At 38.3% G+C, this 141,984-nt stretch overlaps 11 protein-coding genes across 18 annotated transcripts in view; 6 read left to right on the top strand and 5 right to left on the bottom strand.

Annotated features, from left to right (window-relative positions):
- sik1 (salt-inducible kinase 1) overlaps positions 1-78 on the top strand; it is an 8,828-nt gene extending 8,750 nt beyond the window's left edge. Inside the window, exon 14 of the mRNA XM_042001593.1 lies at positions 1-78. This exon is cut by the window's left edge and continues 1,452 nt beyond it. The gene's annotated coding sequence lies outside the window, so the exon portion shown is untranslated.
- Positions 79-33,347: 33,269 nt separating this feature from the next.
- cbsb (cystathionine beta-synthase b) lies at positions 33,348-47,533 on the bottom strand. Its single transcript, XM_042001994.1, has 15 exons — positions 47,412-47,533; positions 46,273-46,623; positions 45,295-45,401; positions 40,779-40,913; positions 40,555-40,634; positions 40,269-40,473; positions 38,579-38,670; positions 37,307-37,426; positions 37,131-37,215; positions 36,349-36,454; positions 35,707-35,784; positions 35,497-35,631; positions 35,136-35,244; positions 34,950-35,034; positions 33,348-34,294 (listed from the first exon to the last, which is right to left on the bottom strand). The coding sequence occupies exons 2-15, from the start codon at positions 46,614-46,616 to the stop codon at positions 34,137-34,139; spliced, it is 1,839 nt and encodes a 612-aa protein (XP_041857928.1). The 5' UTR covers positions 46,617-46,623; positions 47,412-47,533; the 3' UTR covers positions 33,348-34,136.
- A 1,711-nt stretch (positions 47,534-49,244) lies between these two features.
- Positions 49,245-57,680, bottom strand: u2af1 (U2 small nuclear RNA auxiliary factor 1). Its single transcript, XM_042002002.1, has 8 exons — positions 57,575-57,680; positions 56,677-56,764; positions 53,875-53,941; positions 52,729-52,778; positions 51,982-52,080; positions 51,749-51,882; positions 49,656-49,748; positions 49,245-49,554 (listed from the first exon to the last, which is right to left on the bottom strand). Exons 1-8 carry the CDS (start codon positions 57,616-57,618, stop codon positions 49,428-49,430), a joined length of 702 nt encoding a protein of 233 aa, XP_041857936.1. The 5' UTR covers positions 57,619-57,680; the 3' UTR covers positions 49,245-49,427.
- A 1,723-nt stretch (positions 57,681-59,403) lies between these two features.
- gabpa (GA binding protein transcription factor subunit alpha) lies at positions 59,404-67,792 on the top strand. 4 transcript variants are annotated; one of them, XM_042002000.1, is made up of 10 exons: positions 59,404-59,468; positions 61,667-61,758; positions 61,862-62,006; positions 62,140-62,224; positions 62,354-62,578; positions 62,690-62,884; positions 63,057-63,113; positions 63,434-63,556; positions 64,084-64,276; positions 66,425-67,792. In XM_042002000.1, the coding sequence occupies exons 2-10, from the start codon at positions 61,682-61,684 to the stop codon at positions 66,648-66,650; spliced, it is 1,326 nt and encodes a 441-aa protein (XP_041857934.1). In that variant the 5' UTR covers positions 59,404-59,468; positions 61,667-61,681; the 3' UTR covers positions 66,651-67,792. The 4 variants fall into 4 exon arrangements, with proteins under 4 accessions (XP_041857934.1, XP_041857932.1, XP_041857933.1 ...); XM_042001998.1 differs by lacking the exon at positions 59,404-59,468 and adding an exon at positions 59,493-59,625; XM_042001999.1 differs by lacking the exon at positions 59,404-59,468 and adding an exon at positions 59,920-60,001.
- Positions 67,793-68,389: 597 nt separating this feature from the next.
- On the bottom strand, positions 68,390-80,059 carry appb (amyloid beta (A4) precursor protein b). 2 transcript variants are annotated; one of them, XM_042001992.1, is made up of 18 exons: positions 79,822-80,059; positions 77,307-77,474; positions 77,058-77,187; positions 76,837-76,949; positions 76,238-76,428; positions 75,918-76,147; positions 75,581-75,748; positions 73,135-73,268; positions 72,944-73,018; positions 72,528-72,686; positions 72,323-72,451; positions 72,080-72,179; positions 70,974-71,041; positions 70,510-70,648; positions 70,311-70,364; positions 69,324-69,406; positions 69,065-69,211; positions 68,390-68,975 (listed from the first exon to the last, which is right to left on the bottom strand). In XM_042001992.1, exons 1-18 carry the CDS (start codon positions 79,879-79,881, stop codon positions 68,874-68,876), a joined length of 2,250 nt encoding a protein of 749 aa, XP_041857926.1. In that variant the 5' UTR covers positions 79,882-80,059; the 3' UTR covers positions 68,390-68,873. The 2 variants fall into 2 exon arrangements, with proteins under 2 accessions (XP_041857926.1, XP_041857927.1); XM_042001993.1 differs by lacking the exon at positions 75,581-75,748 and having other exon boundaries at positions 79,822-80,057.
- Positions 80,060-80,128: 69 nt separating this feature from the next.
- piga (phosphatidylinositol glycan anchor biosynthesis, class A) lies at positions 80,129-94,958 on the top strand. Of its 3 annotated transcripts, XM_042001996.1 has the most exons (11): positions 80,129-80,527; positions 84,489-84,800; positions 84,898-85,146; positions 85,394-85,504; positions 86,422-88,908; positions 90,213-90,683; positions 90,774-91,044; positions 91,322-91,454; positions 91,788-91,920; positions 93,123-93,329; positions 94,208-94,958. In XM_042001996.1, the coding sequence occupies exons 6-11, from the start codon at positions 90,249-90,251 to the stop codon at positions 94,490-94,492; spliced, it is 1,464 nt and encodes a 487-aa protein (XP_041857930.1). In that variant the 5' UTR covers positions 80,129-80,527; positions 84,489-84,800; positions 84,898-85,146; positions 85,394-85,504; positions 86,422-88,908; positions 90,213-90,248; the 3' UTR covers positions 94,493-94,958. The 3 variants fall into 3 exon arrangements, with proteins under 3 accessions (XP_041857930.1, XP_041857929.1, XP_041857931.1); XM_042001995.1 differs by lacking the exons at positions 80,129-80,527; positions 84,489-84,800; positions 84,898-85,146; positions 85,394-85,504; positions 86,422-88,908 and adding an exon at positions 89,331-89,575; XM_042001997.1 differs by lacking the exons at positions 80,129-80,527; positions 84,489-84,800; positions 84,898-85,146; positions 85,394-85,504; positions 86,422-88,908 and having other exon boundaries at positions 89,588-90,683.
- A 708-nt stretch (positions 94,959-95,666) lies between these two features.
- asb11 (ankyrin repeat and SOCS box containing 11) lies at positions 95,667-98,198 on the top strand. Its single transcript, XM_042002697.1, has 7 exons — positions 95,667-95,825; positions 96,020-96,099; positions 96,197-96,304; positions 96,774-96,924; positions 97,006-97,140; positions 97,610-97,798; positions 97,902-98,198. Exons 1-7 carry the CDS (start codon positions 95,729-95,731, stop codon positions 98,024-98,026), a joined length of 885 nt encoding a protein of 294 aa, XP_041858631.1. The 5' UTR covers positions 95,667-95,728; the 3' UTR covers positions 98,027-98,198.
- Positions 98,199-102,381: 4,183 nt separating this feature from the next.
- On the bottom strand, positions 102,382-108,414 carry LOC121650892 (gastrin-releasing peptide receptor-like). 2 transcript variants are annotated; one of them, XM_042002696.1, is made up of 4 exons: positions 108,241-108,414; positions 107,984-108,154; positions 106,192-106,543; positions 102,382-103,318 (listed from the first exon to the last, which is right to left on the bottom strand). In XM_042002696.1, exons 1-4 carry the CDS (start codon positions 108,339-108,341, stop codon positions 103,004-103,006), a joined length of 939 nt encoding a protein of 312 aa, XP_041858630.1. In that variant the 5' UTR covers positions 108,342-108,414; the 3' UTR covers positions 102,382-103,003. The 2 variants fall into 2 exon arrangements, with proteins under 2 accessions (XP_041858630.1, XP_041858629.1); XM_042002695.1 differs by having other exon boundaries at positions 107,984-108,414.
- Positions 108,415-114,314: 5,900 nt separating this feature from the next.
- On the top strand, positions 114,315-121,332 carry LOC121649801 (lanC-like protein 3). The gene is made up of 5 exons (XM_042000869.1): positions 114,315-115,031; positions 117,212-117,335; positions 118,886-119,083; positions 119,168-119,375; positions 120,877-121,332. The coding sequence occupies exons 1-5, from the start codon at positions 114,498-114,500 to the stop codon at positions 121,034-121,036; spliced, it is 1,224 nt and encodes a 407-aa protein (XP_041856803.1). The 5' UTR covers positions 114,315-114,497; the 3' UTR covers positions 121,037-121,332.
- Positions 121,333-125,778: 4,446 nt separating this feature from the next.
- xk (X-linked Kx blood group (McLeod syndrome)) lies at positions 125,779-137,309 on the top strand. Its single transcript, XM_042002497.1, has 3 exons — positions 125,779-126,406; positions 133,855-134,117; positions 135,365-137,309. Exons 1-3 carry the CDS (start codon positions 126,162-126,164, stop codon positions 136,282-136,284), a joined length of 1,428 nt encoding a protein of 475 aa, XP_041858431.1. The 5' UTR covers positions 125,779-126,161; the 3' UTR covers positions 136,285-137,309.
- Positions 137,310-137,646: 337 nt separating this feature from the next.
- Positions 137,647-140,977, bottom strand: LOC121650774 (dynein light chain Tctex-type 3-like). The gene is made up of 5 exons (XM_042002498.1): positions 140,875-140,977; positions 139,537-139,578; positions 139,330-139,453; positions 139,116-139,193; positions 137,647-138,591 (listed from the first exon to the last, which is right to left on the bottom strand). Exons 1-5 carry the CDS (start codon positions 140,899-140,901, stop codon positions 138,515-138,517), a joined length of 348 nt encoding a protein of 115 aa, XP_041858432.1. The 5' UTR covers positions 140,902-140,977; the 3' UTR covers positions 137,647-138,514.
- Between the last annotated feature and the right edge of the window lie 1,007 nt (positions 140,978-141,984).

Here is a 141,984-nt window from a genome sequence, read left to right as displayed (position 1 = left end):
AAGACTGTGGGAACAGTGCAATATTTTACATGGAAATAAAATGGAAAGATGAGGCTCTGCCTAGAATGGTCAGAAATACATGTGTATCTGCCTGAGGTTTTTTTTTTTTTTCTTTTTAAACTTTGAATATGTTGATCTTGCTGTGCTAGCTAGCTGACCAGAAAAGGTACTAGTTATAAAACATGTTCACATGACACTGTAGTAGTTTAGAAGAAGGCATTTAAAAAATGCTTCTTTTCTTCCTGCAGTTCTTCAACTTAAAGGAAGAATTTGGGGTTTTACCAAAGAGTGAACAGCACAAGACATGGATGATATAACACAAACAAACACACTACTGTCTTTAACTTTAAATGCTATCTTAAGATGTAGCACTGTGGTTTGCTACAGCTTTCATAATTCCCTGAGCTTTTGCTGTGAGAAAAGCTCCCGCTACCACCAAATCCTAAAAATACTACACCTATTGTCAATAACTAGCTGTTACTATCAGGACCATGGTGGTGTTTTCTTTTTTTTTTTACTTTATTTACTTTTCTAGAAAAGAAGAAGAAAAAATCACAACATAGCAATACCATATTGTGCAGGAAGTTAAACTCAGTGGCTAAATTCAGTGGCTAGAGGTGTATCTGTGCAGGCAGTTCAGCTGGTGTGTGGAAAACAGCTAGCGATGTGTGTTTTAAGTTAAGTTCTCTCATATCTGTGAAACTTCTCGTAGGAGAGCAGTGTTTTCCCAAGTTCTACCTTGGAAAGATGCAGTGTTGATATTTTCTGCCCAACAGTTTTTGGTTGATTGCACTCACAACCAGCTCTTGTGCCTTTATCCGAACAAACTAACGATCAGAGTTCTCCGTCTCCGATCTGAAACACTGAAGAAAGAAAGAAGGATGGCTCCATTAGGAGCCATTCATCCAGAGGCCCCTCTTTTTCTTTGCCCTTTGAGCTTGCTGTTTAAACTGAAGCAAAATTTGCACTTTATTCATTTGACTTTTTTTTGTCTCGTAAAGGAAAAAAAGTCACACAACTGTTGAAACACTAAGATTCTTGATGCAAATCTGTAAGATGACCCTTTTGATAAACTTTGGATAATAAGAAGTATTTCATGTTCTTTTCTTTTGATTTGTTACTTGACTGTGTGAACATGAGCACATGTGTGGATGTATGTGTGAGTGTGAAGAAGAGTAAGAGAGAGGAAGGGAAGGAGAGAGAATGCTTATTCAAGGAAGATTGTTTATTTATGTGGCTATTTATTTTAAATAAAGTTCACTTCCTAAAATTTGGTGTCCTGTTTCTATAATGTTAACATTTTTATGCTAGACTTTTCATCTTTTCATGTATTTTTATTCAGGTTTATAATTTAAAACCATGCATTGTGAGCCCTATGAGCTCATGTTGCACACACAAAAACATAGAAAATATTTCTTTCTTGAGGCCCATGTGCACTTTAGTAATCTAACAAGGTTTGTAATAAAGTTTTACTTCATTAATCTGCACTTAGACAGCGTCTAATATATACGTAAACATTGCAACAATGATTTAACAAAGCAGCATTGAATACAGATGGTACAAGATGACAAAATACTAGCAATGTATTCAGTGACAAGACTCCCGGATGATGATCCTGCCCATTGTGACAGTGCTGTGATGCATAGTGATGCTGTCAATGATGCATCACACCCCGATGACCCACCTAGTGAATGGACAGGTGTCTGACGTCTCACAGGAAGAGCGATGTAGGAGTCGAGTGACGCAACCGCACCATGAGAAGCCAAGCTGTGCATAAGCCAAGTGAACTCTGCTGCACTTCTTCATCCTTCCCTGCTCGCTCATTATCTCCTGCCAGATTAGAGAGTAAGAAAGTCTCAAATGTGTTGCTTTGCTGCTCACTACATGTACGTATTTACACTGCAAGAGGTCACTTCTCTGACGCAAGTTTCCACGTGTAACATATGGCTTGACATTTGGCCCGTTATCGTTGGTTAGCTGCTCTGGAAGGTTTAACCTGAAAGGGATTCTGTGTACACGTCCAGCTGTCACAGACATATCAGCCATCAGCTGCTGCTTGCTGCAGACTAGCTCTCATATCACCCAGCAAACATACCATAAATAACAAATCGTGACCATCTGCTGCTCATTGCATGTTTAAAATGCAGTTTAGTGTTTACATACACTTTATGCAAAGTAATTGTTACCAGCTGCAGTAAAGGTCACACAAATAGAAGTCATCATCACCTCAGGATGTCTGAGTTTTAGTTCAGAAAGAAGCAAATGACACACTGAGCTATGTATATTAAGTGTTTTCTAAATAACAAAAGAATCTGTCCAATGCACACCTTTTTTTTTTATTGTCAAGGGATCTGGCCAGTTTACCCATCATTCATAATCATTCAGATGGTATTTTTATTCATCAGTTCAATGTTAATTTATTAATACTTTCTGATCATTGACAATGAGAGTTAACTTCTTTACTTCACATTTTGTTACTGTTAAATAAATACAAAAAACTGTGTTTATACCTAAAATTAAAACACACACACACACACACACACACACACACACACACACACACACACACACACACACACACACATATATATATATATATGACTATTTATTCTTTCATTTTGTTGTGTCATTCATTAACAGTATAACTGACAATTCATGTTTTGTTTACTTGGAAAAACATTGGTGGTTAACTATAAATGTCTTGCTCAGTAGTTTGTCCTGAACAGAGGGTAATTATTAGACAGATAAATACCAGAACTTTTAGATTAAGTGCTTTTTGGGTTAAACAGTAAGCAGACAGTAAGACTTTACTCTGCTAAAGTGAGACCAGTGAAGTGTGTGATTCTCTTTACGGCTTAGTCAAACTATTGTGTGTCAGGTCTGCATTAAGCCAGTATTACATTTATATTGAAATACTGATACAGATGCACCAAAATATCCTCTTTAGGGGTAAAGAAAAGGGAGGAAAAGATGGAAGTCACTCCTTACTGTTATAATTAAGCCAGCTTCGACTGTGAACTTCAAAACCTCTGAGCAATCTTTTGGCTCCCATGAAATGGCAGGGAGTGTCATCTGCTTGCTTATATTTGTATGTTTCTTGTAACAACTAAGGCCACCAGGTCTCATTCCAGCCTAAAGGTTCTACTTTGCTCTAATTGGTCAGCTCTAGTGGCCTGATCAGGCCCCACCCATAATCTGAAATTCACTTATTGGACACAAAATTAGCACATCTTACCAAAAGAAGGATGAGTTCTCAACATTGTTTTTGTTTCTCAGGAAATCAGACATGCTAGAATACACATCATTACGATCATTAGTATTTTTGTTTACTTTTTTTTTTTTATCTTTATTTTCCCTTATCTATCTATGAAGACCCCTAAGGGGACACAAGGAGATTTTGAAATACTTTTGCATTCCCTTACAAGAAAAGATCATCTGACAGACACTTTAGGTGCTGATCCCTCTCAGCATACACCTGACATTATATCCACGTTAACAGAAAGTATGTTGTTGTAATGTCGTGTTTTAACAGATTAATTGCAAATGCAGATGAAGCGGTTTATTGTATTCAGAAACAACATCAAGCATGTTGCTGCTTTTCTGGTTTCACTGCTTTTTTTTTTTTTTTTGCTTTACGTTTGTCTTTAGAATATAAAGTGCAATTGATATGACTTAATGGTGATTTAATAAATACACTCCAATTTCTATTTGTTTGGAATGAACTGAATCATTTAACTGCTTACTACTGTTTATTATTCAGAATTAAGAAATTATTAACTGCAACATTCTCAATTGAGTTTCTGATTATAGCAAACCTCTTCATCTGCACTTATAATTAATCTGTTAAAGTACTACGTTACAAAACATGTTTTGTATGTTTGTATACAAAACATGTGTTTGTATGAGGCCTGCAGAGGTAACACAAAAGATAAAAATCTCCCTGTGTCCCTGTGTGCATTTGTCCATGTGCCACATCATGTCATGTTTTGTTCTGTTTCTCGACTTTTTTTTTTGTACAAAGTTTTTTTTTCTTTTTGGCAAGAAATGAAAAAAAAGGGTAAAATACACTTAAGAAACCTAAAAAACTGACTTTACTACCGGGCTACAGTGTACAGGTGACATGTCGTCTAAGAAATAAACTATAATTTGTATTTAATAAAGACTTTTATGTTAGCATTAGTTACTAGACTACGAGAATTTGAAAAGAAAACTTTTCAGATAGAACCTTATCAGGGTAATGATCTGGCACACAAGTCGAGTTACAGGTTGTGAAAGTAGAGAAGTGATTCACAAAACAAATCCACATGCATTGCTCAGTTTTACTGCTTCATTTAGTACAGGCATTGCAACTTCTAAACAGGTTTTACAGGTCCTTTATGAAAAAATTGTTTTCAGTGTTGCATTAGAGTTCCTCATAAAGACACACTGTGGGCTACCAGATCATTTAATAATTATTTAAAAAGCAAGTAAATGTTCTGTAGCTTTTGGCATTAGATGAGACCCTACAGATGCAGACCAGAACCTGCGACTGAGGTGCTTTTGTTACAGCTGCAGTACAGCATCAGTAACCTTGTTGCGACTGTTGAAGGCTGCAGTTTAGTATAAACATACACAAATGTCTGACTTACTGACCACACTTAAAGTGAGCTCATGCACTGCTGATTCCTTATGTGTTCCTTCCTACTGCACATCTACTTTGGGTGCACACCCTGCTGAACTGTCCTTTTTATTCTTTGTTGTGGAGGGTTTAGTGTACGTCAGTGGCAGATATATGGAAGTGATATAACCCTGACACGTTTGTTGTGGGTGTAAACTGAGCTCTGTGCAACTTGCAGTTCAGTCTGGGTCACCCAGTGCAGAGAAACACAGGACTCATATGACCAGCACAAGTTGTCCCTGAGATTCCAGTACATGACTATCTGCATGCATTAAGAAGTAGGAAACATTTCTGTAATGCTCAGACCTTAAATGGGTAGTGGAGCCTGCAGCAAAAAACAGCAGTTAAACAGCATGTTTTTAATTATAAAGCCTACTTTCAAGACATCATTAATATTTAATAACATATGTTAGGTTCATAACATACGCTAATGTAGTTGCACACAGATATATTCATTCTTGGAGTTTTTTGTCTATTATTATGACAGGGTCTAAAGTTTTGTCATTTGTGATTTGCTAATTACGGTGGCCCAGAAGTGTTACAGCAATACAAAAGTCACAACACTATGAAATTAGCCACAACACTCCACAATTAGCCAGTCACCTTCTCCAATAATAATACAAGTTTATACACCAAACTCTCTCACACAGAAGTTCTGAAGCTGACCAACACATTTTAGCAGCGTGTGTCTTCACCAGCTAGGGCAGCGGTCTGCAACATTTCCTAATAAAAGAGCCATTGTTACCACCTGTCCCATCAAATAAAAATAGTTTAGAGCCACAAAAGATATCTGACTGTTAAAAATAATATCAAATAAAGAAAACGTTTAGCATGTTGTATGTATTTATTTGTCATGACAAAAAAAAGCCCAACCTGTTCACCATCTGAGTTCACATGCCTATATTCTGCTTAACAAAGTAATCTGCCCAATATCGTCAACATTACTCACCTCATCATAAATTATTTAGTCTGCAACAGCTGAATTAGTTTGCTGAGTTGTGATGTTTATTGTTATTTTAATGGTCCTTCCATGATGGTCTTTGCAGAGAGACATGTCTGTAATTTCACTCAAGTCCAAGAATAAATGCTCTAATATTATAATGAATTACTTTTTTCATGTATTCTCTATTTGTGAACAGCTTTGCTATTTCATGAATTGCAACAAAACCTGCAGCAATAACTGAGTTTGGAGACTTGATCCACTTTTTTAAAGTATGTTTGCACTGTTCAGCTTTCCACAGAACTTCTGAAATCCCTTTTATTTGGTCCCCTTCAACTGCTCCAGCAAATGCTGTGTTTGTTCTGCAAACTTCTTTCAATATTACATTTTTTTTTTGCTAATTTCTTGGCACAAACAAGTATATGGGTAAGCCAGCATCATTGGCAATAAACGCAAATGAATCTGTCTAAACTGAATTACACTGTATTGTCCTCTAAAGCCAGGGAGGAAGGAACTAAAGAGCACATAACCCCCATCCCGACCTCCCTCCACTGGCTGCCAGTGCACGACAGAGTTCATTTTAAGATTCTTTTATTTGTTTTAAAATCTTTAAATTGTCTGGCCCCTCCTTATCTCTCTGAGATACTCCACCCCTCCTTCCCATTTTTACTCTTTGGCTTTCAGCCCAGTATGAGACTCTGTTCCTGTTTTAGTGTGGTTTGTTTTATTTATTGGTTTTATTCGTTTTTTAATCTGTTTGTTCTTTTAAAATTGTTTAATGAACAATTATTTTATTGTATTATTTATTTCCCTGTTGATTCTTGTATTTTCTGTGTGGCTTTGTCCATTTATGTACAGCGCTTTGTTTCAACGGTGGTTGTTTTGAAGGGCTTTATAAATAGTTGAATTGAGCTGAGTTGAGTTGAGTTAAAGAGCTGCAGGTTGCTTACCCCTGGTCTTGAATAGACCCCTCAAGGTGCAGTAAAAAGTAATGAAAATTGTTGTCCAATACTGCCTATACATTATTAAGACAAGATAAGATAAGATAAGATAGACAGTTATTAATGGAAAGTTTAAATACTTCTTAAAAAGAATTTAAAAAAAAGAGGGAAAGTAGTCTTCAAGGTCAAAAATAAAAATAAAACCTGACTATTTCACAAAGTGTCCTCAGACTATCAGTATGTCTTGTTCCATTTTTTATTTGAACTACTGTCCGTTCTCAGTATACATGGTGAAATGGCCCCTCTCAGCTTGATAGCATTGGACTTTTTCCTAAGTGACCTCTTTCACCACAGACCAAAACAACCAGCGAACAGTTGATAAATTAGTGTGATGTCAAGTGGTGAAATTGACAGTTTTACAGGTATCTGTATTTGTGCTGTGCCTCTGCTATCCTTGTGGTTAGGTTGTTTTTACCACCAAAGTACCAAAGGATCCCAGAAATAGTTACTTGAGCAGAAGAAAAGTGTGTTATACTGTTAATAGTGTGGAAGATGCACCTACAAGAATATGGACTAGAAGAAATTTAACAATATTCTGTAAAGCAACACCTAACAGAGAACAAGCAAAGCAGATAGAGTGATGCAATATGCCTTACTGCCAGCTGTGAAATGAAAGTACTTTGACTTCAAATTTTATTATCTGGATTTCTATTCCAACTATCAGAAAATAATTTAAAAATGATTTCAGATTAACATTTGCACAAAATTTAAAACTCCAGTTGACTCAAACCAGCGATATGTAGTCTGTTTTAACACTTTACTATGTTTGTTGTCTGTTTGTGGCACAAAACAGCAAAGAAACAACAGGAAAAAGTTGGAATATTTCTGGCTGCAGTTGCTTGCACCCATGTGACATTTGCTGCTTATTTTTGTCTTCAGGGTGTTGACCTAAAGTGCACAACTTTGCAGCATCCATGTTTTAAATGTGTTTTAAATTGCTTTTGGTGAGAAATAGCAAAACCAGTGCAATCAATGCATTCATTCAGTGCAGTGCTGCAATTCACACTACTGTGTAAAAATTTACACAATGTGGTTTATTCACAAGGGTGCAATAAAACATTTTCACCAGAGCTGGGAGTTAAGTGAGACTTGGAAAGCAATTTTGGAAAAGCTCTTGGGTGAACCTAGTCATAGCTTACATCCTGTTCACATACACAAACAGGCACTCACACACAGGAAGTAATGAGTCCCAGACTCTACAAGCGGTTGTAGCCATAAGACATTTAAAGAGCTTGGAATATTTAATTCTACCAAAAGTTCAAATAAAAAGGACTCAAAACTTTCTTTGCAGAGGAAGAGGCAAGGGGTTTAAAAAGCTTTTGCTGGAAATATGTGTGATATTGTGAAAATTAAATTCCTGTCCTAATGATACAGATGAAAGAGGAAGTTATAGTCTTATGACAAAAGGGAAACTCAGCTCATAAGGTCATTAACACTGTGTTGCTCATGAGAACTGAGTGCTGCACTTACTGTAAATAAAAATCCCTTGATGTGATGTGAAGCTGATAAAACACATTCAGAAACACTCCTGTGGAGTCACAGTAGAGGCTTTCAGATCTCCCCCTTCCCTGCAAGATTAGCACCCTCCTAATTGTGCGTACGTGAGCGAGAAAATGTACACATGCGTCACTGCCAATACTCAAGCTCTCTGGTGTGGCAAGTATGAATACCAGAGGACGTGTGGAACTCATAGAGTCTTACAGCTAAGTAAATAAATAGCATTCGGAAGTGCATGTCGGGACTCTGTATAACAGGGTTCGCTGCTTTTTAAGATACTTCACACATCTGTCTGGTAAAATCTGCCACACTAAGCATTGTGTAGCTGCAACATCACTTTCTTCACTTCTAAGTTTTCTAAACTCCAAATCAATTACTATGTAGTTACAAAGACCAAATCTTAAAATAGGCTGAAAGTTAGAGTAGAGTTTGAGCTGGTAATTAAAATATAAAACGTAAATTCCTTTTTTAAATGAAAGACAATATACAGGCAAAAGGGAATGGGACCCTGGAAGGAAGTAAATAACAAAGGTCAGGAAAGAACTTCCCAGTTTGTTTTTGCAGCATTACTGAACAAAACCTGACTAACAAGGAACTTCCAAAAGGATATCATAAGTATGTTCTACTTAATTAAGTATTTGAAGGGCAAAAGTCGGATGATGGTATGCTCAAGAAATTTTGTTACATAACTTAATGAATAACAAGGATGATAAAACACAGTCTTGGTTTCACTGAAACTAAACTGTCTTATTTGGAAAAGGAGTAAGAGGAGAAGGAGGAGGAGGAGGAGGAAGAGGAGGAGCAGGTTCAGCCTGACCTTTAGATCCACCCGCACCAGGACAGCTGCAGCTAAACAGCACCCTGCTGCTGGGGAATCTGAGGTTGAAGAAACACATGAGGCAGTAACATGTGATGTTAGAACCTCTCAAAGAGGTATTTTTTTCACCACAGCCAAACTTAAACATGTACATTTTACCTTTAAATTAATTAACTTTCCAAGAACACGAAGACCATGATGCTAATAATTAAATATCGTAAGTGGGAAAATATGTATGCACCATAAATAACGATACTGTGTTTTCTGGGTCTGTATCTGAGTTGAGCCAGGTACTGTTTAAATGTTTTGACATTTAAGGACTACTTCCCAGGTTTTTGTTCAGCAAACTGGCATGTGCCCAAAGTTTGAAATCATGCAGCATGCATGTGGACTGTGCATGCACCAATGAAGTGAACTTGTTGCTTCCTTGGTGCACATTGTTAATGCACAAGCTTGGTTCTGTTATTATCAGTAATTACACATTTTTCATTTTTCCTATGTATTTTACTTTATAATGTTATTTATCTAAACAGTGTCTTCTACAACCTTTCAGCACACACCCTTAGGCTACTTCATGCAAATATAATATTTTAGATAATCTGACTTAAGCAAGTGACAGGGATAAGGTTAGATTTGTTTGCACCTATGTGACCTTGGAGCTTGCAATGATATACTGATGGGAAACACATTGCATTAAAGCTTGCAGGTTTAAGTTGTGTGTTACACCACTCCTCAAAAAGCAGAAACCCCCCACCTGCAGGTTTTCAACATGTCCATGATGCAGCACACCTGATTCAAATAATGGGTCATTAAGAGGCTGGTGCAAACAAGCTGTTGGAGATCTATTTCATTTGAACCAGGTGTACTGCAGCAGGGACACAGTGAAAACCTGCAGGAAACTGGCTAAAGAGGTCCATAGCTGGTGATAACTGCCTTAACATAAAGCTTTGTGCTTTCACTGTAAATGTTATCATCTCACCAAGTACATCTTCTAGAAACAATTTGGTCTTAAATGTTTGCTGAGGAAGTATAATTGCCTTCTGATCTCATACTCTATTCATAGCGCTCACCCTGCATATTATATTAATGTGCAATGCTGTCATTGTTCCTGTCACCATGGCAACACTACCTATGAATTTGATTTGGGGGATCACACACCCGCATCAGACTGGTGTGGCACTAAAGCAGAGAGAGAGATTAAAGGGAAGCACATAACACAAAGATACACACTTAGTCACACACACACACACAGAGAAACGCTGTCAGTTGTGAGAGCTATGACGCACGCCGGGATATGTTAATATTGTGCAGTAGTGTTTGGTGTCTGTGTGAGCATTCCATTACTCTCTCGTACTGAGTCCAACCAGCAGCTGTGTGCTGAATTAGTCTGTCTCCCAGTTACAAGCCTGCACATAAAATCTCAATCTCTGCTCCAGTTATTTGTCTTCTCACCTCTCAGATTGTTTTTTTACACAGTATGTTTATATATATTTTATATTATCACCAAATCCAACACAACTAAACTAAAATGGTTCTCACCTAAAATCATAACTTTAGTTAGCATCCAAAAGCCCACATAGCTATGCTACTACTGGCTCTTTAGCTATGTGCTGATGTCATGATGACATGAACAGTGTTTATAATGTTTACCACGTTCATCCTCCTTGTTTTGCATTTTGGAGTGAATTAGCATTTAACTAAACCTATTAAAGCATTTCTTGAATGTAATACTTTTTACACCATATACTGCTACTACAAACATTTCATTATATAATTTTAAATCTAGAAGCATTTAGAAAGTGCATTTATTTATTTATTTATGTATTTATTTATTTGTTTGTTTGTTTGTTTGTTTGTTTGTTGTTAATAATTGTGGGCATTAAGCTTCAATGGCCAAAGTATCCTTATCTACCATTATTAAAGAATCCTAGATTCAGGTAGTGAGTTGTTCCTTATTCCATTTCTGAGATTTCCTGAAAACGTAGTCAAATACATCCATAACTTTTTGAGTTATGTTGCTAACAGACAGAGAGACAGACCAACACCTGAATGTGTGACCTCTGCTTGGTCAGAGGTAATGATGAACTAAGAAGTGGATTTGGCTTTTGTAATCTTTATTTTGAGAACCAATATTTTGATCAAAAAGCTAGTGGTAGCAGTATTTTAACAGCCCACTGGGAAGATGCCAGTAAGATGTTAGCTCTCCATAAAGTTAACAGCACATAGCCCTCATCAAAACATTAGTTGTAACCTACATTGAATACTGATTGTTTGAAAGTTAGGCATTTGGGAGGCACTGGCAACAGATCTTATCCTAAAGATGATTAAACAATAAAAGTGATAAATAACAATAGCGAAGACATGAAAAGCTGCAGTGGGAACATTCAGATTCAGTCCATTGTAAACCACTGTCTACTTATTCTTCTGTCTTTTGCACTGCAAAGTAAAACAAAAGAACCAACAGCAGCAATACTACCAAGACCAGATGTAAATGAAGAAGACCAATGCAGAAAGGTTGCAGAACCATGTCAAAAGAATAACATTTGACAAATATCTTCTAATATTTGACAAATCACTCAAAACCACCATTTTCTGGCCTCATGGTTGCACTATGGGAAGAGTCACTAAAACCAACAGGCCTGGGATCCATTTATTTCATTGTAAAGATATTTCACTGAGCGCAAAGTGGTAAATAAACAGAGAGCCAGCTGCTGAAGGGGATAATAACTATAAATACAAGCTGCTGCAGCAGCCTTTCTATGGTTTTAATAGGTCTGTCTAGTGAAAGTTTGTGCCTGTTGGATCAACATTCAACCAATCAGTGTTTGACAGATGGAATAAGGTAGATTATTATAGGGCATAATCTTCTACAGCTATATGGCCCCGATCATGAAGCCAACCATGCAGGATCAAGTTAGACAACAGTGTGAAAGGTTCAGACTGAAATAACATCTGAATTTGCTTAAAAAAATATATCTAAAAGATATATTTCATGAGATTTTTTTAAGAAAAAAGAATAGATTCACTCTTCATAACCTGGTCCAGCACCATTACCACATCATGTGTCTTTACATAATTCTATCTCTTTGTCATATGACTAACTATATTCCTTGAACTTTCTGTTATCTCCTCCTTTGGCGTTTCATCTTTCTCTTGAGGGACTTTAAGACACGTAAGAGAAGCAATGGAGGAACAGAGAATCAGTGATCAAAGACAGTCACAGTGCCTCGTTGCATCACGTGGTTGTATTATGACATAGGAGTGTCAGAAGTTGCGGCTCTGTGGAAACTTAGAGGACTAGAAGTTATACAGTGGCTGCATCACTGATACTGATCCTGGGCCCTCGTCTCCTGTTACAACTGGTTTGTAATCAGCAAAAATAATGCAACTCTTTGCTATAAGATCGAGTTCCCCTCCTGTTTTTATTACAAAGAGTGTTTTGGTACTTAAGCTTAAAAAGGGTCGGAAAGCTTGTTTATTTCTGGAAAACATTCAAGACATTTGACAAGCCCTGCGGTAGTAGATGTCCCAGCAAGTTCACCACAAGGTCAGGCTGTGCAATTCCAAGAGGAATTCCAAAAAAAAAAAAAAAAAAAAAAAAAGGATTAGATCTTAAACTCCACCAATTACATTAGGTTAAATGCTTCAGTTCATGTGAAGAATAAACAAGCATTCAAGAGAATAAACAAGTATGTTTTTTTGTTTTTGGAAAGGTTGGGGAAGAAAGCCTCTTTTCTCTAAAACAAACATGGCAGCACAGCTCAGGTTCACAAAGTTGAAACTGAATAAACCACAAGACTTGTGGAACAATGTCTTTTGGACAGATGCGAGTGAAATAGAGACGTTTGGTCACAATTAACACCTTTGCCTTTGGAGAAGACATAACACAACATATCAGCACAAATGCCTCGTACCAACTTTCAAGCATGATTTGTGGATGGGTGAAGACATGTTCTTCTTTCGCAGTCAAATGTGAGGTTATATGTCCAGGCCCTGTAACTTGGCTGAAAATCAGTAGCAAATCTACAACAGATGACTGAAATGTTTGAACTAAGAAAATGACGATGGAAAAATATATTTCTTTGTATTTTTGTCCTTTTCCTTAGGACAAAAATAAATAAATAAATAAAATCAATGTTTTTTAACAAATGGTTGACAGATTATAATGGCAATAGGTAAACGGTCACAACTAAAGTTGGGTTTAAAAAATTGATTAATTGATTTGAATCTATTGAAATTTAATTAATCCAATAAAACTCAGATAACTTTATTTATATGTATGTTTCCTTTTTCTGTAAAAACTCCTGGTGTGGGTAGACCCAGCACAGAGGTTGGAATGATACCATGGCGTAGCCAGAATACTCTGACGTGCCTTATTAATGCTTGCTGAAAACTTATACAACAGAAAGGGTGCTTGTGTAGCTTCGGTCATTCATCCTTGGATGACATGTACTTGTAGATTTTGCAGGTACCTCTCACATTCACAGCTAATGATAAGTCTGTGGGCTCCACCATGTTCAACAGTATTTCGAAAATACCAAGAAGTGATGTCACCACGGATGTACCCACCACCTTGACCTTACAAGGTCAAGTTCATTTACGCTGATCTTGTTTTCTAAACAGCGCCAACTCACAACATAAGCCATTTAAAGTCACATTTCCTCTAGAACAGGTTTACCTCATCCTTTTATTTAAAAAAAAAGAAGCTAAACAGTCAGATGTTATTTACCTGGTTTACATGACGGCATGCCAGCTGCTCTATGTGTTCTCCGAGGAGGTCCACCCTGATACACGCAGACATGTGCACGCACACAGATCACACTTCCATCAGCGGACAGAAAGCGTGTCAACCAGCTGAAATTTAGATAAAAATATGAGAGTTTTCTATTCTCCCAGGGTAGTGAAGTTGGAAACATTCTCCCTCAAGTGTGGAGCAGCCGGAGTATTTCTTCTGCTTTAGTGTTATGCCGAGTCTCACGCCCACCACGGGAATACAGCACAACAAGCTACAGTCATTGTAGTAATTTCTGAGTTGTATTGCGACTTAAATTGCTTCCATTATTCTTTGGTAAATGGTCTGTATTTATATAGCACTCTTCTGTCCCTGGAATGGTACCCAAAGTGCTTTACATCATACATCACATTCACCCATTCACACACATTCACACACTAATGGTGGAAGCTGCCATGCAAGGCGTTAAGCACGACCCATTAGGAGCAATTTGGGGTTTGGTGTCTTGCTCAGGGACACCTTGACATGAGCTCCACAGACCGAGGATCAACGTGTCGAGTGGTTTTTTTTTATTTCTATTTTTTATTATTATTATTATTTTTTTTTAATCACAGCATTTCTGGCTGTGAACCAGAAGAAAACACTAAATGGTAAATGTAGACAATGATCTTAGTAATATTGTATTTCAGAAACACATGTAGACTCGTCAGGTTATTACAATTATCTGATTACTCCCAGATACCTGATATCTGATGGTCATGTAAATGTAAATGTTTATAAAATATATATATATATATATATATATATATATATATATATATATATATATATATATACATAGTTATCTAAGAATGTCTTTAATATTCAAGAAAAATATGTGCTTTAGTCAAATCTGATATTTGGTTTTGTAACTAATAAATAAACATGCAAATGAATTTGGTCTTTCTCCAGTCTATTGCTCCGTTACTGGTTTGCATTCTGGTTGTTTTTGACGATTAAATGTTTGGCTCCTTCATCCGCCGTCCTCTTTCCTGGTAGCACATTTGGGTTCTGTTCTCAAACCTACATCTTGACAGGAGGAGGCAGCTGCTCTGCACTGCACAGACTCATAATACCAGAGAGCGACTACAGCAGCAATGTTTGTGCAAAACACCAGGAAAGTTGTGGGCATTTAAACACCTTCATCCCCCATGGATGCAACACCCATGGGTGAAACTCAGCAGAATACACATACACATACAGACCGAAAAGAAGAGCATAGTCATACTTCACATGACTGCTTGTGATGTTGAGGGGAAAAGCCTGCAGCTGAATTGTGATGTAATGTTGTATTTTAACACTGTGTCGGTACATATTCTCCAGCACCATTAATGAAATTGGCCTTCTTCGACAATACAACCTTCAACTATTTTTTCTGCAGGTTATAGGCCAGAATAGCTGCCTTACACTGTCATCTCACACTGACCAGCTCTTCATTTCTGCTTTGTGTGGATGCAGCTTGTTTGTTAGGTGTCACCTTTCTCTGCCTGTCTGTCTATCACCTCCCCAGGCTGCAGCAGAGACATGAAGTCATCAGGCTGCACTGACGTCAGCTACTCCAGTTCTACAATGCAGCCAACAGTCTTCAAGATGTTTACAAGCCTGCCTTTCATTTCTCAGAACTGTTGGTTATACAATATTGTGGAGTTTCTTTGTGTGTGTATGTGAGACACAGAGTGTTTAAGCTTCTCTATGTGGGTCATGTGTGTTTGCACAACCAGACGGAGGGCAGGGAAGTGGGTTGAGGATGGGGGTAAGGACTAGCTTTAGTAGAGCTGATTGTTTGAGACAAGAAGAACTATTTTGTTCCAGCCCAGCAGTCATAAGGTTCTGCTGAATTTGTTGAGGTCATTAACAGTTTTGACTGAGAACTTTGTGAATTTTTCCTTGTTTTCATTTTCAGTGTTTTTTTTCCATCAATGTTCTGCGTCACATACTCAGATCCTATCAGGCTGATTGTCTGACTCTGTAAATCCTCTGCTTGGCTCTGTATCTCGTTTTACAAATGCTGGCACTCACATCTAAACTAGTCAGTTGTTTCCCCTCTCTGTTGCAAAAGTTACTATATGACCTCCAGTTAAATGACAGGAACAAGCATTTTGTTTAAAGGAACTGAGCACATATCCTGTTGACGCCATGAGCTTATGTTCATCTTGCCATTTCCCTGAGTGGAAAAAAAAAGACAAATTAGTTCAAACTTTACTAGACAAACACCTGTTTGGAAAATGGAAAAGCCCTCACAAAGAAGATAGGGAAGTTGGCAGTTTAGTCAGGAAGTTGCTTCACAGTTTCCACTGTAGTTCTTCTCTACGGAAACTCAGCGACCCGTGAAAAGCAGGGTAGCTCTCAGGGGGCATTGAGCGGGAAAACCCTTTCACTCAGTGACAGTCTGAAAGCATTGACGTAAGAGATGAAAAAATGATGGGACTACAGGGGCTCCCAAAATCAAAAAGCTCCTGAGTCAGTAACAATAAGCAAAGTCTAGTACATAATACACAAACAAACACAAAAACAGGATACCTAAAATACTTATTTATGTAAGCACACATCATTTTAATGAAGCCTTTTGTCGTAACTTTGTTCCAATGATATATATATATATATATATACATATATATAAATATTAAATACATTAAAACACACACACAATCTGTGACTCAGCTGCTACCATAAACTGATTATTATTAAAATGATTTAATGCTACTCTGTAAGCGCTGACATACTATACCTGCTCCTGTCTCTGAGTGAAAACAGAGACTGTTGCAGTTACATAACTGGTGTAGAAAGACATTGATAGTGGGCGATACAGAATCAGGACAAAGCGCAAGAGTCACAAGAGCCATTTGCATCTGTGCTGCTACCTCAAACATCCACATCATTAACAGACATAAACACCAGACGGTGGAAGAAAAGGGAGTATCAGGTTCAGATATCATGGGATAGCTTAAGTTGCACATGACCTTAAAACCTATATTCTACATCCTATGTATGTATCTTAAGATTTTTATTTAACCGTTATTAATCATTTGAAATTATGCAGGTATTCATGCCACAAAAATTAAACACTGTGCAGTAATAACATGAAACACAACTTTCTGTTGAAAATGTTCATGAGACTTGACTGATGTGGGCATTCTGCTGTAGCCTTAACACACATGTACTAGAGAAACAGAAGATTTTAACCAGCAATCACCAATTGACTGCAGAACTACCTGTGTGGACAACAAGAGTAAGAAAATTAATAGAGCCCATAAAAAATGTATAAAATCACAAAAATAATCCAGGATCAGACTGGAAGCCAGTACAAGGATGCCAAGAAAAGAGTTATGTGTTTGTGTTTTTTTAAAGTACTTTTTTTTTATCAATCCAAATAACTGGTTGAAAAACAACCTTGAAACATCATATTGTGATGATATGATGTAATGAAGGATTCATAAAACAGCAAAGGTTGGAGATAATCTGTTAATGGATGTCTGATTTAAAACCATTTCATTCTGAAGCCCTGTGGCCCTCAGATGAAGAGCTTGATACCTGACAGGTCAAACTGGCTTAAAAAGACATTGTTAATACTGTCCTCTCCACGTCATGAAGAATTGAAAAGCCTGAACGACTCCTGGCTTGAACTCGGGGTTTCGTAACGGAAAAGCCTGCTTGTCCCCCGAGAGACACCTACACACAGCCTGGAGAGCAGTGTCTGTCTGGACAAGCTGACACGGCAACACAGTCTGACTCACAGCAGCTCTACACTCCATCTAATGCACCACCTCTGCCTTTCACTGCACATCAGCATCAAACTCTTCTCAGAGGCACGACCCGGTTTGTGTGCTTGTGTATGTGTGAGGCTGTGCTCCAGTGGGCCTTTGCACTTGTGTCTCTGCCCCACTAATCTCTTTCAATAGACACTCTGCACTCAAAATACAGTTAAACTATATGCATACAGAGACTGCTGTAAATGCACCTCCCATCATATTTTACATTTTGAGATTGGTGTCTGGCAGGCAGCTTATGGGTGTGTGTTGAACTTAAAGAATGTGATTGTGCGATTGTGCAGGCTTGTTTGCTCAGCTTTATCAGATTTATAGTTGGGGGCAGGGTGTTCATAGCAGTGAATGGATTTTATGTTGATTTGCACCCATATGAACAAAGAAAACCTACATATTATCCAAACAGAAAAATAGTTTAAACTTAACTCACATTAAAGTGGCTCCCTGTCATACCTTTTCTCCTAATCGTAGCTGTATAGCTAGTGGATATTCCAGGTTCATGTCTTTATTTTATTACACATTTTTTCTACCTCAGATGTGTTGGAGTCACATGTGAGACAAAGAGCCTGTTCACATGACCATCTAAATCAGATAACTGGCGGTAATCAGATAATTTTTTTTGAATAACTGGATCTGATGCATCTACATGCACCTCTGAAATGCAATATTTGAATAATTCTTTGGATTCAAGGATTCAAGGATTCAAGGAACTTTATTGTCATACCAGCTCACATTTACATGTTTATGGTACGAAATTAGAACTGAGGTTCCGGTTTGAGCCATAAGAAGGAGGGCAATAAGTGAAATAAAATAAGACATGAAAAAAAAATTGAAATATAGGCTAAATATAAATAGAATATAAGCTAAATACAATAGAATATAAACAGCAAAATTTTAAATAAAAATAACAGTAAACACTAAAGAGCCCAGTTTGCATGTGCAGCCTAGATAAATATGTGCAAGTATGTATGTGCATGAGGTAGTGATAGTCCAAAGTATAACATTTCTGATATTAATATTAATGATATTGCACTTATATGGACAGCAGGTAAACATGTAAACATGTGGACAGGAACTCCCCTGGGGGGGGTAAAGTGTTTGCAGTGCAGGTCTGTTTGTCGGAGTGGGGGGGTGGATTCAGTTGGGGTGGGGATGGGGGGGGTGGGGGCAGGGCAGCAGGGTTTGGGCTGGTGTTCAGAGGTGGGGAAGTAGGGTGGGGAAGGGTGGGGTAGGGTGGGGAGGAGTCTACAAGGCATGGCAAGAGTTCAGCAGTCTGACAGCTTCAGGGAAGAAGCTGTTCCTGAACCTGGTGGTCTTGCTCCTTATGCATCTCAGCCGCCTGCCTGAGGGGAGGGGTTGGAAAAGTCCATGTGCTGGATGGGTGGAGTCCTTCATGATGCGGAGGGCCCTCCCCCTGCATCGTGCTGTGTAGAGGTCTGAGGTGGTGAGAAGGCTGCTCCCCATAGTCCTCTGTGCAGCCTTTACCACCCTCTGCAGAGCCCTCCTCTCAGCGGCGGTGCAGTTGCCGTGCCACACGGTGATGCAGGTGCAGAGGACGCTCTCCACCGCGCAGCGGTAGAAGCTCCTCAGGACAGCGCTCCCTAGTACGGCTCGCCGCAGCTTCTTAAGGAAGTAGAGGCGCTGGTGTGCTTTCCTGACCAGCTGGGAAGTGTTGGTGTTCCAGGTGAGGTCCTCGGTTATGTGCACACCCAGGTACCTGTAGCTGGAGACCACCTCCACAGCTACTCCTCCGATGTGCAGGGGAGGAGTAGGGCGCTTATCCTTCCTGAAGTCCACCACCATCTCCTTGGTCTTCTTCACATTGATGCAGAGGTTGTTTTCTCTGCACCACTGCACCAGGTGTTCCACCTCCTCTCTGTATTCCGACTCATCGTTGTTGTTGATGCGTCCCACAACCGCTGTATCATCTGCAAACTTCACTATATGACAGCTGGGATGTCTCGCCGAGCAGTCATATGTCAGCAGAGTGAACAGGAGGGGGCTCAGCACACAGCCCTGAGGAGAGTCGGTGCTGAGGGTGATGGAGAAGGAGGTGGAGTTATGGATCCTGACAGTCTGAGGTCTGTTGGTCAGAAAGTCCAGAACCCATTTCCCCAGTGTGTTACTCAGACCAAGGGTGGAGAGCTTCTGCACCAGTGTCTGTGGGATGATGGTGTTGAAGGCAGAGGAGAAGTCCAGGAAGAGCAGGCGGGCGTATGAGTTTCTGCTCTCCAGGTGGGTGAGGGTTGTGTGGACCACTGATAAGATGGCGTCATCAGTGGAGCGGCTCTTTCTGTATGCATACTGATGTGGGTCCACAGTGACGTTGATGGAGTCTTTGATGTGGGCCATAACCAGCCTCTCGAAGCACTTCATGACTACCGGGGTCAGGGCTATGGGTCGGTAGTCATTCAGGCCTGTAACTGTGGGACACTTTGGGACGGGGACAATGGTTGCAGTCTTTAGACAGGTGGAAACAGATGCCAGCGACAGTGAGGTGTTGAAGATGTCCGTCAGCACCTCAGCCAGCTGGTGTGCGCAGTCTTTCAGTACACGCCCTGGGATGTTGTCTGGGCCAGCAGCTTTGGGGGGGTTAATTCCTTTAAGGGTCTTCCTCACATCAGCAGTGGACACACAGAGGGGCGTGTCACCAGGTGGTGGTGTTAGTCTATTGCAGGGAGGGGGGGAGTCAGGGTCCTCAAAGCGAGGGTAAAACCTGTTTAGTTCTTCTGGCAGGGAGGGGTCCTTTGGACATTGTGCATCCTTGGTGTTGTAGTCTGTGATGCACTTTATGCCCATCCACATGCTCCGGGGGTCGTTGGAGGTGAGGTGACCCTGGATCTTCTGAGCGTATGCGGCTTTGGCCCTCTTGACACCCACCGTCAGATCTTTTCTCGCCGTTCTTAGTGCTGATGCTTCACCTGCCCTGAACGCAGCATCCCTGGTTTTCAGCAGAGCTCTCACCTCAGCATTCAACCAGGGTTTCTGGTTTGGATAGCAGGTAACTGTCCTGGTGGTGGTGACATCATCAGTACACTTGGAGATGAAGCCGAGGACGGAGGAGGTGTAGTCCTCCAGGTCCACCTCTCCCTCACACATAGCTGCCTCTCTGAAGACCTGCCAGTCTGTGCACTGGAAGCAGTCCTGGAGCACAGAGGCTGCATCACTGGGCCACACAGTGACAGTCTTCTTTGTTGGCCTGATCTGTCTCAGCAGGGGGCGGTAAGCTGGCGCCATGAGATGTGGTCACAGAGGCCAAGATGGGGGCGAGGAAGAGCTCTGTATGCACCACGTATGTTTGTGTACACACAGTCCAGAGTGTTGTCCCCTCGTGTGGGAATGGTGATGTGCTGGTAAAACCTGGGCAGAGTGTCCGTCAGTTTCACGTGGTTAAAGTCTCCCGCAACCACGTAAAGTGCCTCCGGGTGCGCAGTCTGCAGCGAGCTGATGGTGTCATGTAGCTCCTGTAGCACTTCGTTAGCATTTGCTTACGTTTTCCAGTACTTTTTAGTATTTCTTTGGGAGTACGTACGTAGTGTTGAAAATTTCTGTTGAACCTTGTTGAACATGGCAGGTCCACAGTCTTAGCTGCGTATGTGGGTACTTCCAGTGACACTGTTGTTAATGATGTTACATATGACACATGATAAAGTAACATGTAAAAGTGTTAAAATGTCAAATAAGCTGTTATGTTGATATTTAACTATCAGTTCCCGAAGCTGGGTTAATTTCCAGTTGCTAATGTTGAAAAAAGAAAAAAAAAAAAAAACAGCTTAAAGCAAATTTCTATCAAAATCTAATCTGACTCTGGATCCACCTACTGCAAATGGTGACGATTCTTTGACCTTTTATAAAGTACATTGAAGTATGATGTGTTGCAGTAAATGCCCTACTACATAAGTTGACAGCGGCAGTAATGCACAGGCTCTATTTCCATAAAAACTATGAAAAGGTGAGGTCTTCATAAATGCTCTTCAATACACCTCTACGTTTACATTCCAGTTTCTTCTGTTCTCCAGGACGACAGAGCTAAGACTTTGTGATGTAAGTACTTGACATGCAATTTCTGTCAAAAATATATGGAAAAAATAAACACTTTTCCGTCAACATTGCAGCTGTTAACATTAATTCCCTAATAAAGTGCAAAGGTTAATTTCAAACTGCTGTGCTCCCCCTGAGGGGTCTAAGAGTGACGCACAAGAGAAATCAGAGCAAACAGCTGCTGTGCCCTCCATTCATTTGACTTTTTTACCCTCTATATTTCAGTAGTTTTTTCTCTGCGTGTCTGTCTTTATAGATTCCAGCTGTCTGCCACCGTGAAAATTAATTTTCTTTATCAATTTTAGAGTGTTACTGCTGGATACAGAGTAATAAAAGCATGAAGCTGAGAGAGATGAGAGATGGCAGGGGTCTCTGTCGTTTCATCAAATGACACGTTTGTGATTTATATGTTTTGACGGAGGAATGACGCAAAATGAGAAAGTCAAAACTAGGACATGTTCTCTTCTTCTCTGCTGTGTCCTGCTCCCACTTCACAGCCTTTAATAAAAACCCTGTGATTCCCCCACAATGTCCTTCATTGTGCTGTGTTCCTGTCAGCAAAAGACACATTTCCTATCAGGGATCAACCCCAGGAATCCTTCTCCCAGATGCAAACTTGGTGGTCTCAAGGGGAAAGTCACCTTAGCAGGAGTTAAAGGGGCATCTGATGCTGTTATACAGAAATATCATGAATATAACAGCAAAATATAAGTGCAAAACCCAGCTATTTGTGCAGTGTGCCTGATCACAGTCTTATAAGTGTAAAGCAGAAGATGTGAACATGGTGAAAAGGTACAGGTGGAGTTGTTTAATTTTCTGTTCAGTTTCATACATGCGTTGTTGTGTATGTGCTGTGATGCCACAATTAGATAATTACATGAAATTTGAGTACAAATGTGAAAAATGAGACAGCAATGAGGGATCTATTAGTTTAAGCTTTTCATTACATGCACATAAATGGAAAAACATGCGTTAAAGACTAGTTTATAACATTTTTATTTGGACACAAATTACTAATAGGCAGAAATCTTTGCAATCATATCCATTACACATACAGTCTGCACATGACTGCAAAGGCCGCTGTTCTTGATGTCACACAGCAGGAATACAACACAGCCTTCACTAACCAAACAATGGTTTGTGTTTTCTTAACTCCAGAGATACTGGAACACACTGAACTTGTGGGTCATTGTGTTGTGCTACAAACAGTTGTAAACACTGAAGTGGAGAGACCTGTTGCAGTCTCAGTGGAGATAGTTTAGCCAAAGTTCATCGTTCAGCTGTTCTAATCTTATCCTCCACTTTGTCTTCTACCTTCATTCAAATTCAGATTGTCAAAAGTAAGTGTGAAGAAATAAAAGTAGTTCAACTATGTCTGAGGCCACATTTGCTATAATCTATTATCACGTCTGATTTGAATCAAACAGAAAGGCCTCATTAATTAGTCAGTATCCTTTCTTTAATGATGTCGGACACTTTAAGCAATCATCTGTGGTTGTATTTATATAAGCAAATGACAGGGTAAGATTGTTGTACATTTTAGTTGTTAAGGGGTTGCCGGTCCTGACATCCTTATGATGTGTTGAGAACAGACACAAAGTGAACTGTGCAGCAGGATTACATGTTAGGTCAGTGAATAGTAAGAAATGGATTCATCTTTGCACTGGAAAAAAAAGAGTAGATGCAGTCATACTAATACAAATCTTTCAAGTTCATTCAATTTGTATGAAGTTATTGAAGAATTAGTAACAAATATGATGGATCCATGGGCTTACCTGATAGGGCTTATCAAGTAAGTTATGAAAATATGTATCTTGGTCTCACATTTTAGTTGCTCCCTCATATGAACTGGAAATAATAGGACCAGCATCACATCAGTATGTGCTTACACATACAATATATAACAACACTGAATAAGCTGAATGACAGCAGTGTTGTTGGTTTGACTGGAGTGACCCATAGGACCTACTTGAAGGCAAATTCTTATATACAGTACACACAGAGCATCTACTGTATGCACAGTGAAGGGCTACAGATTTCATCCACTTGTCCACTTGCTCCGTCGAACATCACAACAACGTCACAAAAAACAAAGAATAAGCTTTCTAGATTGTATATCAGACGAAGAATCAGCACTGTTCTGTTCTTCTTGCTGTTGTTCTGCAGGTGTGTGAATATATTCTTTGGTTTTGATTTACTATTTGGGCCATGACTCTCTCTCTCTCGCTCTTTGTCTCTCTCTCTCTCTCTCTCTCTCTCTCTCTCTCTCTCTCTCTCTCTCTCTCTCTCGCTCTCTCTCTGTCTTTTTTTAATTAGAAGTGTTGAAATTGAATAGTTCTTTAGATCTTTCAATAGAAAGCTTCTTTCAGTTACAATTACACCTCTAATCTCATTGTTGCTCTGCTACAATGGCAATAAAGATCTCTTTCTCCACATCTCTATAAAGACTGCAGATGTTCTCTTTTTCACTTTAGTGATTCCTCAGGGCACAATTACTGACCTGAGCTGTTCTTTGAGTAATTCATAATTTGTTGAATATCAGCACAGGAAAAGCATTAAAGACTCCACCTGTAACACAATTGTTACTTCTTCATGATTTTCAGCTCTTAAACTTTTTTATAATCAGCAGCTTTGATTGTCTTCTTTTCTTTTCCTCAAAGCTTTTTAACTTTTTTTATTTATTTATTTATTTATTTTTACAGAGCAAAGACAAAACGGTGTAGACTCCAGTTTATTGTCCAGTACATAGGCTGGAGAGCATCTATTCTTCATCATTAGACACTGGCCTGTGCTATTTTCAACCCTATTGATTCCCCAGAGAGGAATTACAATGATAATAGATCAGAGGCTGAACCATTTTCCCTGATGACGCAAGTAAAACTTCCTGAGAAAAGGACTGTGACTGCATTTGCTTTAACCCAGTGACTTCACTCCAGTGGGTTAGATAATGGTGGCAGGGAGGTGTGATGGCTGTATCAGCGGAGTTGTTACTGACACTGGCAGGGTCACCGAGGGACGAGAAGCCTGGGTGACATAACTGAAAGCAGCAGATCATTGACTAAACTCTTCCATCACTACCACTGTGTGCAATCTCAGAAACTGACAAGTTTCAATTTGCACCATTTTGACAGAAACTTGCTATTCACACCACAGTGAGTGTGTGCTGTGTGTGCATGGCAATGTCAAGCGATTGTTGGCAGGCACATTGATCACATCTTTCTTGTAGATCACAGCATGTGACTATATGCACTAAACAGAGAGCAAACATTAATTTAATTGTAATAACTGCACAATCTCACAATATTTCAAGTGTAGTAACAATGTACTCAGATATTTGATCATAAACAAAACATTCAAGCTATATTTCCAACTTAGAATATTTAAATAATGTATGTTTGCGCAAGTAAGCTGCAAAGTACTTCTGCAACTAAGTTTGCAGCCATGCATGCTAAAATTATAGCATGCTAAAATAAAGTTATCACATGAAATACACTTGACACAGCTGTGGAAACACAACCAAAACAACATTAATCACCTGAGATGCTTTAACATGCCAACAATATGCAAACACTGTTTGATAATGAGGAGATTTTGCTCCACAGCTGCTTTAATTTTGTTAGTATTTGTGCGTGACTGGTGTTTTAATTACAGCGTCAGCTAACTAATTTTTATGGCCCACTCCAGATGACAAGCATAAACAGCACCTAACATCAGCTGGAGCTGAGGAGGCTGTCAGTAATTTAATTGGTGAGTCATACATTTATCACATGCTTACAAATAGTGTCAGGTGGGGTTTTGTTAGAACTGGTGGGTAAATATGTAAGAATTGTCTTTAAGCGTCATGCACACTAAACATATTCATATGAGACTTTTACAACCATTCATTAAAAGAACCAATTAGCCCTGCTTACTGCTTACTTCAATTATATGTGGGCTTATTTTAAGACTTTTCTCAGGTATAAATGCCTCCATGACTTCTTGTGAATACAACACTCCAACTTGACTCCAGAACTGTATATGTTCAATTAGAGACACACAGAACTGAGCAGTATATCAGTGAACTGAATCCATATTTTACACATCGTGCTTTCGGTCAAACATTAGAGACAGAGAGCAGAGACAGGTGGACAGAATGGTAAGGAGGTGATAGTGTGATAAGTGCTGATTTCTATCTTAAGCTTTAAAGAATTATACCACAACTTAAATGTTGATTGGAGGCAGGTTTCCTTATTGTTAAATCAGAATTGCTTCTGAGTGCAAGTTTAAAATTAACAGTGGAGCAATTTAGCTTAAAATGTAAGCACTCCAAGGACACTAGTAGTTAAAGTACAGTGTCGAAGTAAGTAGTGTGTGCTAATTTGGCCAAATTCTAGCTATAACATTAGTCCAGTCTTTTTTTGTCCATTGCATCTGATAGAAACACTATCACATTTAATATTAATTTATTTAGATTTTTAAGTTTTGCACACTATCAGCTTGATCTAGAATCATTGGTGTGCAAACCAGAGAGATATGACACTTTAATATGCACACCCTAACATGACAAATCCTAGCTTAACCCCTACTGTCCTGAATATGAAAGGGAATTTAAACCATAACATGCAGACAGTAGAAAGGGAAGATGGTCCCACTTGAAATAAAATCAAAGGGTTGACTTTCTCAATTTATTTTCCCAAACAACGCTGGAAGAAACCTACCTACTGTATCATGATGCAAGTCCAGGTTTTCTTCTCTGACGGTTGCAGTGATTTCTTTGACATCATGTTTTGTATTTTACAATAATATTCTGGCTATATCTGACTCAGCATACTATTTCTCCTCAACTACTGTGGTGATCTTCTATGTGATCTTCCCTGTAAGTTGTGAATGACTTTTGGGTTTACACCTTGTTACTAAACTCAGTCAGGCTTTTCCTATTTTCAAATACTTCAGTATTTGTACTCTCAGTATTGAAACTGACATCTCTCTCTGTGAAGACTAATCATTTCTAAGAACAGCTTTAACACAATAAAACTAATTTGCTTTAATTTGTGCTTCTTTATATGTTGATCCTGCAGTATTTTCTATAAATATATTGAGTACTCTTGGATATTGTTCTTCACTTGTAAGCAGCTGTAAATAGGTGTCAAGGTATATGTTGTTTATGTTACTCAAAATAATTTAGGACAGTCTCATGGAATTGCTAGTATTTATTTATTTATTTGCAATCCTTAGCATAGTATATTATGGTATTACTCTTCTATTTACTTGTTGTTGTTTTTTTTATAATATAGTAAAACTCAAGGACCAACCTAAGAGTATGCGCTCACAGCTGGAGGAACATCTTCTGAAACCATGCACACTGTGCTGCAGCGTTGTGCGTTTTTGCATGCAGCCACCTCCTGACACTGTTTGAACAGTGGCTACATGATCTTGTAAAGCAGTCAGCCTGGGTTTTGTGCACTGAGGGTTGACAACTTAATGGAAGGAAGAAAAAATCAGAGACAGAAGTAGGAAAGTACAGAAGACTGCTGACACGTTAGAAAAATGGGAAAACTAAATGTGTTTTCCACAAATTAATGCCTGTGTAAAGGTTACAAACTGTTTTACAGATTGAAAATAACTAGTTTATACTTTGCCTTTGCAGGAAACGGGTACTGTACTCATCTGGTTTTCATGCAACTTCATGTCTCTGCACTATTTCTGCAAGATGTGAATCAACATATACAGAAAAGATCTCAACATCCATGTCTCACTAATAACACTGTCCAAAACAACTTATTTTCCACATAATAAGTGATTAAGTAAACACATGAGTGCTGGGGAAATGACTGCTTATTGTTTATGGTAATATTTGTAATTCAAAATAATGACGATTAAGGTTGGAGCCATGTTCAATTTGTTTCTACTCTGTCTTTAACCTGACTGATGCTGAAAGTCCAGTCTCATGGTGAATCAAGAAAAAAAAGCATGATCCATTCAGTTGCATGATTCATTCAGGTGCAGAACAACAAAATGGGAGGAAGTTTTAAATGGTTCAGGTAGAACAGGTTTGAAAAGTAGCTGATAATTAAACCATTGGACTAAGTTGGTGACAACTAAGAATGAGCTGAGCTTGACAGTGTGGGAAAACAGAAATGTTTAATATGAAAAATCCAGAAAAGGAGGACAGCAGTGAGGAAAACTATGTTCCTTATTGTCTATGAAGGTTCTCATTCCTCTACATCATGGGATCCAACATAGTTTGAGTCAAGTCAGCTGGACTGGATTTAGTTTGTTGAAGATGTTTTGCTCTCATCCAGAAGAGTTTCTTCAGTTCATTTCAGCCATGGTTGAGACTCATGACTCACCTGAGGTCTCGGTGGAATGACCATTGTCCATAGTTTCACTTGAGAATAAGTGGGAAAGGACTTGTCAGCTATTGAACTTCTTGTTGAAAACCCTAACAAAAAGTTGACACCTAAAAAGCCTAAAAAAAAGGTAAAGAGCAGTTAAAACAAAGCTCAAATATAAGATATAAGAAAAACACAGAAACGGGTGACAGACAGGAGGAAAAAAGGGAGTTTTTTTTGATGTGGCACAATGTATTGAAGCAATATGTTTCACAATTCTTTCTTTCATAGTTAGTTATTCATTGACTAATTTTCAGAGACTATAAAACAGTGTTACCGTTTCTAATATACAGAAGTTATCTTCAAACTGATATCAGTGTCATCTGACAAGAAGATGAGCCAACAAAAATGTTGAATTATTCTTTTATTATAATGAGAAAGAGACATTCATCAAAAATGTTTTAGTAGTTTATTGGCAATGAAAAATAGGGACTGAATTTTAAAGATTATTGCTACAATAATTTACACATTATAAACTTACATTTTTGGCCTTATGACCCTGTTAGGTAAAGTTTAATCACTTTGCATCAACCTCTAATAGATTACATTAAGTTCAGGCAGAGCGTGATGGTCCAGACACAATAGAATAATCTCTGTAATGTCACAAGCCTCTTTACAGATGGACTGTAGATTTGTCCTACAAAAAATGTCACATCATCAAACAAACTCAGGTTCCGCTTGTGAAGGTCTTTACAGCCTCTCCACTGCTTGTGATGTGACATTAACTCTCCAACTGGTTGCAAAAGACTCTGTTAAGCTCACCCTTGCTGACTGATACTCAAAGCACCGAGCCTGAGGCAAATAATTAACCTTTGATTCTGCTGTTCTCGGTCGGTGAAGGAAGCTTTGAAAGGACGAGATGAATTGGCATGGACCTGCGTCATTCTTAATTTAAATGCACTAGCTGCTTTTTGTTGCCAGTAACACACACTTTGAGTGATATGTGGCACAGATGCTTTTACTTTCTTTATTACGTCAAAGAGCAGTCAGATCTGAGCAGACACGGACAGACATGATGATGATCCAGACGAGGGGGAAAAAAAATATTTGCTTCAAAAGGAACTAATACTCAACCTGGCATTATAAATTATAGCGATTCCAAGCAGAGTATGGAGACTGTATTGTCCTTATTTTTCAAATGGTGAACAAGAGCATGTGAGGTTCCTCACATATTTTTTAAATACCCTAAAACATAGTGTACAGAACAAAACTGAATCCACCTCTGTAAAAAATCACTCAGATGTTAAATTACTCAAAATTATATATAATTTTTCCTGCTTAAGCTGAACTTAAATTCAGTCTTATGACCACCACAGTTTTCTTGTCTTTGGCATGTGTCTAATTCCATTTGGCTCTGCATGGTAAGAAGTTGTCCAAACAAGAAATAAACCAGACAGTGAGACTTCTAAAAATGCAAGAGAGAAGTTTGAATATAAATAAAATAACAAATAAAGACATAATTGTAGCAGGACGTGCATGGTCTGTAATGCAAAAATGAATTAGACCGGTCTGAAGTTAAAGAAAGAAAGATGCCAGATCAGAAGACTCTCTGAGGAAAAGAGGACAGTTGGGGAAAGCATGATGTGACGTCTGTGGTTATCCATGCCACATGGTTTTGCTATGAGTGGTCTGCCCTGTAGTGGCCCTATTTAATAATGGAGTTGATGGTTCCAGTTTCCAGTAAGTGTCATCTCCATGAGGAGTCAGTATTCAGTGACATCGGAGCTGTTATTTGAAACAGTTCTTCATCAGGAAATGATGGCATGATGACAAAGCAAACCCTTTCTAATGAATCATAAATAGTGTCAGAGGAGGCTGGGAGATGGGAGTATAACGCTTCTCTTTTTCTAATCTGTTCATCTTTGTAGATTAAATGTTGTGAGTAAACAGGTAGGAATAACTTAAATGTGTGAAGATTTTTTTTTGTGTTTCAACACAAATACTTTCAAGTACTTTTACTGCTCCTTTTGAATCGCTAAGTCATTACTTTGACATTTTGTGATCATTTTAATCATTTTAATGATCTAAAATTTTGTGAATATTTTTTGTGGTTGTTGTGACATTATATTGTTGATTGATTAAAGATATGTTAACATCAAAAAGAAAAAGAATAAAAGAATCCCTGGGCTAGAGGTCCCTTTTGCTTCTTTGGGCTTCTGGGTTTGTTTCTGTTTGGACTGTTCAGCAGTAATGCATCCATCCATGGAAGGAAACTGGTCATTAGGGCAAATGCAAAAACACTTTGTAAATAAATGCAAGCCCAAAAGACAGTTTGGAGTAAAACATTTAAACAGGATCTTAAAAATAATCTCATCCAATTATACCCAGTCACAATACACCCCCTACCCTTCATTTCTATAGATTTTCCTCCTCTAACACACCTGATACAGATGGAATGGTGTTCACCAGGTTTTTTAGAGGATGAATCAGGTGTAAAACATGTAAAACATGTAAAACATGTGGAACAAGCAGGGTCAGAGGACCAGCGTTGGCAAATACTAGTTTACATTATGCTGTGAACAGAATTTCCTCCATGTTTCCATCCTAGTTGGTCACCTCTGAGATTTTAAATACAAAGCATGTCCTTTTCACCTCTGACCAGCTCTTCTATTTCTCACGAGTAACTGTATTATAACTAGAAAAGGATTTGAACTGTAAATGGGTGAAAAATAAGTGCTATTTCTGACTGAAAGCAGCATGAAGGTGACTGAATCTCACTGCAGCACAATGAACTGAATATGCTGAGAGCATGGTACTTAAAAATGTACCACATGTGATCTCGCTTACCGTCTCTCAGCAGCATGTGCTATTTCTGCCTCCTTCTGGTTGTTTCAGACACTGCACACGGATAAGGAACGTACCAGTACAATACCTATCAATTTATTCATCCTTGCAATGACTGGAGCCCATCTCAGGTGATGTTGGGCAAGAGGTGGGGTACACCAGCCCTTAGTCCATCGCATGGCCAACCAGGAGGCAAACAAGAGAACCAATCATGTACACTCACTCACTCCGAGGGCCAGCATAGAATCACCAATTAACCAATATGTATGTTAGAGAACCTGGAGAGAACCAAGACGTGCATGGGGAGAACATGCAAACACCTTCATGGTTTCTTAAATATGAAATTAACTTACATCTGCTTCTTCTTCCAGACTTAAAAGGCCTGACTCTAGGAGAACATCTTTTTTCAATGTGAATCTGCTTCACTGAAATTCCCATTCTGTTTCATGCCATACCTGTACTAGATGCATATTGAAAACAGTGCTGTACATTCACAGCTGATTTAAACAGGGGAATGCAAAACATCCCTTTGTGAATAGTGCAAGTGAAGGAGAAATTTCAGGTAGGATACAGAGACCAGGAAACAGAGGCATGAAAGGGAGAGTTTATTAACAAGTTGTAAGCTGTGCAAGCTAAATCAGGATGGTTGAGTCTGTAAACCTTTGCTGGAAGATGTTACAGAAGGGAGCCTGGAGCTGAGCTCAGCAGGTTGAAGGTACAGAGTTGAGTCAGAAACATTTAGAAGAGGAACAGTGGCAGGAGGGATCATTTTCAGTAGGTTTTTGAATAAGAATACTTAGGAGCTGAGCCTAGTATGGCAGCATGGCAGAAGTGATGATGCAAGACACATCCTATTATATAATTTCTCAATTTGCAAACACTCAATTCCTCTCCTGAACTCTGCCCCTCATGTCTTAGTCCCTTCCACCAGGGATGGAAGAGAAGGAGACGAGGTGAGAGGCATTTATCAAATGAAGCATCCTTGCTTAGAAGCCGTCACTTTAAACTAAGGTTTACAACATTTATAATTACTGTTAAATCAATTTACAGTGTAGGACTTTTGTAGCACTTCCTCTTGTCCACCTCCATTCTCCAGCCTCCTCTCATTTCACTCCTCTCTCTCCTTCAGGTGCATTTCAGGATTTAAAATGACCTTTGAAAATATTTCATGTCAGCGATTTCTGGGTCACAGGCAGGAGGAGACGATGAGATTAAAATTAGACAAATGAGAGAGGAGAGGGGGAGGGTCATCTCATTTATCTAATTTTTCCCTCATCTTTTCTCTCTTCCATCTCCAAGCCTTTGATCCAGAAATCAATTTAAGCAAAATGCCTCAGTTTCTATCGTACACCTGGAGGAGGAAGCAATGAGGAGAGAGGAGGCTTACAGGAGGTTGTACCAGTGCATAAGTTTGTTGGCAAGCCTGAGACCTTATTATGTGATCTGTTGATCCCACTTTTCAAACTGAATTGAAACTAAGTTGTCACAAACACCTTTAATGCTCACGTGACTGCAATACATTAGTAGTGTGCAACAAAACAGTGGTTAAATTGTTATTCGTTATATGTTATATTTTACTGAGGCTGGTTTAAATGAGAGCTATGAACCAAGAATGTTACCTAATCGCCTCCTTCAAAGCAGGGTGATCAAAATTACACAAACTGGAAAATGGGACAAGGTGAGGAAGTAATACTGTAATACAATAATACCAACTTAATACTAAAGAAGCACACACAAGGCAGCCCTATTTTGCCTGTTACTGACTCTCATCTTGTCTCAAAACCACAAAGGTGGTTCAATTTTCGACACCCCCCCCCCCATTGTGCCTCTGTCCTTTCACAAATCACATGGATTGCCAGTAAAGAGGCTGAAGATATATGTATGTATGTATGTATATATATATATATATACATACATACATACAAACATTTATATATACATACATATATATAAGTAAAAGGTAGAGCCAAACTAAGAATCCATAATCGTGTTGCCTTTGGGCAATAAAGGACTGAAATCTGATGTAGGATTTGCAACTTTTCTTTTGGACTGAGAAATAAATCCTTTCTTTTGTAAACATTATTGATTATAGCTGATGTTGTAGCTGTACATTTTCTCAGCTGATACAATGTCTGCTTGTTATGTGTATGAATGTGTTGCTGGACCACCTGTGGTAGTTAAAGGAATGGAAGGATAACACACCAAGAAATGTAGTGAGATGCTGATCACTGAAGCCTGATTAGAATAAAACTTTAAAATATCGTGCACACTTATGTTATATATGCAGTTTTTCTTAATGTTTTTTTTAAGTTAAAATTAAAGTATCCAGTAAAAATCAACAGGCAGCAGGGCTCATAAAGATGGTTAGAATCTAGAGACCCATTTGTAAGGAAGAAGTTACAAGTCCCTCCTTAGATGCAATGCAATTTTAACAAATCCATAGAAACACAAAAACGAAGTTGTCAAACAACAAAGAAAACCAGGTGAGACCAAAACTGTAGTCACTCTACTTTATGTTAGAAGACTTGTGTTTATCTTTTTTAAAACTCCAGTTAGTACAGAGAACACTGTAAACTAAGATACAGTTAAACCTATAAGACTGTCACATCCAGATAAAATGAAAAAATGTTAAAATCATTGTCTATCTTTTGTCACATATAAACTTCACAGGTTAATCATTCAACTGAGACTAAAGTAACCACAAATCAAATATAATCAGACATAAACAGTAATTATTCAAACCAGGGAAACGTTTAAGTCACCAGATGCCTGAGAAAGTTCCAGAAAGTTTATCTACATCTGATGCCAAAGTTCAGACACAGCTAACAAGCTTGTTTTAGAGATTTTTCACTCATTTAATGAAGTGTTTAGAACTACTAGGTCAATAACTGTTACATATCTGTCTATCATCAATCATGACTAAACTATATAATCATACTTGGCATATTAAAGAATAACATCCTTCCACAGTGTTCTTATCAACAAGCCCAATTAAAAATCCAAACCAACTGTGTATTTTATCTTCCCTCAGTATGCTTCATATATCAGTCCCTTGCTAAAGGTGTAGCTTTTAGGCTAAAAGGCACAGACATATATCTGAATCTTTTTAAACGGCTAAATAATAGGCCACTAGATTTCCCAACTAGTTGAATAGTCATCCCTTGTGATGAGACTAAATGTCCTTTTTGCAGCTGGCCTGGGTTCAGTTCTTGGCAAAGACCATTTGATGCATATCCTACCCCCTTTTTCTCTGTCTCTTTCAAATATTTTTTTCTATCTCTAATACTAAATTGAAGTCTTGATTAAAAGCTTAATAAACAGCAGCTGGACGGTACTCCAGGAAAACATAATACCTGTGTCTATTGTAACAAAACAATAAATTAATTTGTTTTGTTGATGTTTTGTTTTGTTGTCTTCCTTGAACTGGTTGAAAAGAATAAAAAAAAATCACAGATTTTTAACTTCTTGGTGAGTAGGAGGCATTCTCCACATTTTAAACTGGATCCGGTCCCACAGATGGGCTGTTTGACAACAGGCATTTGGACGGTGAGCGATTCTGCCCCTCGTGTGTGATGATGTAGTTGAGGAGGTCACTTGCCGTCACAATGCCAAATACCACGTGTCTCTGGTGAGATGACCCATCAGCCTCATCTGGACAGACACATAAGAAAAATAGAGGATCATATCAGAGCTTTCACAACTTGGATTTTGTTTGTTAGTTTTGTTTATTGGAATTTTTTATAATTAATAATTTCAAACAACTACATTTTTGCAAATGTTTGAAAAAATTCTCCTAGTAGTAGAGCAAGTTAAGGAATTCAGCAGTGGTACATGTTGCTTATAGGACATATTTGTACCTGCCCTGCAAGACTTGTTTTATGTGTATAAGCAAATTCTTCTCTATAAAGTTCTTAGTTATTAAAAACTCTGGGACTAGGCCACATATTAGTTTAATCTTGAAGAAACTGGTGTGTAAATATGACTTTAAAGGCAAAACTGTCTGACTTTGCTTATGAAATTTAAAAGGACATCGTTAGTCTTGATTAAAAAGGAAGAGGTTTCTGTTTTATGATCCATTTTTTAGATTCCCATAAAATAATAAGGAATTTTTAACCCTTTAAAACCCTTTAAGAAACTTTTGACATAAAATGCAACACCTCCACATAGGTGGAGTTGTCTACCTGATTTTGTTTTATATGTAACAAAAAATTACAGTAAAATTAATGTTTAATTATCATTTAATATGGCCATTTTTATGCTTTTTTTCTGCAGGAAACAGGCCTGTATAAGAAATCATGTTTCTTACACTGGGTTTGATCATGCACAACCAGGGCAAAGTTGTGTGTTTTGAGGATCCAAGACAACTTCCCCAAGTTGTCTGTCAGGTGCACCTGTAAGTAAACATGTAGAAATAAACACGTATATTTACTTGCTATCATTGGTGGGAGCATTTCTTCCATCCATACTATCTCATTTCTGCACTCTGACTGACCTGTTTGAAGTCCTTGCAGAGCACCAAGCTCACAGCATCTGAAAGTTTGACCTTCCCATCCAGCACGGAGGAAAGAATAGTTCCCAGGGTTACCATTCCCATGATTGCACTGTGGAATCACATGAGATGGCAAATGCATGTCATTTATCTTCAAAAACTGAAGGTGTATTCTGCTGAAAGAGCTCTAGGTGAAAAGTATTTATAATTCAGAGGATTCATCTACATACTAAATGTACTTAAAGTGATTTGTTCACATTTTAGAAATCTGCATGGATTCCCCTGCTGTGTGTCTGATAGAAATTTAAGTTTTGTAATCTGAGCAATATAATCAGAAAAATAAATATTTCTTGAAGAGACACACCCTGACTCATTGATGACTGGGGCCTGATCAAACACTTTTTCTCTCAGGATCTCAATGGTTTTCTGGCAGGACAGGGATGGTGCAAGAATAAGGGGGGCAGACAGCTGTAAACTCTGGACAGTTATGTTCCACCACCTTCAAGAAAGCAAAACAAATAATGTGTTAACATTCACCTGGATGATTTTTTTTTACATCCATTTATTTATTTACCAGGGTTGGGGGTCAATCGGAGGCTTCAGGTTGAGGAAACCTTTCTCACACATCCATTGATCACTGAGGAACTTTGACCTGAGGATAAAATCCAGCATTGAGTGAGGACAGGAGCAACAAAGTCAGGCTGGTTTTCATCCTATTAGACTTTAGAAATTTTGTTACCTATATTCAGCACTGGTAAACATCGTTACATACCTAAACAAAACAAAACCTATTGTTTTGTTGCTAACTTTATTGTGTTTCGGACTTTTGATGTGGACTTTGTAACACGTGTAGTTCTTGGTGCAGCTGTTGGACTCTCAGCGATTGTTCATCTCCAACTGTCTCTGATATGAATAAAAAAGCCTTATCTTAGATTATATATTCAAATCCACTGCTTTTGCTCAGGCTGAGTTTTTTAAATCTTCCTTTTTTGTAAAGTATTTTCTAATCCTGTTTTCTCATCCTGTCTGGCTACAGACCCTACTCCCACCACAACTGCAGTCCAGCTCTGTGCAGGACATTTTCTTGTCTGAAATATTTTGTGTTATGTTGAGCCATATTCACATTACAATCTGCTTACATATACATATACATATATACTGAAATAGGTTGTAAAGACCGACAAAAGTTAGATACAACTGTGATAATGTCTCTTACATGTAGTTGCGGACGGAGTCAGCCAGGATGACCACACAGCGCTGTCCCTCTTCCAGCTGCTGGGCCATTTTCACTGCTGCTGCCATCGCTGAACCTGAGCTGCCACCTGCAAAAATACATGCAGATATGTATATCAGTATGTAGATTGGGCAAACTGATAAAAAGGTTGTTCAAATATAAGCAATCTGAATTCTCATTCCCAACTCGTTGCATACTGTTACTTGGTCAAGAACCCCTTGCATCAGTATTGAATGCACAGGGCAGCATTAGTTCCAGTCTCAGGTGCACAGAGCACTACAACCCGAGCTGTGGTCTGGTAAGGGTCTAGTAATGAGTTGCACTTTTTAATATTGTCTCTAAATATTTGATTTCTTTGACACTTAGCCATTATATGCACCTGGTTGATGAAATAATAGGCAGAAAATAGTTTTTTTTTATCTAAAGATTTTATTTGGACCTTTAGCTAACTGTAAAAACAATAATAACAGTGTAATAAACACTTAAATATACCTTTTATTACTGTGTGATATGTCAGAGTTAGTGTAGTACAAAAGGTATCCATCAGGTGGAAGAAGACAAGTATTAGATTTTATACAACATAGTTTGGGGCAAAGTTTTTACCAAGAAATGATGTGATAGGTCTCAGGAACTGTTAGTTTAATATATTACACATAAGACATTAAAGGATCAAGATGTTTTCCTTGTTGCTTTATGGATGAAACTCACTGTTATAAAACCTCCCATTTCCAAAAATGGGTACCCTTTGTGTTCAAAAGACTCACCACACAGAAGGCCTTCCTCTCTGATCAGTTTACGTGACATGGTGAATGTTTCTGTGTCAGTTGATTTGTACCACATGTCCACAAGCTGCAGAGATTTGTGATTGAGAGGATAACTGAACAGCATGTTAGCTAAATATGTACTAAGTGTAAATATATAAATGCACAAAAGTACTCACAGATCTGTCCAGCACTGTGGGGACAAAGTCATATCCAATACCCTCCACCTCAAAATGAGCTTTTTCATTCTGTTCTTCTGACTCTACCAGAACAGAACCTTCAGGGTCCACGGCAACTATCTACAAACAAAAGAACAATGCAGCATAAATGTTAAGAGGGTAACAATTATACAGCCTGGCCAAAAAAAAGTCATCATCTGGATTTAACTAAGCAAACAGGTACAGGCCTCCTATTAGATAATTACTACATGGGCAATTATCTTTCATCTGACAAGTTATTTAACCCAGCTGATGTAATGAGTAGCGTCTCATTTCTTAAACAACCATGTCAAAAGACACATCCCATGGTTGTGGACAAGATTTTAGTTTGTTTAAGAAAGGTCAAATCATTGGCATGCATCAAAGAAAAAGAAAACATAAGGAGATTGCAGAAACTGATCGGTGATCAATTAAATGTTTGGTGAAATCAAACTGAAAAAAATAAATAAATAAAAAATAACAGTAGAACTCAGGGCCATGTTTAATAGTGAAAGTAAGAACATTTCCACACTTACAATGCAAAGGGAGAAAAAGGCTTACATTTGTTAGGGAGTGTAAAGACTGGACTCTGGAGCAATGGAAGAGTCATGTGGTCTGATAAGACCAGATTTACCCTGTTCCAGAGTGATGGGTGCATCAGAGTAAGAAGAGAGGCGGATGAAGTGATGCAGCCACCAGGCCTAGGACTGACCGTACAAGCCTACAAGACTATCTGAATAAACTGAAGGACCAGGTTATTCCATCAATGGATTTTTTCTTCCTGAAGGCACAGGCATATTCCACGATGACAATGCCAGAATTTATAGGGCTAAAATTGTGAAAAAGTGGTTCAGGGAGCAGGAAACATCATTTTCACACATGGATTGGCCACCACAGAGTCCAGAGCTGAACCCTATTGAGAACCTTTGGGATGTGCCAGAGAAGGCTTTGTGCAGTGGTTGGACATCATCAATGCAAGTTCTTGATGAAAAATGAACGCAACACTGGATGGAGATAAATCTTGTGATATTGCAGAGGCTTATTGAAACAATGCCACAGCGAATACTGCCGTGACCAAAGCGAAAAGGCGGTCCAACCCCCTTTTTTTTTGGGGTGGCAACACATCTGATTAAGCAAACAATAGTTTCACAGATGTATTCAAGGTATGTAGTTTTGTTACATTAGAAGCTTACAAATGATAAAACCTGTACACATATTAAATAGGCTGTGCATTATATTGAATTTGTGTCTTGCCTTGATATTGGGGCACTTTTCCTTCAGCTTTCGTGCAACACCTGTGAGCGTACCACCTGTGCCTGCTCCAGCCACCAACATGTCCAATTTACCTGCAATGAAAACTGTATTTTATCCTCCACACCTCAAACTAAATACTACTTGCTTGTTTAGATGTTAAACTGAGAGTTAGCATTAGCTCAAACTGTAATGTAGTTAACTTAAACACTGGTTTATAATTACACAAAATCAAGTGTTAAAATACCTGAAGGAATCTCTAAAAAAAAATCATTATTTTACTTTAAGTTATATCCCCTCCTTCCTGTTTTTTTCTTCCTAGGACCCCCTATAAATTCCTTAAGCTACCATACCTCTCCTTTTTTGTACACCTCCCCTGTAGGTGGGTGCCTTCGTCATTTAATCATTTCGTTATCCCAGTCCATCCTATAGTTTCTTATATTTTTGTGTGAAATTCTATTTCTGTCATCAATACAATATGTGTTTCTATATGGTGAAATGGCAACCGATGGTTGTGGGAAAATATTCTGAGGTTCATCGTCCCTAGTTTAAATTTTGTTCTGTTTCAATTGTATAGGAACTGGAGTGAGCAGACTTAGTCGGCGTTCTTCTCTTTTTCTTTGTTGTCTTAAGATAATAAATGGAGACTTTTTTTCCCCAAAAGATGCTGCTGTATTACGACAATTTAATAACCAGCACGACGCAGAAATTCACCAGGTATACTCAGACCACTATGCTAAAACCCACACTAAGCTGCAAACATTTAGCTTTTTTTAAGCATATGAAATTATCCATCTTAGAACTGTTCATTCAAGTTATAATCAATAATTTAGAGTGACAAGACAGAACTTTGAAGTGAAGTGTTTTATGATGCTCTTAATTAGGGCAAACACACTCAAGCTACATACAACTTTATACAAACTCTGCATGTTATTCACTAGAAGGGTGTCTTTCTTCTTTAGATGTTAATTTCAAGCTCAAGTAGGTACTGTGTAATCTGAAGCATACAACCAGCGTACCAGGGCTACTTTGGGATAAAACTTTGTTTTGCTCTTAGTTTGTGCAGTGAAAATGGAGAGGGTCAAGGAATGGACATCTCAGACGTTCCTAGCTCAGAAAAAGATTGCTGTGGTCAAAATGTTTTCATTTCAAGTCCCCAAAGCCCAGGAACTTAGGTTCCCAAGGCCCTTTATCACTGGGGTATTTCTTTCGCAGGATCAAACCTTTTAAGGTTCTGTATTCCCAGAGTTTTATGTATAAAGGGTCTTAAATTCCCAAAATGTCTTACGATCTAAATATCTTTTACATCCTCAATGTCCCAGTTTCCTGTGATCCTATGTTATATTTTTTAAGCATACTATGGTCCCAGGGAAATAGGTTCTGAAAGTCCTGAATTCCTATGGTGCTATTAATTTTCTTGGGTTTTATTTTAACAGGTTTCTATGTGTCTATGATTCCGGTTTTCATGTTCCTATATTCCCAGGAAACTAAGTATTTAAGCCAAACAGAATAAAACTAGTGATTATCATTTTGTGTGATGTTGTGGTAGGATTCCCTCGCCCCGATCCCTGTTGCCTCGATGTTTCACAAAGTCATAATATGTAAGTTATTAAAGAGCAAAGTCACAAGTTGTAAATGTTTCCATTGTAACCAACACAGAGGTGGGTAAAAAAAAAGAAAAGGAAGCACAAACCATCGCACTGCTCCAGTATCTCCTCAGCTGTGGTATCGTAGTGAGCCAGTGGGTTGCTGGCATTCCGGTACTGGTCGAGGATGTGTGAATTGGGAATCTTATTTTTTAGAAGCCAGGCTGTTCGTATGTGAGAGTCTGGTGAGTCAAAAGCAGCAGATGTAGGTGTGCGCACAATTTCTGCCCCAAGAGCTCTCAGCACATCCACCTATAACACAAAGTAAGATCAGCAACAGGAATTAACCCACACTGAATTTATGGAAAGTCATGCTCATAAACCGGTACTTGCCTTCTCCATGCTCATCTTCTCAGGCATAGCAATAATGCACCGGTAGCCTTTTACAGCAGCTATGAGAGCAAGGCCAATACCTGCAGGCAGCCAAAAGAGAAGGTCTTTATTTAGGTTTTTTTTTTAATTTTTTTTTTATAAATGACCATGTAGGTAGTAACGCTATTATCAGTGGATCTGTTTCTGATCTGCTAACCACAACTTGTATCAAATCATCTTATAACCTGTGTTTCCAGAGGTGGGTTCAATGATTGTGTCTCCAGGCTTGAGGACCCCAGCTCTCTCAGCATCCTCCACCATCCGCAGGGCGATCCTGTCTTTAATGCTGCCTCCCGCATTGAAGAACTCACATTTGGCCACTAACAAAGTCACCCAAAAAAACAAAAAACAACATTACTGTGCGTGTTAATGTGCTTGTGGTCATGAAACACCAACACAGACCATACATACAGACAAGAATGGGTCCTTTTTTTTTTATTTATTATTTAATTATTTATTTTTGTAACTGTCTTGGGTCTGTGCTGTTTTTTATTCTCTTCCCTCCCTTTTTTTTTTGTTTGAATGACATGTATGTCTGTCTGTTGTTCTGTGTATCATGACTTACTTCCTAAATGTACAAAAAGAAATGGCCAAAACAAACTGTAAACCTTTAACATATGACAATGTCTTCATCTTGATTAAAAATGAATGCTTACATGTTTGAGACCAACAACAAGCAAAACAGATTACAGCAGGACATCCACGTTAAATATTATGCTCACTGTCAACTGACATATTTAATGTCTTCCACTTGCATTGTTATATGTTTCGTGTCTTCCAGTATAGTACTGTCTCACCAGAGGACTTTGGTCTCGTGCTTGGGTCAAATCAACACTTGAGTGTGCCAGAATTTTCTTCAGCTGAATAAAGAAATAACTTCAGTCAAAACAACAGATCAAGCCAGAAACCATGGTGTCATTTTGGACTGTTTTGTCATATTAAAGCAATAACCAAATCAGCATCTTACCACCTGAAGGGTATACAGACGTGGACAAAATTGTTGTTACTCTTCGGTTAATAAAAGAAAAACTCACAATGGTCACAGATATAATTTGAATCTGACTAAAGTAATAATAAATAAAAATTCTATGAAATTTTACCAAAGAAAGTCAGACATTGCTTTTCAACCATGCTTCAACAGAATTATTTAAAAAAATAAACTCATGAAACAGGCCTGGACAAAAATGTTAGTACCCCTACAAAAGACAGAAAATAATGACCAAAGGGACATGTTAATCCAAGGTGTGTTCACTAATTAGCATCACAGGTGTCTACAATCTTGTAATCAGTCAGTGGGCCTATATCTAGGGCTACAGGTAGTCACTGTGCTGTTTGGTGACATGGTGTGTACCACACTCAACATGGACCAGAGGAAGCAAAGGAAAGAGTTGTCTCAGGAGATTAGAAAGAAAATTATAGACAAGCAAGTTAAAGGTAAAGGTAAAGGCTATAAGACCATCTCCAAGCAGCTTAATGTTCCTGTGACTACAGTTGCACATATTATTCAGAAATTTAAGATCCATGGGACTGTAGCCAACCTCCCTGGACGTGGCTGCAGGAGGAAAACTGATGACAAATCAAAGAGACGGATAATACGAATGGTAACAAAAGAGCCCAGAAAAACTTCTAAAGAGATTAAAGGTGAACTTCAAGCTCAAGGAACATCAGTGTCAGATCGCAGCATCCGTCGTTGCTTGAGCCAAAGTGGACTTAATGTGAGACGACCAAGGAGGCCACCATTGTTGAAAACAAACCATAAAAAAGCCAGATTGGAATTTGCCAAACTACATGTTGACAAGCCACAAAGCTTCTGGGAGAATGTCCTATGGACAGATGAGGCAAAAATGGAACTTTTTGCCAAGGCACATCAGCTCTGTTTACAGACGGAAAAACGAAGAGTGTGAAGAAAAGAACACCGTCTCTACTGTGAAACATGGAGGAGGCTCTGTTATGTTCTGGGGCTGCATCTGACACAGGGTGTCTTGAATCTGTGCAGGTACAATGAAATCTCAAGACTATCAAGGGATTCTAGAGAGAAATGTGCTGGCCAGTGTTAGAAAGCTTTGGGTCAGTCGCAGGTCATGGGTCTTGCAACAGGACAATGACCCAAAACGCACAGCTAAAAACACCCAAGAATGGCTAAGAGGAAAACATTGGACTATTCTAAAGTGGCCTTTTGAGCCCTGACCTAAATCCTGAGACAATTGGAGCAGTTTGCTTATGAGGAGTGGGCCAAAATACCGGCTGAGAGATGCAGAAGTCTCATTGACAGTTACAGGAATTGTCTGATTGCAGTGATTGCCTCAAAAGGTTGTGCAACAAAATATTAAGTTAAGGGTACTAACATTTTTGTCCAGGCCTGTTTCATGAGTTTATTTTTTAAATAATTCTGTTGAAGCATGGTTGAAAAGCAATGTCTGACTTTCTTTGGTAAAATATCATAGAATTTTTATTTATTACTTTTGTCAGATTCAAATCATACCTGTGACCATTGTGAGTTTTTCTTTTATTAAACGAAGGGTACCAACAATTTTGTCCACGTCTGTATCTAGAATACAGGGACTGATGGCTCAGCAAGATTTAGGAAAACTACTTCATGCATTTGTTTTCAGTAAGCTTGACTACATGTCATATCCTCACAAAGACCAAAAAGGGGAACATATCACTCCAGTTCTTCTCACATCTTTTAACTGACTTCCTGCCAAATAATTGATTTTAAAGTGTTTCTACTGGTGCACAATGCACTGAACAGCTCTGGTCCAAACTATATATCTGATCTGCTAGTGCCACACGAGCCACTGGGACTTCTAAGATCATCTGGGTCAAGTTTGCTTTTCAAAGTTAAAACTAAAAAAAGAGAATCAGCATGAAGTTTTTATGCTCCTAAATAAATGTAACCTTGCCATCCAGAATTATTTGCTATTTTTATGCTGTAGTACACAATGATAGGTTGAGTCAAACATCAGGATGTGTCATTGTTTTAGATGTAGTGACAGCAACAAAAAAGTAGTGGGGAGAAAAATAATGGAGGTATTGTAATGTCAGCTACTGCTAGCTTCAGCTATTCACTTAGTAAATATATAAATGATGAGAAGTGAACTAAATTAGTCCTTCTCAAGTCAAAGCAATATTTTATAAAATATAGACAACATCTGTCTCATCAGTCCATGTGAACAAAACAAGCCTGACTTTCAGTGACTTTTAGTGAGTGAAAAAGGGCTTTTCTTTAAAGATTTAAGCTGATGCCTCTGTGTACTTTCATACTCACTGAACCCAAAACCTCACTGGCTCTGAAGTGATGCGAGTGAGGAGATCTTTACCAAATACCCTGAAAGTTTTAAAGTTTCAAATTGCATTATTTTTGCAGGTGTGTTTTTCTCTGCTGGGACAAAGAACAACGAGTCTTTTATTTTTACGCCCCCATTCATGAGAGCACATGCCTCCTCAAACAAAACCCCAATAGTCACTCGGCAACCAACTTAAGTCCAAAAGCTCCCTTCTTAACACATGAGCCATAACCTAACAGGGATACGGTGATAAAGCCAACGACAGCTCTTCCAGTTGCATGTATCAATTTAATGTTAGTCTGTGAGGCTGATCCCCTGAAAGAAGTCATTGTGATTAAGGATAAAAGGTAAAATTTCAATCTCCAGTTTGTTACTGCTAAGCTACAGCCACGTCCAGGAAGACTTACAGCTCTCTGAAGGAAGCTGGGTCTTGAGGAGCCGTTCTTATTAAAGAGCCATTCATAAAAATCAGACGCCACACCAAAGTCCTGTCTTTGCTACTGCTTTTTTATTTTTTAGAAAGTTTTAATCATCATGCTCTGTTAAAGAATAATGCATGAATGGATGTTAAATTTACAACTATTTCCCAAAATGAAAAAAAAACTAAGAAAAAGAGATAATATGAAAACATTTATTATCTGAAAAATATATCCATTCTGAATTTGATCCCAAACATATATTAAAAAAAAAAAATAGGATAGGGTTATGGTTACTGTGCTGCATCAAACTGATGGAATTAGCAATTCAGTTCCTATTTTATTGAATGTTTAATTTACGATTCACCAGGTGTGTTGAGTGGGCGACAGGTGTGGACTGCATACAGGCCAGGTTAACACTTGCTGGATTATTTTTTTAGATCCATGTTGTTGCAACATGTGCAGGTGTGATATTAGCCAAGTTTCCATCCACTGGTTAAGCAAATCTAAAACCATCTTTTTAAAAAGTCGCAACATGAAACATGAGTCATACACAATTCTGCTGGCTGGTGTAAAATAAAATAAAATAGTTTGGGTAAAGTTGCCAGAGGGTGGCGATATAGGCTATGATTGCTAGTTCTTGTAATTCAGTAGTAGTTTTTAACTACTTTTAACTACTGCGGTAAACATCTACAAAGCAAAATTCCCTAGCTATTATTAAAAAAAGTCTTCTCCATCTTTATTTAATTTGATAACTGATATTTTACAAGTTAATTAGTGAAACTTTAGTTTCTCTCTATTTTTCTTTTTTTTTAATCTTTACAAGACTTTTGCTTTTGATGTCTTTCATTCCTTGGTAAATCCAACATATATTTTTCCAGTTTCATTGCACCCCAGAAGTTTCTGTTTTAAATTAAATGAACGTAAAGGACCCAATATATCTTCCTGTGTTGATGGCTGTGTATATGCATGTGTCTCAATTTACAATTTGCACTTACAAATTTCACACTTTATCCCAAACTCCTTTGGGATTTTGTTCAAGTGGACCAAAGGTGTGTGTCCAATGTGTCCAAGGATGTTGGGAAGAATGGTGGGTGGTTTGGTGCTGGAATGGATAAAGGAGAAAATACATCATCAGAGGTGTGGAAATATGTACATGGTCACCAGTATCTGAGGTTTTCTGCTATGATATCACTACAGCATTTTTTTTCTTTCCCTCTTTTAAGCAATTATTAATGGATGTGAACAATTTAAGATGGGCTTTAACGTTCCAGGTGGTCTGTAGTATAACTATATATTGCATAGAAAATAAAACAGTGATCATCAGCAACACAGTAAGCACACTCTTTAAGTAAACTTGTGCACGCAAATAATGACAGCTACTAGATAATCAAAAGGGATTATTTTCTCTTTTAAGTTCTTTACTTATTATGACTAAATCCATCCTAGAAACCAATGTGGGAAAATGTGGACATGCAGCCAACATGCATGACTCCATCCTGACACAATGGCTTTGATCATAGTTGCACAAAAAAGAACTTGCAGTCTAGCGATCAGCTGTATTAAAACGAAAACCAAATCACTTTTCATGTTCACTGCCATAACTAGAAAATGTATTTAGCAGAGCAGCAAAGTCAAGATTTTTGGATATCCAGTTTGTATACTGGTCAACAGTTTGGTTTATCATTGATGTTGATGTCACCGTTATTAAAGACATTAGTCCTTCATTTTTTATACATGTGGTTTTTTCTGTCTTGCTATGTTATCTGTTTCATACAGCTAGAGTCTGATTTCATAAATTAGCTTTAATGCAGCTTATAAAAAAGCGAAGACTAGAGTCCACTGGGCAATGAATCGGATGATGGTGTGTAGTGTAATATCAGTGCATGCTGCATGCTTCCTTTCTTCTTATTTCAGCCGCCTCTGCCACCTGATTTCCTTGCATATGTTTCATCACTTGTCAGTGTGAGTCTTACCGTTCTGGGTGGCTGTGAGGTGACTCTGAAATTGAAGCACCAAGTTTCCAGGTACATCTGCTGGGCAAATCAGGGCGGATCCATTGCATTTGATCTACAGTGCCTTCTATGTTTTTCAGCCCACTCTCACCATTTTTTCCACTCTCATTGTGTGATTGGCCCTCATTTTGGAGACCGTCATTGTCTCCATTTGCAGGTGGCCTGTGACCACTAGTGGCAGTTTCAGCATCTCCATCCATACTAGCAGATTTTTGATTTTGAGTAACATCTGGATGCATCAGGTAAGCTACATGCGGGCAGAGAGCAGTTCCATCTTCCGAGTAAGTACCAGAAACAGAAGGCATAACTGGCCTGCAGAGAGATGGGACAAGTGTTAGAATCACACATGCACACAAAACCTTTTCAAATTCAACTTTGACGGAGCAATGTCATTCTGCTTAAATCTAGCCAACACTTCACGAATCATGAGAATTCTCATTGTTATTATTTTTTTATTTTTGTATTTGCACTTGCACCAACATTCTACTATATCTCATAACATAAGACAGTGATTCCCTGCAGGCTAGTGTGCCTTGAGGACCAGGATTGGGAATCACTGAGATAAGATATGGTACACATACACAGTAACAACTTTTTTTTTTTTTTTTTTTTTTTTTGCTGAACTATGCAACAGATAAATAAATTGCAATGGTCACATATCACACAATGAAAAGTACTGCTATACTAAATGCATACTGACTTGTCTCCATGCTTTGTACTTATACCCTAACACTAAGGTGTGTCATTTTAATGGCAAAAAAAATACATAAAAAAGCTTAAAATACACATAAAAATGTTACAAAGCTTTTTGTAAGCACTGCCAAAACATCACAGTGAATAATGCAAAACTGCTTGAAATTGAACAGACTTCTGATGGTTTTAACTGTGCACAGACATCCTGCCTTCGTAAACAGACATAAGGGACACAGCAGCTCCATGTCAATATGGCAGCATTGGTTGAGTTAACTGAATGGAGAAACTCCAGTTTGGTTACAATTAGCTTTGGTTATAATTACCTTTTCAATTAAGTTCTGTCTGATGCATCCTACTATGATCTGTTTACTTCTGGAAGAAGAAGAAGGAAAAAAAATACTACTCACTGGAGGTGGGGCAGGACTGACACACTTCCAAAGACGGCTCCACACAAAAGACACTCTTTCCCAGGGCCAATGTGTGTGGGGGTTTGGGGACTATAGGCAGGGGACCGAACCACTATGAAGCAAACAAGGGGGGGGAGCTTTTTTTTTCTTTTTTTTTTTAATGTAAAAACTATATCTTTTGCATTGATGATAATTGTTTTTAATGCATATTATTACAGCATAAAGAGATGTTTGGCTATGTTTACATTTATATACTGAGGTGGAGAGCTCTTACTTGTTGTGAAGAGGGGGCTCCAGTCTCCCTTGTAACCCTCCATAATTTGCACCCATCTAAATTCCAGTAAAGTTAATTAAGTTCCACACAGTGGAGCTTTTTTAATTAAACTGTTTATTTTCTTTTAGAATATACTTTTATTAGAACTTACTTTGTAGATAAGCTTCCCTTGATGATTCTTTTTCAGTTTTGTCTCTACAAAACAAAAAAGAACAAAATGCAGGTTAGTAATATCTAATGAGGGTCAGTAATGATGAGAGCATGTGTCCCACTTAAACATGGCTTCAGGGGCCAATCGGCTCATTAAGAAATTTGCTTGCAGATTTTTAAATATTCTCAGATTGCTTTTCTTCATCCACTGTAACATAGTGGACCTAAAGTAACTTTGGTTCAATAAAAATGATGCATTGACAATAGTAATAAAACATTACATTTTTCAGAGTATTATTTCCAGGTGGATTACATCAACACAACACTAAAACAGATGAGTCATTTAATCTAAATGGACATGCTGTTATTATTATTTTTTATTACTATATAATGCACTGGCGACCTGTCCAGGGTGTACCCTGCCTCTCGTCTGCTTATTGCTGGAATAGGGTCCAGCTTCCCCACGACCCTGACAAAGCAGTAAAGAAAAATGAATTCAAACAAGGCAGAGCACTCACCTGTCCACCTGCAGCCATCTGACACACACCTGGCTGCTACTGTTAATCTTGTCTTTCTTTCTTTGGACTCTGAGCTTTTGTCCACCAGCTACCGCTGATCAATATCCTGATTATCTTATAGCTTGACCATTTTATAGGTGGATGCATTTCAAAATCAGAAGTGAAAATATTCATAAGTGATCTTTATTCCTGATGCCTTACAAATGTTAAGTTATTCAAATCATCAGCCATTGTTTTTTATCCCCAGCTGGTACATTTAATATTAGTTTATCAAAAAGTCATTCACTTTATTTACTGAGGCACTGTAAATATATTACTTTTTTCTAAAGTTACATTTTTAATCAAATAGATATTACAATACAAACCTATATTGAAAACTGTACATAGCATTCTTCTACAGGACTGTTTTGCTTCAATTGCTGTTCAAAACTTATCTAATAAAACTCCAGAATCCTCACCAGAGACAACGGCAGCAGTAAAATGCGTTGAGGTTCCACTTTCAATATTGATGTACTTTTCTGAGGAATTAATGCAATAATTCTGCAATCTGAAAAGTCACATGCAGTAGTTTCAATTTTAAACTGGACTTTGTAGATCAATTTATAATTGGCATGGTAAGAATAATAAAAAAAATCAGTTGTCACCATCTCTTGTCACAACTGTGTTTGCAGATGTTCTCCAACTTCCAATGAGAAGCTACTAAATGTTTTTATGATACGCTGAGCTGGATTTCTTTGTTCTCAACGAAACAGTTTCATTTTCCCACTGAAAAACCATGAAATCAGCTAAACCGTAACCTGACGACAGATTTACCACAACCTGAGTTTGTTAGAAAACTGATTGCTTCAGCATGAATACTCTATAATGAATAACAGTCGGGAGTCATTTGTGTTAAGTAAAAATGTTCAATTTAATGAAGCAAAAGTCATTTTCAGAAAAAAAAAAAAGTTCCTCAATGCTGTCACAGCTTAAAAACTGGGTACCTTTCAGTTATTTCTAGAACAATCTGGGAGGGTACAAACTTAAAACAAAAAAAGATGAGGAAGGGAGGGATGAGTAGTCATAGCTTGAGGCTCAGAATCGCCCTGAACGCTCTCTGTCTCTGGAGCGGCGTCTCTCGTGGCCCCTCTCATGGCCCCCTCGGCCTCTGTCCCTCGAGCGAGATCGCCTGTCTCTTGAGCGAGACCGAGACCTGTGGCGGCTGTAGCAGTGAAGAGGAAGCATGAATCACTGTAAAAACACCGCCCAGGTTCTACAGATGTACCAAGGTTTCTGAACGTAAAAGTGAGATAACGTTTATACCCCTTCCTGCGACGCCCGTAGAGCTCTCTTCTCAGCTCACGTGAGATGGGCTTCAGGTGCATGAAGTTGCAGAAGCCACCACGAGTGCATTCCCTGAGGAGAGTGAAGCAGTTAGAAAAATGAGCACAGCATGAAAAAGTCACAGCTGTGGTGGAATAAAGAGGAGGAAACAAGCTTCACACGGCAGCTGCAACATAAAACTGGTGTTTAAAACGGGTCAAATGGCCCTTCTGTCTGAGATTTGTCCAACATTATAAATGCAATACAAGTGTTACACCTGGTTAGTAAAGCTGCATCTGAGAGAGGAAAAAAATCCTTTCACTGGACTGGAGGTTTAACACAAATACTAATTCATGTGTGATGAAAAATAGGGCGAGATAAAGTACATTGTTTGACTAATACTTCATTAAAGGAAAAGGCAAATTTATTTGTATAGCACATTTCATGTACAACACAATTCAAAGTGCTTTACATAAATCATTACAGCAGGGTGCAGAAAGCAATACAAGTGCATTAAAAAAATAAAAATAAAAAATAAATAACGATTAAAAGAAATGCAATTAATGAAATAAAAGCAGAAGGAATATGCTAAAATAAAATAGATAAAATGCAAGAAATAAAGTTAAAGACAATATTAAAACATGATTCCAGCTTAAAAGAACCAGATGTAGATTTTGACTTCTAAATAAAAACTATTGAAATGCAGCAGAGAACAGATGGGTCTTCAACCTTGATTTAAATAAACTGAGTGTTTCAGCTGATCTGAGGCTTTCTGGGAGTTTGTTCCAGACATGTGGAGCATAGAAGCTGAATGCAGCTTCTCCATGTCTGGTTCTAGGAACTGATAAGAAACTGGAACCAGATGACCTGAGGGTTCTGGTAGGTTCATACTGGGTCAAGAGGTCACTGATGTATTTTGGTCCTAAACCATTCAGAGCTTTATAGACCAGCAGCAGAACTTTAAAGTCTATTCTCTGACAAACAGGCAGCCAGTGTAAAGACCTCAGAGCTGGACTGATGTGGTCCACTTTCTTGGTCTTAGTGAGGACTCGAGCAGCAGAGTTCTGAATCAGCTGCAGGTGTCTAATTGATTTTTTAGGTAGAACCTGTAAAAATACTGTTACAATAATCAAGCCGACTAAAGACGAAAGCATGGACGAGTTTTTCCAGGTCCTGCTGAGACATCAGATCTTTCACCCTTGATCTATTCTTAAGGCGATAGTAGGCTGACTTTGTAATTCCCTTAATGTGTTTTTCAAAGTTAAGGTCTGAGTCCATCAGTACACCCAGATTTCTGGCCTGGTTGGTGGTTTTTAGGTGTATAGACTGAAGCTCTGTGGTGACCATTAGAAGTCAAAGCCAGCGTTACTTACTAAAAATGCCTGTTATCGATAGTTTTCATAACTCTGCTTAACAGTAAAGCCAGACTGTCATTATAGAGAAATCCGTGAAGAAAACAACTTTATCCAAAACAACTTTCTGCCACCTTGAACATAATAATCATGGCAGTTTCTGCAGAACAAAGTTTTGCAGCTGATCAGTGTTGTTACTGACAGGAAAATGTCGGCTGTGTCCATCATCTGCACGCAACTTCAAGAAAACAATAAAATATGCTACCCCACCAGTGAATACTTCTGTTTGACAACTTTGCTCATTCAAAGCAGAACTGATGCTCCCGTTTTAACGTACTTACGCAGATTTTATGGGGTTGATGCACAAAAACCAGACCAGCAGATCCTGCATCTGTTTGGTTGGTCTTTAAGCTCAAATGCTGCCAGATACTGTTCTGAGGTTGTTGCTGGACTGTTAAACTTTAAAGCAGACACAAAAAACAGACCTTCCACCGTTCACAACTATGCGGGTTACAGTCCAGAAAACAATCTATTCCCAGCCTTGAAACAAGGCCTTGGCTAATGTAGCTGAACTTTTTTTTTTTTAGCTGAAATGTTTTGAAACCTGAATTTCTTACGTTATACGTGGTGCAGGTAAGCCGATTTACTCCTTGTAAATACATTGTTTTACTTTGAGAAAGACATTTCCTGTCAAAACATTGTGAAGCTGATTAGAAGCTCTGCTCCATCATGAAGACTCACCCCATCTCATACTGGCGACAGCAGGCTTCTCTGAAGTCTGTGACCGGAGAGAGCTCGGCATGGATGGGCTGGCCATTAAACCACCGATTATTCAGGTCTATCACAGCCTTTTCAGCATCCTCTTCATAACGAAACTAAGAAGGGTGATTGAGAGAGAATTCACAATTCTACCTGTAATGCCAGCAAAAAAAAGAAAAAAGAAGATAACATTCATTTTCTTGTCCTTTACTCACCTTCACGTAAACATTGCCCACAAGGTGGTCTCCAAGGTTGTCACAGACGTTCATTTCCTCCACTTCTCCGTATTTTTCTTCCATCTCTGTGAAGACCTCCTGCAAGAACAGGAGCGTGCTATTTGATTTTTCATCTATTATGATGACACGACTGTTTCCATTCTCTTATATGTTCAGTATATCTGAAGTCAGTTAGCGTAGCACAGAAAACAGGGAGAAAGAGCTAATCTGTCCGACAGAAGTCGCATTTAAAGAACAGCATCTGCTGATTCATACACAAAGCAGAGCAATTTACTGATGGACAATATGCTTTAGTTTCTTGGGCTTCTAGGAGATGTGTTTTAATTTCAGCATTTCTATAGAGTCCATCAGCTCTGTTCTCAGACTCGACCTACTATAACAATAAATGACCAAACCACCAATCACAGCTCGACACCAGCTGTTTCCTTCTACTGCTACAATCTGTCATCAGCCTTCAGAAACAGGCTAACAGTTACAGCTCATTCATCATGATTATCGACAATCAATTGACTTGATTAAATAATCTTTGTTATGGAGACATTATTGTAGAGAATATAGTCAACTTTCCAACCACTACATTAAAAATGGCTGCATGCTGTTTGCAGCTGTAACTGATTGAAGGATTCTTTATATATTCTCTTAACTTAAAATGTATCAGTGGAAATGTGGTGTGGGTGGGGTTTATGGTGAACTTCACAACATAATCTTCAGAAGGGCGTGAGTTACCTCAAAAAATTCATCGTAGTGCTCCTGCATCTCCATGTCACTGACGGTACCTTGTGGTTGTAAGAAAGACAAATTAACAAAAGCTGAGTGGACATTTCATTTCTGAGCTGACTAACTCTGGACAGATTAATGAGCAGCTCAAATAACATTCACTTCCTTCCTTCAGTAGGCACTTATCTTTCAGCATTTACATCCCGCTAGTACAGGCCCCTTTATTAGAAATCGACAAGGAGGCAGAAGCTCTGTCACATTCATTTTTTAGTATCTTTGTGCCATGTTGATCATTACTGACAATTAAACTTTAATTTTTAGGTTGAAATTTACTTTTATTTTCCCCCCTTTCTTTTCTTTCCATAGTTGGACCTCTTGAATGATATGCACAAGTAATACAATTTGCTCTAAAGCGTTATCTGCACATTATTCATAAAAAAAAGGCATTTACAATCCAAAAGTTGTGTACACTGTGTACTATTTTATCTTTGTGTACCTGTGGCAAGTGTTGCTCTGACATGAACACTTAATGAAGTGGCTGTAATGTCTATATGAATTGCGAGGGATGTTATTGACAGCATTAATTTCAACTGTAATTATCCAAAGGAACAGTCAAAACTTTGGAGTCAACCTACACACTTATTTAAACAGGTCATTAAATTTGATCCTTGAGTAAAGTGTTATCTTTAAGAAAAAACAAGCAAACAAAACACACAAGTTGAAAGATTTCAAAAGCCTGAAAACTAATTAAATAACCTTTATGACATAGCGATCGGGTGTTACTTTAAGAAGTACTGAGCTCTACAGACGTTCAGGTAACAAACTTGTTTCAGACTAAACCACCAATTCAAAAGTTTCTGATTTTGAAAAAGACAGAACAGACTTTTCAGCTTAAAACAGAGCTGAAACATGCAGGCTATCACAGGCTTTGTTTAGATTTTGTCTATTTAAATTGAATGAAGAACTTTGCAGTGGATAAAACTTGACCTCTTGCAATATATTTTATTTGGTTTTAGTAAAGTAAATATGAATAAAAAAAAAAAAAACAACAACTCCGAAACATCTCAAGATAGCTGAGTAGTTTTGCAACTCTACATAATCTAAAAACTTAGCTGGTTAATGTCAAACAGAAAACATAGACCATAGTTCACTTACAGGTCAGACCATCTGCAGACTGGGCACTGTTCTGCGGGTTCCGGTAAATATTCAGAAGGGCAATCGTCTAAAAAAAACAAACAAAACATTTTTTTATGGTAATTAGCTAATTGCATTAAACTAAGGCGTTTCCATAGCAGAATAATAAAAATGGTCAAATACTAATTAAATTAACATTGATGAGAAGTACATCATTTGTCATGAAAAAGTAATTGACTCTTCTGTGCTAAATTATCACAGACCACTGTAATCGGTAATCACATTCAGTAAATTACTAAGTGGAACCTTTTTCTGCACAGAACACAGCAGCTCTGTTTAGATTTCTTATTACCCTTTAGTCCTGGATGAAAGTGGACAAACGTGTCCCTTCATGCGTTTTCAGTGACAGAATCTTCGTTAATGTGCTCTACAAGCAAATAATTACATCAGTAAAAATCGACCGATATATTGGGCCGATATTTGTATTTTTTACTTGTATCAGCATCGGCTGATAGGAGGGTGCGTATCGGCATGTTTTACAGACAGGTGTCCACAGGCAGCTATGTTGTTGGAGACGCTGCAGTCAACGTGGTGGAATTCTCTGCTGTGTCAGTTTACACCTTATCAACTATGTGTTCACATGTAGGCTAAATTAGCGCCATTAACTCTTTCCTGGAAAAATCACCCTCAGGTCTCTGATGTAGGTTTTTACTGAGTGCACTGAAGGAAATTCGATTTGTTATGAAATAATCTTGTTCGTCATCAACGTTTTCAGATCTCTGACAGCAGAATGATTTCACACAGCAGCTGATCAATCACAGTGATTGGCTGACAGGTTACAATCCATTGATTTTTAAAAGACAAATAAACGAGTTTCAGTAGAGTAAAAACCCCAATGAGCTATAAGCCATCTTGTTTTATTACTCTATGGAGTCTGTGGCTGCATCACAAAGCTGGGGAGAAAAAAGAAATAAAAGGCAAAGCCGGGCAGGGCAGCAGGGGAAGAGACGTGATCTGCTCTGGTTGTGAAATAGCTGTTTTAGCCTCTTGGATAATAGTGTAGATCAGGGGTGGCCAACGTCGGTCCTCAAGAGCCACAATCCTGCAGGTTTTCCATGCATCCCTGCACCGACACACCCAACTAAAACTAATGAGTCATTGTGCAGATCCTTATAGGCTGTTGGATCCACTTAATTTGAGTCAGGTGTGTTGGTGCAGGGATGCATGGAAAACCTGCAGGATTGTGGCTCTTGGGGACCAACGTTGGCCACCCCTGGTGTAGATTATCATGACAGTATTAATATTTTTGCCTTCTTTCCAACGTGCTGCTTCAAGTACGACGGCAGAGAGAAGGAATCTCTGCTGGATGTTGCTCTGCCAGCAAATTGCAGAAACCCCTTTCAGCTGTGTGTTTCAGTCCACTGATGATATGAACGTTTATTCCTGCAAGGTTCAGTCTGTTGTAAAATACAACATGGATCCATCTCTGCATACCACTCTTTACAGAATACTTCTACATTATCTGATCCACAACATCAGGAAACTAAAAACAGAACAGTGCAAAAAACCTGTGCAGTGAAAACAACCACCTGTGGCCAGAATAGGTCAAAAGTGATAATATTTCTTCTGTTCTTTAAATACTAAATAGTACAACTTGTTTTGATGAAAATTCACGTAATTTTCAGAAAAGTCAGGGACCAGCAAGTCTTTATGATTTTATTTGACAGAGTTATTAAATATGCACATTTCAAAAAGTTCAAATTGGCCGTCTTAGCCGTTCTTGTGTTAAATGTATCTAATGTATACAAAATAAAGATTAAGTACAAAGATATATTCATCACTACAGATTTAATCTAAAGGTAAAAACAAAAGTGAAGATTTCTGTGAGGTCCAGATAAGAGAACGGTGGCTGTTCTCATCGGTGGTTCTCTAAACGTACAGACTGCAGCACCTCTTATGTGTTATTCATGTTATTTAATAGTAATTCCTCAGCACACAAACTTCTGAAGAGACTGATGATGAGGAGGAACAGTTCACGCAGCTGGATCATTACCTACAGGAGCTGGTGACGGGAGATTAAAACGTCTTTGTTTCCTCCATTATAACCTGCCGCTCCTAAAATGGGAGGATTAAGAACTTTCATTTTTAATAAATGTTTCTGTTTTCAAAAGCAAGCCAGCAACTAACATTATGATCCACTAATTTGCAGATGAAGTCGTCAGTCTCTTGTACGAGTTACACTACCATCAAGCACAACTCCACAAGGTCTACTGCTATTTAATCTTTTAAACTTTCTCTTAAACTATATTTATAGGTCAGTACATGATAGCTAGAATCTAAATGATATTTTAAAAAGGGAATTTAACTAACCTAATATTCAAAACCTGATAGTTTTGATGTGTAAAATGTTACTTTTGAGTGTTATAGGATATTAAGCTAAAGCTAATTTCTTCCACAAAAATTATTATGTTGCTATCAAGCAGAACTACATGTTTGGTTAATCGACAATATAAATGTAATAAGATTATAAAGAAGGAAAAAAGAAGATTGTGTGAACAACAGTTACCTGGAAAGGCATCAAGCTTTCACTCAGTATTTTTGTAAACACCTCTGAAATGCAGCTTTGAGTTTGAGCTTCATCCCTTCAACTATTTTAAAGTGATTAGACAATATAACAGGAAAACCCTTTAAATCACACAGTCATTTATTTTATATTAAAGACCCTTTGCAGGTTTGGCTCAAATATTACACATTAACTATCACAACTAAATTAACTAATAATAATAAAAAAAATAAAATAAAATAAAAAAACGGTTATCTTACCTGGCTAAAAGTTGGCTTGTTGTGTAATCTGGAGCAGCGGTCTCCATGTCGGCAGGCACCAATTTTAAAATAAAAAGAGCAGTTGACTCTGCAGAAATGAATTAACAATGAAAATGAGACCGGGTTAACAAAATGAAGATGTATTTCCAATCTTAAGAACAACTCACGATTTCAACAGCAAACACCTGACAAAGTGCTGGCTGAATGGACTTTACTGCAATGAACTATGGGAGTTTTCCTGGTACATCAGGGTGTGCAGTTTTGTTTTGTTTTTAATCCATTTAACATGGAAATAAAGACGTGCAGATAATTCACAACACATACGTCTTTTACTTGAAATGCTGCATTTAAGGATCAAATCTGACAATTATGATAGTTTAAAACGCCAACGGCTTTTGCGTGACGATGTAATCTATCGTTATAAGATTTGTAAGAATGTGGCTGAGATGGAGAATAGGTTTATCTGCTTTAAAAACTCTATAAGGGTGCGTGGATGGTCTTTGTGTTTTACACTTTAACAAAGAGGTGTCTGACGCTCGCAAACTCATCCATTGCTAGCGCTAAATCGAGGCAAGGTAGAAGTTCGTGAAATACCAGTACTTAGGTTAAACTAAGAACTATTTAAATTTCAGCAAGGTAATAGTCAGTGACTTTTAATAACCTATTTTCTCTAACACATTACTGTTCAGCACCCCTCATATTGCGAAAGCTTAACAATCGCGGCGCGGTATTCAATTCATGGACGATGGTTAGCATGATAGCGCTATAAGCCAGAGCCAGTGTAATATAGCAGGTTGCAAATAGCACCAAATAGAGTGCTATTTGTCAAAGCTTGCTTTGTACAGAATAAACGACAGAAATTTACAGTCGATTCACTAAGTTAGCGTGATTTACTTACTTATCTTTCTCTGTTCCAAAAATGGATGCCAAATACTCTGCCATCTTGCTCACCAGGCGTTTATTCGAGGCGGTATTAACAAACACTCTTCCGTTTTGTGTCCTTCATAATAAAATCGTAAATCACTAACAAAATCAATACAAAAAATTACACTAAATTAATACTGTTTAAATCACCGTGTAATTTTGCTATAAATGATTGTTTAGTCGCTTAAAATTATTATGAATGGTTTTAAGATCTACGTTGTGGTATGATTAAAAACGAGGCAGAAATTTGTCAGAGCGAAACGTTTCCGGTTTCAAACAGGAAACGAGATTTTCAAAACTGTGGAAGTTTTTCTTATAAATTGGACTGTTTATTGTAAACTAAATAATCAAAATGACAAGAAGAACAAATATGACGTTGACCTCATCCTGAATAAATTAGTGTTATGTATAAATGTATTTAATGGGATACTGACTGGGCTCATGATTTAATATATTTTAAACGGCCTTTATTAAACTACTCACACAACTATTTTTAATGTGCAGTTCAATACATTGGACAAGTTCTAAACATCCCCAACATTATTGAAAGCTATAGGAATTCAAAATCACAGACTACCCTTTGTCAAAAAAAGTCATACCATTCATTTGGTCATTGCAAAAAAAAAAAAAAAAAATACTTTGCAAACTCTGACAATTTAAAACAGTGTAAATGTAGTTTGCAGAAATTTCGAATTAAATTATTAAAACTTAAGCCTCAAGCAAATTTATAAAATGGTTAAACAAATTAAACAATATAATTAGGAAACCCTGGAAATGCTTGTGTGCTGTACATTATGTGTTTGTACATTAGGACAAATGCAACAACCGGAATGTTCTTATGCTGAAGAAGTATGTCCATATACTGTTTCTGTATATGTTCCTCAATTGAAAAAGAAAAAAAGAAATAAAAAATATGTATATTAAGCCACCAGATGAACTACAACAAAGGCAAAAAACAAACAACAACAAAAAACCTTTAAAGATGTTCATTAAGTACTCTGAATTGTACAACACGGTAGGCTCAATACCTATGTTTACATCACAAGCTCCATCAATATTTGACCTAAAAAGACATATTCAAAGTGTATGAAGAATTGCTCCAGAATAATAATGTTCATATGCATGTTCTTGATGGAGACTGTACAAAATGTATTCCAAGTGTTTAAAAAAATTAGAATCGGTTACTATGCCTGAGTAAATTAAAATAGATAATAATTAAAACAGGAATAATTAAAAAAAATAAATAAAATAGGACTGTTAAATTTCCCTTTTTTCCCCAATCTGACAGAAGACAACACAATGCAAACAATTATTCAATTCACACAAATGGCATTGATTAGCTTCATTAGCTCCTTGACAATAAATCTTAATTGATTTTGCATTAAAATGTATTTTCAATATTCTTTCTTGAACAATAATGTAAAACTTTGAGCAAGTTAGGAATAAACACCACAAAGAAAATTTGTCAGAGCAGAGTTCAGCCTTTGCCTCAGTCATTTGTGACTTAATGAAAAATATTTACCCTGTCACAATTTTTTCATTTGTTTACTGTAATCATTAGTTCGTCTATTGCCTCCTAATTTGTCACTTGTCCAAAATGGGCTTTTAGACCCTTTCAGATCCATTGCAGAAAAATGTGAGACAGCATGTTTGAGGCTAAATTAAATACAAGGGAATGCTTCAGTGAACTTCATCAGGAAGTTTGGGCATTGTTTTAAAGACTTACTAGCATTGTAGAGCAACCCTTGTTGATCTACTTACAATTACTGATCATAGGAGGAATACGCTTTCTACCTAAAACATGTTACATATACGTTGAACGGATATACAAGCAGTTACTTAAACGTTTTTAACAGCTGGATCTTAAGGTAAGTTCAGCATTACCAGTTAGTCTCCGCCCCTCCCCTGAATGACTGTTTGTTGGTCAAAAACTTGCTAGATACCTATCGACTGACTGATTATTTGGCTGCTTACCTACTACAGTTAAATATACTTTAACATCTTTTAAAGCCAGAACTTATAAAGGTAGGGAAATTTCAATGACATGAGAAATGATTTCCATACAACGGTGATGTGACGAGAATGTTTGTTGTGTATGGAATCTTCCCGCTATTTTATAGCTCAACTAGCTAAGCTAACCTAGCTGGCTGTTATTATTTTGTTCACTCGGAATAGGCCGTCCACATTTAAGTCAGAAACACGCTTTAACGGTAATGGCGAAACGCTAGGCTAACGCTGTCTGTCACAAACAATTGCTCGTGGTGCCTTTTCTTGAGTGGAAACAGAACTAGTGTCAGTTGTTAGACCGGCAAACGTTAGCTTATTTGCTAAAGATAAAGCTGAACAGACGTAGTTCAGGGAAGACGCTAGGAGCTGACCACCATCCAGCCACAAACACACCGTGTGTATATATCCTGAATCTATTAAGTTGCATCTTAGTCCATTGCTTTAAGCGTAGCTCAAGTTTCTAATCAACTGAGCGTTTTTCCAGAGCATTTCGGTTGTTTTTAAGAGCTCGTTTTCTTGAACTTCACATGCGTTAATCAGCGCTGCTCTCGGAAGTCTTGTAACGCTGTAAACCTTAGCCAGGATTTCCGGCTCCTTTCAATTTGCCCTATGCTGTTTTGTTTCCGTTTATTCTATTTCCGTTTTAAAAGTTTTCTACGGGCAGAGTTATAATATGGTTGAACATACATTTGTGGAAGTTTAGATGCGCGAGTCATTTTTGGGATATTTTAACTGTTGTTTAGCACGCGGGGGACCGACGGTTGTGTAATGCACTGCCTCGCCCCGCGCTGCTAATTTGTAGCTAACTTGTTTTTACCGTCGGCCTCTTTAACTACAGCCACACATGTAACCTGGTGTATTGATACAAGTTTTGTTTACTTTTGCAAAGCCTAATAAAGACGATTAAATATTATTAGTGACTATTTTATGTAATTAATGGCCTATCAGTTGGCCTTTAAAACACCAAAGCCTCGCCCTTGAGTTGGCTAATGTTAGCAGTCAGTGAACTGTCCCAGACGACCAATGAGGAGTCGAGGCTGAGAGGCCTCTAGTAGAAAGCCCCGAACTGCTGTCATGTGTAGTTTATAAAATGTATAATAGCTAAATTTCTGAACTAGTTTTAACAGTGCACATAAAGCATTTTGATTTTTTTTTTTTAAATTTTGTGTTACATTCTATTTTACTTTTATTTATTTCTGTTTTGTATTTTTTAAATAATTCAAATATTGATAAATTACTTCATTAATTATTTATATACCCAGAAGTAGTGTAATATATATAATTTATGGGCATTTAACAGGGAAAGTAGCAAAATTTTTAAAATAGATTTACCTTTACGTACTACTTGCAAATAAATGCTAAAATTATTAGCTTTTCACCTATAAGTGTGGATTTGGCTGATGCATGCTGCTAATTTTCAGCCCAGCTAGCAGGATTCTTTTTAAGTTTGCAGCCAATTCAAGCAGTAGACACAGTATGGAGTCCTTACGACTAAAATTAGACATCTCTTTAGTGTGAAATACATCTAAAGTTGCTCTATATTTGTGTCAAAGTTGTGGTTTGATCTAAAAATGAAATGCCCCAGGTAGGAACAATCCAACTCTACTTTTAACAGACTTTTAAGATGCTGTAGTTTTAAAATCGGAGTTGTAACAAAGCTTTCCCTCCCACAACCAAAACTTAATATCTGTTAATGTGGTAAATATTGCTATCTTGAGGATCTGCACACAAAGAAAATTGTTCACTGATTACACCAAATTAAATTTTTTTCAAATGAGTTTTGTCAAAATGTAAAAAAATATTACAATACAGTAATATTAAACAGAAAAGCCAAACATTGTTTAATTTTAAAGACAGGAACTAACAAGAGTCAGTTTTGCATAAATTATTAAAATGATAAATTGATTAATTTACAAAGAAAAGGATGGTTTAGAGTATCAACCATATACTATGAAAAAGCAACTTGTAACCCACTGTGTCATTGTTGTTTCCTTTATTGATGCTGATCCTTTTACTGCTCATGTAGAAGAACTCTATTTTCTATCTTTCTATCTTAAAGCTATCTCCAAACAGAATGGCTAAAAGTGAGGCAGAGGAGATGATAGAAATAGAGATCGATGAACGGGGGAAACAGGCATGCCTGGAGGAAGGGTAAGTAAGAGAACGTAAATGAATCCTTGATATGCTTAGCATGTACAAAAATTACTTTTAACTTTCTTTTTCTCTCGTCTCTGATCTGATCTGTGAATCGTAGTGTTGAGGAGCAGACAATCACAGCATCTGATTTGATTCAGCAAGATATCGACATCAATGAACCTATTGGCAATTTGAAGAAACTTTTGGAGCCTCGCATCCAAATCGCACTGGATTCATTTGAAATCTGCTTGCAAGACATTCAGGTACTAATTCACAAATCCTTCCTGTTAAGAAATTATAATGAAATTGGATTGTTTTGTTGGGTGCTGGTATGCAGTTTGAGACATCATTTGAGTTTAACAGTGTTGACCTTATCTGTCAAACTCTTCTTTTTAGCTTCACCCAGATCACAGCCTTTTTGACCAGGGAGTGAAGACAGACGGCACAGTGCAGCTCAGTCTGCAGATCATAACCAAACCAGGTATTAATTCAACCAGAAACCATGATATAATTGAGATAAAATCCTCCAAATATGTAAATAAGTAATTATAAACAGCCATGTACTGCTATGTTGTCTAAAAGCCTCATAATTTGTTTTCTTTTTACTCAGGGGAAGAAAAGCTGAACATTTTGGAAATAGTTAAGCCAGTGGAAACAGTAGAAGTTGTGATTGATCCAGATGCAGCAGGAGAGGAGGGAGCTCTGGTGGAGGAGGGACAGCTCATTGCTGTAGAGCGGTCTTCTCTGTCTGATGAGACTTCAGAGCAGGTTACACGTTGGGCTGCAGCTCTTGAAGGCTATCGCAAAGAGCAGGTCCGGCTTGGCATACCATATGGTGAGGAATACTTCCATTACATACCTTACTGTGGTTGAAATCAGTCCTTAATGTAGTTTTAAAAAAATGTTATAGCTGTTGGTATGTGAAGGCTTCTCTTTCTTTCCTCAGACCCCCTGCTGTGGACAGCTGATCAGGTGATCCACTGGGCTGTGTGGGTAATGAAGGAGTTTAACATTGATGAGATGGAAATCGGCAGCATTCATATCCCAGGCAGAGATCTCTGCAGTTTCAGCCAAGAGGAGTTTCTTCAGAAAGTGCCAAATGGAGAAATCTTGTGGAGTCACCTGGAACTCCTGCGCAAATGTAAGTTAGGAACTAGTTTCACCTTGTACATACCGACGTTGACAGCTGATTTAGAGATTAGCAAGAAAGAATGTGCTACTAGAGTTGCATCTTGTTTATCAAACTTTAGCATCATATGAAGTGTAACTTGTTTTTTTTTTTGTTTGTTTGTTTTTGTTTTTTTTTATTACAGATGTACTGGCCAGCCAGGACCAGTCTGGAGGTGACGCCACTGTTACTATTGACCAACGTAAGTGTTGTAGTGAAGAGGTCTTTAACACCTCATAGACCCAGCACTGTGAACTGGATTTGCCTTGTGTGGAGTTGCTCAGATTAGCTTGTCTGACAAGACATGACACATTGTACCTTCAGAGAACGTAGTTATAAACAGTTAGTGCATTGTCTTTTTTTCCCTGCAGACTGAATTGCTACATTTGCAGCGCAGAAAAAAAAATCAGCATTTTACACATGAGATTTTAGAAAATAAAAGGACTCCGCTTAGCTGGATATGTTCTGATTATTAAAAACATGCATTATGAGTGACTTTTTTGTATGCATCTGTCTCTTTAGCTGTGCAGATAATACCAGCTCAAGTGAGTACACCTACTGCTATAAAGGTACTGAAGCAGAGCCGTGGCCCCAGAGCTCCCCGTATTTCAGGAGAAGAGCGCAGTTCACCTGGCAACCGCACAGGTAGTACACACCGCACACAAACCCTGAACCACTTGCATGCTGAGATTCACAGTTTAGAAGTACTGATTTTAATTGAAAGGTTTCAGATAAAATATTGTAATCTGAATGTTGCTGCCTGTGTTGGCTGTGTGCACCAACCAGTTAGGAAGGCACAGATGTCAACTTATCAATTAATGACTGTACAGAAAAGGTGAACATTGTGTCATTTATTTTATTTCATCGTTTTGCTTTGCCAAAGGCTTCTCAATTGTGTGGCACTGTTAAGAAAATAAAGTAAGATAAAGTGTTAGGATTTAGATTTTTTTTTTTTTTAATTTTACAGACCAAATTGTTCTATAATCGAGTGTAAATTAATCAATAATAGTGACACTTTCTGGCAGCCTTCCTTCCAAATTTTTTTGCTATCACATACACAGCTTTGAGGGTTGATCAGAGGTTTGCACTGTATTTTATATTGATGCAGTTTTTTGTAAAGGTTTGTGGTATTTGTCATTTACACTGACTGCCCTGTTTTTCTCTGGTTCAAGGTAACAACGGTCAGATCCAGTTGTGGCAGTTCCTGCTGGAGCTGCTGACAGACAAAGACTCAAGAGACTGCATCTCCTGGGTGGGTGAGGAGGGAGAGTTCAAACTCAACCAGCCTGAGCTTGTGGCGCAGAAGTGGGGTCAGCGCAAAAACAAACCTACCATGAACTATGAAAAGCTCAGCCGAGCCCTCAGGTTAGTTTTTTTTTTGTTTTGTTTTTTTAATCTGTATTTCATTTGTATTTTATTTCATTTTTGTCTTTAGACCTGTATTAAATGTGGGGATTTGCAAAGAGCCCATTCTGAAAGTGGACAAAACTGAATAAAAGATGGCTGTTGCTGCCTAGGGATGAGCCAATTCATTATTTAATTGATTCATCGTGATGCATCACTTTCTGATTCAATTACAATTTAAAAATGTTGAAAATGATTTTTTAAATATAATAATCAAATGGCAGGATCACAGCTGCGAAGTGCAGGGGTGTTGCCGAAATTCCAGCATGTGGCAATTAGTGATGGGAGAAAAAAAATGTGGGATATATGCTCACAAGGAAAAACATTGCTGACTGCTGAACGGAGACCTCTGTTTTTTAAATTGCTGTACCATACCCACAAATCTAGCTCTGCCAAAGGACCGGTAAGTGGTTAAAATGGTTATTTTTAAAATAATCTTTTGCAGATTTTAAAAGTGTGTAAATTATTGTTTGTAAGCAATAAAAGGAAAAAAAATTAATATAGAAATTATTGTGGGTTTAACAGGAAGTTATTGTGAAAAAATTGTGCCATGTGTTCTGTACAATAATAGTGTGCTAAAATTTCTGATCAAATTCAGTGGTGTCCATTGAGGAACACCCTAAAAATGTTCAGGGTCAGGTTTTTTTTCTTTCTTTCTTTATTTGTTTGTTTGTTTGCCATCACCCCTGCATTATGCTTTTAAAAACTGATAAACTCCACAAGCGGGGAAAAATTTTTGTTTTGGCACGAGTCAGACACCACTAAAAAAAAACGGCTGTGCGAGCTTTACATGTGACACGTTTGCCAGGGGCCACAGTCATCTTGGACATACCGTTGTCCATGCATCTCTCTTGTAGTTTATAGTTCATAGTTCATCGTTTGTGCTGAAGAGGAGGAAACTACTGAGGTTTGCTGGTGACAGCTGTAAAATCTGCTGGTCATAATACAGCCTGATGGATCAGGTCCAGATATTTGACGAGTGTCAAGATTACACAAGAGGACGTCTTCTCTGTATCATTGGGGCATCCCAGTACAGAACAGCTACTGGTTACTGATTATTTGACCCAGTTACTTGGATTGGTGTTTTCACTATATTTGTGAGTCTAGATTTATACTGAACTGTTAATGTGCCAAACCACGCAGCCATACTGTATCTGAGGATGCTACCAAGAACAGCATTCTAAAAAATTAGCTTGATCTCAGGTCAGACCCCATCATTGCCATCATCCCTGAAAGTTTGCCAGGAACATAAATCATTCGTGCTGCCCAGATCCTTTAGGGAACGGACCAGCAGTCCAGCCCCTTAAACTGTCTGGGTGGCAAATGGTAAAGAACAGAGATCCCAAGAAGGCAGCAGCTAGCCTTTCAGCCAGTTACTGAGCATGAGATTTATTCATCTGGTTTGAAAGCTAGCGTTTGGAAACATTTTGGTTTTGATGGAAACGAAAACAGACAAGGCCTGGACAAGACTTACTCCATATGTTAGTTGTTTATAGCCAAAATAAAATATAGTAATACTACAAACCTGCGACAACACCTCATGCATTCCCACCCCAGTTTAGAGGAGGAGGATAAAGCCACCAGTTGTTGTTCCAAACTATTGCTAACACATTTTCCATGGAAAATTTGGAAAAATATTTTAGATATGTGTTGGATTTGTTTATGGTTTGACATAAATAAAAGATAGTGGGGACAAATGTGTTTGATTACTTGAATTAATGGTTACTGAATGGAGTGTAAAGTAGTATGAAGGTAGCCACAGAGTGAGAAAAACAACCCTGACTCATTGAATATCTTAATAATCATTTTAAAATCGAATTGTAGCATCCTGAATCATAAACTAATGCAATCAGGAGGTACCTAAGATGGCACACCCCTGTTGCTGCCATAAGTCATATCAATAACTTGTCTAGCTGTTGCAAAAGCCTGATTGTTGTGTGCTCCTCTGCATCAGTGGAGATTTAGAAGCTTACTCTATCTAGGTCAGTACATTTTGTTTTGTTTTTGCCGTGTTTAAAAATAAATTTCAAAATGTGGTATTGCCACTATGACATGTTTGACTTCTGAATATGCTATAGATTTATTTTTTGTGTGATTTTTTCCACTTAGGTATTACTACGATGGGGACATGATAAGCAAGGTGCAGGGCAAGCGCTTTGTCTACAAGTTTGTTTGCGACCTGAGGACTCTGATTGGCTACAGTGCCGCTGAGCTCAACAGCCTGGTGACTGAGTGCGAGCAGAAGAAACTAGCTCGCATGCAGATACACGGCATTGGGCAACCCATCACTACAGTGACCCTAGCCACCACTGCCACACTAGACAAGGACAGCTGAAGATTGCATTGCAGCACTCCTATGTTGCCACATGCAAAGCGTGCCCTCCACTGCTGATTGGACATCACACACGTCAATTAGACACAAAGATGCAAGATTCCTGATCAGTGTGGATTAACATTATCATCTTTAAAGTTTCATTCAGTTTACACTGAGGCAGATAACATTTTCTAGCTTTTCTTTGAGAGGTGTGTTCATAATGAGAGAATGACTGATTGCTCGTTGTGTGACTGAATGCTTGAGTGTGACTGAAAACCCAATTAAGAGCTTGTTCTTTACCTGTCTGTAGATCAGGATTGTTTCCACTGTATATACCAATACTTCGTGTTTTTGATAGCCACAGGGCAAGTGTATTTTCATATTTTCCATTTATAAAAGACCTGTTTTGTATTTTATTTAGTGTCCATTCCCTAAATTGTTGGACTCTTTTCGTCCACTAGGGGGAATAAAGTGACAAGCATTTTCCAAATAGCTGTGTGCAAGGTGTGAATATTTTCAGGGTTGCATAAGTCACCAGTTAAGAGACCAAGCCAGGCACTTGTATGTACATTCAAAACTTTATTCATGGTATGGTGCGTGTAGAAAGCTTTTTCTTACTCTAAGCAAATGTTTCATTGAACTACATCTAGAGGAAGGTCACTGAAACAATGAGGAAAAAACATTTTTAATCACTAAGCTCCAAAGACAGCCTGAGTGACCATCAATACAAACTTTAAACATTCACCTGATTAAGAGCTTCAGTTAGTGTCTTTACATTTATAAAGGTGATATGTGTTGTATCTTTTTAATGATGCAGAATATGTCACATTCATGTTGACCATTAATATATGACAAGGTGAACATGTCTGTTGGAGGGCGATGTGGTCATTTGTTGCCTCTTTGATGACATTTACAGACTTGACAAATATGCGGGCAAAGAAATATTCACCACAAGACAAACAGAAGCACTGTACATGTATACACAGCAAATGTAGAAAAATAGTGTTTGAGATTTGGTGAAGGAATATGTGGAAAGCTTTTGGAAACCATCTCTCTAGGCCCAATAATTCTTACCTGTTAAATATGCACAGACTCCTGCACTGTACAATATTGCTGGCGCATTGAGAGTACAAACGCAAGCCTAAAAACATTTGGGGGATTTAGGACAAAAAAAGGGGGGGAGCAAATGAACTTTTGGACATGATGGATCTCCATTACCCAAATATTTACAATCAAGACAGCAGAGTGATAAATCTGGAATGATACAATTATCTAAAAACAAAGTGCAACGACAAGAGAATTAACAGCAATAATAACATTTGGTGGTAATCTTCAGCCTTTAAAAATGACAGAGTGCATAGAACGCAAACAGTAACACAATCGTCTTCCTTTCGGATACTATTACACTTCATATATTACATATGCAGAGAGCATTTTGCCCATGCAGCTAACACAACAGTGAAGCATGGAAATGAGCAGAAAGAGCCAAGATTCAGTTAAAGCAAGTCTGTGTGACGATAAAGCAGACCAGATTCTGAATACTTTTTTTTTCCTTCTTCATATAACAAGATCACAAAGAAGACACTAGAAATATACAATCCTGCTAAAATGTCTAAAGAGGACCACTTGAAGACCTCTACATACAGTATACTTTATCAGTCATCAATATGGCCATGCACTACGTATACTTACAGCTAATCTTTGTCATAATATATTACACATAAAAACAGAAACATTAAATATTTTTCAGCTTTTGTATATTTTGATCGAGTATATTTTTATGCTTTTTTTTTTTTTCTTTCTTTTTTTGTAAAACAAACCTGAAACACTTCAATCGTGCGGCGAGGTGTTTTGAAAGCCTTCATCATCTTAATGCAGGTAAGGGGAGGTGTGTGTGGGGAAGTCTGGGAATCGCATGGCTCTGATCTGACATGTGCAGGTGAAACAGGCTACCCTTGTCTAACTAGCTGAAGTGAAAATTTAGCTCTGTACAATTGAGGGGTAAGGGATTAAAAAGGCTTTGTTCCATGCCCGTTTCCTTAGACCCAAACCCCTGATTGAGACATGCAAAGATTTATTCTCTTCACTACGAAAGATGAAAATCAGCCTTCACATGGCTTTCCTCCCCTTGGACAGGGTAAGTGAAGATATGGAGGGGGCTGGGGACAAAGGACAAGAATGGAAAAGGCCCAGAAGGTGACAAGTGCTGGGAAATATCTGGAGGAAATGTTGGCAAGAAGTTCTTTAGTTCTGCATCTGCTCAAAGAATTTGTAAGTGGGATTCTCATAGCCGTTCTGCTGCATCTTGGCCAGATGACGTTCTTCTGGTGTCACCGCTCCGTCCACCTTTAAACACACGAGGGCAGTTTGTAAAGCATCAACTGTACAAAAGACCACAAGAGCAAAAAGCTTCAGAGCTGAACCTTAGGCTTTACCTCAATTACACCATGATGAATAGAAGTGTATTGTTTCTTCCGCAGCATCACCAAAGTGATGACGATGACCGTTGCTATGACGACCCCTCCAACCATAAGCCCAATTATGGCACCCTTATTGGACCCCACATCCTCAGCAAAGAACACCTGTCATTAATCCATGAAAAAAAAGCAAAGCCACTGAGTGCAATGTATGAGCTGCTGTAGGACTAGAAAAACAATTCAACTACAATAGTTGGATTGTTAACTGTATTCATACCAGTTTTTGAGGATAAACTTCATAACCTACACTCTCTCTCACTTCAGTCACCTCTGGCATCTCCTCTGGCTTCAGGGCAGAAACTTAAAGAAAACAAGCATGCACAGAGTTGTCTTAAAAACAAAAGTATTCATAAATCTGGTGTTGAAACAGAATATGTGTGTATTACGTGTTATTGAATATAAGTAAATACACATAAAATAGCAACCTATCTTTATGAAAATATAGGCTCAAATACTCTGTAAATTAAAGAAATACTACAGCGCCAAAACCTTTGCTTGTCATTTCTCAGGGGTTATGAAATGGGAAGTGTGTCTAAGTGTGTCTGACCTGTTCAAATGTTCTTTACTGATAATATCTAACCAATCTCATGGTAGTTATACAGTTCAACATACAGGGAGAAATGACATAAAGAGTCACATCCTTCAGTACATTAGCACTTATTAAGTATTTTACAATAATCACTTTGTTTTTGGAAAATTTTCCTTTTTGGTGTGAAAGACATGTATCATGCCAAACGAAAGCGCATACCAGAGTATAAAAGCATGAAGATGAATGCTACTAAATAAGTAGTTGGTATGGTTTAAATGCTTATGCCAATGAAAAGGCCTTCATTGAACAAATATCACTTTATTTTGCCTTTTAACATACAAAAAATTCTTAGAAGCAAAAATTAGCCAGAGAAACATCAACAGATGGACAATTCTCTAACACTGGACAAAATAAAATACCGAAAGATGGTGGCAGAAGAACTGGCAAGTCTTCATACTCATTAGGATCCATATTTAGGCACCATGAAGATCTGTACAAAATTTCCTGAATTGCTATAAATGTTTAAACTTTTTACAACTGTCAACTGTCCCAAATCATTGCACTCCAAATGTTTAGGTTGGTCATGCCACATATAATGTATTTAAATGTGAGAATATTTAAAATATGTCTGCAGGTGCAGACGTAATGAGAACATAGGCGGCACATATAGCATACCAGGTCGTGTTGGAAGTCCTCTGTCTGGATTTGGACGAGCGTCAACAGGCTCAACTGCAAAAAAAAAAAAAAAAAGGCAAATGTCAAACAGCACTGTAACTACATAGAGTTACAATGTCTTATATTTATATGCCTTACACAGTAAATATTTATTCACATTAGAATAAATCTTAGTATCTGAAACTATGAAGTGTTTTACCGTGGTTCTCTGTGTTTGGCTGGTTAAAGCTCTCTGGATGAATAAAGCCCAGTCCATCCAAGCCGGGATCCATAGGGGCAGAGCTGAATGTCTGATCAGGCATCAAAGCATCATTACCGTAACTCACCCTGCCGTCCACCTGCCAACACAGAAAAACATTAATCATGCTGCTGTGGATGGTTTTCTTGAATCTTGAAAACATCAACAGAATAATCACACATTTGGCTTCTAAATTCTGATGTTATTAAACACAAACTCTACTGTAAACAGTGCATCTAAAAAACATTAATCATACCTATAGCTGTGAGTTTTTTACAGCTACTGTAACATAAATTTCTTGTATATTTACTTCACTATTTCTGCATAAGTTTCTGTGTGTCGTGACTTTGTTTCATCCGTCATATCATTCAGCGGTCACTCAATATATGAGCGAGGCATATGTGAGTGGGTGCAGCTTGACTCACCCGCCCATCGCTCTGCAGGGAAGAGACTTGCTGAGACAGCTCCGCCTGAACTCTCTGCATTATACTTGCTGTAAAGAAAAGGCAGCATGAGAGCAGCATAATGACAGATGGGAGGCAAAACTGGTGAGAATGAGTGAGAGGAGAATAAAAATAAGTTGGGCAACTTCCACGTAATGTCCTGATTACTAAAAGCATTTTGAGTGTGAGGGTGGTATTTTACAAGCGCACCATTCATTAGTACTCTTCAGACTTGCTGTAAAAGTCCTCACTCAGCACCACAAGAGGTTGAAGGGTCACTTAATTAGTAAAGTCTGCATAGTGTTGCTGTAAATTTTAAGGTTGTAGTAGGCAGTATTAATTAAGTCTCACCTTCTGTTCGATGAGCTATCCCACTGGGCAGTTTTTGTTTGGATTTAAAAAAACATCCAAAATGGGTCTAAAGACATGTTTGCATTGCTAAATTTGTTTAAAAAAATTTTTCAAAACGTGAAGAGATGGACTAAATAATCACTTTTAGCTCAGATTTCACCAGGTTTGGGAATATACATAGAGCTGAACTCAAGAGCAGGACTCCAGCAGCTCTTCTAGTAGTCATCTGAGCTACACAGCTACATAATTATGCACAGCAGCACTACATGAATCAAACAATTATTTAAGCAAACAGATTTAAGTTGTACATCTTATGCCCATCAGAGTTTTGCATGATGAATTAAGCAATATGGACAAAACTGCCTGGGCTAAAAGTGGTACATATTTAGCCAGAGATACTCATGGCTAAAGGGGGGCTATGACTACACGCAACTTTGAAATGATGTCTTGTGCTCAGTGGGATGACCTGTAGGTATGAGAGCATTAAACTGAATTTATGCTCTGTCCATAGTTAATTTTGGATAGCAACCAAAAACCATGCACAGCCCAATGACATAGCAGAGGGTATGAGTCACCCATTACCTGTAACTTTCTGAAATCAAAATCTGATAATTCACTCTGATTAGAATATCCAAGTAGAGGTGCTATATAGTGTATGACACCATTTAGTAACATGCACTTTAAACACACAAGTCATTGGACATAATAATCCCAATCTCTAAGAATGAAAGACTTACCGACTTGATTTTGGATCTCATTAGCCACACTGGGCACCTTATAGAGTAGACCTAATGACTGATTCATCCTCTCATCAATCACTCGAAGATGGGTCAAAACCTAGAAGTCAGAGTGCAATTCTCCATCATCATTTTTTGCATAAACCATCAAAGAATTAATCATTTAATTTAGGCTACAAAAAAATTTAACAGTGCAAGTTCTTCATCACATTAATGGTGAGAAGTATTTATGAGTTTCAGTACCTGAGTTCGGATCTGTGCGGCCTTCTTGGGATCAACTGTGCGGACGTGCTCGTAGTGTTTGAGCGCGTGCTGCCTATCCTTCTGTTCTGCACGGACATATTTCTTCAGCAGGCTCAGCACCTGACGGGACTGATGGTAGAGTTGATAGGATTATTACACAGATATAGAGATGTGTGTGGATATGTGTATGTGTGAATGTTTGTACCCGAGGAGGATTGGCCTGTAGAGCACTGAGGTAATTTTCCAGAGCCAGGCGTCGGCGGCTGTTGAGCAGAGCTTCCACCCGGGCCATATGCGTCTCCACCAGCTGCTGTCTCTCCCCTGCTGCCTCCTGCTCCAAGGCCTCCACCTTCTCCTGGAAGTGCTGCAGATATGCAGCATTGACAAAATAACATAAAGCAGAGTGCCGCATGCAAGGAAATAGACATTTGCATTAAGTGATGAGAGAGGAAAAATGCATGAAACATTCAAATACCTGATACTCTGCTTTATATATGTAACAGATACTCTGATCCGCTCACTTCTTTATCATTGAAATATTAAATTGGAAAACTAATGGAATTATTTTTGAAATTGACTAACCACCTTTGTTTACAGCAGAAGTTTTAAGATCATGACTACCTGGATGACAGCTTTTTTGTCAGCACGTGGAAGGTTCTTAGCCTTTTTCTCAGCCTCCTCCCACTCCCTCATCACCTGGACATTACAAGAGTGATTTGAAAGACAAACTACTGCATAGTGACATATCTATGTATGTCAAATCAGACATTTGAACTTCCAAAGGGAGATGTTTAGGGTGAAAACACACATACCTGGGACATCTTTTCTCGGTGTCTGGCCTCCAGGCTTTCTTTGGCCTTCTGGAAGAAGGTGTGTTCATTGTCGTCTCCAGGAGATTCAAGGTACTGATCCACAGCATCTGGAGGACTGGGTGCAGTGGTGGGCACTGGAAGGGAACAAAGGGACGAATCAAGTCCAGAGCAAAATGACATGAACCAGAGAGACTTAAACAATAACAAATAAAGAGGATGCATGAAAAGTAAAAAGAGCTGATAAAGAGTGATATCTGTCAACATACAATGCATTCCAAAGAGCCAACATTACATAGTACTTTGATACACATGTGGGTTAAGATAAGGTTAGGTACACACAGAAATGTGTTTTATAATATACACACATCAGATTAAAGATGCACGGGTTATCAGGGGACAAAGAGTGATGAATTTTCCAGGATGAGTGAGTGTGTGTTCATCTGTGTTTGTGTTTATTGTGGGACTCTGTAGATAAGATGCAAAGTGCTGAGTCACAATCAGGGTAGACTGTACCACTGAGGAGTACAAGGGGTGATATTAGTAAATAAACCCATTTAACCTTTAAAAGAGTTTTCCCCATTCAACAAACACACTTTAGCTGTAAACACACTCAGCTGGTTAAGACAAATTGAACACATCAATACAGAATCAGCTTCTGGCTCAGGCTACTGCAGAGCTGCAGAAGCAGACAAAAGACCTCAACAGGGTGTACTACAGAGCAAAGCATGCAGACACAATATGAACAGAAATGCATGCAGACACACACTGACACTGTTCAAATTTTTTTGTTGTTCAATCCTCATGCTGTGAGAAGTATCAGTTAGTGATGCTAGTCAGAAATACCTAAATGTGTAGCTGATTAATTTGGAGATGGGGGACTAATCTATGTGACTGTGTCATAAACACTTTCCATCTGGGATGTGATCTGCGGGCTTTTACACAGCAGACTGACATCTATCTTTCATTTCTGGGTATAAACATCGCTACAGTCAGTGTCATGAAAAGGAAAGTAGCTGTTAAAATAATACAGTTGTCAATTTCACTGATTTTCCTTCTTGTCAACAAATCACACAAAACAATATATTTATTTTTTTAAATAATAAAATTCATTTTAAATTATTCTGTTTGGCTATAATCCCAGTAGCACTGTCTAAAGTTACCTGTTGCGTTGGATGGCAGGATTTGATTTACTAAGTTCACAGGGACTACAGCTTACTGAACCTCGGTGCATTACTTACAGGTGTGATGGGCTCAAATAAGCACTGGATCATAACTGACTTTTGCTCTATTTACTCCTGTCAGAATTAAGTACAAACAGTATGCTACTACCAAGGACTGATTGGTGGTAGCTTCATATTAAGCTAAGAAACAGAAAGCAGCCGAGTCAGCTGTTGAACTCTGTTTCGTTGTTTTAACCTAACGTGCTGCAGGCAGCAGTTTCATATTCTGCAAACAGACTTCAGGGCAGTGTAGATCTTCTCATCTATTGTTAACGTTTTTCAAGGGATTTGCTGACAAGTAGAAAAACCTAGAAAATTGTTGCTTAATTATTATCAGGCTTTCACTTTGATTCATGTTTTCAACTAATCTGGTGATTTTTTTCTTAGCTTTCCATTATATGAATGACTAATTAAAGGAAGACTGAATAATTGACACCTAATGTAAAGGGAAGCCCACGATTCTATTGTGCTGTGAGGGGGAGGGGGGGGGGGGGGGGGGGGGGGGGGGGGGGGGGGGGGGGGGGGGGTTATTTTACATGGTTTGGCTCAGTTATTCCCCTTAAAGGGAACAAACACTGCAAAGGATCAACCTGATTCTATCAGGACACTTTTCAGTCTTCATGTTGTCTCTTTTATGGATAGAATGGAGTCCGGCCCAGGGTGTACCCTGACTCTCATCTGCTAATTGCTGGGAGAGGCTCCAGCTAGAGAAAATGAATGTATGGCTGGATGGCTGGATGGATGGATGGATCGATCATTCAGTATGTATGAGGATATGATATTTGCAGTCCAAATATCTCAGCTAAACACTTATGAGAGATACTGAACTATGTTAAACAACTGCCTATTAATACTACACCCATGTAGGATAATCCCTAAGACTTGTGTCATAAATGCCAATGCATATCTCCAAATCAAGTGGTGGCCCAGCACCTCAGATAGACATTTTTCCTTTAATTTGTCCCCCATGTGTAAGCATTAAGGGAAAACGTGCTCTCCAGTGAGAGGTAAGTTTATGGGTCTTTTATAAAAAAAATAATATAATGTCGTAGTTGACACATGACTATAAATGAATGAATCCTGTTATTAGTCGTTAAGATCTTAAAAACTCAGAATGGTGGGAGACAGAAAGAGTAATTAATGAGACAGAAAAACAGTCTGCAGCAGCCACGAATGAGGCTGATGAGGCGGACACTTCAGGGTTTGGCTCCAGTTCTGCGACTTACACGAGCTGCTGCAGACAGCCAGGCAGTAATCCTCCGACATAAAGTTATTCCTGTTGCCCCCACAGCCCCCGAATAAGAAGGGAGCACAACGGCCCTTCTTAGGCACGAAGTACCAACGCTCCAGCATGGCGTGACACGGGCCTGACTCAGCAGGAGCCCAACAAACCGCTGAGGTAATGTACACACAGGCAAAATTAAATTACACATCACAGAAAAAATTAAAGAAAAATAAAGTGAGCTTTTGAATTTAATGGAAAACAAAAATGAAACCAGAGCACGAGATGAAGAACCTAACTGATTGGATGAATGTATACAAAGAGTCCAACTGATCTCTTACCTCGCACAACTTCCTCAACAGATTCAGTGGTGGTGGTGGTGGTGGTTGTCATAGCGATGTTAGCATTGCGCTCATCGCTATCTCGCTCATCCATCACATCAACGTCTTCTTCCTCGTCATCCTCTTCGTCCCCATCTGCATCCTCATCCCTGTCATAGGTTTCTGCCTCTTCGTCCTCGTCTTCATCATCCTCTGCGGTGGCTGGCTCGGTGTCAGCTGGACGTGTCATGCTGCAGACAGAGCAGCTGGTTCAAGTCTGTCTATCAAAAAGTGTGTGTCCATGTGTGTGCTTGTGAATTAAACTTTGGGAGCAATGATACCTGTTATCGGGGTATTCAGCCTCAGCTCCGCCCCACCACACGTCAGATTCCTCCCCTTCTTGTTCCATGCTGTCTAACTCACGTTCTGCCTCCACAGGGCAGCACACAAACTCTACCCCTCGGAAGCGATCAATACCACACGGCAACAGCATCCCGTAGTCATGGAGATTCATTGAACGGTCACCACAGGACTATTTAAAAAGCAGAAATATATTTAAATATTAACAGTCATTCATTCCAGAAGTACATTGGTAAAATTTAACTCATGGTGTTGGACCTTGAAGCCTTATCTGTATTTTATTTTTTACTGATATTGCTTTAATAAGTTAATATATGACAGTTAACAGCCACTCTGACAGGGATATGGGATAAAAGGAGCGCATATCAGAGGATAGAAGCAGAGTGGGTTAATACCAAATAGAATTAGGAAGAAAAAGACATTTACAACTGCTAAGTTATTCAGTGTGAGCTATCAGAAAACCGGGTAGTAAAGAAGAAAGGCAAAAGGCGGCTAAAAGTCAATAACAACTACAGTGACAGTGGGGCATTCTAGGTAGCGTGAGCTCTGGACAGTGATATTAATTTCTGCCTAGCCTCACCTCTTTGGCTACAGTGTGCCAGTGCAGGTGGCTCTCACACTGATCCATTAGTTCCTTGTGCAGGAACTTACACTTGTCTGGAACCAGCAGGGCGTCGCTAACAAACTCCCCAACTGCAACATAATTATTCTTTTATTCTTGGCATGGATTAATTCACACATTTATACACAGAAAACACACTCGCTAACATGCATTTCAATTGTACTGGTACAACTGCTTACCTAGGCAGCGATATGGCACTACAATGTGTGTGTGACTGCGGCATTGCTTGCGGCCTTTCTTGCACCAGTTAGGAATGCTAACTGGTTGGTTGGCCTCCACAACATTTGTGATCTGTAGCTCAGGGTACACCTGTCGATAAAAAAGTTAAATTTTATTTCTCTTCCCACATTACTCGCATTCCTGTTCGATCTGTTTATTCTCTCTGTTCTATTTCTCTCTTTCTCTGCAGTGCTGTCTGTCTTAAATACCTGTTGGCAGTATTGCAGAATGCCCTCCTTGGTGCTAATGCAGCTCTTGGTTCCAGAGGGGTCGGGCTCCCATTTGCCACTCTGTACATTGATGTGCATATTGAGCTTCCCACAGAACATGGCCACCTGGGGCTCAGTTAGTAAACCCACAGAGTCATCCACAGGCACCTGGAAAGACAAAAGAACAACTTTAAATCTTTTAAACGTTAAATACCAAAGCTGGTGAAGTTTAGTTTAAATTTAAATCATCCTTGTGTAGCTTGCATAACATTAATTCCCTTTTAATTTACTTGATCGCTCGATGTTTAGCGTTAGGATTACCAACCATGCAGTAAAGGCTTCCTTAAATTACTTTGCACCACTGCAGATTTAACCTATATATGCATAAATAAACATAACTACTGCTTTGAGCCTCAGCCAAACTGGGTCTACAATATCATTCCTTAGATCTGAGATATGACAGAGAACAGCCACAGGCAGCACCAGCTTTTGTTAGTCTTTCTTAGTGGCTATGTACGTTCACCACAAAAACCACACACTACAACAAGCTAGAAATATTCTGCTGTGAACAAATACATATGAAGTGCAAAAAAAAAAAACTTTTTTCAATAGAACTGCCTTTGGGTATTGACCCAATAAGAAAGAGCCGTCTGCAAATGTTTTCCTTTTGTGTTTGAGGACTGAAGAACTGAAGGAAGTCTCAATCTGTCTTTTGCCCTCTAGTTTTTGGCAGACATCAGAAAAGACTGATGCTGCAACTCAACAAAATGCTAACCACCAAGCCATCTGTTACCAATCTTTAAAAAAGACCCTCTAATTTCACCCATATCCATCCTGTGAATCAGTGGCATTGCTTTGCGAAGACAGCTCTCCTCTAACCTGGTTAGTTTGTTGTATGATCTTGTGCATTGTTTAGCTTTGCAATTTCTTCAAGTGTCTGCTTCATTTATCTTACTCATTCTCAGAAGTAGAGAAGTGTATTAACCAACGACAAACTACTGAATATAAACCTTAAAAAACTGTGAAATACACTACAGTTGGCATGTCACTGCAAATTTTCCCACTCTTAGCATTGTGCCATACGGCACAGAGATAACCTGTCAGACCGGCTTTTACTTAGGAGTGGCAACAACCACCACAATGCAAGAAGTAGACAGTTTCAACCACTTTTTTTACAGCACTACTATGACTCAGCATCGTAAACAGCTAGCACTAACACAATAGGTGAATCATATTGGAGTATATTTGAAGAATACGTTACATTCTAAGAGAAAAAGTTTTCCTAATGACCTGCAAGTCCAATTTACAAATTTCACTTGATAGCAAAGTTATTTCAATTAATTAGTAACTTTTGAGTTCCATTTAAATAGTGCAGCTACAGTGCCATGACAATCAGAAGAACGACCAATGAGTGTATCCTGCATAATTTCGCTGTGCAGAGACTTTTCTCTGCAGCACTCTTGGGTTTGGTTAGAGGAGCTGTCAATATACATATTGAGCCTTCATTATCATGACAGCTCTCACAAAGTCACGGGGCAAATAACGCCATCATTGTATGATTTACACTTAGTAATGCAGGTCCTGTTCACCTAACTACTGTTCCTGAGGTGCATCTTTGGACCAGCACAGCAGCAACAATCCACAGGCGCCATCTTGCTGTGTGAAACTACTCTGGCAGCAGCTGCATCCTTTTTTTTTTCCATTATCCTCAGCAGTTTCGCCGTCCTGCAGCTAGCTGAAGCTCCGCAGCTGGGCCACAGACAGCCTATACATTAGCAGTGCTAACAGCTATGTGGGCATTACTGAGTAGTAACTATTAAATATAACAGCTAGTGTTGTCTTGGTACCGTTCACGCTGTCAACAAGAGAAACTAGCCACACTAGAATTTTCCGTTATGGTAGCAAATCGGTCGTCATACCAATCTGTATAATGTCCTAGAAAAAGCTGGGGAACGTTAGCTCCAACGACCCCATTAATTGTCTAAATAGTCGGCCAAACGTACAATTGTTGACTAAATTTAAAAACGCATAAATTGGCAATAAAATACTCAAAGACAAACAAAAACATCAACATGCTATGCTCGATCTGTCAATCGCTGACATCTAACGGTAGGCCTGTAGCATTGCTGACTTTCCTGGTTAGCTATACGCAATAAATCTGTGTAAATTAATACACATCATAACATGGACTCATATAAAAAGATGTTAAAGGTTTTCGGGGGAAATGTTCTACTGGCTTAAGTGGAATAAGCTCTACAGATAATCCCTTGTGATTATGATAGTGTTTTCTTTGGTAGCAGAAATAAAGCCTTCATTTTTATCTGTTAAAAGCCACGTAATGTCTGTTACATTACTGTTTTGGCAGTTTTATAAAATGCGCCTTTACTCCGATTTTGCACAATGGTTGACAACGTCTCGTGACCTATGTGACGACAGGCCCTTTCCAAGCCGATCCGAGCCTGGGAACGTCTCGCCAACACCCCGCCACGGGCTGCGGTTTCTCCGCTGAACTCACCTCAGATGAAAGCGTCAAGGTCGCCACCAGTAACAGCAGAAACGCCGTGTGCTCCCCCATACCGTCCTCCCGGTACCTAGCACCGCCGTTATGTTCACGAATATGCCGTCTGGTAAAGGAGAAATGTTAAAATGGGTTTAAATGCGTAGAGAGACCGTGGACTGACGCACTCTGATCCGGATGATCCCTATTTTCTCCCGGTGGTGGCGCCGGTGGGAGGCTGGAAAATGTGTTTGGATCTGAGCGGGGCGGGGGAGCTGCCTAAGGCAGCGCGTGCGTATGTGTGTGTGTGTGTGTCTATTTTTTATGCAATTGTGTTAAATTATTTTTATATCTTTAATAAGGCATGTCATAAATAGATTGCAGTCTACTGTTCAGATAAAATGGAATGGCAGTAGATTATATTCAGGGTTACTCATTAATATCCAATCACAGACCAAATTTCGTCACGGAATTTATTTGTCGGAGGTTGTCACAATTTGGTTTCACTTCCCACTCAAGGCTAACACACTTGAGTGAAAGTTTCTGAAAGTTTTCACTCTCTGAGTTTCTCGCGTCTGGTAGGTTAGTATACCCCCAGCAGCGACAGAGTAGCTGAACAGCAAATTTAAAGCAAATCAACAAACTGATTCAGAAATAGTCGAGGAGCGGTGCAGAGGAAATATGAAGACGTTTCTGGGATTGTTAATGGTGTTATTGGTTTCAGGTAAGTCACCATTTCTTTCAGATTACTAAGGGTTTTTATTTATATTTATTTATTATTATTATTATATTTATTTATTTATAAAATAAATTGTATGCCACAGTTTTGTGGAGGTTTTTCAGTAAGATCCTACCTAAGTAAAAGTGGCGGTATGAAAAACTGATAGATTGGGTAATCCAAACCAAATAGCCTATTTATAGCCTCAAATTATCTTAAATTTGTCCATCTTTATCCAATAAGCCACATAACTGGACATGTATGCAAGCACATTGCAAAGCCATTGCAAAAACTTCTTCCAACATATTTTAATTAATCTAACATAGCCTATATTTAATAATAATAATAATAATAATAAAAAGAATCACTGCAAGTCTTTGTCCATGAATAATTTAAACCGCACTTTTTGGATCGCAGCATACTGTGGTCAAACATTCTGTTAACATAGTTTCAGTTATCAATAACTATCCTCTTTTATTGTATTTCTCCTCTGCACTTGGGACAGAAATTCAAGAGCTTGCAGTTTATTTTAAGGAGTGGCAGTGAAAAGTTCACTGGATTAACAGTAAACATCTGCTGGGATTTACTACATTTTCTAAATCAGGTCAAATGGCTTGTTAACAAAACCATACCTGATATCACTTTGTGCATAACCCTGCCCTCATATTGTTAGAGTTAGGTGGACTGACTGCTAAGATTTTGAAATAGATACTCTGTTTAATTTAGTTAGAATTAGCATAATTTTGTTGATTTTGACATTTTTAACTTTCATCTCAGAGACAGTCACTTCCAGCAGGCTGTATTTTTTTTTTTTTTATTTCTTTAATTTATTTATTTATTTGTTGTTGAAAGCTGAAATCTGTTTTTGTCTCTGCAAATCTTCATTTATGTTGTGGATTTTTTAAAATAAAAATATGATGAGAAGTAAATGAAAAAGACAAGTCCATATTTCTGATTATGAAAGGTAAAACAGTCACCTGAAAGCATACAGCAGTCTAAAATCTAAATTCCATAGCAGCAAGTTGGCATCAACATTCAAGTCAGATCCGTCTGTTTACATAGTCACAGCTGTTTTCTTTCAGCATATTTCTTCCTACACTCGGAAATAAACTAAAAAAAAGACTGCAGTTTATTGCATTGACAGCGATTAAAATTTCTATGGAAAAATTAGAGGGGAAAGTGGCCCATGGAAGCAACTATCTACACAGATGAAATAGCTGAATTAAACATATGTATGGCATAAATTTAAATTATTTGGATATTTTAAAGTAATTTTTTAAAGGAAAGGCAAGATTAAAAGACTGATGTTAACACATTCCTTTAAAAGTAATAACAGTGAAAATAATATCAAACTAAAGATGGGCAAGGCAAAGACATGGCAGCACACATTCATAGCAAGAACTGGTTACTAGTATCAGATCTGGGATTTATTTAACCATCAAAAGATGACTATCGTTAAGGTGTTACCCATGACAGCAAAACAGTTCAGTTTAATCTGATATCTGTTGAATGGAAATAAGTTTACGTTTGACAAGTTAGAGCACAAAGGTACGTGTTATGAGTGCGAGTCAGTATGGATGATTTATCACAGCTCTAGGATTTGATTTATATTTTTGTGTGTGTGTGTGTGTATAAGAGTTCTTGATTTGAATATAAAAGGAGGCTGAAACACGTTTTGGTGCAGTTAGACATGTGACAGTCTTGGATTAGTCTCATTACACAAACAACTTGTAAACAAACTGGTATGAATTCCAGAGTACCAGTTTTACAACGGTTCCTTCTAAGGGGGGTGGGGGGGGTTTATGGCTAATATGGCATCGTGCCCATGTTTGCAAAGGGCAGGTTCATTTTAAACTCCAGTTTAGGTTTCCCCCTTGCTTTGTGAGGTTAAAGTATAAACCACTTGTTTAGGTTTAGTGGCATAAATATGCACTATTTGAGCTTTTAAAAAATTAAATAAATAAAATAAAATAAACCCTGTGGTTTACTGAACCCTCTCAAAACTTGTATATAATAACATGGGTACTTTTATAACCACAGATTTATTTGTGTTTGTATGCACTGTCCACATGTAAATACAGTTTTGGGGCACTGAAACCAATGATTTTGGAAAAACTTTTAAAGATTTTTTTTTTGTATATTTCGAACTGCAGTGTTATGTGTGGACAGGAAGACTAGAGTTTTCCACTATTTTCTTGGCTTGAGAACAAATATGCACCAATCTGCACTTTGTTTACACTGTAGTGGTGAAGCTAAGTCAACTAACATTGTTAACAGGACTTTTTGTATTTTTGCACATAAATACATTCATACACTGTATAGCCAAAAAAATAAAAACACCACTTGGATTTACTAAGCAAACAAGTATGAGTCTCTTATTGGATAATTACTTCGTGGGACATTATCTTTCATCTGACAAGTTATTTACCCCCAACAGTTGCAATTAATAGCTTCTCATTTATTAACCATGTTGAAAGACAAATCCTGTGGTTGTGAAACAGATGTTTGTTTATCAAGAGTCAAATCATTTGCATGCATCAAACAGAAAAAAATGTGATCGCAGAAACTACTAGAATTGGGTTAATAACTGACTGACGCATTATTAAAAACTGGAAGGATAGTGGGGAACCATTGTCTTCAAGGAAGAAATATGGTCCAAAACAAAAAGAATCCTGAATGACGATGATCGGAGATCACTCAAACTTTTGGTGAAATCAAATCGAAGAAAAAAGCAAAAGACAAAACAAAAGAACAGTGCAACAGTAGTAGGCTTTGTTTAATACTGAAAGTAAGAACATTTCCACAGGCATAATGCAAAGGGACATTGAGGGATTGGGACTGAAGAGCTGTGTGGTGTAGCATATTCCTTTGATCAAAAAGGAATAAATGAGTGTGTAGCCATAAGAAAACCACTAAAAAGTGGACTCTGGAGTGATGGAAGAAGGTCATGTGCTCTGATGAGTCTAGATTTGCCCTGTTCCACGGTGATGAGGCATCAGGGTAAAAAGCGGGGCAGATGAAGTGATGCAGCCATCATGCCTAGTACCAACTGTACAAGCTTGCGAGGGCAGTCTATGATCTGGGGTTGCTGCAATTGGTCAGGTCTACGTTCAGCAACATTATGTGTCCAAAGAATGAGGTCAGCTGATACCTGAATATACTGAACGAGCAGGTAATACCATCAATTAATTTTTTGTTTTTAGCTAGGCAGTGTAGATGGCGTATATTAAGGAATGGAGATGTAAGGGTGTGAAGCACACCATTACATAAAGCAGCACTCCAAAAACAGAACCTGATGGCAACATTAGACCAGACCTGGTGAGACCTGAAATTAGTGGGACATCTTTATAAATGGGGTGGCTTTTGCTGAAACACAGTGAGGGAATCTCAGTTTGTCTCTAAAGGACAAGAAACTGTCTAAAAGATTTTATAAATACTCTGTTTTTATGTGAGCAGAAATCTCTTTCTTTTCCTTTTTTTCTTTTTTCTTTTTTGTAAAGATAATGTGTGAGCATGATTTGCTTACTTTATTTTTTTGTATGAAATGGAGGAAAACTGAATATTAAAACATACCCATCTTCATCGAAACTCATGCTGACTTATCTGCAAACAATAAAAACTGAGTAGGCACCAAAAAAAAAAAAAGAATAAAAACATTCCACAAAACTACACTGTTTTAAAAGACAGGCTAAAACTAGTGCTTTCAGCTGATAACATGACTCATAATGTGCTTATAATGATTGCCCAACTGGAAAAATTTTCAACTAATCATATAACTTTACTTAAACTGACTCACATTTTGTGACTTGACACCAGTGGGGATTTCAGTGTTTTTAGTTTAGCTGAATTAACTCCCATTTTTAAAGCAGCATTCACACTTTTTTCATATGCTCTGAAATGTCTGTTTAAGTGTATTTATTGCAGGAAAACTAAGAACTGAATTTATCCTTTCCCACCTTTTTTTTAGGTGACGACGAGGTTACTGTGAAAGGCGTTGTAGGAGAAAGTGTCCATCTGCCATGCCCCTGCATAGGAGTAAATTTGAATAAGGAAGTTAAGTGGCAGAAGGACTCTCCTGGCTTGGTGGTCGTGTCAAACATAAATGTGCAATCTTTTGGGGGCAACTATGCAGGCAGGGTCAATATGACCTTGACAAATGGGAGCAATAATTGCTCTGTTAATCTGACAAACATCACACCAGAGGACCATGGAAAATACAAGTGTATATTCTACAAGGACGAAGTGTACAAGTATAAACACGTAAATCTGCATGTTTGTGGTGAGTTAGTATTGTATTCTTAAGTAGTCAATAATAATTCCTTTTTATCATCCATTAAAATATTTTTGTAACCTGACCTTAAATGTTTCCTTTCCAGGCACATCCAACATTTCCCTGCAACATTTCCCAGTGGGTAATGATGTAACAGTTTACCAATGTAATCTGGAGGACTGCGATAAAGACGAAGTGATTCAGTGGACTTTAAATGGAACATTAATCGAAAATTCATCAATGAATATCTCCGTGAATAATATCACTGGCCTCTACAAGTTCAGCACCAGTCTGTCCACAAAACTGAGTTTGACCTCAAATCCTGAATGTACGAGGAGCAGCCTAAAGATTCATCGTAAGTTTTTGTTGTTTTAAAAGAAGATGTGTCTCACATAATGTGGTCCATTACTGTTACCACGTTAGGGTCACTTGCAATTTTTAATGTAAACAAAGCATCGCTCATAATACATTACATTGTGGAACACTGTCAAGTACTGTTTAAAATGCTTAAGTTAAGATTATGGACAGGAAATCATAAAGAGAGACATGCCATTTTGGTTAACACTGTCTTATAATTGGCTGATATTCACTATTCTCCATAGAGTCTCCGCTCAGCTCTCCAATAGACAAATACAGAATGTGGTTTATAGGCATCCCTGTGGTGTTGGTGCTTGGATTGTCCCTGATCGTGTGTTTCCTCTGGAAGTCTCACAGTAAGTGTTTGCCATAATCAAAATTATTTAAAAAGAACCCATATTGCGCTCATTAACTGGATATGATTTATTTAGGAGGGTTCCTTGAGTTGTTTTACACTCTTGTGTCCTCCTTAGACTGAAATCCTCATCTTTGTTTTGGTTGTTATTAGCCCCTCCATCCCCAGTGCACTTTAATTACCATCACTGTTTTTGCACTGCAGCACAAAAAGTGACTAAAAATCTGTAATCCAAAGACAGTTATTTTTTATTTATTTTTTGGTTTCAGATTAGTCTTAACTTTCTTATTTTTAATTTTAGGGTGCTTTCCTTAGAAACCTTTCTAACCCTTCCATTTTAGCAGCAGACATGATGAGAACTGTATGAATTCTCCAAACTCTAAGAAGAGGAGCAACTTGTTTCCTTTATTATTTGCTTTAGTCTTGTGAATTGTGACCACATTTACTTGTGGCCACAACTTTCGAAACAGTGATTGATCATATTTATTCAGTTAACTAGCTAACTATGATTCATCTTGTCTCTCCTACATCTCTGATTATCGCTCTTTAATCCCACAATGTTTTAAACAAGGTCAAGAAAAAGAGCTCAGGATAAGATGATACAACACAATTTTTTTGGACTACTCAACTGTACTCTTAGTCTGAGTCTTAACTCTTTGCCAGAATGCCATGCAAACATATCTGACACATTGGAGGTGAAAACAAACTCATCAGAGGTACTGTCAAAGAATAGAAGATACTGTGAAAATCTGGCCCATTTGCTCTCTTCTCGACTTCCACAAATTTGATGTATTTGCGGAGGCTGTTTTTTTTTATCTTTCTATATTTTCCTTGACTTTAACCAGAAGTGATGACTGAAGATAGTGAGAAAATTAACAACCCAATAATGAAATGTGTATTTTTCTTGTCTTTAATCAGGAGTGAAGGTTAAAAATGGACAGCTTGAACGTGCATACTCGAACTGCGGTGAATTCCAAAATGAAAGCGCTGTTCTCTGAGTTGTTTCTCTATCATCAACATGTCATCATGCCCATATTCACTAGAGGGCAAGTTGCATCCTGCATCCTTCATCACAGCATCTTAAAGGTGATTATATTCAAACAAAAAGCACAAGAATGATGTGTGAAAAAATTAAAACCCTTGACGAGTGAAGCGAATGCCACCAATCTATCCATCCATCCATCCAACCATTCTGTGCTTCTGGATAACCACGTACAACCAACCTCACATTCCCTCGGTGATGGTACCCTCTTGCAACAGGACTCTTCCTTCTGCCAAACTTCAAACACTAAGGTGACAAATCTTACTTGGGTGTCTCCAGAATCCTGAGATTTTGACCCTGTGACTTATTTCTTTAAGAACACCACCTCTACCAACACCGCTAACGTGACCAAAGGCCTGCACTTACTCAACAAGAACAAAGAAATTTGTTTTCTTGAGGTGGAAAAACATTAAAGCAAAGTTTGTTCTGATGAGGACAATTCATGCTTAATGTTGCCAGGCAGGGGTTTGTGTGAGGTGGTGTCTGTGTCTTTATATGCCTTACACGTATAGCTTTAGGTACTTCCTCACTGCCTTCGCCAGCATTTCCTCAAAGCTATCCATCCAGCTACGTTGGACTTTCACACCACGGAAAAGTGGAAATGATGACTTTCTGCTTCCTACTTCTCCACATTAACCATGCCCACTTTAACCTTTTTGAGCAATCACACAATAGTTGTCGGATACCACAAAGAAAATAACTTCTGACTGGATGATGTCAATCTCTGACATCTCTCAAACTAGTTATGCAAGAAACAAATTTTTTTCAAACAACCCAGAAAGAGAGAAAAAATGTCATTATTCTTGTGGAGTATGTACACTTCTGGTCTGAAATTGACGTACTGTGCCTGCTCTACTTGTATTGTCATTTATTGAGATTTAAATAGATTTAGCCTTTAAAGCCACACTATTGAACTTTGGCAGGTTTTCACATTGTGGCGCCTCTTAACACAGGCTGCTTTGGGTTCCATCTTGAGCTTTCTTCAGGCAGTAAAAGTCAGCCTGACTCTTGTCTTATCTCTTACTCTGTCACTTTCTCACTTTTGTGTCTTCGCTTCCTCGGATAAGGTCCTCTCAGGTTTATTTGTTGAGTCAACCATGATGGGCATTGAAAATGACCAATGTGTTGATATCCAGTTTCTAGCGTGTACGTGGCGCTGTAAAGAAGAACGCTGTTAACAAGTGATGCATTAGAAAAAAGTCATGAAGTTTTTGTTTTTTTATAAAGACAAGGTTTCTTACTAGGCTAAGCATTGAATGATCCTCCTCACTTTAAAAGTGTCTGCTAGATAAGAACATTTAAACGTACAAGCCCAATCAAGAGAACTCATTTTAAAATCCAAGAACCCAGTGCTAATTTGTGTGTGCTAAACACCTCTAGTTATGTCCATGTAGAAAAGTGCAACTACACAAGAAATGGCTCACAGTTTTAATGTTGTGGCAGGTCAGTGTATATCAGGGCCAGACTAAGAAAAGTTATGGAAAATGTTTATAAAAATGTTTATATATTTTTTTCTATTTTTTTTGGGGGGGGGGGGGGGTACTATATGTATGACTTTTTAAAGGAGCATTAACTCTTCTTTGACATGATGTAGCAAATACCTGTTTTAAAGATGCATAAAATGTACAGTGTGTGTGTTAATATGATTATGTTCTTGCAGTGTTTTCTACTTAGTTTGACAGTGTGTAAAAATATAATTTGTTTAAACGTCAGTTGCATTTCTTTTGCAATTCTTTTTCCTTTAGTTGAATGGTTTCTTTGAATGTTGCTTTACCAAGTTTGTGTCCCTTCTATAAGTCAGTTTAGGTTAATGTAGAAAATGTATTATTTAAGTTTTTTTTAATTCAAGTATTATATATACTTATTATATATACTAATAACTGTTATTAATGCCTTATGTGTACCAATAGACTGCCAGAGAAAGAGATTTTGGTGAAACATGGTAACATGTGCTGTGCCAGATTTTAGATTTAGGCAATGGAGGCAGGAATAAAATGTTAACATGCTTTTTCAGGCTTAACAAAGTATCAAAAATGTATTTTATAACTCTGGTCCTGATCTTGTTTTATGTCACTAACTCCTTGTGTTGTTTTGTGCCCTGGCATTACTGAAGTTTTGTTTTCATAACACACTTAGTCAATGGATAGATTCATAATGTGAATTAAGCTGAGACATAAAACCTTGTTCCTTTTTTTCTTCTTTTTTAGGGCTACAGAAAATCTGAAAACATTAAGCACTATGTGAACAGGTATAGACAGAGAAAAGTTTTCACTGCAGTCTGGTCAGACATTTCCATCATTGTCAGGATTTCAATGTCTCGTGATGCAGAATTTATCAGCAAGTTTTAAATGACACTTGAAAAGGTAAAATATTGTTTGTAACTGCAGTCTTATTCTGTTTACTATCCGTTGTACTTATTTTCCTTTTTTTTTTCTGAACTGTTTACAACATACTGTTGTGGAAGAAATATATTAAATTGTCAGTTCAAAATGTACATGGCAATGTATTACTAATATCCATGATAAAATAAACATTTTTTGTATCCACAAAGCTATTCTTAAAATGGTTAAATGTATGTCAGTCATGTGTATTTGGCTTTCAGTTCCGGTTTTCAATGATGACAGTTCTTGGGTAATTGCTATTCTTGCTGTCTTTAGGAAGAACTCCAGTCACATGTGTACTTTCAAGTTGATAGTCTTAATATAAATATTTTAATTTATCTATGGATATCCAAAATACCATAGAATGATTTTGTATATTTCTAGTATCTATTATAAATTTATATTATCGTCCTGACGAATGAAATTGTTATTTTGATTCGAAGGAAGGCTGTTATGGATATGCACGTAGACCCTCGTCAATGTGATTTCAGTTGGCGTGTCGACATTGCGTCTGACGTAAAGGAATCACCAGGAAGTGGTAGGCGGCTAAGTAGCTAGCACAGGGCTAGCGAGTCGAAATGAAAGCACATCGAAAACATTGTTGTTTATGTTTTTACAAGCTAGAACGAGATTGACATTTGTGTCCACGGTAAGGCAGTTTTCACAGTGGAAAAGGGGGTTGTTGTAATTCTCGTGAAATGCTTTTATTAGCCTATTTACACTAGTATGTAATGACACAGACAAGGGGAAGGATGTGTGAGCAAAGATATGTGTGTGATACCTCGAATTGGCAGTTAGGTGATTTTATATTATTTAGTCTGTGCTGATGAGCGACCTCTATTATTCCACTGTTTTAAATTGGGTAAAATGAAACGTGAAGGTAGCGGCCACTTTAGAAAACATGAAAGCAACAGAGAGTCTTCTGTAAAGATGTGACAGGAACCAAGTGGCAGCAACTGTGGTGTTGTGAAAGCAACTGTGACCCATACATAATTAATATTTGCTTAGACCAGATATGCAAGTGTAAATGTTGCCAACATAGTTAAGACGCGCTTAGATGTATATTCAGTGATTTATCAGTTAGTTTGGCAGGTTTGTCCAGTGTAAATGCTGGGGGTGGATCCTATCCCAGCAGCTACTAAGCAGGAAATGAAATGATACCAAATATGTTTAACTGTGTCATAACTGAGTTGTAAATTTCATTGGGATGTTTCTATGATAATTACAGATTTTAATGACTTATTTTGTGTTGAAATACTAATCTATGTATTAACTATTTGTTTCAGTGCTGAACAAGTGCACAGCCACGGGAGGTTTGTAAAATGGGTCAGCGAAGAAAATTAGCAGCTGTGAATACTCCATCTCAGAGAGACTCTGCAGACACTGCTGGGGTCTGCAGCAGGAAACACAACATCTGTATGGTGTCTGACTTTTTCTATCCAAATATGGGAGGAGTGGAAAGTCATATTTATCAGCTGTCCCATTGTCTGATAGAAAAGGGACATAAGGTGGTAATAGCCACCCATGCCTACGGTAAGAGGACGGGCATTAGGTACTTGAACAATGGACTGAAAGTCTACTACCTGCCCCTGCAGGTGATGTACAACCAGTCCACAGCTACCACTTGCTTCCACAGTCTTCCACTGCTGCGCTGTGTGTTTGTCAGGGAGCGCATCACTGTGGTGCATGCTCACAGCTCATTTTCTGCCATGGCCCATGATGCTCTGTTCCATGCTAAGACAATGGGGCTAAACACAGTACGTGACTCAGAATCATTGGATGTATTTACATCTGTCAGCTGAAAATTTACTTGCTAACATAAACATAAAGAGCCTTTTCAATTCCAGGTTTTCACTGACCACTCGCTCTTTGGCTTTGCTGACATCAGCTCCGTCCTGACCAACAAGCTTCTGACTGTGTCACTGTGTGACACCAACCACATTGTGTGTGTGTCTTACACCAGCAAGGAGAACACAGTTCTCCGTGCAGCTCTCAACCCAGAGATCGTGTCTGTCATTCCCAATGCTGTTGATCCCACAGATTTCACCCCTGACCCCTGCCAGCGCCAAGATGACAGGATCACAATTGTTGTCATCAGCCGTCTAGTCTACCGTAAAGGTAACAAGCTTTTGGGATGCATTTTTTGTCATTCTGCTTTCCATAGAAGATTTGTACTTGCAACCACAGTGTGTTGTGGTAAACAGGAAACCGCTCCAGTTTTGAAACCAAAAATCAAAATATAACACTTCCTCTTATATAGTTATCACATCTTTAAACATTAAATTATCTTAATGCATATCTGCCTAAAAGGAGCCCATTATCTTTATTAGAGCTGAATACACTAGTGTTACTTTAGCTGTAAACTCAACAGTTCATACTCTCACCATTTGCTCAGGAATTGACCTTCTTGGTGGAATAATCCCGGAGCTCTGCCTCAAACATCCTGATCTACATTTTCTGATTGGTGGAGAGGGGCCAAAGAGAATTGTGCTGGAGGAAGTGAGGGAGAAATACCAGCTGCATGACAGGTACTGCTGGATGTTTATATTTCCTGTGGAGTGGAGTGGAGAAGTCTCTTTTTTTCTCACAGAACACAGTTTCTAGCACAATATGTCATGAGACCAAACGTGAAAAAATTTTTAGTACTTTAGTACTATATTAACAGGAATATTTCATGAGAAGAAAGTTGACTGTTCTGTTTTAATATATTCGTGTATTTAAAGATCATAATCTCATGATGTCATTATCATAACATCTAGCTGTAATGAAAAAAGCTGAGTTTGTCTTTTGAAAGCAGTCTGTGTATGTAAAGATGCTAATACCGTAGATATGGCTGAAATCTTTTGATTGGATCTGTGCAGGGTGCGTCTGCTTGGGGCTCTGGAGCATAAAGACGTGCGCAGTGTTTTGGTTCAGGGTCACATCTTCCTCAACACCTCGCTGACTGAAGCATTCTGTATGGCCATCGTAGAGGGAGCCAGTTGTGGACTGCAGGTCTGTTTTTACAAGTTCAAGGTTGTGAAATCAGCAGGATTTCAGTTGCAAGAGGCAATACCCAGGCCAAAGAGTAAATTTACAGATTTCATTGTAATTATTATAGTTACTGGATGGCTGGCTGAATTAAAGAGAAAACCTGCCTGACAGTATTCACTACAGCCCTGTGGACAATAACTTCTTTGTTCAGTTTAAGCTGTGTTTACACAGCAACAGAAATGCTGCTTCTCCCTGTTACATTATTGTGTGTTATATTAGCTATGTTGAAGCAGCTGCTGCCCTGATATAAGCAAATAGAAATGACTGGATACGGCCAAAGATCTTGAAGTATTCTTTTGCTGTGAGTTTGTGCTTGCTGTAGACTGTTTACACTAATTCCTCTCGTAGCCCTACTTACAAAACTCTGGACAATGGGGAAATAAATAAGAGGCAAGATGGCCCCATCTGCAGACAGATTGTGGCGCTGAAAGAGCCATAACGACAGAAAAGAGCCATGAAATGAGAACTATTTGTTAACAGCTGCAATTTTATACATATGCAAATACTCAGAGGAGGATGAGTATAGTGGCATTCTGCAGGGAGGGAAAACCTCATTAGTAAATGTAAATGTTATTCTTTTTTTCATCTGATATGGAGTGCTTTTACTTCAAGAGCTTATCTTACAAGACGAGTGCTGTATTTACTTTGGGACAAACTTTTGTTGGGATGAAATGGTGGAATACCTTTGCAGTTTTACTGCAATTTGACATTGTGGGGACGACCCTTTGTTTGCAGCTCTTTATATCACTTAAGTAGACATTATGTGAAAAGCTAGTTTCCTAATACTTCTTGTTCCCATAAATTTGTCTTGACAGACTCTTAAAACTTTATAGCTTTGTATTATATGATCAGAGTTTCAGATTATTTGGTTACAGTTTTAAAAATAACAGTTTTTAAAGTAAAACTAAAGATTTTGTTGACATACAGGGTACGAGGTTCTTAAAATACTAGAGATAGATTTTTTAGTTACAGTTAGCTGTGTTGCTGAGATTGACTGGAGATAACTTTTCTGCTTTGGTGGTAAAATTCCATGGAATCCCCCCCCCCCCCCCCCCCCCCCCCCCCCCCCCCCCCCCCCCCCCCCGTCCCCCTCCTCGTCCCCGTCCCCGTCTCTCTCTCTCTCTCTCTCTTTCTCTCTCTGTTTATTTTTATTTTTTCTTAAGGTGGTTAGCACTCGTGTGGGTGGTATTCCTGAGGTGCTACCTGAGGACTTGATCACGCTGTGTGAACCCACAGTTCGCTCATTGTGTGCTGGTTTGGAAACAGTAATTGCCAGACAGCGGTCTGGATCTGTCTCTACCCCCGCCTCCATCCATGCTCGTGTAAGAAATCTTTACACCTGGAAAAACGTTGCAGAGAGGACTGAAAAAGTAGGTTAACTAAACATGCCCTTTCATTTATATCGATGACATTGACACATTATACAGTATTTATTGGCAATCATGCATGCAGTGCATGTTTAATCTTTTTATTTATTTATTTTTAACACCAGTCAAATCAGAAGACTAGGATATTTTTAAGAAATCTCAGAAATGGATTAAGGAACAGAACAAGGAATTAGATTTTGTGGGTGATCCAGATCACTGTCTGGATTTTAAAGGATTGTTTACTGTGGGGAGATAGGGGTAATTTTGCCATTAGAGTTATTAACTAAGAAATAATGCCCACAAAAATAAAATAATAGCAAAAAAAAAACATGGCATAGGTCTGCACTTTCTGTGCTTCTAGTTATTGATTGACATTTTGGCCCTTGAAGGTCAGAATTTTATTTTATTTTTTTCTTTCTGGTGATCAGCACCACACTGCAGTCCTTAGTGTGCTGCACCTTCTGCAGCAATGATTCTGACTGAATAAAAAGTTGAAAAACTTCAGTTTGACTCTTTTTTTTCTTTCTTTTTTTTTGTAAGGATGTTTTTATGGTTCAGGGGGGTTATGTCAACAAGTACATAACAGGTAAATCTGATTACAGGGAAAAACAGTTATCTGTTTTGATCTGTTTGAAACTGTCTATTATGAAATGTAAACAGAAACTGTAATTATAGAGCAAAACCAGTCTTGTCAAAACTGTTAGAATCAGAGGAGCCTGCTTTCAAATAGAGAAATTAGATATGGGGGTTATGTTGCAAGCCTGATGTTTTTTAGTTCAAGTACACATGTAAAATCCAGGTTTTTCTGTGAATACTTTACTGTTTTTTTGTTTTTTTGCTTTAAACTGGCAAGCTTATTAGAGCAAATTCTATACTTGCAGGTGTATGACCGAGTGGCTGGAGAAGAGGTTCTTCCCCTGGACAGGCGGTTGCGGAGGCTGAGGACTCACTGCGGCCCCGTGGCTGGCTCCATTTTTGCCTTTGTAGCTGTGTTAGACTTTCTCTTCCTACTGCTTCTGCAGTGGTTGGTGCCAGATCGGGACATGGATGTTGCTGTTGATGCCACCGGCCCGCACGGACGGTGGAGAAGGGAAATGAGCGGGAAAAATGAAGCTCATTCAAAATGTGCCACAAAGCGAGCAGCAGAAACGGCAACAGCGTCATAGTAATGACTTTGTACCCCTACTTCAACTTCAGATGCTGAAACTTCAGCATGTTTATGGTGCCGACAGACGTTTTGAACATTACTTAATGCTGAATGTCATCAAGGTAACCACCAGCCCTGTTTTCATGTACTTATCTAAAGGGACCTTGTGTAAAAGTATTTTATCTGGTGTTCCTTGAGAGTTAAGATGCACTTTTTCATATTTTCTGCTCAACAGCACTGAACATAAGGAGGAAATGGTCAATTGTAATGTAGCTGGGAACAAAACTGCAGTATCTTAACTTCTGTTATCAGCGGACCTCATAGTTTGGCTTATAAAATTCACTGTTTTTCTTAAGCTGCATATCCGAACAAAGTTTTATTTGAATGATACTTCACTGTTATTTTTATGTTACATATTTATGTGCAACTTGTGAGTTATGACTTTTAGAAAATCAAATCTGGAAAATAAACTATACTTGCAAATATAAAAAGTGTTTTTATGTGTCATTTGGTTTATACTTGTATTATTGAGACTTTTCAGCAAGCCAACTCATGTAAGAAAAGTTCATAGAATCAGTTTCACACTGAAAATGGCTTTGAGGAGGGAGGAGTGCCAGATAAAACACAGGAGCTATAATCCCTGAGGGGGGTGATGGATCAGTTTTTACAAGGCCAACGACAGAGATTTGCATTGTGGAATAATAGGTTTCAACGTCTTGTCATGCCTGCAGGAGAATCTGTTTTTCAATTTTATTTACAAAGGGTTAAACTTGAAAAGATAAAACCTTTTTGTATTTTCAATTTCTGGAGCCATTGTTCATGGTTTCACTGACTTTCTGTTAATTTTTTGTGGTTCATTTTATTATAAACCACCATTTAATTAAGCTGACATGGCGATAGACCGTCATGTCACAATTTTCTCATTTCAGCATGTAGTGAACCTTTACTAAATGCTTTTATCACCCAAATGTCAACATTGTATGAAACTCACTCCAGTCTGAACCAGCTCATTGTTCTCATGCAAAATTGTGTTTGATTCAAGTTGTAGCAAGGCAGAACCATTCCAGCTTCTATTGTTATACAAAATTAGTTGTCTGTCCCCATGGACTGGGATGAGGATGGGTGGGAGGTGGTAATGTGGGGAGGTGGCCAAGGATGTAGATAAGAAGGATTGGAAGGCTGTCTTCGAGTTTGTGTATCCTAAAGTTGCAGTTTGAACACTTGTAGAGGAATCTGCTGTAGTTTCGTCTTGGTGATGGCTGCCATACGAACAGAATTTTCCATGTGGTCCCAACCTTGGCAGAATCCTTTGAGCATCTATGGAGGTCTATCATGTAACTGGTTAATGGCTGGTGAGTTTAGTCTATGTGTTTATTTGGTACAGCTCTTACATGTGGATGAAAAGTGACAAAGTGAGTTCTCTGCTAAAGGTTGTGGATGAAAAACCATGAATAAACATTACAATAGACTTGATATTTGGATGTTTCTGTCTTGATATTTGGGTGTTTTCTGCATGTGGAAATGGTTCTGATTTCCTGTGTCTCAGACTCTTGGTCAGACAGAAGCCCTCTCCATGAAGCAGCCTTTCAGGGAAGACTCCTTTTAGTCAGGACTCTCACTGCCCAGGTAAAATGATAAGTTGTCTTTGTTTTCATTCTTCTTTCTTTGACTACATGTGATGAAATTAAACACTCATGGTGTCATCCACTTATTTCTCCTGCAGGGCTTCCAAGTAAACACACTCACCATGGACAAAGTGTCATCTCTCCATGAAGCTTGTCTCGGTGGTCATTATGCCTGTGCAAAGTTCCTGTTGGACAATGGTGCAAATGTAAGCTTGAATCAAGTGTTAACCAATAAAACTGATTTAAAATTTAAATCAGAAGTCCTTCTCCATACCGGTAAATGAAAAGTTGGACAAAACTTCTGTTATGTTAGTTAAAATAAGCCAAAGCTTTAGTTTAATTAGTTGTACTAAGAGTACAAAAAAATTTATTATTTAATTATTATCATTCTCTCTCTAGAAATGGACAAATATTTCATCTCAAAGAAAGAAAAACACTTAAAAAAAAACTTTATGTAAGAAAACTATTACATCACCATTACTGGTTGGCATGATTAGCTAAAATAATGTGATTTTACATCTTATATTTTGCCTGAATTTGAGGTAAACTGGATTCAAATACTATACAAGGCAGATGAGAAAAAAGACTTGGTCTTGGTCTGATAGGTCTTTCAGTTACTTGTTATGCAGATATCCATTTTTGATTAATAAAAATAAATTTCATGTCCTTTCTTAGCCAAAAGCAATATCGACAGATGGCACCACCCCTCTCTTCAACTCCTGCAGGAGTGGAAGTGCTGCTTGTGTCAAGCTCCTCTTACAGCATGGCGCCTCTGTCCACACCACTAACCCACTGGCTTCACCCATCCATGAAGCTGCAAAAAAGGGTGTGTGTGCAAAAGATGTATGTGTGTTAAGCTGTGACTTGTTTCAGCACAGGTTGTGATGCTGTATTGTGTCCTCACCAGGTCACAGAGAGTGTCTGGAGCTCCTGCTGTCATATGGAGCTCCTGTTGACATGGAGCTGCCAGAGGTGGGGACACCGCTGTATTCTGCCTGCCAGGCCCAGGCCAGAACCTGTGTAGAGGTGCTCCTACTTTCAGGTAATAACTTGTGACAAAATGTCAAGAGGAAGAGGAAAAATCCTCTATTTTGCCCGAGTAGTTTTTTTTAAATGTTGTAATTGACATCTGACCTATTTTTAAGTATGGAACACACACTTAAGATAATGTGTAAGATACACAAAAGTATTGAAAAACATTTCTTAAGCTGAACAGACAAGCTGTCACAGCCTCACTACTGCTTTCACAAGGTGTTTTCAGTTTTCAGTCATGTTATTTTGACCTTGATAATAAAAAAGTGCCATGGAAACAGGAAGCAGGCTTTCACAGTTTACAGAACCCTACATTTTATAGCTTACCCGTCAGTCTCTCTTGTCAGATGTGTCTGCAAATCAAGACATTTATCATTGTTCTTCTATTTCCACTTCTTCTTAACTTACTAGTTTAAATTCTTTAGCTTTTATTTCTGTGTGATTTTGTTTAACCCATTGCTGTTTTCATGTGCGTGCAGGTGCAGATATTCGCATTGGATGCGGGCAGGACAGTCCTTTACATGCTGCTGTTCGAAGCGGAGGACCAAACGTGGTTGAACTTCTGCTTGACTTTGGAGCAGATGGATGTTGGAGAAACGCAGAGGGCAAGACTCCTTTGGATCTGTCAATGCCAAACAGTGCAGTTAGATTCACACTGCTGAAAAGAGGTGTGCTGTAAAAAGTAACTCACAGCCACATATGTAGCAGACACCCAAACCATCTCTTATTATTCCTTTATTTTTTAATCTTTTATCCTCTCCTTTTGCCTAGGTCCATGTTCTCTGTCTCAGCTGTGTCGTTTCTGTATTCGCCGAAGTCTTGGAAGGAGTCGTCTGCACAGAGCCTCCAGCCTTTGCCTCCCCCACACGATCAAGGACTTCCTTCTCTATCAGTGAAATGTCTTCTTGTGAGGCTTTGTGTGTGCCTGTAATGGTCCTTTGTTAGTGGCTTGTATGTGAAAAAGTATCCACATTCAGTGAATGAGTTTTCATCTGTTTAATACTACAGTGGCTTTTAACATGGTTAAATTTGGCTTTCAGTTTTCACTAAAAGGAATATTTGAACAATGTGCCTTTTTTAAAAAATCAAGATTTTTATTCAAGATCAGTACATTTTTTATTTCAAAATCCTTTTTAAAGAAGAATGCAACCACTTCCACGATTCAGCCCCCCCCCCCCCCCAAAGTGTTGTGGTTGTATAAAACCTTTTGTTGCTCCACGGGGAACTGTGTGAATGTCACTCGAATCAGCATCTGCTGGGGCTGAAGACTACAAGACTTGAAAGGGGGGAAAAAATCTGTGGTTTTCAATTGAGAAAGAAAGAAGTTTATTAGATCTTTGTAGCGCTCAGAGGTATAGTTATAACATCAGTGATATAAGCATCAGGTACATGAAATATTCATTTATTACACTTTAGAGCAGGATTTTGATGTTTGTAAATCTTTATCTATTTAGGGTAAATAAGGTTTTAAGTGATGTTTTGTTTTCTTTTTGTATATACATACTTTTACATCTTATCTTTATCATACTTATCAACTATTGTCTTCTTTAAGTCATGTCACCTTTAAGTCAAATGTTTGGATGCTCCTACTCATTAAAAATGAACTGGTAATACATTAAATAGGAGTTTTGTATTATTTAATTTTTTTCCAGTCTTGCATCAGCTGTTTCTTTTTTAAGTTATTCAGATTTCTGTTTTATGAATTTTGTATTCTCTGTCTGTGTAGCATCTCTTTTATCAAATGAAAGTCATGGTTGTATTTTGGTCATCTTACTACTCAGTTTGGTGCAACACTGGCTGACCCTAAGTGTTTTCCATTCATAGCAAAATAAATAAATAAATAAATAAAAAACTAACCATACTACATACTTTCACACCCCCCATATAGACGTGTAGAAATATCTGAAAACTAATCAACCAAATATAACCAGTCAGTGTAAAGCAAAGGCAACTGACGAGTTTATTAAAACAAATATAGAGCATCATTAAATTATATTGAAGAATACTGGATTTTTTCCTCTCATTAAGAAAGGTGTTTTGGCAACAATAACTATTCAGTGGCTCCCCATTGTTCAAAAAGCTTATCTGTACTTTGTCAAGGTCAATATACCGGAGGTGACACATAGTTTTATATCAAGGAGAGAAAAAAATGAAAACAACCAACCAGACTAGCTATTCCAGGAAAACTGCAACAACAATAAAGACTCTAACCGAAGTGCAAGGATGGATTGTGTTTGGTTGCTGGTGTTCCTCAAGGGGAATTCATTTCCAAATGTCACCCTGAAAGGTCACCTCTGCAGAGACCTGAAAAATGTTGTTTGAGTAGATCTAAATTGAAGGAGATTCAGCTAAATAGAAAGGAAAAACCTCAGTCTAAACAAAAGGAGAAATATGCTGAGATTTTGTGTGTTTATTTGCATTTGTGTAAGTTCATGAATCTCACACCGCTCATCATCAGTTATTTGTTGTGAGATTTCTAGAAGAAAAATTCCAGTGTTTTACGTGTGTCTGCATCTTTTACAAAATGCTTCTAAGGGTGTTGCACATAGTTCACAGCGAGGTTATATGGAGGATGCAGGTTACAAGGAGAAGGTCCAGTCATTTAACACATTTTGTTTTCACTCCTAAAACTATTTAACACCTCAGCTTTAGCTCCATTCAGATGTGCCACTTTGTGGAAAAACGGGTCAGACAAGCACCCACAGGAATGCCTTTCCTCATAGACAAATCACTTTATGAATATATGTTTTTTATCAAATCTTTACAGGTGAGGGTTTACCATTGAAAGGCAACGTTAAGAAAAAAAACGGGTCATACATATTAAATGAAGTTTCACTTTGCAGAAAGATCCAAATATTCATATTTTTTTCTAACAAAATAAGGAGGTAATTTCAGAGTTCTGACATAATTCATTGGACACAATGAAGATCCAGGAAGGCACACATTTGCCTATGCTCTCAGCATTGATAGTGTGTGACAGTTTAGATTCAGTCATATGGCTGGCAGAACTGTCTGTAGAAGTGTGAAACATCTTATCAAGTTCTTACAAGTTCCCAAGACCTTGGGAAGGGGAAAAAGAGATTTCTGTAGCAAAATGTGTCCAAAAAGCACAGCAGCCTCCGCCAACCTTAAACAAAGGGAGCATAGAAAAAATAGAGTTCCTGGATTTTGCCACACCTAAACTGAGTAATCAGAGACAAAGCATTTTAGTCAGACAGGACACCAACAAGCTTTAAATCCCTACAAATTTCCCTTGGTGTTGGTGAAAAACTATTACAGCTATTCAAAATCTAATACACTGAGTATGCCAAGTACTACAAAAAGTGCAGAAAATTTGAGAAACTCCTAACGACTGACACAGAGATACTTCATTTCACCGTTGGGAACATTGCTGAGCAAAAGAGATTGTTTGAGTGAACCCTGGGAGATTACTCATGATAGAGGAACAATGCATGCATGTTTAGATGACACAAGGCGACAGCCTGAAGCATATTACCAAGAACAAAAACACAGGAAACCAGTTGAGCATTTCTGGATGTGCCCTGAGGCTCTCCATACAACCTGGTCGAGATTTAACTTTTCTGGTTAAAGTAAGTGTGTCCAAAATCAGTATTCAATGGCCTCAATTCTGCAGGGTTTGAATGTTTCCTGCTGCAGCACACCTGAATCAGAGGAAACCCAGGAATTTCTGTAAACCCCCAGAAAACCCAGAACCTTCCCAAAAGGCCCTTAGTCTAAACCGAAAGACTCTGGGTTTTCTAGTGTTGATGGCTCAACATGCTTGGGTTGCATTCGACAACAAGCTGTTGAGGACAGCCATTGAATCAGAATCAGGTGTGTGGGGGCAGGGTAACACCAGGACCTGAGCTGGACATCCCTGGCTTAGAGAAAAGAAAGGAAAATGTGTGAAAATCTTGAAATATCATTCCCAAGACAAGAAGCTGCATAAGCTGTTTTTTTTTATTGTCACACAAGTGTCATTTAGGTTGATTTATTGACAGAAAAACAAAATAACGTTATTTTGTTTTTTTTTCATCACATTAACACTGTGAAAACAGGGGTGAGTCTAGCCCTAGAGGGCTGCAGTGCAGTGCTCTTCTTAGTCCTTCATTAATTTTAACCAGGTGTGTTGAAGCAGGAAAACATTCCAAACCTGCAGTGACCAAACTTGCCTACCGCTGGTCTAGAAAAAGGAAAATGATAGGCTGCCATACATACATGGCATCTTTTTTTTAAAAAAAGATCTAGATTTTAGGAAATAAATAACTGATTATTATGACTAAAGTAGCCATCTAATGTATACATAGTAAAACAAAATTTGTTTAAACAAGCAGCCAAAGAGTTTTTTTAATCAACAGTTTTTTACTTAGGATTTTCCTGTATTGTATGCCTTTAATTTCTCTTGCATAGACTCAGACTTAATTGATCAAAATAAAAAAAATCAATATGATTTGGGTCAATTGAGCCAAATCACAACCTTTATCAGCGTTTTTGGCTGTTTAACTTTGCACAGTCATCACATCTGGTGACTTTATTAGTTCTATGTCCCCTTCATAAAATGTAAATAGTTGGAAAGACATGTTATCACCCACATAGGCAGGTGTGAGATGATGCTGTATGAAGGGTGCATTATGATCAAGAAGATGGTGGTGGTGATGTAGAACAAGGTTATTAGAAACAGATAAAGGTCAGTTTACACTGAATATTTGTTATAATTTGATGCCGTAAGTGTGGACAGAGATACATCCACTCCCATGTCAGGACTGACATTTTAATGTATTAAAAAGATTCACAATTGTATCTTTGTATCATTGTATATCATCATCTATAAAACTCATATTTGGTGGATTTTTTATAGGAGTTTTTTTCTGTTCTTCTCTTTTCTTAAACTTAGACTCAGATTAGTTTGAATTTAGAAACAAAAACAGCTGCAAGTCTGTTAAGTCCACCTGAAACAATATTGTCAATGCATTAAGTCAGAGTGGGCGGCTATAGCTCTGGAGGAACAGCAGTCATCAGCCAACCTGAAAGTCAGTGAATGGATTCCAGGCTTCCCCTGGCTACACTGCCCCACGCTGCTTCGCGATGAGTCTATGTGGTGAATGTGTGGTAGAGCAAAGCACTTAGTATGTAACAATAGAAGAGCTGTATGAGTGTGAGTGTGTGTGAATGGGAAAATGTGCTGTGTTAAATGACTTTGAGTGGTCAACATGACTAGAAAAGTGCTATATAAGTACAGCCCATTTACCATTACTCTTTAAAACCCTTTATTATGAATCAACACATAGCTGCTTAAATCACAACATGCAGAGGCAAAGCCATCAAATGCCTCATTAACATCTTCACATTAGACATCACTACATTGACACTGGGATATTTAACTTCTATCAGCATTGTCATTTAAAAATATTTGACATATAAATGTTGTTTAATAGTATCTCAGGTGCACAGCACAAAGAGGGTACTCTGTAATTTACAGCCACTGAACTTATGAAATGTCAGGCAAGACCTCAGCTCTGTTTCTTTTTTTTTTTTTTTTTCAAATAATCACTTATACAGATTAAAACTTACAATAAAGCAAAAGTTTGACTGATGTATGGGTTGTTCACACAACAAATGGCAACTGAAAAACATTAAATTTTCACTGAAACCATAAAGGACACACAGTCTTTGCATCTAAATGGTTTTGGGTTAACAGGTGAGGTTTGTATCAACCAGAGATAAAATATCTTGTTTCAGTGTTTATAAAAAGGAAATATTCTTTTTTTTTAATGGATTACAGGCAACATGGACTTCAGAACAATTTTCCAACATGTTCACAGAAAACAAAAGTAAGTGAGTCCTGCTTAAGCACAGAAGCTGAACTAATACCCTCAGACGGTTGTTACATTTGTGTGTGCGCTGTTCTGGCTGGACAGGCGTCTGGGAGAGCTGCAGCACAACAGCTGCTTTTTAAAGTGTTTGCTGAAGCTTTTGCTCATCAGGTACAGAGCAAAAGGGTTCACACAGGAGTTGGTGAAGGCCAAAATGCGAGCACACACACTGGCAATGAAGTGACCCAGCGACGTGTCCACTTGGTCGTAGTGGTAGGAGCGGTACAAGTAGATCACATGACTCGGGAGCCAGCAGATGGCAAACAAGCCGACAAACACCAGCACAGTCTTGGCCAGACGCTTCCTGGACTTGATCTGCCAAGAGATAATCAAAGAGTAATTAAGTTCTATATTCTATATATTTGTATTCAAATGTTCACTTTCTTCTGATTTATCAGAAGAACCATATGATCTATAGATCCACTGTCCACTGGATTTGATGCACGGCTCCTTGTAGGTACTGCAACACTTAATTTAAATATAAACATGCATAAACCAAACTGGTATAATAAAATGTTCTGTGTTCTATAAGTAATGATAGTTTTGAAAGTTATCACTCCCCCCTCCCCTTTTGCATGTAATTTCACACCACACAGCCTAATTTATCTTGTACAGAGATGAACAGCGTCCTCACTCCAAGCCTGAACTCACATTCTTAATTTATTTTTATCATGATTACTCAGGGCTACGACTTAGTTTGTTTTGCAGAAATATTGTCTTATCTTACAGCGCAGCAGCTCTGTGCCTCTCACTTCAACAAACTTGTTGGTAAGATTTTTGTGTAAAATAATTAACTCTTCCTCGCAGTCGGTGTTTAGGTGGATTAAATGGAATTAAACGGTGAGTGAAAAGTTAGAACAGGAGTAATGTCTTTTCACTGGAGTGTTATTGATACACAATCTGATTATGTTATGCAAAGCTTTGGATATAAAATAATTTGACATGGGACAGCTTAATCTGGACCACTTCAGACTCATAGCGAAACATTTGCTTAGTTTGGCATGAAGACTGGAAACCAGGGGGGAAACCTGGCGTGGCTGAAAGGTACCAAAATCTGTTTTTTAATCTCTTTTTAAAAGCTCATTGGTTGAAGGTAAGTTGTTTCATGTTTTCATTTTTGTAATCTGAGCAGAACATGAGTATAAAATACAATTTGTTATTCAACCATGATTCCTTGTTGCCAGGCAACCAGAGGATTAAGTACACAAACATGAAGAAAACCTTAAAAAACTTGGAGGTGCCACATCACAAAAATGTCTCCAGGCTGCAACCGACACTGCAGCTGGCGCAACTTGTTTGTATTTTTTGTTTTTTGTAGTTGTTGGTTTGTTTGTTTTCTCCTGCGGTTATCATTGTTGTTTCTGAATGGATCCAGGTTGCATAATTCCTGGTCTTTTTTTTTTACTTTTAGTTTCTTTTGTACAAAGGCAGCAGATAAATGTGTGTTTACCACTGAAAGACACCACTACAACACTGAAATGATCACACAACCATTCCAACTAAAATGTTTTGTTAAAGGAGCTAAAAGGTCCTAGTTTTGATTTGAGGGACAAGCCCCTTGTCCACTGATTTGGGAAGTAGGGATGGTTGCCATGTGTCAGGAAGAAGAAGAAAAGGTCTGAGCTTAATTAAAAACAAAGCCTTGGCTTTATCCTTAATTGTGCTTGTCAGGAAACTTCAGCCATAATTGATTTTCATTCTGTACCACCTCTCCTTGAACATGATTAACAAGAGTTTGAAATCTGAGACTTATTATTATTAATTTAAACTTAAATTAAAAGTGTCTGCACTAAAACAATTGATTATCCTCTGCTGAGGGGGTACAGAGAAACTATTGTCTGAATGTCTAGCAGCTTAGCTAACGTCAGCAGATATGTCTGTAACACAAAGCAGATAAACATAACTGAAGAACATCATATCATATGTTACCTCCTCACATACTATTTAGAATGTTTTAAACTACTTCACTGATGATGTGTCCAAGCTGCACATCTAGATGGCGTTCTTAAAAAAAAGTGCTCTTTAATTATAATTTTATTTTATTTTATTTGAAGAATATAACTTAGTCACACTGCAGTTAAACACATAGATCTGTGACCCATCCTGAAAACCATCTGACATACTGGCCTTTTATCTTTTTGCTAACAGTAGTTGGGATTAGCTTTGCTTCAGGTATTCTTTGCTGAAACACCCTTGTTAAAGTACATGATTTAGTGGATAGGTTTTATGTTGAGAAATTGACTGATTTGTATTTTTAATTACCTGTTTATGGTATTATCTTTTATTTAATCCTTTTTTGTGTGATTATGGCACTTATTTTTCTTGTCTATTTAACTCTTATGTGCAGCACTTTGTGACCGTGAAAAGTGCATAATAAATAAATTTAACTTACTGTATTTACTTACTTACATGTGAAAACACACTCACATACTAACATCATGTATGTCAACTGAAACTCAGAAAAGTCCTGACATCCCCTCACAAGTATTAAAAAAAAGTCTTTTCTGTGGAGCCATAAGACAATGCAGCAAAGCCCAAACAAGAACTTGTTGCAGATGCCACTAACATCCTGTATAGTGGTGAATGACAAAAAATGTCATACGGATGTCTCTTGTTTGATAGGTTAAGACAGATTCCCTTTAAAACAAACACGTTTCGTTTCGTTCATTCATGCAGGCACTAACAACCTAAATGCATTCTAAGAAAAAGGGACCTCTAGTGGTAGTCTAGTGGTTTCAAAGAAAGAAGGTATTTTAAACCTTAACCTTGATATGATTGACTCCAAGCAGACAGTTTTGATTTCTAGTCCAGTAAAGTAATGGATGTTATTCCCCAAACCAAATCAGGAAACAACAAAATGTAGTGCTGTGTTATTGACAGGACACAACTGGAAAAAAAATTATTCTATCTGCATGTTGAACCCATGTTCTCTGGCTGATACAATCCACCCTCTTCTTCCACCATAAAAAGACTTGAGAATGACAGCTACTCTGGTGTGGAAATGCTCACATGAATACACCCTAAGCGGTCACGTTGAAGGGTATGAATAAAAATGGTTGTTTTGATTGGAAGTCCTGTTGATTATTTTGTACCTTGATCCATAAAAAAGGTTAGCCAGTTGAATAAAGGTTAGTCAGTTAACCATCTAAAAAAGTAAATAATACAAACAGTGGAGTCCAGAGCCGCACCTGTTTCTGGAGGTGCAGGTGCCCCTCAGCAGGGATGTCCACAGAACTCCGGACCAGGCTGCGAGCGATGAAGCAGTAGTAAACAGATATAACGAGGAGCGGGATGACGTAGAAGATAAGGAAGGAGGCGGTGGAGTGGATCTTTGGATGCAGCTCTCCAGCGTGGGGGTAAGGTGCACAGGTCACAAATGTCTCATTGGTGTAGCTGGTGGTAAAGGTGTGAAGGTCGGAGAAGACAGCTTCAGGAACTGCCAGAGTCCCAGAGAGCAGCCAGATCGTCCCTGCACGTAAACTGATGCTTAGTGTGGCGCTTGACCTGTTGATGTCCAGTGGCTTTACGATAGCTTTGTACCTGAAGGAGGAACAATATATATGTCTGGATAAGTTTATTCATTCTGTGATGTTAATGAACTGCACAATGATAATATCCTATCTCTGATTTTAATTTGTCACTTCATACCAGCAGACTCTACAGAAAGAAAGATGGCTCTGAAACTTCACCTCTGTGGGTTGCATAACAGACTAAATTAAAACAGGCTCTGAATGACAGGAAACAGCTAGATTTGTTGAGTGTTGCCCAGAACTGCTGTTAAATGCCCAATCTCCTCAGAAGATACTGGTAAAGTGCTGGATATCCTTTTAACACTGAAAGCAACAAGATGTCAAAAATGTATAAAATACTAAGAGCTCCTGACACATTTTAAAACATTTATTGCCATTAAAAGCTGTAACCTTTCTATTTGTCACTGCAGAATTGGTAAATCATTTCTGTTTGAAGTTTGAATCTGCACAAATCTGTGCTAAAATGTTGTATTCCCTATTAAAAAAAGGAAATATTACGAGGAATGCTGATTTTCTGGGTTCTTTTTCTGATAATCATCAGGTGACATATTGAATTTTCTTTAGGACACAACACAGTCATATCTTGTCAACTTGACCAAAACTTTATTTTAAATTCTACAGAGTAAATCTTACCGATAAATATTCTTATCAAAATGGTCTTACTTAGCTTATTCAGCATGGATTACAGCTACCCTTTTTTCTTTAAAAGAAAAATCAGGCATATGGTAGACTATGTAGTTTGTAGTGCTACTCTCAAGCAAATTTAGTAATTTCTTTAGATATAAGCTGTGCCCATGAATTTAGATATGAGAAAGATGATTAGGAGGGTAGCAGACAGTCGTTAAACTAATGCACATTTTCTAAACAGATCTTTTAAATGATGTTGTTCTTTTTTTAATAAATCATGCTGGATAAATTTAGGACCCTGTTATCACTTTTTCTAAAATTTTCTAAAGTAAAATCACATCTGCAGTACTTTTTTTTTAAAAAAAGTGCTTTTTACTAAATCATGACAGAGGTTTGATGCTGATTTCACAATCATTCAACTCATTGTGGTTCAGTTAAACTGTTATGACTAAAAAAGTTCATAATAATGCATTTCCTTTCCATAATGAAAAATATGATTTATCACATTATTACAGAGGACCACATTATGAGAGAAATATATCTGCAGTCGTTGGAAAACTCACAGAAAATTTACTGCAGCAAACAAGTTAAGAAAAACTCATATATAGTGAAGACTCCATCTTAATATTAGTTTTTTTTTAAATAGAAATACAGTCATCCAAGTGTGCACTAAAACACAATTTCCATTTTTATATAGCCTATAGTATAACAGAATTGTATTATCATTTATCATGAATTTTGATAACATTTTAATACTATTTATAAAAGAAATCTAGAAATGAAAACACTGAAAGCATCTCCAGCCTGACTGTGTGATAGGTACCGGTCAGCGGACAGCGCAGTGAGCGTGAACACGGAGACTCCCACCGAGGTGAGCTGGATAAACGGGATTAGTTTGCACCCAACGCGGCCGAACAGCCACTCGTCCACCAGGTAGCGGCTGGCGTCCACCGGGGCGCAGGTCACCAACAGCAGCACGTCCCCCAGAGCCAGGCTGGACAGGAATAAGTTAGGGACCGTGCGCATGGACTTTACAAATAGACACGTCTTCATTAAAGTTACATTTCCGACAAGACCCACAATGATAATGAACCCATAAACGGCTGCAATCCCGATACCGGGGAGCCAGATGCTGTACTGGTGCTGCTCCGCCCCGGGTTCCCAGAATTCTCTGGAGGCATTGAGGGGTAAAAATCTGCTGTCCTCCTGGTTTAAAATGGACTGTTCCTCCTGAGACATAGCAGCCCACAAGCAGAGGACAAACGTCTTCTGTTAAATGTTTCCCCCGACTCGTTTTCTGGCTCTTTTATAAAGTATGTGCCCTCAAGCAGGCGCGCGCGTGCGTCATTTAAAGGCTGAATGCTGATGATGGAGCTCAATTAAAGGGCAAATCTGACCAAACATAAACTAATTCAAAGTTGTTTAAAAAATACCATTATTCTCAGAGTCTGAGTGGGTTAAAACTTTATGTGTACACAAGTTCTGGACTGAGGTCGACGATGTTTATGCAAAAGATCTAGAAAGTCCATCCTTAGGATCCGCCGGAGGATTTTAACATGGAACAGGGGGGGATTCAGAAAGTGGGATCATACGTTCACATATTTCACTTCTTAATGAAACTGTATATTTACAATTATAACAACAAAATGCATGTAGTGGGAGTATACATTCAAACCAAATTTGAATAGCTTATTTCTAATTCAGCCCTATTATTTGAAGACTAGCCTAATTTTGCACCTTGGTTGTACAAAATATTTAAATATTATGAAATTTTTATTTTCTTGAGCTTCTGACATTGAAAATTATGGTCTAATAGTTATATAGCCACAAAAGCTGCATCCTACACTGGTATGTTGGATTCACTGGCACATTTGTGAACCTCAGTTCATACAATTACAAACTGGAAGTAACAACCTGGAGGAGAAGCTACTGATGTCAGAACCACCAAAGAGAGCATCCTGACTTACTGCATCACAGCGTGGCATGTAGGGAGCTCAGCAGCAGATAGGAAAGTGCTGCAGACAGAGATCAACACAGCCCAGAGGATCACAGGCTACTCTCTGCCCAGCCTGGAGGACATCACCAGCTATCACTACCTCAGCAGAGCTCCCCACAACACCACAGACTCCTCTAACCCCAGTTATCACCTGTTTGAGCTGTTACCCTCAGGATGGTGCTACAGGTCACAAAGAGCCCGTGCTAGTAGACTAAGAGACAGTTTCTTTCCCGGAGCAATAATCACATTAAACAATTCAAAATCACACAGAAAAGAACTGCAATAAAGCCGGTTCTTCTGTGCAATAACTAACTACTGTCTACATTCTCTCCATCTGCAATATTTACTGTTTACATTCTGTTTGTTTGCACTATTCAATTGTATTTTATAGACTTTCTTTTCACAATATTTATTTAATACTTGTAAATATTTTAAAAGGCACCATTTTAAAGAGCAGCTCCTCAAATTTTATTGTTGTTGCAACAATGGTAATAAAGGTGATTATGATCTTCATGTATTCAGCCGCTTACCTGATGACAGCTGGGATAAGTTTTGCAGCCCTGAATAGAATGAAATGGTATCAAGAATAAATAAATGGATCATCTGGACGCTTGGCTTTGTACATTCTTCACCTCACAAAAGTGAATAAAATTCTGCCCAGTGGTTGTTGTCATTTCTTATCAGATCAGATTGTCACTGTGAAAAATAGCCACAGGATTTGGCAAAGTCAAACTCTGGAAGCCTCAAAGCTCCAGCTCTGCTTTGGACAACATATTTACCCTGAACACTAGAATAAATATGTCTTTACAGGAAGGTGAAAAGAAACATATTCTGATTTATTAGTTATTCCTTTAGATGTAAATTTGATTGGGAATCTAATCTTTATCGGGGCCACCTTCTTGCTGCTCATGTGTTGCTGCTGAATCTGCTCCTTCATAATTACCAGCTCAGTGAAAAAGACCTGTTTTTCTTCACCATGGAAGTAAAGGAACGACCCTTCAAACTTTCTGCTCACCTTTTGTCTCCACTCAACTGTTCTCCCACATGATTCAAAGCCTGTGGATCTCACACATTGGGGGCATTATTTCCTGTGGCATCAGATGGGCACCAGTTGAGTCCCAAATCTTTTTCTTATATAAATGCAAATTGAGTTTTCTGGTATGGGTGCAGCAGATAAGACTGATGAAAATATGCTTCTTGGAGCATGACTTGAACCATTTTATTTTCCTGACTTCTGTTGTCCGCATCTAAGAACTTTACTCTAAATTGCCCACTGCTTTTCAAAGAACAAAATAACAGCACTATTGAAAATCCTCAATAACATTTCACTCTGTCACATAATGCGAGTGTGAGGGAAAAACGGCCTTCAAAGTGAAATACTGACTTGCACTTGAACCAGATTTTTATTTGAAACTCACAAACAGGAACACACTCCAGAAAAAGATGCTGATTCCACCACCCGCTATTTCCCAATTACAACTACAGCTCTGCATCCACTTCTGCTAAAGCTACATCTTTGCCATCTTCCTCTCACCCCTTTGCAGTTAGGAGATAAATACTCAGCAAGGCTTTAGCTTTTTTCAAAGCACTTTGCTTCAGTTTAGAGAAACTGTATTTAGTAATGAAAATGTAAATTAGGTAAATATTCATAAAATGACCTTTGCTTCATATCACCCTGGCATTCATTTTCTTTTTCTCACTCTCTTTTATCTTTGTCTTTTCAAATGGGACAAAAGGGGACAAACTGGCTTCATATCAATATGTTCAAAGCTTCTCTTGCAATCACAATCTCACATCAGATAATTACTTGGATCATCTTGGAAATGGCAAACAGGGGGATGAAGCTGTATTGAACACCAGTGGTATCTGTCACCTGTAATATTTGATGCTTCTTAGTTAAATGTAAACTGTTCTCTACATTTGCATGTGTATTACAGAGTACAAGTAAACAAAAACAGCAGAAACTTAAAGAAGTCTCATAGTTTATATTCCATCGCTCATTTCACATGCCGTAAATTTTTTTTTACAGCAATTTAATGTATGATGATTAGGTTAATTCAATTAATAGAACGTCAATTTTATTAATTTATTAATTTTTATTACACTTTATTTTTAGTGCTATTGAAGAAAATGTGAATAAAAAGCACTTATAAAATAAACAAAAAAGAAATTATTACAAATATTGATATATAACACTTAAGGAAATTAGTATTTGGTTAAGTAGTTTTCCTCTTTATTAAAACCAACAGGTGTTGTACCTGATTATTTACCTTTAAAATGAGGTATACCTTGTAAGGATTTGTGAGCTAAGAAACTTGGCTAAACATGTGGGTTGTATCTTGTGCTAAATTCCCTGAGTCTTATTTGTTTTAAGTAATTTTGTTGGTCATTTTTATATTAACTCTTTACAGTCACACTGTGTCTGTGGTTGCTGTGTCTCTTTCTGTAGTTAACTGACTATAAATATGGTTCAAATAACCCCGGGCCCTACTTTTGAGTGAGATAGCCACTTCTGCTGCTACAACAAACCAGCAGCAGCTCCTTCAGCACCATGGACAGCAGTCAGTAAATTCATGCGTCTCTGCCGCCACCTTTTGGTAAAAAACGTTAAATAACAAGTCATTGTTAATGCCACCTGAAGACGTTAGTGTTTGATTAGTGTTGCAAGAGTTAAACACTGAAAAAAAACAACTGTCAATGTTTTATTCAAGCTGAATAGAAACCAAAGCTAATAATATCTCCATCAGTAAAGGCTGAATAGATGCCAGTCTTTGTTTCAAGTGTTTTTAGTTCGAATAAGTCGCTTATAGTGTTGGAAGATTTACACATATCCTCTTCTTCAGTTAATGAAAACTACATAATATTATTTAAGAGCTCTGCTTAGCCTTTAAATTGTTCAAAAACATAGTGAAATTCAGGCTTTGCATTACCATATTGGCCACATTATTAATATAGGCAGGATAAACATTGAGACTGTTTATTTTAAAGTACCCCTATGTTTAAATAAATTTTAGGTCGATATCAAACCTTCCCTGTCTTAGTAAGATTATAGAAACAGCTGTCTTTTAGTGGCTACACAACTTCCTGACACCAAATAATTGTTTGATGTCTATCAGTCAGGTTTTGGCCACACCACAGCACTGAGACTGCTCTAGTTAAGGTTTTAACATCCGCTTGAGCACAGATAGTGGTAACATTTCAGTCCTGGTACTACTGGATCTCAGCGCTGCATTTGACACAGTCAATTAAAACATCTTACTAGGCCAACTGACAACTGGATAGGACTTTCTTGCACTGTAATTAATTGATCTGAGTCCTATTTAAAAGGGACTACTTTGTGTCTATAGGTAACTATAAATCAGAGTGAACTATAATAACCTGTGGAGTTCCCCAAGGCTCCATCCTGGGACCACTGCTGTTTAACATCTACATGTTGCCACTCGCTCAAATTATGAAAAACAACTAAATATGTTACCATAATTATGCTGATGACACACAAATCTACATAACCATCTTGCCAGGAGACTATAGTCCAATCCAAATTCTGATCAACTTCATTGATCACATTAAAGATTGGATATGCCAGAGCTTTCTTCAGTTAAACGAAGGCAAAATTGAAATAATAGTTTTTGGAGCCAAGGAAGAAAGATTAAAAGTCAGTCCTCAACTTCAAACAGCCAAGTTCAAAACCAACAACAAAGCCAGAAATCTGGGAGTTGTCATGGACTCAGACCTGAATTCTAGCAGTTATATTAAGACAGTTGTGAAGTCAGCCAATTATCACTTAAAGAATATATTGCAGATTAAAGGACTGATGACTCAGCATGATAAGAAAAACTTGTCCATGCATTTATCTTTAGTAGACTGGACTACTGTAATGCTGTCCTCACAGGACTCCCTAAAAAAATCCATCAGACAGCTGCAGTTAGTCCAGAACACTGCTGGTCCTCACTAAGACCAAGAAAGTAGATCATGTAACTCCAGTCCTCAGATCTTTACACTTCTTGTCTGTCAAACAACTGACTTAAAAACCCTGCTGTTAGTTTACAAAGACCTGAATGGTTTAGGACCAAAATACATTCAGGATCTTCTGGATTGTTATGAACCAACCAGATCCTTCAGGTCATCAGGGTTAAATCTACTTTTTGTTCAGGGTTCATCTTTTGTGCTCCTCACACGTGGAACAAACTTCCAGAAAACGGCAGGTTTGCTGAAACTCTCACCAGTTTAAAATCAGGGTTAAAACTTTTCTATTTGCCACCTTTTATCAAAACAACAGGTAATTTCTCACACAGTAACTATAATTTCTTGCATTTTATCTATTTTATTACAGCTTTTTTCTGTTTTTACTTCATTTCTTTTATTTCTTTGTGAAGTTTGTTTTTAATGCAGTTTTTATTGTTTCCTCCACTCAACTGCAATGCTTTTAATGCTTTATGTAAAGCACTTTGCCACGCTTGTACATTAAATGTGCAATACAAATAAACTTCCATTGCCTTCCCTTGCCTTATGAGCCTTGGAAACATTTTTTTAAAGGTGTTTATGTGTTACCAGACAAAAGATGAGTTAAATTAGCCATCTGTTACTGGGAATTTCTCTTTTTAATCTGCAGAAAGCAGCAGTCTCAGGTAAAAGGGTCAGACTCTACGATCAGTGGAGGAACCAATCCTGAGTGCTTATTAAGTGGGGCTGTACAGCTACTTTGCTAACTCAGTGAGGAGCCAATGGAATTAGAAACTTGGGCAATCCAGAGGAAGATGTTGGCTGGAGGGACTTTAGCAGGCTATATGACTTTATTGTTTGTCTGCCACAAATTACAGTTTGATTTTAGTGTGCTTTTTGAATGAGACATAAATCAAGCTTTCAGGGATCATGCCTTTTGGTTCTCTTAGTTAATGTTCTTTTCATTCGCAACCCATGTGGGGGATTTCAGGACTTTGGAAACTTCATTAGGCATATATTTATACATACATAAAAGAACATCACAATTTGTTTACTATTAAGATACTTATAATACCTATTGCCTAAATACTACTTAAACTGTAACCAAGAAAACATCACAAATGAAAGGTTGTCAATCTGCGATATTTGAAAAGAACATCATCAGCTAAAAGTCTATGAAAATAAAGTAATAATCGACTACAACACAAACCAGCCTGCAGGACCCTGCATATGCGCCTGATCCATCACTGCTCACATCCAATCAGCTGCAGGTTGATGGGGTTGGATGAGCAATTAAAGTGTTTTCCCTCTCATCCCTGGATACCTTGAGCAGTGATCAGATCTGCACTATCAGCGTGGCCCTGAACGGTGTGTTGTTTCTGGCATCCTTTAATCGGTGATGGAAAACACCCGCTGCTTTACCAACCGTTTCTCCGACTACAAAGGCGCGCTGCTCCCAGGCCAGAGCTCCGAGGCCATCGTCCCTGCCATCGTCGCCACCGTAAATAAAATTATCAAAAAGGTCCCCACCGACGTCAACGATTGCGACGGAGGACTATACGATGGGCCGGCCGGGGTGGCTTATATGCTGTATCACGTCAGCGAGTGCCCGCTGTTCTCCGAGCACCGGGAGGTCTATTTGAAGACGGCCAAGCAGATCATCGACGTGTCGGTTAGATATGTGGATGCGGAGCCGGACAAAAACATGCGCACCGCCTTCCTGCTCGGCGGCGCGGGCATCTACGCAGTGGCCGCTATGATATACAAATCATTGGGCTTGGCAGATTTCGTAAAGCCGTTGACCAAGTTTCGTAACCTGTGGGAGGTGTGTGCGCCTATCAATTTTCTGGAGTGCGGTTCGGATGAGCTGTTCGTTGGTCGGGCTGGGTACCTGTGTGCCGCGCTGGTCCTAAAACAGAAGCTAGGCATAGAGGTAAGCTCCTAACACGAGGAGGATGGCGCACCTTGAAATGATAGAAGCAGTCCTGAAAATTACTTACACACTGATAGACTGCCCCCACTTTATATAGATAACATAGAAGACAAGCGACCTCAGTTCATACTTTATTATTCGTTTTATTTATTAGATTCCATACATCAGTGTTGTTTAAACTGACATAAATAGGCTTCACACAAAATACAGGCCGATGAACAAGCTCTATCTTAAAAGAAACCAAAATCATAATTACCTATTTCCGTTGTCTCATCTGACGTAAAATAGCCATTGGTGACCATTTAAAACAACAATTTAATTTAGGACTAAAAATTTGAAGATTGATATTTAATGGTTAATTTTAACTTAATTTTGGTAAAGAATATTTAAAAAGTACATCCTTACTGTAGATTTAAAAAACATTTTGATTAAACAATATTTAATATATTAAAATCAGGTTTAAAGCAAATCAATATTTTACCATATCCACTGGTATCTACAAATGTATAAGTTTTAAAACAAAAACAACAAAGCATAGCATCCCTCTCTTCAGAGTGGCTTGAAACAGATGGTTGTTTTTTAATATTTATTTTAGTAATTGCAACCGAAATCCAGCCCAAGACAGATATCTGTACATCTAATTTACATGGCCAGAGATACTGAAAAGGAAACAGACCATTTCACACACTTTCACACAGTCTGTTTATAGGTGTTGGGTGGTGCTGTGTGGAAAAAGCTGCACAATGCCCTTTGTGGCTTTAGAGGAAAAGTGTCCAGTTACCACCAGAAGCTGACTATAGACTGAAAATGTGTCAATGGTTTGGACAAGAGAGACGTGAGCTGACCAGGTCTCTGTTACTATCTGTGTAAAGTAGGTCATCATATAATTATCACTGAGTCAGTTAGTGTTATAGTACTGTGTGATTTGGGAAATATTTTAAATTGCAAAAAATATACAAAGATACAATATTTCATATTAATATAATATAATAGACAAAATATAAAAGATGACTTAGAGCCCAAGGATATTATGTAAAGCTATTTGGCAGTGGCTGCAACACTCAGCTGTTACTCAACGTGACCATGCCCCTGATTTTACATTTAGGGCTTAACACAGTTAAAATTAGGAATTTATCATGCATAGGGAACAACATAGCCGTATATCTGAGAGCATTTTTTGTTTGTGTTTATAGGCCAGTGGCATCCTCTTCTCAGTGACATCACAGAGATTATGAAAGATGGCAAGCTGAAGCCCCTTTCACATGTTAATTGCACTTATTGCCAGAAACAAATGTGTTTATCTGCCACTGTTCCTCTTTGGTAAATTAAGAATACCTAACAGAGGGGGCTCAGTGCCTACGCACATTTAGCCGCATCATGACAATTTTTCCTTAGTTGAAGCTGCAAGTTACTCTTTCCCAGTTCTTCGTTTCAGTCTGTTTTACTTCTGTGACTTCCCCACTTGCCAGCTCAGAGGACCATCAGCAGCAGAGCAGCTTTGACTCACACTGATCTTTGTACTTTGACAAAATGTCTCTGTGTAACAGAGGTGCATCATTTCTGTCTGAAAAAGCTGAACAACAAGCGCCCTTATGTCTTGGTCAGTAATTTGATGACTCTAAAATTCTTAATCTGACATACTGACCATCTCATATTCAAAAACATCACCCCCGTATTACACCCACACGGGTGATTTTAACCATTTCACTGATTGCACTCTTTTTACATCTGTGATACAGTAGTTACCATTTAGAGCTCATAGTCTCTAAATATTTTAAATGTTTTAACATTTTAATTTACTTTTTACTTGTCTTAGTTGAAAAAGTGTGGAACATTTTATAATTGGTAATAACTCTGCTTTCTCTCTTCGTGACATGGATAAAGATTTTTAACAATTTTTAAGCCGTTATGATCAGATATAAATCATGAGTTTGCCTGTACTCATATCTAGAAACCACGACAAGTCTTAAAGGGTTCATTTTATGAATGACAGCTGTACCTCAGAATGTTATAATGTATTTTCAATGTTTTGCAGCATAAATCCACTTCATTCTGAACAGTGGTTTGCATAGGTGATGCACAGCCTTTAATGGCACATTACTCTGAGATTTATCAACATTGCATTTATTTGTATCAATTATTGCGTTACATATAACCTCAGTTCATCGTCTGTTTTGCAGATCCTGAGCAAAGATCAAATCAAATCTATTTGCCAGGCCATCATTGAGTCAGGAAAACAGTATGCCAAGAGGAAGAGAAAGCCTTTCCCCCTCATGTATTCATACTATGGAACAGAGTACCTTGGTAAGAGCATCAGCTTAATGCAAAGTTCAGTTAACGCTGTAGATAGAACTTTTCGATGAATGTGTCCTTGTTATTAAGTTGTATGTTTATGTGTGAATTACTGTTCACTTTTAATAATGCAGTCTTATGACTATAGAAAGGACTTCTGTAAAAACAAACCTGTGTGTTAACATGTCCAAAGCTAACTTTCCTTTTCTTGATTGCATCGGATGAACAGAACCATGAGGGTTGGAGATCCTCAATAACTTTCAGACCAACACAGAGTTCATAGTAAGCATAGCCCCGATGTCCACCTTTGCTCTGCATGCGTTACGGGTTTCCTGTCCTGAAGATTAAAGAGCTGAACACTCAGGTGGTTTGCTCGACATTGATTGTCCTAAAAGAAATTACAGACAGTGACTGATGTGCCAGAGAGCTATGGTTTCCCTGCATGCGACTCCGCCCACGTTCTGAATCAATTGCATCCAGATTTTTTGACTCTGTTGTGATATATGAGAGGGAGTGGTAGCATAGTGGTTACAGAGGTGGGCTTGAGTCTGGAGAACCATGGTAGCCCAGTGAAGAATGAAGAGCTGAATTTCCCAATCAGGGTTAATATAAAAGAAAAAAAAAATTGTTATTATTTATATCCAATGTTAATGTTAGAGTTAGAAAAACTGTGCCCCTTATGTGGCTACATGGGCCTTCAAAGTTTGACAGTCAGATTACCCATCCAACTAGAGGTAATCTTACACTTAGGGCATATACTCATTTTCCCATCCAAATAAAAATTGCTATTTTGTATTGCAGCAGGGGAGACATAATATATATTACCCCACACCTTCTCACACTACACAGTGGAACAATAAACCACCACTCCAAAGTCTTAAAAGAATATTTTCCCTTTAGCTTCTTACCTCTTGGAGATTAGTTATTCTTCTACTCACGTACTTACTCAACAGAAATCTTCCTTTTTCCTGCACATGTTTATATGCCACTGTATCTCCGCTTATCATTTTCAAATGGGTGCATGTTTGTGTCCTCGATCACCAGCAGAGATTAGATCTTCCTCCTGAATGCTAAGCCTAAGAGATTTTTAAAGATAGTACACTGAACCATAAATCTGCACAAGTCTAATTGCTTAACATTTATTGGCAGATGTTGTGATGTTTTGATCAGAAAATAAAAAGCTGGCATTCTTGGTTCAGCATGTCAATGGGACTAGCTTTATGCTAGGTTGCATGACTTTTAAACCCTATGAAGAAGTCTTCAATGAGAGCTTGTGCAATTGTTGAAATGTTTGACAGACTTAAATATTCAAGCATTCACCAAGTTTAGGTGGCTAACTTACAAAAATGACAGGACTTCCTCGGTTTAAACCGTTAACCTGAGGTCCAGGTCAGAATATCAAAAAGCTCAAATAAACAGAAGCAAGTCTTGTTATACTCTTCTGTGAGTGTTTATGCTTGTACCTTTTGGGTTTTGTCTGTTCACATAACCAGCATGGTATTTCTCTGCATGCCTGGCATGGTGGATGCACATTTGACCCCCTGCGTCCCCCCTCCTGTCAGGTGCGGCCCATGGCCTGTCATCAGTGCTGCAGATGCTGCTGAGCTACCAGGACATGCTCAGCGGAGTGGAGAAGGATCTGGTGTGGCAGAGTGTTGATTTCCTCATGAATCAGGAGCAGAACTGTAACTGGCCTGCAGAGCTGGGGGCGATCATAGAGAGAGAGAATGAGCTGGTGCACTGGTGTCACGGAGCCCCAGGTATGCTCACTGTTGATGCACATCATTGTATTTGTGTGTGATTATAATTCCATTTTACAATAATGTCTTCATTCTCTTGTGCAGGTGTGGCTTATCTCTTTGCAAAAGCCTATCTGATCAATAAGAAGCCTCAGTATCTGGATACATGTATCCGCAGCGGAGAGCTCGTGTGGCAGAAAGGTTTGCTGAAGAAAGGACCTGGGATTTGTCATGGAGTTGCAGGCAGCGCTTACGTCTTCCTCTTACTTTATCGGCTTACAGGCAATTCAAAATACATCTACCGTGCTCAAAGGCAAGAAATCATTCTTCCTGTTTCACATCAGACCCAAGTCTACAAGCAATGCATCTCATGCAATTTGAAATACATGGAAAACCACCAAAATATGTATTTTAAAACAGTAATTTGGATGTGAATGCTGTTTTAGATTCGCATTAAATATCTTTTTCTGAATACATCTGTGTATTTATAGTCCAAAAGAATGTCAATGCCAGCCTTGCAGATGAATCATGAAAAAGGTTTTAAAAGGAGCCTCACTGAGTTCATGCTGCCCTATTTTTTCTGACATAGATCTACAAGCTACTTGAAAGTCTTAAAGTTTTGTTTCAGGGAGGAAAGCGTGATTTTTACTCAGATACTGCTCTTCTAGTGCAGATCACAGACGTTTTCTAAGTTTGTTTAACTTAAAAACCCCATGGTGAGTGTTCCCCCTGTATTTTCTTAAAATTAAATTAGCCAATCTGGAAAATTTTTGCTATGATCTATTAAAGTAGCATCTGGAGGGAAAAACTTAATAGAAAACATCCTATGGTAAGAAAATAAAGCAGACAGTCATCAGGAGCACCTATAGTAAGAAAAGCATGAACAAGTACTATACATGAACCGTAACTTTGTATGTATAGGTTTATGTGAATGTGAGTGCAAAATATAAGAAATGAGTTATGTTTAATGTTTGATGTGTTTAATGTTTAAAGTGCAATCATACAACCAGACCCCCTCCAAAGATCAGAAAAGACAATGAGGGCCCCAAAACCTGGGTGACAATGTTTGCTTAGTATTTCTGAAAATGTGGTCCCATGCATATATTTCCTACAAACTCATAGGCAGATCTTTTTTCTTTTTTTTCTGACAGATCAGACTTTGGTCTTGAAAAGCAGCATCAATAAGGAGTAATGCCCACTCACTCTTAAAAACAAAAACTCTTCCAAAATCCCCATCAGCTCATGTTAAAAAATGGTTACCTCACCCATTAATACACCAATATGCCGAAAGAGCATCCAAGCTCCAGAATGACTGCATACAGTAAGAGGCGTTCAAAATGACATATGCCAATGAGTGGCAATGTAGACGCAGTAATGCATAAAAAAATCTAAGTGTATCAACAACATATGTTCTTGCCAAGCGTTAGATTTAGAAAATATTCAGTTTTCATGTCTTTGCATCCAGTCAGTGCATTTACACTACCGGTTTCAGTTGTCAGGTGCTGAACAAGGAGCTGTAGAGACTATGGAAGGTAATAAAATCTGGCTTGTTGTGTAACTCTTGGACTGGTGACTTGTCCAGGTTCTACCACAATTCTTGCATGATAGCAACTGAGACAGGTTACAAAAAGCTCTAAAATATGTCTTACCAATGTGGGAATCATTTCAGGTGCGTCACTCATTAAACAAATGTCCCTATAGATAGAGATACATACCTTACTTATCTTCTTAAGGTTAGAATGCAAACCTTCCTCAGTGTCCATTTGCTTACCCATCCACTCATACACCTCTTTATTTTCCTCTTCTCTCCACAGGTTTGCAGAGTTCATCTTCACCGAGGAGTTTAAGGCGGGTTCGCTCTCGGTCACCAGCGTCTACAGTCTGTTTGAAGGCCTGTCAGGAACAGTTTGCTTCCTGGTCGACCTCCTGCAGCCTGACCAGTCCGAGTTTCCACTGTTTAGCATCTTTGTGTGAATGAGCCTCTGTTAAATGGCCCAAACACATATCACTCCTTCCCTCTGACATCCCTCAAGAACTGGGTAGATAGATTCTAAAAACAGGAAGGATGCTGTGAGCAGTTAGAAAAATCACATTACACAATCACAAAAAAATAATTGTGTCTTATGTGGATGTGCAGCTTCCAGGCTTCAGCAGATTCATTGTCCTTTCTTATTTACAATGTAGTCAATAAAGCAGAGTACTCAGCTGCAGCAGAGTTAAAAGGCAGGATTCATATAGAGACCAATCTGAGATATTTATTAATAAATTGCTTGGAGCTTAAGTCCAGAAACTGCAAAAGAATCATTATGTTTGTTTGAATGTATTACATCCATGCAAACAGAAACCACAGATAAAAATTTTGACATATTTTTAATGGTATAATATAATATGGATTAAAAGAGATTGAGTTTACACCACAACTAATTTACTAATTCTCCTAAAATTACACTAGACTTCTGCAAGTGTTTCGCAAAGCCCCTTTCAGGTAATAAAAACCTTGCACTGAGAATTATGAAGCGTACTTTGGTTGATACTGCAGCTTAATCTTCTTTCAAGCTGCTGCTTTCAGGTCAGAAATACATGTGCACTACAAACAGCTTGAAGAAATTAAATCACACCCAAGTATCACACAACTTTTTGTTTTACAAAAGAGAAGAAAAACTAGACTCACATAATGCCTTTAAAAGTTTTTCTATCACTTCACCAGCTGAGCGTCACATAACGCAGACCTGTCGGTTTACGTCTCTAGAGACATAATCTCTCAAATTACTGTTGTCATAACCTTAAATGAAATGAAAGCCCCATTTCGTGCAATATTATGGCTCACCCGTTTTACCCAAGGTGACACTGTGTTGCTGTTTGTTGATGTTTCCAGCCGTGTAAGCTACTGTGTTCAGATGTTCAAAATGATAATATCTTCTAATTTGTTTTGCCCCTGTGTAGAATATAAAAGTATGTTAGAGTGTAGCTTTGTTATGAGACAGAGGAGAAAAGAGCAGAAGATGTTATCAATGTGAGAAATTAATTTTACTTCCAATTCAGTCTGTTCAAGAGGCAACTTTTTGCAAATCAGTTCTGTGGATTACAGTCATTGATGGATGTCTATACATAAATGTGATAATGTGGCCTTAAAAAAATCTAATGTTAAAATGATTACATATTTGAGTCCAATAACACTGGAAGATGCTTTGAGCATCTGTGACGAAGGTAAAAAGGCCTGTGAACAACAGCAAACCAAAGCAGTTACCTGATGCTATCTGTGCCTGTTGCTGAATATTTATAAGCTGTATGTGTATCTGTGTGTATGTGTGTGCTCTTTTGCAATTCAAGCTGTTCAAAATTAATATGGAAATATTGTTATTAATAAAGCGTGTGGAAGAAAAATGTTGACATTCCTTCCTGCAACCTGATGTAAAGCCAATTTAAATATTTACAGAGACAAACAGAAATACGGGCACCTATCCAAATTTATATCCACCAACTGTCCACACTTTTTCCAATGTAGGGTGCAGGGGATGGGGATGGAGCCAATATGTTCCCAGTACATTTATAATTTACAATTGCAATCCCAGTGGCAATTAGAGATAAATAGTAAACGGTCTGAATTTATATAGTGCTTTGCTGTACCTGGAATGATACTCAAAGCGCTTTACATTATACATCATATTCACACACTGATGGTGTGAATATATATATATATATATATATATATATATACATATTCCTCCAAAGGGGGGCAGTATTTAACTTACTATACCTCTATTACTTATAACTATGTAACTTACAATACTCATAACATCACAGATGTGAGGAAGATGTAATAAGAAACACATTTACTCTTAATCCATGAGCATGAAATTTGCCCTCTTTCATTCCAGTTGCTTGTTTCCCCATATGCTCCCTTTGATGCTTTCAATAAACCCTGATGTCTGTGCTGAAGTTCTTCTTACTCTTTATATTTTTTGGCAGTTGGCAAAAACAAATTGGTGCATTACTGCTAGTAATGGTAGTAATAAAGTGGTAATAAAATAGTAATAAAGTGGTCTGGAGTGTGGACCAGAATGTTTCCAAGGGCCCAAGCTGCCAAAACATCAGTTCCTCTGTGACATTTTCCTAACCCCACCCCAAAATAATTTTAAAATAAAAAGATAAATGTGGAGGAGTTGATTCAATATTACTATTAACAAAGCCTTGGTCTGAATGAGTCTTAAGGCAAACAAATTCTTTCTATGACAGAGTACAGTTCAAAGCAGTCAGCCTCAAAGAATCTTTTCTCTGTAACATCACTTATAGCGCACAAAGAAATATTATTTCTTAGATACTGAAGTTCTGTACACATACACAGTTATCAATAATTACATCATCAGCTATCTGCACATTGTTCTTGTACACAGTGACCTTGTTTCTATTACCCTGAACTGACAAAGGACTGAGACATTTTGAGAATAATAATATCTCAGAACACATTGTGTTAAGAGAGCTGAAAATACTAGCTTCATATCTAAATGTAAACACACTGTATGACCAGAAAAATCTTAACAACGATCAAGAGTCAGAACCAAGTTTCAGCTAAATGTGAAATAAGCACTTGCCTATACAGACATTGTTTTTTATTTGTGACTGAAATGGTGTTTGCGACTAAAAAAATAGTGGAGCATTTGATCTTCTCTGGCAGATTGTTCCAGAGTAAGGGCTGATCTAGTTTCTTGCCTGGACTGCACAAAGAACTGTGTTCACAGAAACTACAAGTATGATTTACTTGCTTCTCTGAAATGCTCTTTTTGCACGACAGTCATGTTACTCACCTGTTGCCAGTTAGCCCAAATACTCCTCCAGTTGTTTTTCTTTTGCACCAGTTACTTTCCCAGCTTTTTATTTGCTCTTGTTCCAACTTTTTTGAGGTATACAGGTGCTCGACATAAAATTAGAATATCATGAAAAAGTTGATTTATTTCAGTAATTCCATTTAAAAAGTGAAACTTGTAAAATTTGTAGACATCCATTCGTTACAGACTGACATATTTCAAATGTTTATTTCTTTTCATTTTGATGATTATAACTGACAACTAATGAAAACCCCAAATTCAATATCCCAGAAAATTAGAATATTGTGGAAAGGTCCAATATTGAAGACACCTGGTGCCACACTTTAATCAGCTAATTAACTCAAAATACCTGCAAAGGCCTTTAATCAGTCTCTCAGTCTAGTTCTGTTGGCTACACAATCATGGGGAAGACTGCTGACCTGACAGTTGTCCAAAAGACGACCATTGACACCTTTCACAAGGAGGGCAAGACACAAAAGGTCATTGCTAAAGAGGCTGGCTGTTCGCAGAGCTCTGTGTCCAAGCGCATTAACAGAGAGGTGAAGGGAAGGAAAAGATGTGGTAGAAAGAAGTGTACAAGCAATAGGGATAACCACACCCTGAAGAGGATTGTGAAACAAAACCCATTCAAAAATGTGGGGGAGATTCACAAAGAGTGGACTGCAGCTGGAGTCAGTGTTTCAGGAACCACCACACACAGACGTATGCAGGACATGGATTTCAGCTGCCGCATTCCTTGTGTCAAGCCACTCTTGAACAAGAGACAGAAGCGTCTTGCCTGGGCTAAAGACAAAAAGGACTGGACTGCTGCTGAGTGGTCCAAAGTTATGTTCTCTGATGAAAGGAAATGTTGCATGTCCTTTGGAAATCAAGGTCCCAGTGTCTGGAGGAAGAGAGGAGAGGGACAGAATCCACGTTGCTTGAGGTTGAGTGTAAAGTTTCCACAGTCAGTGATGGTTTGGGTGCCATGTCATCTGTTGGTGTTGGTCCACTGTGTTTTCTTAGGTCCATGGTCAAAGCAGCCGTCTACCAGAAAGTTTTAGAGCACTTCATGCTTCCTGCCGCTGACCAACTTTATGGAGATGCAGATTTAATTTTCCAACAGGACTTGGCACCTGCACACAGTGCCAAAGCTACCAGTACCTGGTTTAAGGACCATGGTATCCCTGTTCTTAATTGGCCAGCAAACTCACCTGACCTTAACCCCGTAGAAAATCTATGGGGTATTGTGAGGTGGAAGATGCGATATGCCAGACCCAACAATGCAGAAGAGCTGAAGGCCACTCTCAGAGCAACCTGGGCTCTCATAACACCTGAGCAGTGCCACAGACTGATGAACTCCATGCCACGCCACATTGCTGCAGTAATTCAGGCAAAAGGAGCCCCAACTAAGTATTGAGTGCTGTACAAGCTCATACTTTTCATGTTCATACTTTTCAGTTGGCCAACATTTCTAGAAACCCTATTTTTGTATCGGTCTTATATATTCTAATATTCTAATTTTCTGCAATATTGAATTTGGGGTTTTTATTAGTTGTCAGTTATAATCATCAAATTAAAAAAGAAATAAACATTTGCTATATGTCAGTCTGTGAGGAATGAATGTCTACACTATACCAGTTTCACTTTTTGAATAAAATTACTGAAATAAATCAACTATTTCACGGTATTCTAATTTTATGACGAGCCCCTGTATGTTGCGATTATGAAATTCAAAATGAACTTGTAATTTGCATGAAATGGTAAAATGTTTCAATCTCAGCATCTGATATGTTGTATTCTATTGGGAATACAATATGGGTTTATGAAATTAACAAATCATAACATTTCTTTTATTTACATTTTGCTCTGTCACAACTTTTTGGGAACTGGGGTTTGTACTGTATTTCATACAGATGTATGGCATAGTTTGTGCTGTAGTGTTACAGCAGCAGTGTTTTGTGTTAATGAATAGAAGGTACAGTCTCACAAAGGCTTTTTGCTTACTGCTGCTGCTTGGATGATCATAATAACTACATCACTGCCTGCAGGGTGTTATCTTCTCACTGTCAGGCTATCATTGCGCACCAGAGAGCGCAGCGCCTCTCGCGCCCCCCGCAGTCTCTCTCCGGGACAACACTTGTCTGTAGCCCTTCTGCTTGCTTAGAGTCGCTGGATGAAGCTGCGGTGACGGCGGCGTGCCTCCAACACAAGGCCGTCCCGTTCGGTGGTCCCGTTATGGATGTGGAGACGCGGAGCGAAGCAGCCTTCCCCAAATGGCGGTGTGAGTGAGGATGCGACTCCCCAGTTCCATCTTTGTGTCGGTGTCTCTGTTCACGGCCGAGACTACGGCAGCGCTGTACCTCAGCTCCACGTACCGCTCCGCCGGGGACCAGATCTGGCAGGGACTCACGCTCCTCTTCACGCTCGTACCGTCCGTTCTCGTGCAGCTGACCCTCACCTTCATCCACCGGGACCTGAGCAGAGACAGACCGCTCATCCTGTTGCTGCACATCCTGCAGCTCGGTCCCATCGTCAGGTCAGTGATGACATGTTTATCTCTTTGTTTCACAAATTTTCTTAAGCAGCAGTTTATTCTGCAGGGATGTGCCTCTAACCAGCCACTGGTGTTGTTGGGGTGTCCGCGGATGTTTTTCCCCACCCCAACATCCCCAGTCTGTCTGCTGAGCTGTTTTGTTGTTGTTGGTGTTTGAGCACTGCGCACATGTTATTGTTGTGTTTTCGTCTTTTCTGGCCTTTTGCCTGGATGGCTGTTAACATGCAGGAGCTGTGATGTATGTGTGTTATGTTGATCGGAAGTAAAAGGCTAATCAATAGGGCCCGATCCTGCTTATCGATATGTTTCATAACTCCACACAGCAGCAAGTCTGTTCAACCAGAGCACTTTCAATTTGATCCCATTCAGTCCTGATCTCACAGGCTAAGCATGCCTGATTTATTCATGACTGCTCTGTCTGAAAGTACCTTAAATCACCATTATGAAACTCAAGGATGCTCTGCACTGATGGAGGAATAAATCCACATTAGGCCTGGTCTGACTGGACCATCTGCTTGAGCTGTAGGAACACGAACCTAATCCTGTTCACAGAGAGCCTCCCTGCTATACACACACAACCAACACTCTCCTTAGATGTACAAACAGCAGGAGATCTAGTGCAGGCTTTACAACCCACTCACCTCTAAACATTTAGGCCACTGGCTGATTAGTTGATTTACAGATAGATGGAAAAGTAATCTCCAGCTATTTTGACCTTGCATGAGATTTTGCTGCTTTTCTGTCTTTTTTTACATATCAAACTGAATTTTTCTTAGCAAATTAATTGGACAACAAAAGCCAAACACTTTATAGACACTAAACTGGTATTCTGCCTCTTCCAAGAGCTTAAATTGGAGCAGCTTGTGTTGCATTTTTGTTTGAAAGGCCCTTCATAAATAAAGCTTAGTTGAGTTGCGATAAACCATTAAACTAATGGATTATTTTTAGAGAACTGTCACTGGATTAATAAGGTTTTAAAACAGAAGCAGCCCTGATGGAAGTGCATAGTCATTTAATGAGATGATTTGTTAAAGTTAATACATGGCTAAAATCTCAACAGACAAATTTATATACACTACCTTTCAAAAGTTTGGGGTCACTTCCCTATTGAATCCCATGGCAAAGTGACCCCAAACTTTTGAACAGTAGTGTATATCTTCCAGTTGGTCTCTTAAAGGGACACTCCACATGTTTTGCCTTTAAAGTTCCTTTTACTCATCACAAAGAAAGGAAACATATCTAAGGATCTCTGTTGCTTTAGTGGAAGCTTTCTTAAGTCTGAAAAACTGCCATATGGATGGTTAATGCCATATCCAAGCATCTGCAGCTTTGTTTTTATTTCAGTGTACTTTGATTTTATTTGATTCATGTATTTATGTTTTTTCTTTTTGGTCCTCTGTGTTTTGCAGTTTTATAGTTCTTCATAGCAGTAATGCCTCTTTAATCCCTTCAGAATAAATTCAGAATGAAAATGAATAATTTCTCTTACAAAGTTTTTCTAAAAAGGTCAAATGAAGCCTATGTTAGTGTAGGTCATGATGTGTTAACTTATGATTTCAGCAACTGTGGAGCTTTTTTGACACTGAAGAAGTAAAAGTTTTACATCCTACATTACTTTTGGTTGTTAGACAATGTAAGGGTTTTGTTAGCTTTATGTCAGCGTGTTGTTGAGCTTTTTGTGCACAGCATGAGAAGTTCAAAGACCACCTTTGTCACATTCCTCCTTTAAAGACACTAAACTGATATTCTGCCTCTTCCATGAGCTTAATTTGGATTTGGCTTTTTTTAGACTAAAAACAGCCTTTAAAAAAGCCAGGAATACATTACTGACAATGTTAAAAAAAAATTAGGAAGATCATCCCGCTATGGTCTATACTTTGTAATAACAAACAGGAATATGGGATGGATTACCATGTTGATGAGTGCAACGCTGGCGCTGTTGTGTAAAACCAAGACAGACCTGCACAGGGAAGACAAGAGAGGAAGCAAACTAAATTTAACTCCTATAATTCTAGCAACGGAATTAACCTGGTTGAGATGCAGCAGCAAAGTAATTTCTGTGTGATATAACCTCCACCTGAGGCCGTAAATATATCTAGAAAGATGCAGCATGGAAAAAACATAGAAATTACTATTTCTAGTTGAGTAGCAAACTGGTGAACAAGTCAATACACACAGTAGTAAACAGGGCAGCCATTTTTCAGTCTGTTAAGGCTGTTACATACTCCATGAGATACAAGAGACATTTTTCCTAAAAAAAATTCCATCTACAGGGCAGTATTTACATAAAATTTAGGGACACGATTGAAATGCTGTTATGAGCATGCCAAACCAAAGGATGGCTATCTAGCCCACCAGAATATTTGGTACGTCTGCCATTGCTATGTAAACAAAAGAGTTTTCAAAATGTATTTCGACACAAGCCACACACACTGATGGTTGTGCTCACTCGAACTCTGTGAGCTAAAAACACCAGTTATCCTGTCCACACATAAAAAATATAGAAGGATTAACTGAAAGTCTTCACACCTGTCAACGCATTTTACTGAATGTTAGTTTTCAGTTTCTGAAAACTGCTTTTAAAATGTAGAAATGTGTAGAAAAATCTGCGTTGGTTGGTCATAACACTTGTGTGCAGCTGTGGACATGGCTTAAGACTTTAAAGGCGCACTGTGAAACATTACCTGCCCAGCAGTGTCCTGAAGCTGAGAAACCCCACCTAACTTTTGCTTTAAGGATGCAGTCCTTAACACATTTAACAAGCACATATAAACACACTGGCACCATGGCTGATTCAACAAAGAAATGCAAGAAGACATTATCAGATGAAAAGAGTAAGAAAGAAAGAAAGAGGGGGACAGAGCAAGACATATGACAAGAGTCAAGATCTTTTACTGGCTGGAGAGCTCACAGTCCAGGTAGGTTGCAAGATAGATGCTTAATTAACTATTGATAGGGGGACGTCACTGAGTAAATCTGCAAAAGTTCTGTAGTGCGTGTTTAACTTAATACATGGCTAATGGCTTGTTTGGTACCCCATAAAAAGAAGAGGGCTACCTGATGCCAGCTTTTTGGACCAATCAGAGCCTAGTAGGACTTTCAGGAGATCGAGGCCTTAAAGGGCCAGGAGCTGATACATAACTGATACTAACAAAGGTGCTATAGTGATGTGCTTGATGAGAAAAATTAGACTGACATTAAATAGCTGTGTCTCTGAGCTTAAGCAAACTGTTTCCCCTCCAGTTTGCATTGGAATGATTATTCTTTAGATTCACATGTTTTCTCAGTGGATCGGCTTCTTTTTAGTCAGTCGGGTGATGACTTGAGAGAAGTGATGAAGAGCGGGGGTGGAGTTTGCTGCTTAAATGTACGGGAAGATTTTTTGCTAATGGAAAGAGGGTTTACCAAAACAAAGGAGGCCTGGATCTTTAGGAGCAAAGTTGAAAATAAAAATAAGACAAAGTTAATAATAAAGTAATAATTTTGCATGCATTTGTTTTAAGCTGTACTCTGCAAAGTGCAACAGTGTCCATTGGAGGTCTCTTAAAAAATAAGGACAATGCAGTATGAAGGCTGTTACAGACTGTGAAAAGCAAGAATTTTCTTGTTCTCGAGGCCACAAGTACGAAATGACGTCATTTTGTTCTCACAGAAATGTTTGGGGACAGTTTGCAGCTTGTTCTCGATGCATCAGCCAAGCAGAACTTTGTTCTTGCGGGGCTCCGAGAAGTATTATGTGATTGGTCAGACATTTGAGGTGGGCAAAGTTAAAGCGGGAAAGCGTGAAGCAGAAAGTTGTCACTTCTGCATTTCTGATGGTTTCTGAGGTTGAACGGATAGCTTTAATTAACAGCTGATCAAGCTGGTGAGAAAGTATGAAAATGAATGCAACACATGGTAAATAAAGACGAGGAGACCATTGCATGCTTAGCCCCACCCTGCCACGAATGAAGTTTCTCGTGGAGTATGAGTTAACCAGACCAAAACTAACTTGTTCTTGTAGCGTCAAGAAAAAAAAAACAAAGTTCTTGTTCTTGAGGAGTATGTCACAAGCTTAAAGGAGTTAAACTGGGACATAACTTTAGTTACTGCTTAGAGCAGCTGAACAGAATCGTAATATAGATAGAATTTGTTTAAGGAATCATTTTAATGCAGTTATCTATTGAACTTAAATAAAGACCACACAACATTTAGAAAGTTGGAACATTTTCCAAGATTATCTGCAAACCAACTCTTATTGGTTTGTTCCACCCATGTGTTTAAAAGGGGTCTTCTCATTGAATAAGCTGTTGAATCTAAGTGGGTCATCCGGCCGATACCCCAGCTGATCGCCCAGTTAAAATGGAGTGAAACTCCGCCCACCCAGCTAGCCACAATGTCACCCGGGTGGTAAAGGATGCAGACCCTCTAAAGAGCAGCTCTAAGAATAGTATGTCTTGCTGCGGCTCCTTATCTCTGTCAACACAAGCATGAAGGGAAATTTCTGTTTCTGCTGTAGGCAGTACGAGGCACTTCCTCATCTTATCTGCCCACAACAAGACTTAAGCAAATTTTATCATTCTGTCACAACATAAATTACACAGCTGGTTGTTTCACTAAAACACTTTTCTACTTGTTTTTACTTTCGTCATTTATTTTCAACAAGTAGCTCTGTTTTCATTCCTTATTTGTGTACATTTGACATAAGTGGACTTTAATCTGTCTATTTAGTTGGGCTGAGGGCTTTCTTAGTAATTTGACCAAACAAACGTATTTGGATTGGGTTTTTTTCTACCTTTTTAAATGAGGTTTAAAATGTTTTATTTCCTCTGACAGTGGAATTTGAGGCTTGTATGTAAATAAAGTTAACAAAGGAGGTTAACATGGTAAAGAGAAGTGTTGCAGACTAGTGAAGTGATTAATGCGAGACGCATCAGAGAATCATTTTCACTTGCCAGTTATAGGAGCTGTTCATCAATATTTATAGCAAAGTGACAGTGACATTGTGTGAGAGGTCACATAGTAATGATCATTTTCATATGCAGCTGTACAGCCAGGCTCAGCTCATCCTTCAGATGATCAGTTCAATATCAGCAGATATGGAAACCACGCTTACTCCTATAGCAGGAGACAGACAAAGTCGCAGTCAGGAGGCACTTTGATAGGAACTCAAAACAGTCACCAGGTAAGAGCTCACTTTGCTTCATGCATCAGATCATTCCAGTGAGATTCTAATGTATGATGAGGCTGCATCACAAAAACTCTTGTTGATGTTGCAACTTCATGGTTAATGCCATCAATCATCTTGTTCGTTAGCAGAAACTCTGAAGGTGTTCTGCTAGATTTTTACTTGGTGTTGGGAACAACGCTGAAATGTTCATGAAACCAGTCAGAATTTTAGCAGTTGACTTGGTACCTTTATTAGGAGATGGTGGGATATCACATTGCCAGCAAGACTCAAACAGGCTGTACCTTTATAAAAGAACTTGAATTTTTTCATTTATGACAGCATTTCTCCCAATCATGTCCAGCCAACCTGCCTTGGTTAACTCAAGGCTGGTTTAGTCTATTTATACATCATGTATAATTTTCTTTCTTTTTTTTTACATTAGTCTTTTTTTATATTTTATCTTTGCTGCTGCACCCTTAATTGAGATTTATTTATCCCTGTAAAACTCATCTAAGTTTATTCATTTTCAATAGTTCAGTGATGAGTTCCCCTTGCATGTTGGTCCAAAGTATTTTAACTGATAAACAGTTTGTCCCTCAGCCCTGCTGTGGGTTAAATCCTGCTGCTTAGCTGACTGTGACCATTGCAAGCATTCTACACTGAAGTGTTTTAGTATCATGTTCAAGTATCATGTTTGCAAATCCCTGCCTCTCCACAGAGCTTGTGAATGATGTCGCTTAAATTGAGGGGGAAAGCTTCTGCAGCTACTTATAGCTGCAACATTTCACTGTGATTGCTGCACCTATTATTTCTCAGACTGTCAACTTACACTGTCAAATGCATCTTTATTCATATTCAGCTAATGCTCAAAGTTTTAAGACCAATTAATAATGATAATAAACTTAATTTACATTTAAAAAAATACTATTCAGTCATTTGAATGGAATGTTAAGCAAAAGTATGTTTTTAAATTTAACATAGTTTCAGTTTGAATCAATACATAAACATTGGGGAATGTAACCTTTTCCTCTGGGAAATTTTACTATTCTTTTTATGAATGACCAATAAGTAAAAAGTTGCCAAGAAAACAAGAAAAATAAAAAACTCACAAAAACCTGCTTTAAATCAAGGGTTTGTAATCATGAACAACACAAATGAAATAAAATTTTTAAGGAAACAAGTAAACAGAAATGCTGCTCAGCCTTGAAAGCGGCTCTAAATAATTTATGAGGGAGCACATTTTTATAAACTCTTTCAAGTTGAAAGACACACGTCAGATCATTTGGCTAAAGAACAAGTATGAGATCTGTTGCTGACCAACTACAACTGGATGTTGGAGTGTGAGAATGCGTGAATGTAAGTAGTTTGTTGTTGTGTGTATTTGTTTTTTTATTTTACTATTTAAGTGCTCCATTTCTTTTAATTTTGCCCCTTATACTATAATTACATTTGTACAGTAACAATAAACTCCTCATCTTTAATAAGACAAATGCAGTTTTGGGTCTCAAGTCTGTCTGTAATTTTTTTGTTTTGTTTATTTTTTTTTTCCAGCACAGTTTTTTTTCAAAGTAACAAAACTATGTTAGGAGCTAAATAAATGTCACCTCACTCCATTTTAGATTTAGATTTTGTGTCCCTCGTGGTGATCTTTGGGAGCTGCTTTGGGATTGTGGGGAACTCAGGCCATTTTGTTTCAGTACAACCAGAGTAAGAGCTTGGTTTGCATTGCCGGCAGTAAGTCAGAGTAGTTTCCGGTGGGTGTTGGAATATGCCAGTGGTAGCCTTTGTTATAGATTCTTAATAACATTTTGGGTGAGAGGGTTTCCACTTCAGTCAGCTCAGTACTCCATCTTTCTTTTTGTGGATGATGTGGTCCTATTTTCCTCATTGAGCAGAGGACAGACACTGGGATGGTTTGCAGCCAGAATCCTGGCATCAAAAGGAGCCATTGAAGGAGCCATCTGAATGCTTCCCAGAGGACATGTTTTCAGGCATACCTCATCAAGAGTAAGCCCCAGGGCTGACTGAATGCACTGGAGAGCTTCCATCTTTCTCAGGAACATCTTCAAGTCCTGCTAAATGATCTAGTGGAAGAGAGGGAGATTTTGTAGCTTCTATTCAGACTATTTGTCCTACAAAGTCAACCTGGTAATGCAGTAGAAGATGGTTGCTCTATTTTGTATTTTCCCCAGCATCATCAGCAATAGTCTAGCTGTCGGAAATATCTTTAGTAGTGAGATGCTGCCAGTCCTTCATGTTCTCTTCTCTTCTGCTGTTTCAGGTGTCTGGAGGCGTTCTGTATCTATGGCAGTGTGGGCCGAGTGGAAGAGCCTTATGTCAGTATCACAAGGAAGAAGCAGATGCCCCGCGGGGGTCAGTCTGAGGAAGTGGAGCGGCAGGTGGGGCAGGCGGAGGGAAAATTGTTTACACACCGAGCAGCCTTCGCCCGCACCTCTGTCATTCAAGCCTTCCTGGGATCAGCCCCCCAGCTCACCCTGCAGCTCTACATCTGCATCCTGCAGCAGGGCATCTCCATCGGCAGAGGTGAGTAGGAGTTGTACTGTTTGTGAAATTTATGAGTCTATCGCAAGTGTGCAACAGTGTGGGCTGAGTTGTACAGTGCTATAATGGAAATAAGGGGATATTGTTTCATAAGTCAAGTGTTGTTATGCAATCTCTCTGATGTTGAGGGTAGAACATGGTAATTCTGTCTGCCAATTTGTACAGATCTGGGATCAGGCTGCAGCACTATGTTAGTGTAGGAATCAGTATTCCTAAATGGGGCATTTAGGAAATCGTTCACACAGAGTCAAACTGGGGCATCTGGTCTTCAAATTAGGTCAAAATAAATATTATTATAAAAATATTTCAGTAGCCGCTGCCGCGCCTGTGTCCTTAATGAATTAATTAGTCTGATTGTGACGACTTACATAGTCGTTAATGATTGATCCTGAATCATTCAGTAAAACTAATCAGGAGACTATATGTACATTAAGTTGCTTTTGCTTACTGCTATTACTTCTTGTTCACATTGGCTGTTAAAATAGCCTGACACTAAATGCTGTCAGTTTAAAAAAATCCATACTTGGAAAGTTGTTTGAGGACACCAATCATATCAGTCATCCTGAACATGTCATTACAGGAGCTTTATGTTGCAGGCCTGAAATTCAATAAATAAATAAATAAATAAAATGACAAAACACCATCTGATAAGAAATAAAATTGACAGTACATGTTAGAATCGTCATGTTTTATGTTGGTGTTTACACTTTCCTTGTAATTGTGAGGAATGTTTAGGTTCAAAATTGTTTAAACCAATGAGACATCATGAAGATTACACATTTTGAGGGGCTTTGGAAGACTTATGTTGAGTTCAGGTCATTATTTCACCCAGAACTCTTTCAACATCACTACAGGGAGCACATAATGACCCAATTCTTTACTCTGCAGGATGAGTTAGAGGGATCATTACACTAAATGCACACACACACACACACACACAAAAGAAATGTCACCTTTAACAAAATACTAAAGTGTAGATCAGTGAGGTGGAAAAGTAATTTAATCCATGTTAAGATGAAATTAAAACATAAGAAAATGCCTAAAATCATTCTTTATGCTGTATAAACATAATCAGAACAGACCAGATATGTGAGGGAAGATTTTTTAAGAAAATAAAATGGGACAAAAATTATCCTAATTCTGCTTTGATGCCAGCTGACAATCTTAATATATACTGTACCTGTTTTTTAAACAGTGTCTTCATTTTTCTGTGTTTTCTTCTGCAATAGGAACACTAATGGTGATCTCCCTCCTGTCCATCGTTTATGGAGCGCTGCGCTGCAACATCCTGGCCATTAAGATAAAGTACGATGACTATGAGGTGGACATCCGGCCCATGGCTTACTTGTGCATTTTCCTGTGGAGAAGCTTCGAGATCGCCACTCGTGTTGTGGTTCTGGTTCTGTTCAGCTCTGTCCTGCAGCTCTGGGTCCTGCCTGTGGTTTTCTTAAACTTCCTTGTTTTCTTCCTCTACCCCTGGATCCTGTTCTGGCAGAGCCACTCGCCATTCCCAGAAAATATAGAAAAAACTCTCACAAGGGTGGGGACCACCATCGTGCTGTGCCTGCTCACCTTCCTGTATGCTGGCATCAACATGTTCTGCTGGTCAGCCGTGCAGGTGAAACTAAATGACCCAGACCTCATCAATAAGTCCCAGAACTGGTATCGCATGGCTGTTTACTACATGTTGCGATTTGTGGAGAACGCCTCGTTGCTTCTTCTGTGGTACATCTATAAAACAGACTTCTACAAGTTTATCTGTGCCCCACTCCTGGTCCTGCAGCTGCTGGTAGCGTACACCATGGCTATCTTCTTCATGCTGGTCTTCTACCAGTTCTGTCATCCATGCCGGAAGCTCTTCTCCTCCAGCATGACGCAGGGCCTTTGGGATTGCTCGTCTCTCCTGTGCCTCATGTGCAATTCTGCTTCGCCTCAGAACAGACCGATGAGGAAGGCCGCGCTTGAGCAGTCCACTTGCACAGATCCGGCCAACAACCAAAACCAAGACACAGCCAGTGACAGTACAGATGGCATGCCTAATGACACAACATATGACGTGCTCAATGACACAATCAATGACATTCCTAATGACGAGGACGTGAATACGAGAGGTGGACTCAATGGTGACGTCAGCCACTGCAACGTTTAAAGCCGCGCAGCTGCTGGACGTGCCATGCAGAGACTGTTCATACATTCTGTAAACTTCGAAGTGCCACGTGGATCCCTTTGTGAATTGAGTTTACACTCGCTTGATGTCATAAATCCATCTCAGCTCTGCCATGACACACTTGTCCTGGCTGCAGAGGTGATGCTCACCTGTCTTATCAGCCTACATGTCAACCTTCCATCCTGCAGCCTTTAATACAAGTAATCTCTCACAAACCCCACCATATGCTGCATTACTGATCACAAGGAGCCATGCATTTAAAGTGATTGTATTATATTTACTTTTGGCATGAAGGTGTGCATGCGAGATGCCTCAAATGAGGTGTAAGTTATTCTGAAGGGGGGGGGTGGCGTGGTAGGTCTTCTCTTCATTTAACCCCCCTCACCAGTTTAATAGCTGCAAGCAATCAGCTTTTTAGACTCCTTAATAAGAGCTTTATAATTAACACGCTGCTTTTGTGATGTGCTTTTTGTGCTTGACGAAATGTTTCATCTCTACATGATGAACAGCCTGTTCCATCACCAAACACGTTACTGTGAAGCACGGGCATTTCCAAGAAGCGTAATGTTTTTTTGCACGTTTACACAAAGAATTTTAAGTGTCTTCGAATCAATTGTTGAGCAGCAGCCATAGTGACGTGAAAAGCTTTTTTTGCCTGTTACGTCTGTCAGCTCTGTCTATATGTTAGTTAGAATATTTACACTGCACAAAAAATGGGTTATGTGTAACTGAAAATGCAAGATATAGTTGCTCACCTTTAATGTAAATTATGTGTGCGAGAGAGAATGTTAGTGCGTTTCTTTTGGTTGTTTGTGTATTTTTTGCTACTTTTTTGCTATGTATCTGCAGAGGAACAATGGCCTCATAAATCATATGAATGCTAATGTTTGTACAAATAAGCAACATTTAATGCCAAAAAAATACTGAGTCTCATACACAACAAAAACGTGTTTAAAATATGAAGTCCAATGTTAAAATTGAAATAAATATATATTTATATGTGAAAATGGTGTGGATTCTTTCTTTTACACACCACTCCATGTTTTGTGCTGACCTCTAGTGGACAATCACCCAAATTGCAAGTTGATAACAATTCTTTTTTATCAGACTCTGGTAGCCAAAGGCCACATTCCTGCAGGTTGTAGATTATTCTGAGCTCTAATTAAAATTAAATGGATCCATCAGCTTGTCAAGTTCTACACAATAATTTGTTAATGTGAGTCTAGTGTATTGAAGCAGGGAATTATCTAAAAGCTGCAGGACATTGGCCCTCAAGAAGCAGAGTTTGAGATCCCTGCCATATTTAAACCATTTCCACCTTTAATTTATAATAATCAATGCACAATTGCACTTAAACTACAGCTGATAAAAATGTATTTATTGAACTTTGCCGATAAACAGTACATGGAGGCGATGTTTATCGTCAAATGACAACCAAGCTACTAAATACACACTGTCCTCCCCACACAGATAAATTATCAAACTTTTTATGAATACTGATAGTTACTCTTTAAACAAGCAGAAAAGGGTTCATTTATTTAAAAAAAACAGTTAGACTTCAGTAAAATACTTCCTAAGCTGGAAATTTTATTTATTTGGGAATGTATTCAAAAGCTTTGAGCTTTATGTGCTGTTATTCTGACATTTGGTATGCTAATATTTAGAAGTAAACACAAAGTACAACTGTGGCTGATGAGGACATCATAACTGTTCCAGGTATTTGGTCGTCAATAAAATAAATAAATTAAAAAAACTTGACAGGTTAGAATTTTTTACATAAAAGTTACATCAAAAACATAAATGAGAAGCTTCTTCTGAACCAAAGAAACAACGCACCCTTATCAAAGTTTTACTGCTAACATGGCTAAAAATGAATAATGTCTTACATGTATGGAAATGTTACGTTATTTATAAATACTCAGATCTTTCTTCACAATCTCTGCCTGGACCAAAGAACATATGAATGCCACGTGTGTCAGGTACATTTTAAACAGAAGTTCTAAACATGACTTTAGTCCACACAAAAGTGAACACACACACACAAACATTTGCACGAACCACACCTGCTGTTCCTGCCTTTGGAGAGAAATAATCAGCTTCTACTGGAAGGGCTTCATCACAGGATACTTGTGGCTTTCTGTCACAATGTCATTTCAAGCACAGCTTTATGACTGACGATGTGTTGATGAGCGGCTGCAGCTCGGGGTTTCCATCACAGCGCCACAGCAACAGCAAACACACTGACCACACAGTACATGGTGCGGTTCTCCCACCTGACGGTGCAGCTTCCTGAAACATACAAAACAATCAGGAGAAATTACATCTAATTCTACATGAGATGAAAGCTACAATTACCCTTTGATACTCTTTAAATGAAGAGCCATAAATTAAATCTATGTAAAATCTTCACTTGCTACAGCAAGGAAATTCAGGCATCGTGTGTGTGGTGGATTGTAAAAGTTGTCACTCTTCTTTTAAGCATCTACACCAGGGGTGCCCAAGTTCGGTCCTCGAGATCTACCATCCTGCAACTTTTAGATGCAACCCTTCTCCAACACACTTAAATCGGATGTCATCTGCATGTCAATCAGCTTTGCAGAGGCCTGGTAACGAGTCAGTCATTTGATTCAGGTGTGTTGGAGAAGGGTTGCATCTAAAAGTTGCAGGATGGTAGATCTCGAGGACCGAACATGGGCACCCCTGATCTACACTGACATAATGTAACAAGGGAATTTTCCCTTGTCAAAAAACTACCTGAGGTTCAGGTGCTGACTTCCACTTATACAAGCTCTTATTAGAAAGTTATGGCTTACCATCAGTTGCAGTGTCCCAGTAGCAGGAGTTTGCTGTGTGAAGACCGGCACCACTCTTCTGCATGATCGTACAGTTCACTGCAAGACAACAAAGATCACTGTTATACACATTACACCTCACACAATCTTCACATACAAGCAGTCCACATTTATTTTGCTGTATGTGAAGAGTAAATATGCAAATAATGATTTCATCCTGCCAAAAATGGGTTACCGATGTATTTAAACGGCCGTCCTTGTTTCACCAGGTGAGTCAGGGAGTGCTCCACTATACTGGCCGTCCATTGGTTCACTTTACTCTGGTTATAATCTGTTCCACCAATGACACCTTCAATACACTGAGGACAAAACAATCAGGAAGTCATGTAAATGGATACAGCAAATCCAGTTTGTGGTTAATGCTTAATGGATTGAAAATAACCTCTTTCACTAAGACACTGCTGTCATCAGTATTGAAGAGGACCTGCAGAGTAAGCACAAAGAAACTAGTTTACAGCACAGCTCACACGTGGTGTAAAATATACACACACTGCCCATCAACTTTGAGGTTAAAAGTCAAGCTACACAGAAATATGTCTATTTTAATACACATATTAATTTTCATGGCTTTGTTGACTTAGCTTAATCTTTTATCTGTTTAATACTTTCTGCCATACTTGTCTGATGTTTTCAGTTTAATTTCTCCTGCTTCAAATGTTCACTTCCTGTATATTTATGAGATCTTGTAAAGAGTTTATTCAAAGGTTTTCTCCTCATTTCCTTAATCCATTTCTATCTGGTACTTTGGGAAATAGTCATCTATTGCTTATTCTGTGCATGGGGAAGAACATCTTTTTATTATGTGAAGCAAAACATTATGTATTAATAAAAAAGTGCACAGCAATAGATGTTTTAATTTAGCAACTTTACCACAACAATCAAATCCAAAACAGAGCACATTTTCAAACTGGTTTGCATAAGCCAAATGTTAATTCCCCTCAGTCTGAGAATACAACACTACAGGCAAGGCAAGTTCATTTTTATAGCACAAATCAAGGACAGGGTGATTCAAAGTGCTTTACAGAATAAAAGAAGCATAACTTAACATTAAAAATAAAAGGGGGAAAAAGGAACTATAAATATTCCTCTGACTACTCTATCAGTAATAAATCCCACAAAGACAAAAACAATATCTATTTTAATTGATTGTTGACAAATCTAGATTGAAATGTTATGATTACTCCTTTACACCTAATTAATACCCAGAGAAACACACAGTTTCTTCAAATACGTTCTTCAAATAAGTCTAAGGATAACATATTGCAAAATGTCATATGCTAGATAATCGATCCCTAACCTAACCTAACCTAACCCTAAACTACAAGACATTTTAAACTAAAACATACATCTAAAAATGTTACATATTCCAGTTTATAAATAGCTGCTTTTGAAGAGTAAATGGGTTATAAAATACATCAGTGATTTGTCAATTCATTCATTAGCAAGTACGTTTAGTCGATGTTACGATTACTGTGTGGCAAATATGGCTCTCAGTTCATTATTCTCAGTATATATATATAACATCAACATGTTTTATATATATATATGTATATAACATCAACCACTTAAAGATCACACTCTGGTTAAACGCTTACTTATCTTGCTAAGCTAACAGCTAAATGTCTGCTAACTAGCTAAGCTAACCGCTAACTGGTTTAACCGACACAGATGTAAAGTACCGACTCTGAACCAGTCTGATAAATGATTAAAATAAATTTACATCATCTCCAGAGTTATACTCCTCCATCGTTACTGCCACTAACAATACTTCCTGCCTGTCTTCTTTGTGACAACCGGCGTCTGATGTTGCCGTGTTTCTTCTCCTGCTCACAACCAACGAGCGTAGAAAAGACTCTGTTATTCACGCGGAGGCGGGTGGTTGTGTTATGTTGTAGCGCCGTGCTGTGGTTGAATTAAGACATTACAGAGACAGATCAGTATCCGCAGAGTCCTGCTCTCTCTCACATACACAAAAATACACGGCCATGGACAAATAAACGAATCTTTTAATGTGCCCTGGGCACAGATTGTATGGAAGGATCAGCCTTATTGTCCTTTCCATTTACTTATTAAATGTTTTTTCATGAGTAGGAGAGCAAAGCCAGATCACTTGGGTCTCAGCATGAGGATGCAGATGTGCCAAGTAAATAAATAAATAAATTATATATATATATATATATATATATATACTCAAAAATATATATTTAGATAGAAATATATATAGTCAAAGAAATTTCCTATCAACATAATCAACTGTTTGATCTTCAGTTTGTTCAAAGGTGATAAAAAAATATTTCTGTTTCATTTTCGCTCCAGTGTAAGCAAAAATTATTGCCAGCTGATTATTTTTCAGCTGGCAACAAATTATATAAACCCCAGGTGATGCAATGAGTAGCTTCTTATTTCTTAAACAACCATGTGGAAAGACACATCCCCTGGTGGGGAAAAGATGTTAGTCTGTTTAGGAAATGTCAAATCATTGACATGCATTAAGCAGAGAAAACATCCAAGGAGATGCAGAACTAAAATTGTGTTAAGAACTGTCCAATGAATTATTAAAAACTGGAAGGATAGTGGGAAACCATCATCTTCAAGGACGAAATGTGGGCAGAAAAACATCTTGGAGAATGGGGATTAATGATGAATTAAACATTTAGTGAATTCAGATGGTAAAAAAAAAAACAGTAGAGTTCAGGGCTATGTTTAATAGGTAAAATAACATTTCCACATGAACAATGTGAAGGGACCTCAAGAGATTAGGATTGAACAGCTGTGTTGCCATAAGAAAACCACAAAACAGTAAGGCAAACTGGAGAAAAACTTCTTCTGT

This window comes from Melanotaenia boesemani, chromosome 12 (assembly GCF_017639745.1).
Source record: "Melanotaenia boesemani isolate fMelBoe1 chromosome 12, fMelBoe1.pri, whole genome shotgun sequence".
NCBI classification, from domain to species: domain Eukaryota; kingdom Metazoa; phylum Chordata; class Actinopteri; order Atheriniformes; family Melanotaeniidae; genus Melanotaenia; species Melanotaenia boesemani.
The sequence above is the reverse complement of the archived record's forward strand: the minus strand, read 5'-3'. Positions and strand labels throughout refer to the sequence as shown.

Bases quoted from the DNA above. Each gene is read 5' to 3' on its own strand.
- u2af1 (XM_042002002.1), bottom strand. From the start codon at position 57,618: ATGGCAGAGTATTTGGCATCCATTTTTGGAACAGAGAAAGATAA. The intron at 53,942-56,676 runs GTAAGATAACCG...TGTTTTTTTTAG, and splicing joins ACAAGCCAACTTTTAGCCAG to ACGATTGCCCTTCTGAATAT. The intron at 52,081-52,728 runs GTAACTCACGCC...CTGTTCTTGCAG, and splicing joins ACTACGATGAATTTTTTGAG to GAGGTCTTCACAGAGATGGA.
- appb (XM_042001992.1), bottom strand. From the start codon at position 79,881: ATGGGGGAGCACACGGCGTTTCTGCTGTTACTGGTGGCGACCTTGACG. The intron at 77,475-79,821 runs GTGAGTTCAGCG...TTGTCTTTCCAG, and splicing joins CCTTGACGCTTTCATCTGAG to GTGCCTGTGGATGACTCTGT. The intron at 70,649-70,973 runs GTGAGTCAAGCT...CTGTGTTGGCAG, and splicing joins CCCTGCAGAGCGATGGGCGG to GTGGACGGCAGGGTGAGTTA.
- piga (XM_042001996.1), top strand. From the start codon at position 90,249: ATGGGTCAGCGAAGAAAATTAGCAGCTGTGAATACTCCATCTCAGAGA. The intron at 90,684-90,773 runs GTACGTGACTCA...TTTCAATTCCAG, and splicing joins AGACAATGGGGCTAAACACA to GTTTTCACTGACCACTCGCT. The intron at 91,921-93,122 runs GTCTGTTTTTAC...TTTTTTCTTAAG, and splicing joins GAGCCAGTTGTGGACTGCAG to GTGGTTAGCACTCGTGTGGG.
- asb11 (XM_042002697.1), top strand. From the start codon at position 95,729: ATGGCTGCCATACGAACAGAATTTTCCATGTGGTCCCAACCTTGGCAG. The intron at 95,826-96,019 runs GTGAGTTTAGTC...CCTGTGTCTCAG, and splicing joins ATGTAACTGGTTAATGGCTG to ACTCTTGGTCAGACAGAAGC. The intron at 96,925-97,005 runs GTGTGTGTGCAA...TGTCCTCACCAG, and splicing joins CCATGAAGCTGCAAAAAAGG to GTCACAGAGAGTGTCTGGAG.
- LOC121650774 (XM_042002498.1), bottom strand. From the start codon at position 140,901: ATGGAGGAGTATAACTCTGGAGATGAT. The intron at 139,579-140,874 runs GTAAATTTATTT...CTTACTCTGCAG, and splicing joins AGTATAACTCTGGAGATGAT to GTCCTCTTCAATACTGATGA. The intron at 139,454-139,536 runs GTTATTTTCAAT...TTTTGTCCTCAG, and splicing joins GCAGTGTCTTAGTGAAAGAG to TGTATTGAAGGTGTCATTGG.
- xk (XM_042002497.1), top strand. From the start codon at position 126,162: ATGCGACTCCCCAGTTCCATCTTTGTGTCGGTGTCTCTGTTCACGGCC. The intron at 126,407-133,854 runs GTCAGTGATGAC...CTGCTGTTTCAG, and splicing joins CAGCTCGGTCCCATCGTCAG to GTGTCTGGAGGCGTTCTGTA. The intron at 134,118-135,364 runs GTGAGTAGGAGT...CTTCTGCAATAG, and splicing joins GGGCATCTCCATCGGCAGAG to GAACACTAATGGTGATCTCC.
- cbsb (XM_042001994.1), bottom strand. From the start codon at position 46,616: ATGCCTTCTGTTTCTGGTACTTACTCGGAAGATGGAACTGCTCTCTGC. The intron at 40,914-45,294 runs GTAAGTGCAAAT...TGACTTTGTTAG, and splicing joins TGGGATAAAGTGTGAAATTT to TGGCCAAATGTGAGTTCTTC. The intron at 37,216-37,306 runs GTGAGTACTTTT...AAATCTCTGCAG, and splicing joins CCACAGTGCTGGACAGATCT to CTTGTGGACATGTGGTACAA.
- LOC121649801 (XM_042000869.1), top strand. From the start codon at position 114,498: ATGGAAAACACCCGCTGCTTTACCAACCGTTTCTCCGACTACAAAGGC. The intron at 117,336-118,885 runs GTAAGAGCATCA...CCCTCCTGTCAG, and splicing joins CTATGGAACAGAGTACCTTG to GTGCGGCCCATGGCCTGTCA. The intron at 119,376-120,876 runs GCAAGAAATCAT...TTCTCTCCACAG, and splicing joins TACATCTACCGTGCTCAAAG to GTTTGCAGAGTTCATCTTCA.
- gabpa (XM_042002000.1), top strand. From the start codon at position 61,682: ATGGCTAAAAGTGAGGCAGAGGAGATGATAGAAATAGAGATCGATGAA. The intron at 61,759-61,861 runs GTAAGTAAGAGA...TGTGAATCGTAG, and splicing joins CAGGCATGCCTGGAGGAAGG to TGTTGAGGAGCAGACAATCA. The intron at 62,885-63,056 runs GTAAGTTAGGAA...TTTTTATTACAG, and splicing joins CCTGGAACTCCTGCGCAAAT to ATGTACTGGCCAGCCAGGAC.
- LOC121650892 (XM_042002695.1), bottom strand. From the start codon at position 108,399: ATGTCTCAGGAGGAACAGTCCATTTTAAACCAGGAGGACAGCAGATTT. The intron at 106,544-107,983 runs GTACCTATCACA...TTCCTCCTTCAG, and splicing joins ACTGCGCTGTCCGCTGACCG to GTACAAAGCTATCGTAAAGC. The intron at 103,319-106,191 runs GTGCGGCTCTGG...ATCTCTTGGCAG, and splicing joins ACCTGCACCTCCAGAAACAG to ATCAAGTCCAGGAAGCGTCT.